The sequence below is a fragment of the Mixophyes fleayi genome, chromosome 4 (assembly GCF_038048845.1).
Source record: "Mixophyes fleayi isolate aMixFle1 chromosome 4, aMixFle1.hap1, whole genome shotgun sequence".
Lineage (NCBI taxonomy): Eukaryota > Metazoa > Chordata > Amphibia > Anura > Limnodynastidae > Mixophyes > Mixophyes fleayi.
This window is the reverse complement of record NC_134405.1, coordinates 115,800,160-115,944,338: the sequence shown is the minus strand read 5'-3', so window position 1 is coordinate 115,944,338 and position 144,179 is coordinate 115,800,160. Positions and strand designations below refer to the sequence as shown.

Here is a 144,179-nt window from a genome sequence, read left to right as displayed (position 1 = left end):
CACCACTTGTGGCTGCTGGTTACTTTAGTTCCGTTGCTGGTTGTCCTTGGAATATTGGAGGCCATATATGGTAAAAAAAATAAAAAAATGGGTACATAAAATTTACAAAACTTAGAAAACAACAATCCCCAGCATTAAATCAATATATAGCCCACATTTTATAATTAGATCCCCCTTTATGCCCACATGCTTTAGTCACACATGCCTCCCCCTTCTGCCCACATTTTTTAGTCACACCCTACCTCTGCCCAGCAACTTTAGTCACACATGTCCCCCCTCTGCCCCAGCACCTTTAGTCACACATGCTCCCCTCTGCCCCCAGCACCTTTAGTCACACATGCCCCCCTCTGCCCCCAGCACCTTTAGTCACACATGCCCCCCTCTGCCCCAGCACCTTTAGCCACACATGTCCCCCCTCTGCCCCAGCACCTTTAGTCACACATGCTCCCCTCTGCCCCCAGCACCTTTAGTCACACATGCCCCAGTCTGCCCCCAGCACCTTTAGTCACACATGCCCCAGTCTGCCCCCAGCACCTTTAGTCACACATGCCCCCCTCTGCCCCCAGCACCTTTAGTCACATATGCCCCAGTCTGCCCCCAGCACCTTTAGTCACACACATGCCCCGGTCTGCCCCCAGCACCTTTAGTCACACATGCCCCAGTCTGCCCCCAGCACCTTTAGTCACACATGCCCCCATAAAATTTATTTGCAAAATTTGGAAAGGACCGTCTGTCTGTGGGAGATGTGAAAGTATTGTTTTACTGGTCTACCTGCATTGCTCTGCAAGCAGATAATGCAGGAAGTACAGTATTTGGCTGTTGCTGAGGTAAACCCAGGTGCATACCAATAAGTCTGAATCAGACAAATCATGCCCATCTTACCTGCATAGGTCAATCCATTGGACATTTGTGCCAATGCAGACAAGAGTGATTTGGGAGAGACAGACTTATCTTTAGAGCAGCGCCAGATGCCAAGCTCATCCTGTGAGCATCCTATATCTTCCAAACCAGGGGGTAAATGTATCAAGGTCCGATTTGTTCAGCATTTTAAAATTGCGGCAAATTGCAGGTGATAACCCGTGATTTTAGTCCTCAAGTCGCCAGATGTAATAAACTGCGGTTTTTACACTAATCTTAAAAATCGCTGGTCATCTGGTCATCGTTGGCATCCCATGACAGCGTGGGAAAATCCCTTATACTATAAATAGACCTCGCGGCTGAGCTAAGTTCATTGCGTATCGGAGCTTGTACACTGTATAAGCTGTTTTGCGGCGCCTCATCTTTTTTTATTCTTGAACCAAGCGTGTTTGGAAGTGGAATACAAATATGGGGCCCCTCCTGGGCTGAAGATAAGAAGACTGCAATCAACAAGGGGGCCCTCCTGGCCAGAAGAACTGAAGATTTTTTCAAGTAGGAACTTTGGAATGCAAATTTATTTGGACTTGGTTTTCAAGCATTTTTGGATTAAAAGCTGCTGACGAAAGAAGAAGAATTCTGATTGGTGAGTATTTTGGATTTTTCTTATTTTTAATAAATTTATGTGGTATGAATGAGGGTGTGTATTGCTTTTTTTGGGGTTTTATTATTTTTATTAAAATTGTGTCATTGTAAAAAAGGTGTTGTGGTTTATTTAACATTTTGTTTTGTGGGACTACAGGTCTCAGCCAAAACTGGGTGTCAGGGCATGTTGGCATTTGTGGTTCTCCAAGTGCCAGCATGCCCTGGCTGTCATGGGTATGCTGGTGCTTGTAGTTATACCAGCATGTGCATGCCCACACTTTTTATGGCAACCCGAGCTGGCTGGGACTTGTAGTTCCACAAAATAGTGCCACCCACTCCGGCTGGTTTGCCTAATGCTGGTTATGTGAACATCGGGGGGACCCCACGCAAATGTTTCCCTGATTTTCACATAACCTGCAGTAGGCTGGCAGCACTAGAGTTAATAGTACTCGGGCGGGGAGACCCCAAGCTTTTTTTTTTAAAAACTTTTATCTATTTTTAAACTTTTGACAGCTGCGGGAACCTGCGGCTCTATAGACTGGGACAGTGTAACAGTGATGTGTTTACTAAACAAGCTGCTAGGATGCAGCGTATTGTATCTGGCAATTTTCCAAGCAAAGTTAGGAGAGTTTGCTTAATCGCAGCTTCATACATTTGAGACTTGTATAGCTAGAGTGGTAAACAGTCGGGTCTTTGATCTCCATCGATTGGGAAATAGCGATTTTGACAGAAACACATCTCAGGTTCATGCATCTGCGTGTTTCAAATCACTGGATTTGCAAAATCGCACCTTGATACATTTTCCACCTGCTCCTTTTGTGTGGATCACAAACCTTTTGCATTTCAATTAATGTTGGTACATTAAGCAAACAACATTTTGTATATTAGATGCTTGTTCTGTTTCAATGTCTCTTTGAGAAGCAACTTTCGTGGCTTTGTCTGCTCTGTGATTACCCCTAATAACTACATTATGTCCTGTCATGTGTGCTTGAAATTTGATAATGGCAAATTGTGATGGTAACTGTAATGCTCTCAATAACTTATTAACTGCATCTCCGTGTGGAATAGGTAAATGTGTCGCTATTAAAAAGGTTTTTATTTCCAGATTTCTCCAAAGTCATGACAAATGCCAAATGCATAATGGAAGTCAGTGTAAATATTGACACTTATTTTCTGCTAGCTGACATGCTTTTGTTTAAATCAGGGTTTTTAAGGGGAATTTCTCTTAAATCAAAAGTTGGCAATGTCTGCTTTTCAATATATAACAGACAATCATGCACATTTTCTGTACAACTTTCAGTAACTCCCCACTCCTCTCTCTGAAACTCATCAGTTTCATTTATGGGATTTAAAGAGACCGGATTTAAATCGATAAAATACATTAGTTCTATGTTTTTGGGTAAAATTAAAGCCAGTTCCCACTTTGAAATACTGGCAGTCAGGGCCGGACTGGCCCTCTGGCAGTTCTGGCAAATGCCAGAAGGGCCGCGGGCTAGATGGGCCTGTTCAGATTGGCAAGTACTTTCTTCCAGGACCTGACTGCCGTGTCGGGTCCCGGCAAGCTGTATTGATAGTTAATGTGTGTAGATGCCATGTCACTTACAACTGATTCAGTCTGTATTTAAATAGCCTGTGGGACTGCATTGATTGTCTGAAATATGAGATACTTTTAGTAAGAGTGACGAACACGTTAGGGTCTGCCCCTCACACTGGAAACAAGAACTGCCCATGCGTTCCACAGTGGAACGCAAACCGGACTCCATTCCATCTCAGTAATAAATGGTAACATCCAGCTCTAGTTCCACATGTTGGCTGTTTGACATCAAGGAGGACTCTTATGGACAGCAATTAAACAGCAAGTATTTGAGCTATACACCCACCTTTTGGATTAATCTATACAATTTATCATGTCCGCCTATTTCACCAAAATATAATAAGCCTGTCTAATTCTTTTATCGATGTGAAAAAAGTTACAGCACCTTCTTAGATTGGAGTCTATTTTATGGACACATGCTTTTTACCTGTGAATAGTATATATTTTCAATGTTTGTTTTAACTTTATTTGAATGATTAAGTAATGTATTTTATAGAATAACTTGTACCAATTAGAGCCCTATTATTTGGTCACTGTTTTATCATCAATTGCAATTTATGTTCTTAGTATTTGCCTCACTTAATTTGTTAACATAAGTGACACACACTACACCCACTAGCTTGCGGCTACATGTTATCCTTAAGATAGACCTATTATAGTGGCACTCATGACACCTATTAGCTATTAGCTATTTGAAGTATCTCATTTTTTAGACAATCAATACCCATATAAATAGCTGATGATGATGATCCATATACCCATGCAATCCTATGTGCTATTTTAATACAGACTGAATCAGCAGTAAGTGCCCTAATCACAGCATCTTCACACATTAACCATCGTTACAGTAGTCAATTAGCGCTGCGATCGCCTGCCTGCTATTTCCCAGCCATGGCGCTTAGATGTAAAGGAAAGTCAGTGCTGCAGCACTTCCTATATGCATCTCTCCAGCCTATGTAGAGCTGAGAGGCTCAGAAAAAGGAAGATAAGAAGTAGTAATAAGCGGAAAAGATGAATAAGGTGTTTTCAGTAATAAAAAGAAAACGGAGGGAGAGGGGGCACCAGAAAATATGGGGAGACAGAGGGAGAGGGGGCACCAGAACATATGGGGAGACAGAGGGAGAGGGGGCACCAGAACATATGGGGAGACAGAGGGAGAGGGGGCACCAGAACATATGGGGAGACAGAGGGAGAGGGGGCACCAGAACATATGGGGAGACAGAGGGAGAGGGGGCACCAGAACATATGGGGAGACAGAGGGAGAGGGGGCACCAGAACATATGGGGAAACAGAGAGAGGGGAGCACCAGAAAATATGGGGAGACAGATAGGAGGGCACCAGAAAATGAGGGGAGAGGGGGTTTGGGAAAATGAGGGGAGGGGGGTTTGGGAAAATGAGGGGAGGGGGAGTTACATTCAGAAATCACCACAAGTTACAAGTTACTATTAATTTAAAGGAACTTATGGTTTAAGCAACCATTTATTTTATTAGTATTTGCTCACTATTAGACTCTTCCCTATTGCTATCTATTAGTATAATTAATTTAAATCTGCACAATGCATTAACATATAAACAAAGGTAAAGCTGTTTATTTAAAATTTTGTGGGCAAGAGGGCATGTGAGAAAAAAGCAGTTTGGCAGGGGGCATGTTTGAGAAAAGCTGGTGGAATGGAGGTGGTATGTGTGACAAGAGCTGATGGGTATGGGTGGTATGAGAATAGCTGGTGGGCAGCGGGGGACATGTCAGTGTGTAACAGGTGAGTGAATTGTTTTGTGTTTTGTTCTGAAATGTAACATTTGGAACCTCCCCTCTAGATATCCTGCATTTGCTACTGGGCAGCAGTGAATCCTGGACAGCATTCTGCGTCAGACATCAGTACGTCTGAACATCAATGCATCTGGACTGCAGCGTTACCAGCCAACCAGGAGAAGGTAAGAGTTGCTATTTTTATTTTACAAATGTCAAGCATAAATAAACATGCATATTAAAATAAACATTAGTGTATTATATAAATTTATATAATTAACGTTACAAAATGCATAGCGTACTCTTCTATAATCGATTACATACATTCTCCACAAAGAGAAAGAGCGTGAGTCAGGAGTCAAACTCCTGACTTCATTGTTAAGATGGATTGGCTAACCACTAAGGCAACGTTCAGATAGAAAAATAAATGCATTCTAGAGACTAGAGCGAGAAGCACAACAATACAACATGCATGCAACAGATGTAAGAGCTACATAAAAGTGCTTTAAACTAAAAATAAATATAACACTGGCACTCTTCTTTCTTATGAAAAAATATATGCCAGGTAACATCTGCACGGTTACCTTAGTGGTCTATACTTCTGCCTCACAGCATTGGCATCATGAGTTCAAATACCAAACATGGCCTTAGCATCTGTATGCAGCTTGTTGGCCTGAATCATTAAGGAAAGGAACACAGGAGGAGCTTTGTCCAAAATAGCAGATGTTTTTAATTAACAAGGGGTAGTCTTTAGAAAATAAGGAAAGTAATGGTTTGTTTTCATGTAACACACAAACAATTGTTAGCTTGATTTTTACTCTGACGTTCAAATGTGATCTACTACACGCTCTACCACAATAATAAATATTTCATAATATTTTAGACGCATCTCCTCCTCAAATGCAACTTTGTTAGGCCAAGGTGCTTTTTTTATTTATTACAATGTTTTACTTTCAAAAATGTTTCTGGTCCACAGGACACATTCTCATTATTCTGAGCATGCTGACATCTATTACTATGAATGGCCTAAGACTAGGAGGGGGATGGGTTGATTTTGAGGGGACAGGCTCCTTTGAGGTAAATGCAAGTATTTTGTCAGGATATCTTGTTTTTTTCTTCATCTACGGCTTGTATGTTATGTTATGCACTCACCTATACAATTTTTTTGTGGCATTTGGCAAGTTTGTGCCTTAGAGAACTGGTTTCCATCCACATTTCTGGTGTCTTCTCGAGCTGTTAAAAACAAGAAAAAAATAACACAATTAGCATGCTTAAGTTATTTGTCATGCATAAATAACTTCTTGTTGTGTTGTTTGATGGAGTCAGCAGAGGTGTGAAGTGTGATATAACTTTAAACTGTCTGCAAAGGTGAATGTGATACTAAACACATTAGTAGTCAGAGGGCTAATTTGGCTGGTGGCCGGGGGGTTTATTTTATTCATAAAAAAAAAAATATTAGGCCCATCATAGTCCAAACCTGTGGAATGGATAACTAGCTATCAGGGAAATGGCATGTGGGAAAACAGTGCTTTATGATGACTGCAATGGGCCTACCCACAACAACAAAAACATCAGTTTGTTTGTGAAAATTACATTACATTACAATACATTCCACAAAAGCCTCCACATGGGCCTCCTCCACATTCTCTGCCTCAACCCTGGGCACCTCCTCCACCTCCTCCTCCTCCTCAGGCTCCTCCCTGCCCTCATGTTGTTCACGCCTCTGATGGCCTGTTGGAATAAGTATAACACATTAGTTTCTTTATTAATGTTCTCTCTGTTTCACAGTTACCTACATGTAGTCATATAATAACATACTTACCAACTTGATGGAGCTATCTTCCGGGAGCCTGCAGGGGAGGTGGCGTGAGGGGAGCGGGGCGCCAAAAATCGCATCATTTTGTACCCACCCTCTGTAACGTAATGACGCAAACGCATCATTTTACACCGGGGGCGGGGCCAAATGCCACGATTCATGGAGAATTGCGGCATTTTGGACTAAATTCTGCCCACTTCACTAGGAAGTGGGCAGAATTCGGGAGATACTCTCTCGGGAGTCCGGGAGACTCTCCCAAGATGCTGGAGTCTCCCGGACATTCCGGGAGAGTTGGCAAGTATGTATAATAATGTGATCTGACATATTGAAACATGCATTTACAAACAGAGATAATTGAGTGTGTTTAAATAAAATCCCCCAAAAATTAGAGACACACAACACTTTCAGATGGCCTGTAACCAGTCTTGGATTTGGCTTAGGTGACATAGGGATGTTGAATGAACTGTCATTTTAATGGGTAAAAATAAGTATGACAATAATATTCTATTTTTCCAGGTAAATTTTTTTATAATCTAAATAGTGACAGATTATGAAGATTTATTATAGCAGGTATTTAGGTAAGGTCTTGTCCTCGATCAACTTTGAAAGTCATTCTAAAAATTAAAGAAGTTTTTGTATTCTAGATTTATTTTGATATTACTAGAGAGTTAATAGAGAACTCGCGTCTCCTGATCTCTTCCCTGAGCTCGTCCAAGAGCTGTGGTTGGCGCCAGCATAAATCATTCCAGCGCCGCTGGAGCTGGACTACAGTCCTGCGGTGTACAATATTAAAGTACAACATTTAGAAAAAAAAAAGGAGCCTTGTGAGACCTCATTAGAGTGTGAGAGTGAAAGGGAGAATGTGCCAGAGGTGGGTACACTACAGGAGCAGTTAGAGAGGTAGGAAGTGACCCAGGAGATAATTGTGTCTAGATGGACAATGGAGTCAAGGATGTGTAGGAGAAGAGAGTGTTTAACAGTGTCCAAAGCAGCAGAGAGTTACAGGAGAATGAGTATTGCACTAAAAAATGATTACTATTTATTTATAAACACAATTACAGTAATCCAATGAAACACAAAATAAAATCATACAGAAAATACAAACTCCTTTCATAATCATCACCATTTATTTATATAGCTCCACTAATTCCGCAGCGCTGTACAGAGAACTCACTCACATCAGTCCCTGCCCCATTGGAGCTTACATTCTAAATTTCCAAACACACACACACAGACAGACAGACAGACAGAGAGACTAAGGGCAATTTAATTGGAGCCAATTAACCTACCAGGAGTGTGGGAGGAAACCGGAGCACCCGGAGGAAACCCACACAAACACAGCGAGATCATACAAACTTCACACAGATAAGGCCATGGTCAGGAATTGAACTCATGACCCCAGTGCTGTGAGGCAGAAATGCTAATCACTAAGCCACCGTGCTGCCTCCTTTGTAAAATAAAAAATTGCAAATATCAAATACAAACACATGCATGTTGGTTTTCTCTCATTGGTTAGAGGTGTTGCAAAGCAGGTCATGCTGGAACCCATAATGGCTGTCTTCTTTATCTGTTTAAAATATTAGAGAAAAAGAGATCAACCTTAGGCCATTTTGAAACAAATTATTACTTGACAGTGTGTACTTTGTACACTCCTGTACTTTCAAGCTGAAAAATCTACAATTGTTGCCTTAACTGTAACGCAAGTCCCCCCAATAACCTAAAAGGAATAACATTGTTAACTATAGATACTTACATGCTGAAAAAGGCAACTCCTTCATGTATTTTTCTTACTCCATGAAATGATCCTTGCCACACCTTCTTTGTGCTTCAGCTGACAGTTGGGTCTTAAGATCTGTTGGAATAAATTACAATCATTTAGCTATTTACTAAAATGGTGTCTGTTTCTCACTTCTCCTCAAAATGAAAGAAAATGTAAGGCATCTCCATTAGAAAACATTGACAAATCAGTGACCTAAAATCAATAAGCACACAACACTTAGTTTATGTACTTTACCTGGGGAGAAAAGAAAATTCACATAGTGAGTCAGATATATTATTAACAGACTATGCTTAATTACAGAATATTTTTTCAGGTGAGGCATACATGTCCCAGCTAAGACCTGGTAGTACATCAATGAAATTCTAACAATCAAACTTCATCATTATTTTTCTAAGTACTATGTCTATAAAAGTCACATCTGATAAGCTCAGTAGGTGCAGAGGCAGCCCTTACAGCACAATTTCAAAGGTAAACATTTGTTTAAGTCCAAACTATCTGATGCATGCATTTCTATACGTTTAGAAATATTAAAGAGGCTTTTACTTTCATCACCAAACAATTGTATTAGGATGTCAGAATTTTCAAAGTGTGATATAAACCATTTTAGAAAAAGATTTTACCTTGCAAATCAGTGTTGAACCTGAAGTGGTCTGCCACCACAATTTCAGGAGTGCTGGGGATCTGTTGGATAAACATGCAACATGGGAAAGTGCAAAAACACATAAGAATTATCTTAATAGATATTAGATTAAAAAGCTTCACAACACTCCTCTCTCCCCCAACAAAAAAATTAAAAAATTGGGTCAATATTTATAAGTCAAACAACACACACATTAAAATGCACATTACATATGAAAATAGAGATGTACTGTTATTGTGTAACATAAAATATCTTACAAACACAAACATTTAAAGTGTCTATAAAAGAGTAAATTAATATATAACTCTCAATACAAATAAAAGACCACTATACAAAGCCACACCAGAAAAACACACTGTAGAGTCCTAACCAACTTCAAGTGTGCATGAAGCAGTCTTTTATAGTGGATTGTAATGAGACAAGTATATGCAGGTGTATGGCCCATTGTGGTATCAGATGATGAGATCTGATGCTTGATCTATGCAACGCTGGTTATGAAAATCTGTTGTTTCCTTTTATACTGAATAAAAAATGTTTGTGTTTATTTCTGATTGCGAATTAATCTGATATGCATTAGCATAGGCTTTCTTATTTTAATTTTTATAAAACAAAACATGATCCTTTATGTCTGTTACTAAGAAGGCGTGTGCAATTGTTCATTTAATTATGCTCATTAACACTTTAGGTTGTCACTAGTTCTTGTGCTGTGTTGTATGTGTCTTTCAATCTGAAGTATGCCTTACTGGTTAGACAAATGAGCTGGCAGTAGGGTCATGAGTTTGAATCCACAATAATGCCTGTATCTATGTGGACTTTGTATATCCCCATATGTCTGTGGATTTACTCCAATGTGTCACTTATAGAAGAGTACGCTTGTATATGTTTTGGCGATTACATTGTATCGTGCTTGAATATTTATGTTTGCAAATTATTAGCCGTTACATCCGCATCCACAGCTATTTACAATTCAAAATTACAGATGACACATTTTTTGATGTTGAAGAACAAAAGAATGTGTTTGTGTAATTCTTTATTGTTTATCCTTAAACCTTCATGTAATGCATATGTTGTGTTGTGAAATTTTATCGCCAAATATTTAAACTGTGCATGTACCATGGATTTAGGGCTATAATATTTCATTGTATAATTGATAATAATAATAATATAATTGATTGTTACATTAATAAAAATGATAAAAGTAAAAAAGTTTGTTATGAGAGATGTTCATGCTCAGCTTTTCCTTCTAGTTTATATCATGCACATATTTTTTCCACTTGCACGTTGCCTTAGTGGTTAGACAATCCACTTTTCATCAGTGGGGTCATGAGTTCGATTCCTGACCCATTTTGTGGAATATGCCTATATTGCATGTTGAAATTTGTGTTAAGCTTCAACACAGACGAGCACCTGTTCCAGATAAAGGGAAAGTGAATCCAAACAAATAGAAAAAAACACAGATAAAAGGAAAAAAAAACTAAGTGCCCCAAAAAAAGAAGGTAAAAAAATGACAAACAATTTTAAGTCCAATTATTATTATTATTATATAATACATAAATGATTTTTCTTAGCTAATTATTGAATCTCTGAAGCTACCTGTCAGGTGCCGTCTCTGCGCTTTCCACAGGCGCCGGAGAAGGACACCTTCTCTCCGCAATCCACGTCCTGTTGCCTAGCAGCAGAACGCTATCTCTGCTCACCTGTCTGCAGCCAGCATGTCTGACCGCCAAAATCTCCCTAACCCAATCAGGAGGCACCTTAGGGTATATAAAGCAGCCTCTGACACATGTCTATTGCCAGAGTATTGGTTCTTCCAGCTCCAGCATTGTTGTTCCTGTGTTACTCCTATGTATTGACTCCTTGGCTATAGTTTGACTTCTCTTCTGGATCATCCCTTGTTCTTCGCTGCCCGCACTGGTTTTGACCCTTGGACTGTTCCTGACTACGATTTGCCTTCTCTCCATTGTACTGCGCTCCTCTGGTTGCGACTCGGCCTGTTTGACTACTCTCCATTCACGGCGCTGGTAACTATCTGGGGGAACCGCGACCTGTGCATCACACGCAGCTAAGCCCAAACCTCCGGTGGTGTGTTAGACTCCGCGCCTCTCAGTTTAGTTGCGCTAATACCAGTCAGTGATATTCCTAGTGAAAAGTCGTGACACTACCAAAGATTTAGGGGTATAATATATCATTGTATAATTATTGACATTAATGAAAATTATAAAAGTAAAAAAGTTTGTTATGAGAGAAGTTCATGCTCAGCTTTTCCTTCTAGTCTTTATCATGCACATATTGTTTCCACTTGCACATTGGCTTAGTGGTTAGACAGTCCACTTTCAACAGTGGAAACCTGAGTTCTTATTCTCACCCCATACCCTTATTTCTCTGTAGTTTGTATAGCCTCCCCATGTTTGTGTGGCTTTCCTATGTGTCCCTTATGCAAGAGTACTCTTGGTTTAAGTTCACACAATTTATCCGAACAATTTTAACAAATTAAGCTGTTATGCTTTCATATTATTGTTAGCGTATTATTAGCCGTTTTTTTTACACATATCAACAAGGGTATAGGCTAACTATTAGACACATCAACCACTTTACATTGCAATTTATTACTACTGTGTTTGTGATGCATATGTGAATATATATATATTTTTAAAAAGTACACATTTTTTAATGTTTGATATAAATATAAAATAAATTGAAAACATTTTTTTTGTTGGAGTGAAGTGTATTAAGATGTATGTTGTGTGTATTTAGTTGTGAGTGTTTTAAACGAACAATGCTTTTTGAATAGTTTAGTGTTGTTATTCAGAGCTGTTGCTATAGCTGCTTTAGACTTAAACATGACCCTGAGCTTCCTTAAGTTTAAGAAGGAAGTTAAGATAAAACTCTGAGCATTTCTTTTTAACTAATGGACAGATCCAGAGGTAAATGCCTATTCTTCTTAAATCAGTACAAATAACGCCTACTCTTCTTAAGTCAGAACGATTTTCCTTCTTATCTCCCTTTTCTGGGCTTGCGCAGAGACAATTTTCGTAAGATTCGCAAAAATTGGCAGATAAGATCGGTAATGAATCAGGCCCTAGGAGAATTTATGAACCCTTGGTATATTCGGGTCCATGTGTACTGGGTGGTTCTGTATGTGAATGAAAAAATGTATTGTCTGTCTGGATAAATTGGTATGCTGAAGAAAGCGGAACACAAGTCAATTACTGTGAAATGTGTGCTTTCAGACGGAATCTGCATTAAAATTGTAGCGGGTTTTAGAATAACTGTGTGCAGTAGTTCAACTAATGAATTAATTGTCCACAAATCTTGAATTAGCCGATAGCCACAACTCCCACACTTCTTAATGGAGTATATCAGGGTGTTGGCAGGACTTTGTGTTCTTATCAGTACTTGCTTTTCAAGAAATTCCTTAATTACAGGAAAAACACCTTTTTCTTCTTCTGGTGATGACGGGTATTGAGATCTATTAGGAATTACAGCTCCAGATTTTACTTTGACTTGTACTGGAGTAACTGTCACCATTTTCCCAACATCATGTGAGCATTTTGCCCATAATTTATATGGGATAGTGTCAAGCATTTGTGACACTTCTGGAGCTAATTGAATTAGAAATAACATTGTGCTAAATCTACCAGGGTCATCTTTTAATGCGCTGGTAACAATGTCCTCATGTGTGCCTGGTACCTGTAAATATACACCATCAGCTGTACAAAACACTGTGCATCCTAATTTGCTAAGCAGTTCCCTGTCTAGAATGTTGGAAGGGGCATCAGCAGCTAAAAGGAAAGAATGATCACTTGTGATGGGTCCTATTGTAACAGGAAATTTTTGTGTCTCTCTTAGCGGTATTACTTTGTTTGCCACACCAACAGTATGCATTATATTTTCAGTTAGTGGATATTTTTGAGTTCCAGATATTAACAATCTCACGACACCTGTGTGTTATGGCCACCAGTGCGGCATAAACTCATGGAACAGGTAGAAGAGGTCTTCACCTTTAGCAGCCAACTTTCCCGTAGAGACTGGTTATGCTCACAGGTACTCAGATGCCCCCAGGTCTTATACTCAGAGTAGTATGAGTTTATGCTTACACGGCAGCACACAGGTATAGGAGGTTGCCCACGGAGTAGCGGCAGGCCAGAGATAAGCAGACTGGACAGGGCACCAGAGGGTATGTCAGGTACAGGCAGAAGGGTCAAGGTCACAGGCACAGGTTCAGGATCCAGGGACAGGCGATAGGTCAGGGTCAGAAGCACAGGCTCAGAATCCAGGAACAGGCAAAGGTCATACACAGGTAATCAATCACAGGTCTCAACACCAAAGATAGGAACAGGACAGGAGCAGGCAGCAGTACTGGAACAGGATGCTATAACCGGCAGTGAGGTTCAGTCCTCACTGCCTTAAATAGTACAGATGGCCAATCAGAACCCAGTCCAGAATGTGTTCCCAGCAGCAGAATATCTAATTTGCAGAGCTTGCAGTCAATAGTATTTGCAGAGTGCCAGTGGTGAGCTAAAACCCTAATCAGCCTTAATTTGCTGATCATACACAGCCTTGAATGGCTGGCCCTGTCTAAACCTGTGCGCATGCACCCGGCTGTTTGACAGCTGGCCAGGCGCGGCGTCAGGAGCTCTCCAGCGTCCCAGTTGTTGCCCAGGCAACCGGGACGAAGATACCGGAAGTGACATCCCGGTCGTCATAGCGACGGCCGGGACGCCTGCAGGCAGAAGGTAAGAGTCGCAGCTGTGTCTACTAAAAAAGGTTGTGCTGTTCCCTGTATGATCAGATTTACTGTGGGCTCTTGGGATTTGACTCTATAAGCGGTATTTGCAACACTGGTGCAGTTTCAGGTAGTCATTGTATTTGTATCTTGTTGAGGCTTATTCTGAGGAGGTCTCTTGCTTTTTGGTCTTGTACATTCCCTTGCAAAATGACCCTTTTCTGACAATTATAACACGTAATTGCAGATTTATCAAATTTGGATTTAAACCCTTGGGCGTTTTGCATAGTACTATGTGCAGCACTCAGTTGAACACTCTTTAACTTATTCTGTGTTATAGCAGACTTCTTTTGTGCCTGCTTTATTTGATCATTTATATTAATCTCTTGTGCTTCAGCATGATGAGCAATTTTATTTATGAAGGTTAGTGTCCCACTCCAAGGGAATTCTTGTGGTCACATGTATTTTAATATTTGGTCTGAGCTCATCCAGAATCTATCTGCACCATAAGGGCCTCCAGTACACCTTCGTCATTTACTATAGCATTGTTACCAACATAATGCTTGGCTTCTTGACAAAACTGCCAATAAAATTCTCTTACTGACTGAGTAACTTCCTGTTTGATGGCCATTATGTGTGACGAGTCTGGTTTAAATGGGCATTTTATTTAATTTTTGCTGTGCAGTGACAACTGCAGTTAGAACAATATCTGCATTTATATCTTCATTTATGTCATGGTTTCTGTCATGGTCAGGACCTTTTGTCTTTAATGTTATAGTCTGTACTACATATGCGGGTGGCACACTACTAACAGCTTCTAAAGTCCACTGACTATATGCTAACCTCTCCAGTCCTTTCTTATCCATGTGCTTTTCTAGTTCAAGCAATTTGTTTCTATCAAAGTTACCTGTCAATGGAATACCAGGACATTTTGTATTCCACTTTCTCAGATATTTCACACTTTCTGCTCTATACTTATGACACATCACAATTGCTGGGCTCCCCTTTCGCAGATTTCCCTCCCATTGTTTGGCTAACTTTTATTTCTGTAGCCCAGTATCAGGTTCCAAGACTGAATGCTCTTCAATCTTAATGAAAACAGGTACCACTCACTTTACTAGGTTACCTTTCCAGAGTTCCCACATCTGGTACCATGACTCAAACAATCACTCGTGTTTCACACACTGCTGTTCTATGCCTTATACGTGTAAGGTGTTTTTTCCCTGACACTACCAAGAAAGGAGAGGGTAACCGGAGCCTCTCCCCTGCTTCGGCCCTCCACAGAAACTGTCATGATCATGCATCCCCTTGATTGCTATACTTGGTTCTGACCTGTCTTGTTATCGACTCCTCTATATCTCTATAAATGATGGAATGATGTTGGGCCAATTCTGCAGTGTGTACGTACTCACAACCATCTGTCCGACAATTCTGCCGATAGTTACGCCTCTCAATAGTGATGCCTCTCTTGGTGTGCAAATTTAAATTTATGATGTTGTCTCTTAAATCTCCCACATGCTGTGTTGTCTAAATGTGAAGCACATGGAAATAATGTTCTTTTAATAGCGAATCAATAATAAACCTTTTCACATGCCCTATATGTCATCTATGTGTTCCTGTATGCAAGTGTATACACCATGAATTGTTAACACATGTGAAAATATATATTCTCAATAAAGTATCATTTATTCACTCATGTGATGTGTCCATTTGTTCCATTCAGTATTAAAAGTTCCTGTGCTACAGACAGATTATATTTATATATATTCTAATTGAAGTACCTGATGTTGCCCAGGATTAAATCTGCCCATTGTCATTTTTGTTTCTATATTAAATATCATCCAAATCCATCCAGTGGAACGCCCAGAACAGGCACCCTGGGTCAAAGTTCAGCCCAGCATACACCAACAGGAGGTCCTGGGTCCCTAACCCCCCCTAAAACCTGGCCAGGATCCAACTGGACCACCTTGCGGTGGTTTTATCCCAATAAGTGTAGGGGTGTCCGAATTCATAATCGGACAGATTTTCATGGTAAATTGGCTATTGACAAAATTAATCCTACTCTGTGTCTGTATGTGTGTGTATGTGTGTCAGGATCGTGAACTGGATGAAGCTAGTAACTGGTATTGACGCTACTGTACAAGGAGGCCCAGAGTCTAACGTACCCCCGGTATCCACCATGGACCCTCGCAAGGAGGTTTGGGCTTCACTGCAAAGGGTGTGCAGGTCGCGGTTCTCCAGGGCAGTTACCAGTGTAGCAGTGATGCAGGTGGTCAGGACAATCCGGGTCAAGCCAATCAAGACAACACAGTACCGAGAGAGATCCAAAGGAATAGTCAGAGTAGCCGAAGTCAAACCAGGAGATCAAGCAAACCAAATCAGGATCCAGAAGAAAGGTCACGGAACAAGCTGGGTCCAACAGAAGGTCAAGAGCAGGAAAACAACACACGGAACGCTGGAAGCAGAAAAAGACCTGATACTCTGGCACCCTAATAGTATCAGAGTCAGGTTTAGATAGAGGCGCAGTGACATCACAGACTGCCAATGGGGTGCCAGAATAGCGTCTCATTGCCTAGCAATGGGGAGCACTACTGCGCCTGCTCAGGGAGCGTCCAGACAACCGGGGGAAGCAGCGTCTCTGTTGCCTAGCAACAGAGTTCCCTCTGCCAGAAGTGGCAGGCAGCCGTCCCCACTATATGGACGCTATGCGGGGATAGTGCCTGACAGTATAGGAGAGGGGGGTACTGAGATGGGCTGGAAACTGATCTCTTCAGAAATTCAGACAATAGTCGAGAGGCATATAGATCCTGTTTATCAACCCATGATCTCTCCTCCAGCCCGCAGCCCTTCCAATGGATCAGGAACTGAGTCTTACCCTGGAGTAGATGGGAATCCAGAATGTGTTCCACCTCATATTCATCACCAATTGAAGTCTTGATTGGAGGGGGAGGGGAAGGTTCATTAAAGAATGTGTTGATGACCAAGGGTTGAAGTAAAGGAATATGAAAAGTGTTGTGGATCTTAAGATAAGGGGGTAAGGGTAATTTGTAAGAGACAGGATTAATAACTTGTGAGATGAAAAACGGTCCAATGAATCGAGGAGCCAGTTTCATTGAAGGGACACAAAGCTTAAGTTACAAGTGGATAGCCATATACGATTCCCAACTTGAAGTACTGGCCGATTCTTGCTGTGAAGATCAGCGGACCAGGTTGTAACATTGTGAAGTCTCTGATAGTTTCGTTTGAGTCAGGCTCCAAATCTGTGAGAAATTGTGTATTAAGGTGTCAACTGCAGGAACCGAAGAAATAGGAACTTCAGCCAGACAAGGAAGAATAGGATACCTGCCAAATACTGTAAAAAAAGGAGCGATTCCGGTAGAGGTATGTACATGAATATTATGAGCAAACTCGACCCAGCAAAGGTGATCACTCTGGGATGATTGTTGTTCTGATGAATAATATTGTAGAAAGGTCTCTAGATCTTGGTTTACACGTTCGGTTTGATCGTTCGCCTGTGGATGATAACCAGAGGAAAATTTAAGGTTGATCCCCAGATTCTTACAAACGGACCTCCAGAATCTTGAATTAAACTGTACCTCATGGTCCGAGATGATCTCTTGGGGCAACTGTGGAGACAGAAGATGTTATTTATGAATAAATGAGCAAGTTCGGAGGAAGAAGGAAGTCCTTTGAACGCAATAAAATGGGCCATCTTTGAAAACTGGTCCACCACCACCACCACCCAAAAGGTATTGTAGCCATGACTCTGAGGTAATTCTGTTATAAAATCGATGGAAATGCTGGACCATGGGGAATCTGGAATAGGGAGAGGTTGCAAAAGGCCAGAGGGTGATTGTCTAGGAACCTTATGACGGGCGCAGGTATGGCAGGCTTGTATATACTTGTGGACGTCGGAACCAAGAGAGGGTCACCAATAATGTCTTGACAGGAGGGCAATGGTTTTCTTGGTACCTGCGTGACCGGCAAATTTGAAGTTGTGGGCCCATTTCAAGACTTTAAGACATAGGTGAGGACTTACAAAAGAGCACCCAACAAGGGGTGTCTTCACCCAGAAACCTGTTAAGGCCACAACCTTGATTGGATTTAGAATGGGTTGAGGAGAAGGAGAAGAAGTGGTATCAGAATATTCAAAAGATCTGGACAAGGCATCGGCTTTTAAGTTTTTAGTGCCCGGGCAATAGGTCAATATTAAGTCAAAGCGTGAAAAAAACACCAACGGGACTGGCGAGAGTTGAGACATTGTGCCTTGTGTACATAAGTCAGATTCTTGTGATCGGTCATTACTGTAACTGGGTGTTGAGCACTCTCTTGGAGACAGCTCCACTCTTCCAACGCCGCCTTGATAGTCAGAATCCTGCTTCTACAGGAGAAGCAGGATTTTGGAAGCGAGAAGTCAGGTGAGGAGATGCTCGGTAGGTCTTATCTTTCTCTAAAGGGCATTCCCGATGACAAATGTCTACCTTAATACTGAGAGAGATGAGATAGTCGAGATTAGCAGGTAGGTCTTGGGATGCTAGGTCATCTTTGATATGATCAGATAGACTCTGCCAAAAAGTGACTACCAGGGCCTCGTTGTACCATTTTAACTCCAAGGCTAAGGTCCGGAACTGAACAGCATATTGTCCGGCAGACAATTATCCTTGGCGTAGAGCAAGCAGACTAGAGACAGCAGCTGAAACATGGCCTGGTTCAGACTTTCCTGAAGTTCTCAATGAAGTCGATGTATTGTGTAGAGAGCTGTCATCCCGTTTCCATAATGGGGAGGCTCAGACTAGCGCTTGTCCAGTATGGAGGCTACCTTCGAACTCTTAGAAGAAAAATTCCCTGGAGACAATTCAAATTTAATGGAACACTGATTAAGAAATCCTCTGCAGCCTTTAGGATTGCTGTCATATTTATCAGGGGTAGGAATCTGCAGGCCTTTGGAAGAAGAAGAGTTGACACTAGCGGTGGTGGTGGGAGAAGCTGTGAGAGCTGGAACAGAAGATTGAGTGGGAATCCAGGCAAGAAACCACTCCCTGGATACATTAAAGCAGTTGTGCCTGATTAGACTCCTGTTGCTCCATGCACTGAGCTAGGTGGAGTAAAAGCTCTTGCGCAGAGGGTTCACACTGTCCATCCACGGTGCCAGAATATACTGTCAGGATCATGAATTGGATGAAGCTACTAACCGGTATTGACACTACTGTACAAGGGTGCACAGAGTCTATTCACAAGGGACCCCCGCAAGGAGGTTTGGACTTCGCTGCAATGGTGTGCAGGTCGCAGTTCTCCAGGACAGTTACCAGTGTAGCAGTGGTGCAGGTGGTCAGGGTAATCCGGGTCAAGCCAATCAATACAACACAGTACCAAGGAAGATCCAAAGGAATGATCAGAGTAGCCGAAGTCAAAACAGGAGATCAAGCAAACCAAATCAGGATCCAGCAGAATGGTCAAGGAACTAGCTGGGTCAAACAGAAGGTCAATAGCAGGAGAACAACACATGGAACGCTTGAGGCAGAAAAAGACCTGATACTCTGGCACCCTAATGGTGTCACCGTCAGGTTTAAATAGAGGTGCAAGGAGAGAGATAGGTCGATGGACAGTGACGTCACAGACCTCGGATGGGGAGCCAGAATTGCGCCCATTGCCTAGCAACAGGTGCACTACTGCTTCTGCTCAGGAAGCGTCCAGACACCCGAGTGAAGCAGCTTCTCTGTTGCCTAGAAACAGAGGTTCCTCGGCCGGAAGTGGCAGGCAGCCGTCATAGGTAATTTAGACTGTCAGCTTTAATGGGGCAGGGACCGATTAGAATGACAAATATTCTAGGAACAGTGCTGCGGAACTGATGATGCTATATAAATAAAGGACGATGATGATGAGGAGGAGGAATTTCTAAGAATGGATGTGTTACGACTCTGCCTATATTTTGTATGTGGCAGCAGTACCTCAATTCCAATAGAGGTGCAGCTGTTCTGCCCTTGAACTCTATACCTTGCCTGTAGGAGTTAATCTCCTTAACTGATTAGTACTGCACCTGTCTCACAGCTTCATATACCTGCCTCAATCTGTGCAGTTCATTGTTTATACCTGTGTCACGGCTCTGAGGTTTTTTGCAGATCCCCTGCCTCACTATTGAGGATGGTGGAGGCAGAATACACTGATATTTACAGGATAAGTTCACGGCTTACAAGCATCGATAATAACACAGGAGAAAGTAGTAGTGCTGCAACGTAGTATATTGAATGTTGGTACAACAGGAATAGATATATATATATATATATATATATTGGCAGAGATGAATACACGGCAATTAGTAGTAATGCAGACACAATTCACATATGCCACTTCATAGTCGGTAACCCTTGGCAACAGCATGAGATGAGATGATACAGTTCAACGCAGTGATGATAAACAAGAACACTAGGATCCAGTAGAGAACCACACAGTAGATGAATGTGAATCACTGGTACATCATACAGTCCAAACAGAGTAGTATATAGAACTTAGCTGATCCGAGAGTAGAGATGACTCAACAAAGCAGGTGGTCCTGGAATGGCTGATTCTTATTAAGTAAAGCAGTAAGCGTTAAACATCACCTAAGGACTGGGATGAACACTGACACATGCAGTAGAATGTTGCCTAGAAGTAGCAGAGACGTGAGTAGTATCTGAATCATGTGTGGAACTACAGTTAGCAGGATTTTTTGTAACTGCAATGGTTAGTTTGCTGTAGTATGGAGCAACTGAACAGAGACACGCAACTTGAGCCCAAGTACTAGCCACCGGCACAACAAGTAGTTCACAATAACAGTCCAGTAACCAGGTAACAGCAGAGTAAGGATAACCCGTGTCAGACTTGGAACTACAGGTGACAAGTAACTTGATAGTAGCTCTAACAGTGAGATGCAGCGATCTTATCCAGCCAGCAGTAAAGTTGAACCAATAGATAAAGCACAGGTTTAGCAACAACTCACGATACTCGCTCAGCGTGCAGATGAATAGCGGAGAGGAGTTCCAGCTTGCAGGTGAACAGCGGTGAGGCGTTTGCAGCTTGTAGATGAACAGCGGTAAGAAGTTACAATTTGCAGGTGAACAGCAGTGAGGAGTTTGCAGCTTGCAGCTGAACAGCAGTGAGGAGTTTGCAGCTTGCAGCTGAACAGCAGTGAGGAGTTTGCAGCTTGCAGGTGAACAGCAGTGAGAAGCTTGCAGCTTGCAGGTGAACAGCAGTGAGAAGTTTGCAGCTTGCAGCTGAGCAGGTAACGAACACACGGAAGGAGAGGTATACAGCCAGATCCAAATGCAATCAGAGTAACACGAAGAACAGGCAATGAGCCCAATGAAGGTTAATATAGTTCTCCAGGACCAATGAGGTTCGGGAGGAGGTCCAGATCCCAGTAGCCACGAACACCTGTGAAAGTAATGTCTCAGAGGCAGAAGCAAGCAGACTCATGGTTCTTAAAGGTAAAGTCACAGCGCTGACACCTAACTATGGGACCGGCTTGTGACAGTACCCCCCCATTTTAAAAGTGGCCACTAGACACTTAGCGATGACTTTCCGTGGGAACTTCATATGAAACTTGTGTAACAGTGCAGGAGCATTGATGTCAGAAGCATTTACCCAGGACCGCTCTTCAGGACCGAACCCTTTCCAATCCACTAAATATTTGATTACTCCTCGAACCACCTTTGAATCCAGAATTTGAGTGATCTCAAAGTCCTCCTGTTGAGAGAATTCTGGTACTGTTGAAGGAGATGTTGCAGATAAGAAACGATTAATAATTACTGGTTTCAACAGAGAAATGTGGAAGGAGTTTGAAATATGAAGTGAAGCTGGTAACTTTAATTTGAAGGACACTGGATTGATGACTTTCAAAATTTTATACGGTCCGATGAATCGAGGAGCGAACTTCATTGAAGGAACTTTAAGACAAATGTTCCGGGTAGATAACCAGACTTTATCACCCACTTTAAGAGCTGGTACGGCCCTGCGTTTCTTGTCTGCCGCTGTCTTATAGCGGGCAGAAGTTTTCTTCAGTTGGGATACAATTTGGCCCCAGGTAGAAGAAAAGTTCCGCAGGAGTTCTGTGGCAGCAGGAACATGGGTGGGAGGGATGTCTGAAAACTTGGGCAAATTAAGGTGTAACCCATACACAATAAAAAATGGAGTAGAAAAAGTAGATTCATGAAACAAGTTATTTATGAGCAAACTCTGCCCATGGTAGGAGATCCATCCAGTTATCTTGTGAAGCAGAAGAGAACATACGAATAAAGGTTTCAAGGTCTTGATTTACTCTGTCTGCCCATTAGATTGTGGATGATATCCGGATGAGAAGTTGAGCTGGACTCTTAGTGCCTTACACAAAGCTAGCCAGAATTTGGAGGTAAATTGCACTCCTCTGTCAGAAACAATCTCTTGAGGGCATCCATGCAGTCGAAAAATCTATTGGATGAAGTGTTGCGTCAGGATTGAGGAAGTAGTACAAAATGAGCCATCTTTGAAAAGTGGTCCACCACGACCCAGACTGTATTATGACCTCTACTGGTAGGGAGATCAGTTATGAAATCCATGCTGATGTGAGTCCATGGTTTGGAAGGTATAGGAAGGGGTAACAGAGATCCCATAGGAGCCAGGCGAGATTTGTGCTGTGCACAAATATCACAGGAAGCAACAAAGTCCTTAACATCACCACGAATGGATGGCCACCAATAGGAGCGGCAAATTAACTCGTAGGTTTTCTGAAACCCTGCATGGCCAGAAAATTTAGAAGCATGGTACCAACGTAATAATTTCTTCCGGAGTGTTTTTGGAATGAAAGATTTACCAGGAGGAGGAGATTGAGACACAGTAGAAGCTAGCAAGCACTTAGGATCCAAGATGGGATGATTAGTAGATGGATCTGAATCTGCTGAAGTATCAAAGGCTCGAGACAAAGCATCCGCTCTTTTATTAAAATGTCCAGGTTTAAAAGTGACATGGAGATTAAAACGAGAGAAAAAGAGAGACCATCGAGCTTGCCAAGGATTGAGACATTGTGCCGTTTGCAGATACAGCAAATTTTTATGGTCAGTGAAAATCATTACTACATGTTGAGCCCCTTCCAAGAGGTATCGCCACTCAGATAATGCCAACTTCATAGCTAGTAATTCTTTGTCACCGATGGTGTAATTTTGTTCTGCTGGTAAAAACTTTCGAGAGAAAAAAGCACACGGGAACAGACGGTTGGTAGATGACCGTTGGGAGAGGACTGCTCCAACACCAACTGCTGATGCATCCACTTCTAAGAAGAATGGTTGTGAAAGATTTGGTTGTTGGAGAATGGGCGCTGAAGAAAAAGCCTTTCTGAGATAAGAGAAAGCCTCTAAGGCCTCCACTGGCCACTTCTTTGGGTTAGCCCCTTTTTTGGTGAGGGCTGTAATGGGAGCCACTATGCTGGAGTAATTTAAGATGAACTGTTGGTAGTAATTTACAAAGTCTAGAAAGCGTTGAATGGCTTTGAGTGTAGCTGGCAGCGGCCAGTCTAGAATGGACTGAACCTTTTCTGGATCCATCTGTAGACCCGATCCGGAAATGATGAAACCTAGAAAAGGCATAGAAGCTGATTCAGACGAACATTTCTCCAACTTGCAGTACAGATGATTCCTGCGAAGCCTAGTTAATACTTTGGCCACATGCTCCCTATGAGTATCCAGAGTCTTAGAAAAAATTAGAATATCGTCTAGATATACAACAATGTAGGATCAGAGTAGATCCCAAAATATCTCATTAATAAAACTTTGAAAAACGGCTGGGGCATTACAAAGTCCAAATGGCATCACCAAATATTCGTAGTGGCCATCGCAGGTATTGAAAGCGGTTTTCCACTCATCTCCGGACCGAATACGAATTAGATTATAGGCGTCTCTGAGATCCAGCTTCGTGAAGATCTTGGCTCCTTTAACTTGGTCGAATAGCTCGCTAATCAGAGGAATAGGATAGCGATTCTTGATGGTCACCAGATTAAGGCCGCGATAGTCAATGCAGGGTCTAAGCGAGCCATCTCTCTTTTTTACAAAAAGAAGCCAGCCCCAGCCGGTGAGACAAATGGTCTGATAAAGCCTCTTTGGAGGTTCTCTGACATAAATGGACATAGCTTCAGTTTCAGGTTGAGAGAGAGGATAAACTCGACCTCTAGGTGAAACTTTGTCAGGAATTAATTCTATGGGGCAATCCCATGGACGATGAGGTGGCAGAGTCTCTGCACGAACTTTATCAAAAACGTCAGCGAATGATTGATATTGAAGTGGTAACATAGAAGGATCTGACGATGAAATGACCTTGGAGGAACTAAGTGGTCTCACTTTGGGTAAACATTCTGAATGGCACCGAGAACCACAGGATAGGATCTCAGACGTATTCCAGTCTAGTTGTGGCGAGTGGAGTTGGAGCCATGGAAGGCCCAGGATGACTGGGGATGTGGTACAAGGCAATATTTGGAAGGAGATACTTTCAGAGTGTAACGCTCCTACACCAAGGAGAAGAGGCTTGGTCCGGGTACGAATTACCCCTTTTGAAAGCTGAGATCTGTCAATAGCTGTAATAATGACAGGAGTTTCTAAAGGAACAAAGGGAATGGACCATTGAGTAACTAGGCCTTGTGAAATAAAGTTCCCAGCAGCACCAGAATCCATTAAAGCTTGGGTAGATTGTCTTTTAGAGTCACATTGTAGAGAAACAGGAATGGTACAAGCAGCAGAAGAGGAGGTTTCTTCAAGCCCCAATCTGACCTCCCCAGAACAGATCAGGGTTTGGCGTTTCTTGGCCTCTTGTGACAAGATTTTAAGAGGTGACACGAGTCACCACAATAGATACATAACTTGTCTCGGCGTCTGCGGTCACGTTCTTCAGGGCTCAGCCAGGATCTTCCAATTTGCATGGGCTCATCGATTATAGAAGAATGTGAGACAGGATGTGGCACGGGCCCATGGATTAGGCGACGACCTACCTCCTTCTCCACCGCTCTCTCTCTGAAGCGTAGATCCACTTTATTACATAACGATATTATGGCATCCAGGGTAGTAGGAAGTTCATGAGCGGCTAATGCGTCTTTTATGCAGTCAGATAACCCCTGTCAGAAAGCAGCCACCAATGCTTCATCGTTCCAAGACAATTCAGAAGATAGAGTGCGGAATTCAATGACATATTGGGCCACTGAATGATTTCCTTGGCGTAAATGGAGTATAGCCATGGAGGCGGAGGAGAGTCGGCCGGGTTCATCGAAAATCCGACGGAACGTCAACAAAAAGGATGCATAATTAGAAAGAAGCGGATCATCCCTCTCCCACAGTGGGGAAGCCCAGGCTAAGGCTTGGCCATTCAGTAGCGAGACCATATAGGCCACTTTAGCTCTATCAGTGAGAAAATTTTGCGGTTGAAGCTCAAATTGAATTGAACACTGAGTGATAAAGCCACGACACAATTTAGGGTCTCCATCAAACTTGGCCGGAGTAGGTAACCTGAGCATAGAGGAAGACACAAGGGAAGCCTGATGTCCCGAAAGTTGCTCAGAAGGAGGAACAGGCACTGCTGGTTGATTTGTTTGAAGCGTGTCCAGACACCCAGCAAGTGACTGTAGACAATGCAGCAACTGACGCTGTGTGTTGTCCTGCTATTCAACTCGAGCAACTAGATGCTGTAGCATATCCTTTGCAGAAGGCTCCACCATTGTTTTTTGCAGATCCCCTGCCTCACTATCGAGGATGGTGGAGGCAGAATACACTGATATTTACAGTATAAGTTCACGGCTTACAAGCATCAATAATAACACAGGAGAAAGTAGTAGTGCTGCAACGTAGTATATTGAATGTTGGTACAACAGGAATATATATATATATATATATTGGCAGAGATGAATACACGGCAATTAGTAGTAAAGCAGACACAATTCACATATGCCACTTCATAGTCGGTAACCTTTGGCAACAGCATGAGATGAGATGATATACAGTTCAACGCAGTGATGATAAACAAGAACACTAGGATCCAGTAGAGAACCACACAGCGGATGAATGTGAATCACTGGTACAGCATACAGTCCAAACAGAGTAGTATATAGAACTTAGCTGATCCGAGAGTAGAGATGACTCAACAAAGCAGGTGGTCCTGGAATGGCTGATTCTTATTAAGCAAAGCAGTAAGCGTTAAACATCACCCAAGGACTTGGATGAACACTGACACATGCAGTAGAATGTTGCCTAGAAGTAGCAGAGACGTGAGTAGTATCTGAATCATGTGTGGAACTACAGGTAGCAGGATTTGTTGTAACTGCAATGGTAAGTTCGCTGTAGTATGGAGCAACTGAACAGAGACACGCAACTTGAGCCCAAGTACTAGCCACCGGCACAACAAGTAGTTCACAATAACAGTCCAGTAACCATGTAACAGCAGAGTAAGGATAACCCGTGTCAGACGTGGAACTACAGGTGACAGGTAACTTGATAGTAGCTCCAACAGTGAGATGCAGCGATCTTATCCAGCCAGCAGTAAAGTTGAACCAATAGATAAAGCACAGGTTTAGCAACAACTCACGATACTCGTTCAGCGTGCAGATGAATAGCGGAGAGAAGTTCCAGCTTGCAGGTGAACAGCCGTGAGGAGTTTGCAGCTTGTAGATGAACAGCGGTAAGAAGTTACAATTTGCAGGTGAACAGCAGTGAGGAGTTTGCAGCTTGCAGGTGAACAGCAGTGAGGAGTTTGCAGCTTGCAGGTGAACAGCAGTGAGAAGTTTGCAGCTTGCAGGTGAACAGCAGTGAGAAGTCTGCAGCTTGCAGCTGAGCAGGTAACGAACACATGGAAGGAGAGGTATACAGCCAGATCCAAATGCAATCAGAGTAACACGAAGAACAGGCAATTAGCCCATAACCATGGGAGGTTTAATATAGTGCTCCAGGACCAATGAGGTTCGGGAGGAGGTCCAGATCCCAGTAGCCAGGAACACCTGTGAAAGTAATGTCTCTGAGGCAGAAGCAAGCAGACTCATGGTTCTTAAAGGGAAAGTCACAGCGCCGACATCTAACTATGGGACCGGCGTGTGACAACCTGGCTGCTGTTTGTTTCTCCCTGTTCCAGTTTTGCTCTAATGCTGTTTGATCTCCCGTTGTGACCATCTGCCTGATTACTGGACCCTGCTTGTTTGCCTGTTGCCCTGATCTTTGCCTGATTACTGGATTATGCTTGTTCGCTTGTGACCCTGACCTCTGCCTGACTACTTGATTCTGCTTGAACTCTTTTGCCCTGATCTCTGCCTGGTCACTGGACTCAGCTAATCTGTCTGTTTCCCTGGACTGCCTAGTGCCTCTGGCAACCTGGAATCCAGTTCCCTGCCTCTTTTGTCTGGAGACTCGTGCATCCTGGCAATTGGGTAACTCAATATACTTGTTCCTGCATTTAAACTGTATTTGTCATTGCTTGGAACCTGTTGCTCTGTTTACTATTTCTGCCATTCATCACACCTGTTCATATTTGTGCTATACCTGTTTATTCTGCTACCTGAAAAACTGCAGATTCCTTGTTCACATATATTGCCTAAATATACTTGGTTTATATACTTCTGTTGCAGCTTCCTGAAATTGCTAGGAATCATAACAAGATGACTCTGTTTCTGTAGACACATACCCATGCATAATGGGGAGAACATACACACTCCAAACAAAGTTATATGCAAATCTTGCCTTTAGCCCACCTTATTTTGGGTCATTCTAACGTCCCTATTGATGATCCACATTTTCATTCTGTCTCCAAAGTAATCGTTCTAGTTTCTTTTTTGCCTTCTTTCCCAGTGGATCGAATCTTCTCCAATCATGTGATGGCCACTGCCTTGATCTTATTTTCTCCCAACCTAAGTTTCTGATTTAACACTTCTTTCTCTCTTTTAGACATACTTGCCAACTCCACCGGAATGTCCGAGAGACTCTCGAAATCCGGGTCGGTCTCCTGGACCACAGGGAGAGCAGGCAAGTCTCCCGCATGCCGTGGCCAAAATGACGCAATTTGCGGTGAATCGCGTCATTTTGGCCAAAATTATGCGATTGACCATGCTCGCCCCTCCCGCCCTCTAGTCACTCCCCTCTCCCGGTGTGCACTGCCTGAAAGTAGGCAAGTATGCTTTTAGATCACCACAAAACACCTGCAATCACCTTCCAACACTTAAATCTCTTTCAAACTCCCTACCTAGGTGTCATCTTTAACTCAGAACTGTCTTTAATGCTCAAATCCAATCTGACCACAAATCCTTTTACATGCATTTAAGAAACATCTCTAGAATATGCACTTATTTCACAAAAGACATAGTAGAAATGTAAATACATGCATTCAAACCCCTGGCGGAATTTCCATCCTTGTACAACAAGGCTTTTCTCTAGCCCCTAAACTTTCCTTGAAAGCACACATTGAGGCAAGCTTAGCTTTTCAAACCACCTACTTAAAGCTAGGCTATTCTAACCAATTAGATTGTAAGCTTGCAAGCAGCTCTTTATCTGTTTGTTAAAACACCGTCTTGTTTTATTACTGTATCCCTAATTATAGAGCTCTGCAAAGTATGATGGTGCTATATAAATGTAAATAATCTAGTCACATTACTTTGCATATCACATTAGACATTTGAAATGCAACGTAGGTATGCTACTTTTTGCCACCAGATGGCAGCCCTTTCCCACAATACTACATTAAGTATAAATACAGATTAGATGGTAACAGTAACTGCACGTGCTCCATACAGTGAACAGCTTAGTTCAGTTATATATAAAATATGCAAGTAGTGTTCTTCCAAATTCAAGGTGTGCTAAATGACTAAACTCACCTTGAGGTGTCCTGCCATATCACTCTAATATATATGCAGTATGTGCAATGTCAGGATATTGATTGTAGATTTGCAACAACCTTGTTAAATACAGCAGATACGTAACAATTATAAATCATGTTGAATAGATCAATAATTTGCTGCTTCACTCTTCCCCTTGCCTGACCCTCAAACCTTCTTCTATCCATTCTGGGGATTAGGTGTTGACGTGTGACTTTGGAACAAGAAAGACTACAGTTTAGACTTTAAAGAGACAAGGTAATTAGAAACGATTTCCTCTGTTATTATATTCAATCTCCTGCTATGAATAATTAAACGTTGGAAGAATAATATAACTTTTGCAGAATAAAATTGAACAATGAAAAGATGTGTATTACTCATCCTGCAATAACAGAGTATTGATTAAATACCCAAAATGTGAAAACACTTCACTTATATTATATTGTATTATATAATATTATAAAATTGTGTTATCAATTAGCTCAAGTCATCCCTCCAGTAAAATGAAATGACCGAAAAGGGATTAGTGTACAATGACATGTGCACAAACATGTCAGGGCATAGTATTTACAATTATGCTCAGGTTGAATATGACTGAATTTATCTTTTAGACAGAATATTTTAGAACCCAGTGAGGAATTTTGGCAACCCCCAAAATCGTGAACATCTCTTCACATTAAGATTCACACAACAAAATCAATCCTGCTTTATATCTAGAAGCCTTAACATGTGACCTCAGTACCAGCTTCCTCAAGAACTAATCATCAACTTACCAAACGAATAATGATAATGTTCTGAGCACAGTCACAGATTAATAAGTACCAAGCAGATCGCTTGAATTTCGAAAGCGTACTGTTCTGACTGCGTGCGACAACATACAGCGTGGGTGGAGGAAGACCAGCAGAGTTGGCGGGTGTACATGTCACATGACACTGACGGTGAAGGTTGACTGAACTCATATGTAAACTATTCTGTCATATTCAGTGAATTTTTAAGTCCTTTAACCAACTAAAATAAAATAAAGGCTGCATTCTACTTGTTTTCCCATGGAAATGTGGGGCCACAAAAAATATGCGTTTGGGCTGCATGTGGCCTGCGAGCTGCGAGTTTGACACATCTGGCCTAATCTATCAGATTACTTTCAGGAATGGTAGAATTGCACCTGTGCATGTCATCAAATATGATCTGTTAGGAGTAAATGAGCATCAGAGTTAGGAAACTATACATCAGAATTTGCCTAATTAAGACATTATAAACCAACCCATACGCTCCATCTCCTACCTTTATGTTACTGTCTCTGGTAGTCTAGTGAGGACAGGAAGTGGGGCAGCCTCCGGCCATCTGCATTGCGCTGCTGCACATGTGCGGACCGGAAGTTCGGCTTTTTGCACTGTTCTTCCAGATAGACCGTATATGCAGCTTACCACATAACGTTTATAACCTGTCAGTATATACATATATATAAGTGCATGCCAGACTGCTGACTGACATTAATATCTGTAAGTATCTGCAATTATTCATCTGTTACTACTGTTCAAAAAAAATTAATCAACTTGGTTAAGTTAAAAGTGTTTTATGGTTTAACATCCACCATCAATGCCGCTGGCACTTGTCATTACTGCTTTCTTTCTTTCCTCCCTTTGGATTGTAAGCTGTAATGAGCATGGCCAGATTTATATTCGGTTTAAATTTATAGTGTATGTATGTAATGTCTGCACACATTTTAGTGATAGGAAACACCAATATTCCACAGCAAGATTTATATGTACTGTACAGTTGCTATTTGCACAATCCATTTATATGTCTTTGCATATTGTACATCTATCCTTTTAATGCACAAAGTGTAACGTGGAAGTAGTTGTTGGACAAAAGAGGTAGAATCAGTTCTGGTGTTACCATTAGGCAAAAACAGGCATAGGTTCGTTCCTCCTGTGTTACTGATACCAGAGTGGCACCCGTCACAGAAAGTGCTAGACACTGACATGGAATCAGGGCCGGAGGGACTAAAAATCAGCCCTGGCATTTAAAGCACACAGGCCCACCTCTGTTGACAAGCAGGAAAAAAAACGCGTGCCGCAGCGCATTTGCGGCGTAGCAACATTATGTTGGGGGCGTGGTCAAAATGGTGCGTTGAGACATACATTATAATAAAACATTACATTTATTAGGCCCTCCCCATCCACATTACATCACCCCCCAGATACATTATGACACCCCCAGCCCACTGTACTTATCTATGCTTCTGATGCTGCTGACATTCCTGTAGAGTGAGCAGGGAAGCTCTTAGTCTCACAAGATTAATAAATCTCATTAAACTTAGAGCTCCTCGGCTTGCTCTGCAGTCTGTGTCCTGCCCTGGGAGCACAGATTCCTCCTGCTGACCAGAACTGGATTAAGGCTCGGGGGGCCCGGGCACTTAAGTCAGGGGGGCTTCTATGATGTAATTTGGCTATTAGACACATTTTTGACAAATACACAGGCAATACTGTGTGCACTACTGTTAGGTGCACGCAGTTCTGCCTTAACAAGCAGTACAGTGTGAAGCAGGACATATCTCCCAACTGTCCTTGTAGTCAGACCAAATCCTGACTAAGTGGGATAGTCACCCACCAAATTCAGAGCAGTTGGCAGACTGTCCTGGTCTCTCCTACCTGTCGTGTCATGGTCACCACTTGTGGCTGCTGGTATCTTTATATCAGTTGCTGCTTGTCTGGATCCTGGAATGCTGGATGCCCTATTTGTAGAAAAAAAAATTAGTACATGAAATTTAGCCCTGGTGTTAAATCAATATAGCATCCACTTTTAAAATTAGGCCTCACTGCAGCCACAACATTAAAATACTTGTATTCACATTTGATAAATACATCTATTTCCCTCCAACTAGCCCTGACATTAAATAGTATTCCCATTTAATAAATAAAACTATTTCCCTCTCTCCAAACAACTCCAGCAAGAAATTAAATAGCATTTACGTTTAAAAAATATATCCATTTCCCACAACCACCCCAGGCCTTAAATAACTCATAATCACATTTAATAAATAGACCTCATTTTCCCCAAACAGCCCCACATTCAATTAATAGCTCCTAAACCACCCCAGCATTAAATTAAAAATCCAATCACCCCATCTTAAATTGTTAGGCCCCACTATTAAATTGCCCCACCATCACCCCACAAATAAAATAACACCCAATAATTAGCCCCTACCTGCAATTCGCCATTAGATAAATAGCCTACCTCCCACATTATATTAAGACCCTCCCCCCTCACACATTATAGTCATACACCGGCCCCCCCACACACACACACACATTATAGTCATACACTGGCCCCCACACACATTATAGTCATACACCGGCCCCCACACATACACACACATTATGGTCATACACCGGCCCCCACACACATACAGTAGTCATACCCTGTCACACACATACGAATTCCGGCATGACAGTCTGTGCGCTGAGCGATGGGGCTGGCCAGCTAGCAATCGGCCCATCTGGCCATCGGCCCTTCTGGCATTTACCAGAAGTGCCAGATGGCCAGTCCGGCCCTGCATGGAATAGAAGTAGCCAGCCGCTTCTTACCTTCATGCTAGAGTGGCACTGTCACATGGACTGCTGGCTGCTGACATGGAAGAGAAGCACCTGGCAGCTTCTTACCTGTGAAGTTGTTGGCTATTGCTCTTTTATGTGATTGATACGCCGGAAATGTGGTGCTGGACTATGATGTCCCAACCCAGCACCACACTATGAGTCTGAGGAGCAGAAGATGCCGCCCCACCTCCCTTCCTGCTATGGAAGAAGCAGCAGGGGTGGAGGCACAATGCCAAGGGATGGGTGCCATTTATAAGGGATAGAGTAGCATAATCTCCAAGGAGTGCTGCCTAGAACACCTGCAGAACTTCCTCTGGCCCTGGCTGGAATACCCCATAAACTCCAGCGTTTGCTGACAAAGTCACATACAGTGAAACCCCCATTTTACCTTTCCTGATTGTACTTTCTGGTTTATTACATTTTATGGCCCCATTATTTTGTAATTAAATTCAATAGGAACATTTCCCTGATTTTACACGTCCTTTTCTTGCATCTTACACAAAATTTCCCCAGATACAGGAGGTAATTTACGAGGTGCACAGCAAAATACTTTGATTTTGCACTGGTGCATAACAAAGTGCACATAGTTGCATCCACACAGTAAAATATGGAGAAGCTGAAACACTTTAAGGAGGTGCACAAAAGGGCAAAGGTCTTACCGCCTTGGTACCGTTTCAGTCTTTCTTCTAAAATACTAAATCCATTTATCATCATCTGTGGCTTAAATATATAATGAGTGTGAAGGACAGCAGGAGTGTCTTTGTCATTTTTATTGTGTCACTTCTGTACTCTAAGCATTTTGTAAAATTTTGTGGAATGTACCTGGAATTGTGCTTCTTCCCTGAAGGCCGACAGAGATCAGTTCTCGGGCTCCGTGTTTAGTGGGACCTGCTTGGCAGTGAAGTATATCGGATAAACATGATGTATGACAGAAATATGAACACTGTACCTTGGGACAACTACACAAGCAGCTGTGTTGGCCATGCAGAAACCTGCTGCTGCTTCCTAGGAACTCAGACAAGGGCATTTTTGTGATTCAACAGTCATAACTCAACACACTTTATTTGCATCTTATCATGTTTCATTGTGTGTTCAGCAACTATGTGGAGGAAAGATAAATTAGTAGCAGACGCATCCTGATAAACCAACAAAAAGGCTCTTTAAGCACAATCTGAGTAGAAAGTTTCGATACTATTGGTGATCAATATAAAGACGTGTCTGGGGTCGTGATTCTGGGGTCATGTTTATGCAAACATATTTGTTTGCAGATATCATGGATTGTTATCTGCACGTGTTCTGCAATCTTTAGTAAATAGTGAGGACTAGAAATGAATTATGTTTACTGTACCACATTTTTTTTTCACAATTGATACACCACATTAGTGGCAGTATTTCATCAATTATGTACTTTTATGGTTCTCCACAGATTTCACCATAGTTTATACATAGGTCTGCAATCACACAATCCCTACAGAAAGGAGAGCACATGTTGGATGTCCTGTGCTTAATCCCCACTCTTGTTGTTATTAATCATTTGCGCTTTTATTTTTGCAAAATCACTTAGCTGCTTATTTTTAATATATTTTTTTGCTGATAGTTTTATGCAAATAACTCTTTAGAATATAATCAAGACAATATAATCCACAGACTGGTGTGGAAACTTCCTGGTTATATTCTAACTGCAGCCAGATGTTTAATTGCAAAAAATTGGAAAAACACAGAACCCCCCACAGTTCCTGCCCTAATTGCCAATATCTGGCAAATATATCAAATGGAACACATCACTAGCTTTATCACAACAATCATAAGACATTTCTATCAACATGGCATAACTTGGATGGAGTACTTTGATACCTAAGGTCTTCTCAGATTCTTTGTTTGTTTTTTTTTCACAAAGGAGATGAGAGTTCTTTACACATTTTTTCATATATCCCCCCCCCCCCCTTCAACTCTGCATTTCCATACTTCTTTCTCCCCCTACTAACATTTCCCGGTTCTTTCCATCCCCCCTTTCTCTCTTACGATCTATACATCTGTATTATTTTGATTCATATATCTGCACTCTCACACGGACACTCTCATACTTTCAGTCTCTTAATGAAACAAATGTATTGTGGATTTGCACTTGTTCTGATATGTATATGTTAACATTCTAATCTCGATCCCCTCCCCGCTCTTATCTTTTTTTGTACCCCTCCCTCACACACTTGATTTCAATGAAATTTCAATAAAATTTTATTTCAAAATAGAATATAATCAAGACATGACATTGTTTTATTTCTATTCAGATCTTTATTAAAAGTGATTCATTTTAATCAAATCACAGAACATATTTTTTACTTTAGTATATTTTATTAATCACTAAAATGAACCGATTCCAAACGTCGATGCACAAACGGTATGTACCCATGTATGTGAAATGTCACTTTAACAGCTATGCAGTCATCTTCAGAATGTAACAATAATCACTGACTATTAATGTATCGTTGGCAAAAAATATTGGCACCCTCAGTTTTTTCTAATGATGTGCTATTTCTTCCAGGAAATTGTTGAATTTAAAACATATTTTGGTATCCACATATGTATTTCTTTGATTTGCAGTGGAGTACAACAGAAAAAAAGCAGAACCTTTTAATTTGTAACTTATTCCACACAGAAATCCTTAAATGACCCAGATTATTGTCACTTTTTAGAAGTTGTTAGAAATAATTAGATTTCAAGCAGGTGATTCTCCTTCACTTTGGAACTGAACTCACCTGTGGTGTATAGCAGGTGTCTGCAATATAACGATAACTCATGAACAAGCTTCTATAGAGAAAACTACTCATTCTCCAGTTTTGTGTCACTGTGTATAATGTAATGTAATGTAATGAGATTATACCCAAACATGGACAATCTTAAAGGTCACAGATCAAATCTCCAGAGACCTTAATGTTTCTGTTGCTTGCAATGTTATTAGGATGTTTAAAGCCCACCGTCAGAAAACTGGGTTTCCATCAAAGGTCATAGGTCTTCCAGCAGGACAGAAACCCCAAACACACTTCAATGAGCACCCAGGAATAGTTCAAGACAAGATGCTGGGTCTGTTCTGAAGTGGCCAGCAATGAGTGCAGAGCTTGCACAATAGGAGGGAACCAAACTGCCATTATAGAGGTGCAGGAAGCTCCTCCACGACTAAAGGAAATTATTAATTATTTTGACTATAGGTTTTGCTACCAAATATTAAATAATTTTGTCAATGCAATTTCTTTTTATTTTCGGATTTAAAAGAATATACTGTATATTATTAAATTCATAATAAAAAGTTTATGTAATATCAGAAAACGAGTTGCTGAGAGCAAATACTGTAGTTAATTTCAGCTTAGGTTTAGAGGAAATTGTGAGTTATTTGAATAAAGTGCAATGGTGCTGTAATTGTGCACACGTCTGTACATAAACAAAGTTAGAGAGAGCCTTACACTTACAGTGCAGCTTTTTTATGTATGCTAAATTTTATTAAACTAGAGAATACAATGGCAACAATAAAAGACAACAGGCTATAGGTGGGAGCGGGTTAGTACAGGAGTAATAAGGCGGACAATCCTGTGTCTTGGGCTATCTTAGTAGCTATGATCAAGCCTGCATGTAACCAAATAGCACATATGTTTATTACAAATTCATGTTGCTGGACTTAAATCATACTCCATGTGGTGTTTATACACAAATAACCAATCAGTGAAGCCTTTTCATGCTCTAGCCAATCAGAGCAAAGCCGCTCTAATATAGGAGCATTTTAGTCATTTTTAGGCAGTCCATGTGGTTTTGTGTTGATAAACCATTTCACACTCATCACATGTCACACATGCTGGATGAGTCTTATTGTGACAATGTGGGATGTATTTGGAAAATATCAAGGCTACTATGCAGGAGCTCCAGGACAATGAGCCTTTACCGTAAAATGCCTAGCATTGCTATAAATTATATTTATATTTATATATATATATATATATATATATATATATATATATATATATATATATTTATACACATATTCCAACACGTAGGAACAGAGGAGATGCAGAATTTTCAAACGTATTATCTAACAAAAAGATTGATGATCAAAGCAAGTGGTGCTATAATTAAAATTATGGTGGTAATTATACATTTTAGCCACTGGTGGTATTCGGATCATGCAATGTGCTTTGTTTGACACACAAACAAAGCACACGAAAAAATGATTTAACAGAATATCACAATCATGTGTTCATTACAACATAAGCAGTTAATGCAACTGTAATGTCAAGATGAACAATTCCAAAAAGTCTATTTGTAAAAAGTTTTACAAAGCTATAAATAATTGAACTTAAATTATTTCAGAAGAAATGCTTTCCGTTATATTTAGTCTCGGTTACTGCAGAGCCTCCTTGTTGTCTTCTGCAGAGGCATGTTCCTTTTTTATATTTTTGGAGGATGTTAATATTTGGCCAGAGAATCCAGAATCTCCACATTACAAAGAATGGCTTCAGCTGTTCACTGAGGGGCATTTCTAAAATCGGCACTTGATGCTCTGAACGTTGAAGTTGCAAGTTTCAAACAGCTCCAGGAAATTAATTTTCTGATCAATAAATAATTTTGTATTAAAAAACAAGCACTGCTACATTTACATCTGTTTTTGCATATTAGGACATAACTGGCAGTAATCTGGTCACAAAATTCTAAAACGTTTGAATAAGCTCATCTAATCTTACAACCCATAATGGATTTTATTTTGTCACTATTTATTCAACCAAAAATAAGTCATCCCGATATAAAAGCAAAACTTTTGGCAGCGTGAAATATTCAGGTTTGTGTTAACACCATGCCAAGAAGAATACACATCTGCAGTGATCTCAGAAAAGCAATTATTGCTGCTCGTCAGTCTGGAAAGGGTTGTAAGGTAGTTTCCAAACAAGTCCATCATCCTATTCTGAGAAGAAAAGTATTTATAAATGGAAGCCACTCACAAATAAAATTTGTGTTAGTTGTCAGATGACATTGGCTTTATAACATTTTAGGACTTGGTGAAGATTAGATGATTGTTCAATATGTCCTGATATATAAAAACACAGATTTGAAAGACTGTATACTTTCTTTGACACATGACTGCATGTAAAAGTTCCCATACCTTGACAGAACTTGAAATATTTGCCATTCTTTTTAGATTAACTATGCAGATAAGTGCACACTATTGTTCTGTTATCAGTTTAGCAAAATATGACTATATGAGGCTTCAGTGGAATTACTGACAAGAGGTCTGTTTGCTGTGTGATGGAAAATATCTTTCCTCCCAATCAGAACTTGAACTAAAATATCTTCAAATCTGAAGAGAGACGAGTGTAGTAATGCAGAGGTTTGAAGTTCCGCTGTAGCTTCGCCGTTCCACAGAATGGCCATATGGCACTGTATTGTAAATTACGCGTTTTGCAGCATTTATAGTCTATATATAAAGCTGGGATGATGACAATTCATACTGCTCTGTGGTGGCTTGAGGTAGGAGTCTGGGTAGAACACCAAAACCTAAATTCTTTCAGAGAAACATGCAAAATTTTACTCACAAATATGGAATGAGGTGAATATTCCATGGAACAGTTGTGATCATCTCTACTCCCGAAACTTTTACAGACATACCTGTGAATGATGTGAGAAGCGTTCTCATATAACTTCTACGCGTATTATGCTTAGTGGCCCTTTAAGGCTAGCTTTTACTTTTCCTTGTGAACATTGTTCCTTTTATCAGCTAGCCAGGAGCAGACATTTTTGCCCAGGCTTCTCAAACACTTTTATATTAAAAATAAAATACATTAAAGCAGTGGTTCCCAAAGTGTGCGCCGCGGCTCCCTGTGGTGCCGTTGCCAGGACCAAAAAAATACTTACCAATCCAATGGCGCCCGGGACCCAGCATCCTTCTCCCTGTTCCCTTCTCACTTAATATGTGGCGTAACGTCATCACACCCAACATATTCAGCGAGGAGCCGTGCAGAGAAGAGCTAAAAGAAAGTAGACAGAAGAAAAAAGGCAAAGTATGGTAAGTAAAGGAACGTAGGGGAAATAGTGATAGGAAACAGCAATGGAGGGGAAAAGAAAGAAGGAGGGTGCAGTGTAATGGTAAAGGGCCACAGTGCCAGCGTAAAGGGCCACAGTGCCAGCGTAAAGGGCCACAGTGCCAGCGTAAAGGGCCACAGCGAGATGATTTTAGTACATATTGTTTTATTTTGTCCGATCTTATTCCTCTTAATGACAGCTGTAAAAAATTTTTTGACAGAAATATAATTTAAACTAATATATAAAAATATTCTTTTGGATTTATCTATTATTGTTTAAAACAGCTGAAGTATCTATGCCCTGAACTAAATATTACGTTATTTTGACCCAACTACTTGTAAAACGGGACTGCTCTGTAATGATTTTGGAAGGGTGCCTTGAAAAAATTATGGAGAACCTAAGGTTTGGCATTGTTTTAAGTGACAACTTTTGGCATCACAAAGTAAAAACCCCTACAACACTTTCATATTATAAACAGAATGCAAGAAGTCTATTAGCATGGTGTTACAAATTACTTCATTGAGCATGACCAATAAATCACCCCGAGTTGTGCTATAAAGAGCCATAATAACTACAATAATAATTCTGGATGCTACTTTGAGAGGTCAGGCACTAAAAGACAAAATTATAATTTCAGAATAATCATTTTTTTAGTAATGGTCAAGAAAAAAAAATATTGTTTGCATTTTGTTAAAAGTTCATTTAATAGATAAAATAACATTTCATTTCATGATGGCAAGAAAAGCATGTCATAAAAGTGACCTCAGCATCACTGGATTTTACAACAAGGCAACCTAAGAATCAATACAAATGAACAATTATATACAGCATTGTATTGTCTTCAGCTACTCGTCTGGATGCTGGGAGTTGTAGTTGTAGCAGATGTGCAATGGGTTGTTTACTACTGATCTTTTGTTATTACACAGAAGTGTTTGCCAAAATTACTGTAAAATATTGGGGAGATATTTACCAGTTTGTGTAAATGTATTTTTATGAAATAATCTAAAACAAATTATATATCAATTAGAATATTTACAAAAAAACAACATTCTTAAACATGTCCAACTTTATGCAAAATAATATCCATACTGGCCGATTTAAAGCTTAGGACTAAAGATTCATTATTCATTACTAGAGAAATATACATTTCAAGATGTTATATTTTTAGTTTGCATTTTATAATCCAAACAAGAGATCAAGATTAGGTTATTAGGCCGTCATCTCGAGAAAATTTATATACAGAGGGAGCATCATAAAGACTTTCTCCATCAGTGCTCAGGTCGTCGTCGTCATCAAAGTCATTTAACATTTTGCCTGGAGAGCTTCTGCGTCTGCTACAAAAAAGAAATATGTTTAACATACACACGTACACAGACATACCTACACACATATACATAACCAGAAATAATAAATAAGGCAAACTGAAACTTGATCAATGCAGACATCACACGCACGATCATTGACCACATCTGCGACTCTTTTTATGAGAGAACCAAGTGCTGTGTGGGAAATGACAGGCATGATTTCTAACTGTGTTTTATGAATTTTTAGGTACGTACAGGGACGGAAAACAGCATTCACCAGTCCCCATAGCACATAAAATTTTGGGTGGGAGGGGGTGGGGGTTTGCGGGATCTTCAAAAAAGTGTGAAATAAAACAGATGTTATTCCCATCATATATCATACTTGCCTACTATGGCAGCGAAGCTCTGTCCTGGGGGCTTTGCCTCACAATTCGCCTTTTGGCCCCACCCCTGCTAAACTGTACAATTTTCAGCCTATTACAGCAGAAGGCGGGGTGAGGATGATGCATGTAGCCCCACTCCCACCCACTGCACCAACGAAGATGGCAGGATGCCCTGCTCTCCCAAAAATTTGAGAGACAATCCGGAACAGTAGGCAGCTATATCATATATATTTATCCATGTTATTTACACATTGCTATTTTGTAGTGTCCATACAGTAAGAATAAAATCAAGCACAATTGTATTACACAAACCTGAGCTCCTTCTTCGCTGCATTTAGCTGTCCTTGTATTTGCTCATTGATGTCACTTTGCTCCTCCAAATCTCTCTGAAGTTTCTTTTTACCACTTTCTAACCTATCTATTTCTTCTTCAGCTTCTTCAACTTGTCTCTTCATTGATTTCAAACGTAAAATGAGCTAAAGAAACAAATTAATATTATATTATATACTGTACCAATTGAAATTTGCTATACAAAGATCAACTTCTAAACAATTTACATAAACATTACGGGCTTGTACACACACTGACATTATTAAACACCTGAAAAGAGCTTAAAATAAGTCAGTCAAATAAGAGTAAATGGTGATGTTCCCAACCAGTGGGGGGCACCAAAATGATTAGGGGCCATGGGCAGCATGTACCCACCACTTTCCACCTGTCATATGACTTCCAAACCCTCTCCCATTGTGACACAAGCCCTCAACCTTCCTTCACCATCTCCCTCCTTAAATCAACCGCTATGACCACCTCATAGGTTCCGACCTGCTGCGGTTTTTGGTAGATGAGTTTCTAAGCTTCCTCACAGCAGACCACATGGCTGCTGCTCCATGTGAGAAAGAACTTTGTTCAGAGTGCTGATGATATCATTGGCACCCTGCACAGACTGCCCACCTGTGGCATTTGCAGCTGTTGTGTGACCCTTCCTCCATCGGACAGTACAGCAAGAGATAATGGAGTGTCCAGAACTTCACTCCTCTGCTGGTTGCCTAAAGTCACCATTGTGTTCTAAAATCTTAAAGCTGCATGTGAAATTTTAAAAAGTGACATGACCTACTTCTCATGCGTTAATGCACACTACCAGTATTGTCCTGGTAAAAATGCAATGCAAGAAAAGCCAGTTTTCCCTCTTGCAAATGCGATGTGGCCAACTGGACTGAGGGGGGAGACTAGAAATAAATGTGGGCGGCGGCTCCACCAGTCAGACATGTGACCATTTTGTCCATTTGGAACTTTAGGAACTACAGGGAATTCTGAATGCATGTGGATGGAACGGCAAAACAGATAAATGTTATGACTTTAATTGTTTAATAATTAGAACATTTGTAGGCCTTTTTAAGGGGTAATATACTATGGCTAAGCATTTGTCAAGTGCACTCTCTAGCAGAATGTAGCTAGCACATAGTGCTAGATATACTCCCTAACAGTGTGTGGCTAGCAAATCCTTACATGAAGGATATGGGTTATGTTTGCAAATAAAATCAACATTTCCCGCATTTATGCTGCTCTGTATAGGACAAACCATTTAGCTGCCAAATATAAATCTTAATGCCCAGCACAATATTCATAGGAGAGTGAAAGCTGCTGCCCAGTGCCAAACATGATGAATATAAATATTGTGATTAGGTACTTAATATTTAACAAATAGTATCCTGTTGGATTTTTACAGAAACATTATTTAATATCTACTGTACCTGATCTTTCTGATCTGTTAAAGAGAGATGCTCATCATCAACCTGCATCATAATCTCTTTCACCTTCCTCTCCAGCCTGCGGTTGTTCATTTGGAGACTTGCCCGCTCCCTGAGGGAAAGGAAAAGCACATTGTTTGGAAATTAAAACAGGAAGCTGTGCCAAATCCTTTTCTCTTTCCACTCAGAATGCTGATGAAACCTACATTACATTTAATGTTCTGTGGATTTAGAGCTTGCAGCAGAGTACATTTCATTATCCTCTCACTTGTCATTCAGAAAGGTTATATTGTGCATTCTGATTCATGTAACGGTGTGCATCTTCTGCACTATGGTGGTAATAATGTAATATTTGTATAAAGCGATGCTGCAGAGGGAATCTACAGAGGCGCAGAACAGTGTATTAGGACAGTGAATTAGTTCACAAGAGCAACAAACTAACCACATAGAAACACACTGAATCATAGGCCAAGCATTCAGCGCTGGGCATAACAGGCATTATGGTACAGTATTACAGCTTCTTGTCATGTGATCCTGACATTAGCATTCTGACAATGTTCAGGATTCAGCTGCAGCCACAGTACAATATACTTTATTAAGAGAAAAAATTCTCTTCGGCAAGCTCCTCTAAACTTGTCGTAACGAAGAATTCTACTTGTGTCATAAAGGAGGACCTTCCTCACTTCTGATGCATTTTCCCAGAGGCCTTCATTTCATTTTGCCCAGTTATCTAAAGTGCATTTTTACTTACAAACTTGGTGTTCATCTCTACAGTACTACCATCCTTTTCTAAACTTCTCCACTCATACCTAAAAGTATACGAGTATCTCTCCTAAATTCATTAGAACGTGTGTAGGAACTAGGAAGTAGGGTTTTTTTTGGTGAGCGCTCCCTAATAATGTGGAAGAAAAAAGGCTGCTTTAGGGGAAAAGAGTTAAATAAGGGTAGTTCCAGACGGCCATTATAACGTGTGGCTTTTGATATTAAATGGTGATTAGTTATGATACATAAAGGAAATAACCAATGAAAAAAAATAAAGCAGGAACATTCCTCATTCAGGAAACTAAAGTATATTACAGTACTAAAGAAACATTATTTGCTGAATAAGCATTATCCCACTTAGAGACTATTCCAGATTGATGGTTGGTGCAGATGTAGAGCATTACAGAAATGTACACATATCAACCTTACTTTTGCTATATGTTAAAACAGGTATGGAATGCTTTATCTGAAGATCTAATATCCATAAGGCTACAAAAGCCAGAAAGCCAAAGCAAATAATCGTTGCTGTGAAATGATGTCTCACACACACCTCGAAATAAGATTGCCAAGTGACTCTGCCTACAGTCACTGTGAAGAGAGCCGCTAAACAAGTTAATCAGAGGGTCCATTTGAAATATTATCTATATACGTCTTTAAGGGAATATCATAAAATCGCCTTTAAATTTGAATTATACTAAAGCAAGAAGTATTTTAAAAATATTGTGTGAAAATAAAAGAAAACCTTCATTGATTAGCAAAAACACACACCAAAATGTGTTGTTTTTTTTTATTAATACAATGGTGTGGTTCAAACACAAGTTCATCTACCATAACTAAACTTTGGCAGCTTCCTTTGTTGCAGAAGTTACCGGATTGTCAAGTGCACGGCCCAAAAAAATAAATAAATCCTAACAATCCTAAAGCATAACAATGACTGCTTTCCTGTGACCTTGGACAAGTTACTCTGTATTGCTGTGTCCACAGCTGGGAAGTTGTGAAACTTTTGACCCAGAGGATGAAGCAATAAATAAACCTGGCTGATCGGAGATGGGGTTTATCATCAACATTTACTATGAAATGAAGAAAGATTTTGCTACGGTAGATCTGTTGTGACAAGACTGCAATATTCAGTATAGGTTATTTACATGGGTTAGAATTTCTCTCTCTATATAAGGACAAAAACTAGACTGGAACTTCAGGTCAACAGGAAAACCTGGCTGAATAACTTGACATAAAATAATAATTGTAGGTGCTAAACAAAGAAAAGATTATTGTTTTTTCCCTTGATAAAAGGTTCTACACACTTAAACCATCCCTTCCAGCAGAACTAAATGATCGCCACCGCATAAGTCAACAAGAGGTTAAAAATAATCACATCTGAAATAAAACTCCACATACAACAAGCTACTCTACCTTTCTTCATTTTCCAGGCGTTCTTCCAACTCCGCTATTCTTCCTTCCATCTGAGCGACAAGCCCTTCTTTATTGGATCGATGTGAATTTTCAAGATGAGCTATTCTGCTCTTCAGATCTTTGTTCTAGAAAAAAGGTGCAGTGGGTCACGCAATGTGCAACTTCAAATGTTACACAGGGCATTAAAAAAAAGCTGGATGCTAGAATAATAACTTGTAAGAACAAAGGTTTCCTTCTACTGTTTCTACAGTTCCAAATATCTGTTCCTGCGATCACATAGATCCTGTTTACTTCACTGCTTCTGTGTGTACATATGTGGTATCATCTGAACACTCAATCTATGTTACTATAATCACTATAATAAGTTCATGGTGGTTTCAGAGGGGAGATTTTACTTTGGGTGGAGAATTCTCTTGCATGCTTGTATAAACAAAGCAAAGATTACCTGTCTTTCCAAGGACATTTTATCACACTCCAGATCTTGCTTTGTAGCTCGTTCTTGCAGTAGTTCTCCCCTCATTTGGTCAATCTGAGATAGAAGATACAGTTAGACTTTATATTTGCTTACACATATATATTGTCCCATTATTATTCAATATTAAACGGATGTTCCCGTTAGATACTTTAACAACTAACATATATAAAGTGAAGCTTTGTTTTAAATCTTTTGTTACTCTATTTCTTCTTGTATTTTATGCTGTGCCAATGAATACAAGGTAAATATTATAACATTTCCAGAACTAGCATTAACCCTTGCCAATGAGGGTATATAATACATAACTACAAGATGGGCGTAAGAAATCAATCTAGGATAAAGCATATGTCCCTGTGGCGCACATACCCAACATTAACGTGGTTTTTCTTAAATCAAACTTTGAAACTACTTGCTGGAACTGTTTTATGTTTAAACTATACCTGTCACTCCTGAGAGACTTACAAAATAGTGGCTGATTTCCTGAACTCCCAAGAGTGTCTGACAATCTCCCAGTAGTTAGACCAGACAGAGATATACGTGGGTGGATCACAGCAAGGCAACATGATATGCATCATCACGCTCCGCCCACCACGGTGTCAATCACTTGATAAGATTTACGCATCAATTAGTTGCATTGCCAAAAAAGTAACAATTTTATATATATGAATTTAGTTTCATATAGACACATTGCTTGGCATCCCAATCATCCTGTATCAATATGTCTGGAAGCTGACATCACCACTCTGCGCTACTGTGAGGATTCTGATAATCTGATTGGCACAAGTGTGTTCTATCCCAGCTCACTTCAAAACTGGGGTCATAACAGACAAGTAACAGATAAAGGCTGAATTTAATTACGTGCTATCACCCTTGTCAAAAGCAACATAAAAACAGGTGTGAAAGTGCAAATTAAAACCCTAGAAATATTTCTATATAAAAATTATTTCATATGTGCTGACCATGACGATATTGTAACGAAAATAAATATAATTTTCTGTAGTAGTGACAATATACATTTGCAGAAATGGCCAAAGACCCTACAATATGAGGTATCAAGAAACTAATACCGCTTTCATACTGCCGCCCCGGCAATATCCCGGATTTTTCAAGCCGGGTTTTTGCCGGGGCTCGGAGCGTCCCAGCTCAGAAACACCATTCATACTGCACCTCGGACCCTGGAATTTCCCGGGTTGACTCCATTCATACTGCACAAGTCTGTGCCCTGGTAATTTGTGCACTCCACCATCCACCATTTCTCCTAAACTCCTTCTCGAATCTTCCACGGTCTCCCACCGATGACATCATCCTCCAGAGACAGGCAGACAGCCAATCAGCTTGTTTTCTGTGCAACCCAGGTTGAAAAACCCGGGTTGCACCATTCATAGTGCAGGCGACCCAGGTCCGACCCGGGAATTACCCCTCGATAAATCCCGGGTTGAAGACCCGGGTTTTTAGACCCGGGATTTTTGACTTGTACCATTCATACTGCACCAAGACCCGGCAAAAACCCGGGATTTTGGTGCAGTATGAATGGTGCAGTATGAATATGACAACTGAGTTCAGGTCCTTTATGGTAATCCTAAACCACATGGTAATATTTAGGAATTGCTGTCACCTTCCTAATGCACTCATACACAAGAGCAGAAAGTGGCCTCACATTCTGGTGTAATGAGGTCACATTATCACACTGGAACTCACGTGGGTTCCTTTCTAGTAAAAGTATATGGCTATTTAAATCCTATTAATTGCACTGAACTAAACAGCCCTCAGGTGCTATACTTTATTTCTGTTCACATGACTGTTGCAGTAATAATATGACTGTGGGAAAAAAAATGAGCCTTTTATATGAACCCTTCTGTACGATAGACACTCCAATAATTATTCCTTTGCATTTTATATTTATATTTAGTTGAATCTTTAAAATTGATATTTAAGCAAATATTGGAAGCAATGAATTTTGCTCAAATCTTAATGAACTGGTTTTGTTTACCCAACAAAAAAAGGTAATACATTTCTTTTAAAATTAATTCACACAGTATACAATGACAGCCCTAAACAAATTAGGATATTATCTGAACAGGCATTATTATTAAAGAGCTCCACTTGCTTCAACTGTTTTTAGCAGCATTATTATTATTAAAGTAAGACGTGTTATAGCGGTTTAAAGGTTTAGTATGTCTTTATAAAACCCCATTAGGCACACCACCTCCCATGTACCCTTCTTATGGCGATATCCACTAGAACACAGCAGTGGGTCCTGCAACAACAACAGTCTGGTGAGCAGGGGCCCAAACAGGACCCTTTCCAAACTGTAAGCATTGGGTGGTGAGAAAGGTTCAAGATGTGTGGAACCTATGAGGTACATGAGGGGAGGAGTTGTACAAAGATGTAATACAGTTGATGTACACAAAGAGTCAGACTTACTTTTGGTCCCTTATTAAAAGGGTCACTGTCACCTACACACAGTGGAGGCAGCCATTGTATAGCTTTCCTTATATGGATACTTTTAGGGTTAGTCCAGTCAATATTATATCTGTAAGAAACACAGCCGGTACGTGCAATGCACATTCACCCAGCAAGTGTGATTCAGCGTTGAGGGTGGGTCCAGACTAGGAAGTTAGTCCAGGACTGGGCTAGTGCAGGTGAGAAGAGTGGGGACAAAATACGATGGTGCATTATGTTCCGCCGCGGCTTCCGGGAGACTGCCAGGGAGATCACCCACTACTTTGGGAGTCTCCCAGACATTCCGGGAGAGTTGGTAAGTATGCTACTAATAACTATAGACTTCTATATTTTTCTGATAAAAAGGCATCCAACTATCTCTATTGTAGTAACCAGAGCTACACAATGCTATACTTCAGCAACTGCATTTCTGTACAATCACATTGATGTACAGTGGAGGGACAAACATTTTTAATGTAATCTGATAAATCAAACAAATGAATGACTGATTTGCATACATTACACATGCTGTAGAACAGCTATAGGATCATTAGACTTTAACGCATATTGTTCAATCCACTTCAATCTGATCTTTTTGGAAGGAAATTTACACCTAATCCAGATTAATAATCAATTTGGCCATCTACAGTTTCACTCCTGTTGATTGTTTAACAACGCAATAATAAAAAAAAAAGATTCAGCTGAATTGGGTAACATGTGTGGCCCGCTTCACAGTAAGCAAGGTGATTATGGGGCCTACTTAGCAAAATGCAGCAAGAAGAGCGGGCTTTCATCCCCAACTACCACAGGAGATAAAGAAAATTACTTACTAGTGCTATTTATCAAGAAAATCTAGCCAGGGCTGCGGAGGAATGCTCAGCTGGCCTGGAGCTGTAAGGTTTAACTGTTCACTTCACTGGGCCAGTCTATGGGGATAGTCGCATGAATCAGTCTTTAGTATATAGAGCAAAGTAAAAAAAGCCCTGTGATCAAAGTGTCTATTTATGTCTCTTCTCCAGTGTAAACAAATCCATGCTTCACATCCAACCATCATAAATATCATATTACAATCTTCCAGCTATGATTCACTGTGCATAATAAGCACCTTTGGGCTTAAATCTCTAAATACAGCATATACCTTCAAAGTGCTTACCCATTGTATCGGATGTAATTAGATAAGCTGCCAAAACACAGGTGAACCGTGCAGTGCCCGGGTAGAGGGCTTGGCCAACAACCACCCACACTGGATTTTGCCAGTTTGTCATCAGTATATAATTTCAAGCATTTCCTATTGGTCTAAAATACCCATACTGATACTCCAAATCACTGCCTGAGTGGGCAGCTTTTAACATGTACCACTGCAAGATAGATACTGTTCTTTTGGTACAATACTAAAATATCCAGTCCAGCAATTAATATTGACTGCACTTTTCTGTCCTAATTCTATCATCTAATAAATCTGATGCAGCGTTTCTAAATAATAACATTCAAATAAAATTACCATGACGTATGTAATAGATAAATGAGCACTCTAATTATATATGTACAGGGAAGCTTTTCACAGCTGTGTCACTCCACGGATGCTATGTATGCCTACAGGTACCAATTTCTAAACAATTTTTGTGCTTTTATTGCCCTAGTAATATGGGACAAATAGAAATGGTTCTGTTAAGCATAAAAGAACAAGTCAAAATTAAGAAGAAAGGGATATTTATATAGAGGGCACTCAAGGGCTCGAAAAACAAATAAAACTTAATATTTATTGCTATGCATTAAAATATATCCAGTCAAATGATCTGTTATACACGCTAAAGTAGTAAAGAATAAATTTTGCTCCTGAAGGGGGCTCAAAATTACAGAGTCCAGTAACAAAAAAAGTATAAATATAAAAAGATTAGGATCTATTTGGATTTACTGTGAGCAATAATTAATAATGAACCATATTGGTGGAATCAGATTTACAGATACCCTTTTTTCTGGAAGATTTTAGAAACAGAATTTATAAATGAACTATCTTGGTAAAAAAATAATAGATATCACCGTGATGTGATCCTCATTATAGATCTCCAAAACAAGATTGCTCCCTGAGATATAGGAGTAACATAACTCCTATAACAAAACATATATTTATTGTTAGTCCTTGACTGATGATCTCCATAGTACAATACTGCATTTAACAATTGCATATTGCTGTCTAAAATTAAAAAAACTCATTAAGGATACAAACGTGGTTTATTCTATATTGATGCAGTTAATAATGATAAAAAATGAATTATTTTCTTGTTAACTCAGAAGAATATAAGAGAAGACCGACTGGTTCATATTTTAGGAGAGCGCAGTGGGAGAGATAAATAATGTGGGCAGCAGCATTGAGGAGAGACTTAAGAGGGTCGAGGTGAGAGTCGGGTAGGCCGGAGAGAAGCAGGTTACTGTAATTAAGGCGAGAGATTACAAGGGAGCAAATAAGAGTTTTGGTGGCTGCCAAAGTGAGAATGGGCAGATCTTGGATATAATCTAGAGGTGGAAGAAGTCGTATTTTGAGATGGACTGAATGTGAGGTTTGAAGGAGAGGGAGAAGTTGAGGATAACACCTAGACAGAGGAATCGAGGTACAAAAAGAAGGGTAATGTTATCAACAGAAAGAGCAGGGGGAGTGAAGGTGCCCTGGAGGGGAGGGGGGTATGATTATTTCAGTCTTGGAAAAAGCATGAAAAAAAGCAAAGGCATCAGCTAATTATATACCTGCCTATATGTTCTTGTTAGTTAGATACACTGTCTATCAAAGTAGCAATACCTGCAGTATACAATTCTCTCTTTTGTCAGATGTCAGCAAGTTTCAAAGCCTACGGAGCGAATCAAGCAGACATATACAGGTGACATGGTGGATGGGGGTGGTATGTATGGGAAGCGCTTATGAGCTCGCACTAGATGCAAAAACCTTTTCACTTTTCAGGTAATGGTCGGTATAAATAATGCATTCATTGAAAAAGAAAAAGGACAAAATAGACCACCATCGGGAAAGTGAAAATGTAATTTATTACATTTCCTACAGCAAATGTTTTATAATTTAGATAACAATCCCACAACATGGCACCCGCCTCAAACAATCCATACCCATAAAACTCTATACACCAAATAATAACAAGCTAATTCTCCTTTTAGAGGCAAAGTTTAAAAAGTTTTGAAACGTGCAAAAAGGAAATAAATAAGAACTTAAAGAGAGAGTTCTCTTCCATTCATGAATACGGTTATCCACATACATTTGTTTAAAACATTATATTTTCGGCAGAGAAGGAAATTTTAACTCCTTTGTTAAATGGGGCTAGCAGGTTCCTCTGGCAGCAAATCAGTTCATTTTTAATGCATTATTTTCACCCTCAGAGGATCAACAAACATTGTAGATTTCAGCAGAAGTTATCACAGCTGGGTTTGGTGAATACTGAAAACAAAGTATTTTCAATGAGCCATAATACCCCTCTGAGAAACGGCATGGATTTAATAAACGGATTCCGTGTTTATGCTAGACACGGTATTAGGAACAGCTGGTTATCATCGTCTTGTTAATGAAACCGCACAATTTCATTTCTACTCAATTATTGATATCGGGAAGCCTGGAACCATCCCTTCATGCCTTTTTAAACCAGTTTGCAATCTTACTTCTCATAAACAGTGTGTTTCATGAAAGCTCAGACCGAGTGGGAGGGTGAGCAGTTACAGTAATAAGGTGTAGATTTTATTTCTCCAGACAGTTAACTCCAAAACACAGGGAGCTATGGTAAAAGGACAAGAGATAAGACCTCAACATCACACACTTCGTTCGCTGGAAAAGAGGCTTCATTCCTACATTTTCAATACTTGCTTTATACACCTGGTGCACAGAGAGGAACAGGTGTTAGGAAACCAACCGGGAATGCTGCTCAGAAAAAAAAAAAAAGTGGTAGCAAAGCCAGTGTAACTTTACCCTGCCGTATTTACACTGTAACCATAGAAACTCTCTGCTCTCCCACGGTTTCAGGAAAGAAATACACAGCCAGAAGGTTCTCATTTATATTTTCTTCCCCCAACTTTGTAGACATTTTACAATTAACTCCTTTCCTGTTAGTGGGGTCCCTACAGCCCTATTTTGCAGCATGCTCGGGTCCCCTAGGAGCTCTACTCCAAGTCATTCTCAGCAGTAGGACAAGTTTTGTAATTAAGACACTAAACATTTGTTTTCTGAAAACCTATACTTGTCTAATGAAACACCAGTCTCTCTTTTTTATAAATAGGCACTCAAAGACCCACCACAGTACTTTGTTGTGAAATATATTACATTAAGAAGAATTAGCCAGCTGAACTGGGAACTTTATAACATTATACAACCTTAGCAATGTGCACCTTTAAAATGCAGAGGGTGCTGGAGTACACAACATATTTTACATTTGAAGTAGGACTATATAACAGTAATCTTGGTGTAACATGGAGACGTGGAATTAAAACACACACATTTAAAATATATATATATATGTGGTGCACCATCATCATCACCATTTATTTATATAGCGCCACTAATTCCGCAGCGCTGTACAGAGAACTCATTCACATCAGTCCCTGCCCCATTGGAGCTTACAGTCTAAATTCTCTAACACACACACACAGACAGAGAGACTAGGGTCAATTTGATAGCAGCCAATTAACCTACTTGTATGTTTTTTGGATTGTGGGAGGAAACCCACGCAAACACAGGGAGAACATACAAACTCCTCACAGATAAGGCCATGGTCAGGAATTGAACTCAAGACCCCAGTGCTGAGAGGCAGAAGTGCTAACCACTTACCCACTGTGCTGCCCGACCATCCTATAGTTTCAAGGTGTCAGGAGTTTTAACTTCTATGTTATATAAACACCCCTGCAATTTTTCTTTGAACATTTTGAAGTCCTGTTAAGTCAGAACATAATAAGCAAAATAGATATTTTCACTGGATATCCATTTTGCGGTTTATTTTTGATTGCTGGAAGAAGGGACTGGTGCAATAACATCTTTGCAATCGATATCAGACAAAAGAATGTAACCCAGAGAGAGAATGTACGATCAACAATTCCTAGTAAGTGCTTCGATTTCTACAACTGGAAAACATAAACTGTATATGTGGTAAAGGTTTGTCTGAAGACAAACCTTCCTGTATCGCATACAAGGCTGTTTTTCTTTATGCAAGCCTTCAAACACCGGGTAGTGTGAAAAAATTAAAGATGTTCACTGACCCCCGTGAACTAGTTTTGGGTTTGGATCTGGATTAGCTTCGTGTTTTGGTTTTGGCAAAACCGTCCTCGTGTGTTTTGGTTTTGGATTTTATAGAAAAAAAATCGTAAAATATGCTAAAATCACATAATTTTGCTCTTTTTTTGTTCCTACATTATTATTAACCTCAATAACACTAATTTTAAGTCATTTGCAGTCAATCCTGACCACCTCACAGGTCATAATATTACTTTCATACACTTTCGGACAAATACTGCAGCGATCTGGCTGGATGTTAAGTGACAGAACAATGACACAAACACACAGCAGTTCCTAGCACATCTAGGACACAGTGGCACACAGCAGTGGCAGAAAAGAAAAATGGGGGTCCGCAATGACGCTTTGCTTCGTTTTCAATTCCGAGGGTGCGTAACAGTACCGAGCCGGATCGGTACTGTCGGGTGTGTTCGGTTCTCCAGGAATCGAGCCGGGGCATCTCTAGTAAAAATGTATACATCAAAACACAGGAGGACAAAACCAATTGTAGTGTCTGGAGCTGGTGTTTGCATTGTTACCAGACTTTAGACAGTAGACATGTCACTGTAGCAGTGGTGGTAGAAGCCATGACCTTTCAACTGTGGTTGTGCAGCCGCGGGCAGTAGCCGTGACAAGCGAGTCACTAGCTGTAAACTTTCACTAAAGACCTACGAATCAATAATACTACAGTCACCGAGCTTTTTGAATGACTTGACCATACAGAATACTCCATAAGAGACAAGATTGTTACTCAAGTATTTCCATAAACACTGGCTTAATTTGTGTATTAATCACTTGTACTGTGATTTCATAAAGGTATCAAATTATTTATAATGGCGTGACCAGCTACAGTTTGCTATAAACAGATCATGGAACAATAAATAGATATGCCAAGGATACATATATGGAATTATTTTAGACTTGTGAGCAATTTCTAGTGGGGTCATACAGAGAAACCCAGCATCCTTCTACAAATAAAACATTATCACATTAATCTAGCAAAAAAAAAAAAAAAAAAGGAGCAAACACAGTATATTAACCTTGCACATTTTACCAAAAGGAACCAAATCAACCCATTGACTTTCAAGTTTTATAAGTAGTAAGGTTAACATGGTCCCCATAAATTATTTCAGTTTGTACTTATCAATATTTTTAGTTTGGCGTATTATTATTATTAGCTTTTATTTATAATGCGTCACAAGGGTTCCGCAGCTCCATACAATGGGGGATGTTGCTTTGGTATTAATTAGGTATATAAAAGCAGTTCCAATGTACACTCTCTAGTGGTGCAGTATTTCATAGACCATAGGAAGAAATACCTACCTGTTCTCTGCATCTGGTTATCCTTTCCAACAGCAGATCCGAATTGTTCTTTTCTTCATCAAGTTCCATTTCCAGCTGGGACATCTTGTCCTGGAAGAACAAAGCCGTTCTGTATGTTAAGCTTTAGCGCACCGATCCAAAGATGAATAAGCAGGATCATTAACAAAATTTGTTGCTAACATGTTGAGTGACAAGATGATCTACTATGTCATTTGCCATGTCAATGTATACAAATGTACTATACAAACTGAATGAGAGGGGGGGCTGCCTGTACCGCAGGTGAGGGAACAATTGTGAACTTGTGCCTTTTTTTCTTAAGCCAGGAATAAAAAAGTTTGAATGAAAGATTGACAGAACTGGTTTCTATTCCATGAATTGGTTTTGCTTTTCATGCTACAATTAATAGAAAGTTAAAAAAAGTAAAGTAAATATCTTGCTCCACAAACTTGTATTAAATATATAGATAAATCAACTAGGTTTCATGGGATTATTTTTAAATCAAAGTAAATTTTGTATAGATGGTATTAATAGTTAAAGGTGGATTGGGAATTGAAAATGGTAGTGTAAAAAATTCTAAAAGTGGCCTCACTAGGTAGGATCAAATGGACTTCAAAAGTAAGTGGGCTTAGCACTCTATTAGCAATAGCCCCATGTGGTAGTTGGGGTGATCCTTCCTAGCAGTTTAAAAATTCAATGTGATTTTTCTTTTCTTTTTTTTTCTTTTAATGTCCCGACGGCTGCCCCCACTCTGGACGTTAATGTAAAATGTGTCTGTAGAAAAGTACGTGCATCGGTAAATTTTTGGATAATAGTTGAAAAATATTTACAAATGTAGGCAGTGCTGAGAACTAACACATGCACAATTAAAGCATTCATTCTAACAGCTAAAACAGTATTCAGCTTGCAGTGACATCACTGACTAATATAAATAAGCCTTGAACTATATATTCATGGCTGCAATCTGAGAAATAATACTTCAGCTCACAAAATGGATTCATCCACTATGTATAAGTGACCAGGCAACTTTAAATTATGTGTGTCACATAATAGTAACTTACAGATAAATACAATCATTGAAATTTAAACATCTTACTCACCTGTAAACTCAGACCTATAGTAGCTCTGAGGTTTCAGATCCATTGGCGTTGTACATTATATTAGCGTTTCTAATGGGTCTGAAAATGGAAACCATCGACCTCCCAAACACAAGTAAAAACACGAACAACCACTTTGCATTTGAAATGCGGTTTCACTCGCATTTGTACTTGTGTTTTTCCACTGAAAACAAACGACAGTGGGTATAAGGCCTAATTGTTTTATATAAATGGGACGATATTCAGTGTACAAAGCAGTAAATATTTGCCAACTGGGGTTTGCTACGTTACCCTCTTAATTTTAAATATGGTCGATGCATTAACATTAAAAGCATTTGATGTAAAAGAAAATCTGTTTAAGCATAGCCATACAGATGTTTCACTGTACGCTGCCATATTTCTGTGAAAGTGTGTTATCAGTACGTACTTCAGGAAACGTTTTCACCTGCTTTACTTTCAGCATACACCTATTGGTAGGAAGATCAACACGGCTGACTCCATGCAGCAAAACCAGTGGTAGTAGCACAACGTATAATAAATATGAAATACCTTTATATTACTACTGCATGGAGGTCTGAAATCATCCAGATAACAAATCACACTTTACGCCTTCTGAAATGAAGAAATTGTTGCTCGTACTCTAGGTTTGTTTAATACTAAAATAATACCTGCATTGACTTCACTTGTCTAGTACGGTCATCCTTCATATGGTTTTTTGCATCCAGTTCATACTGAAGATCTTTAATAGTCTGTTGTAGAAGATGGTTCTTGGTCAATGACTCATCATGGGCTCTCTGGTGGTCTTGTAAATTTTCTTCCAAATGCCGGACCTTAATTGAAATATCAAAAAGTGGTATGTTTCATTGTTAAGAATCCAGAGCAGCGAACGGTCAACATGAAAATGGAGGAAGTACGCACACAAGAGAGTGAAGAGTGGGCGCACTTATATGACATCACAAAACAGGCGTGCCCTCTCTCAAAGTCACAATTAGTGTGACGTTCATGCTTTCCAATTACCTCCTCTTGTAGCTTCCGGATTGTTTGGTTGCACCTTTCCACTTCCAGGGTCTTATCCTTCAACTGTCTTTGCATTTCGGAACCTTCCTTACAATATTTTTCTTTATATTCGTCAAACTGTTTCTGAAGCTCCACAGTAGACATCCGGGAAAACTCAACATGTTCTGAAATCTAAATTAGAAGTATACACATTTCAGGGGAGCCTTACAGCAAATATAAAACATTTATCACAGCATCATAAAATCATAGGATATAAATGTAATTCGATATATAAAAGTCCCCAAAAAACTGTTCATTAAAAGCAATCGCAGTCCACAAAATGTAAAATAAAAAAATAAAATTATAATCAAGCTATGATAATGGAACTGATGCCGTTTCTCAGAAATTCTGTGGTTCATCCCACAAAATTACTGCAACTACAGTTATTACACAACAATTACAATTTTAAGGTGTTAGATCTGATATACATATGGTCATAAAACTGTTTTTCTAGAAATGTATTAGCATGTAAACCACTCACATTGCCTTTCATTTACTTTGCAGGATACTGTAGCAATAACAAATATTCAAAAAGAAAGGACGTGGCCATCAAAAGCCTTTATGTTTGTGGCCCTGTACTCCTGAAAACTCAAACTTTTTCTTTCTATATTACCCAAACCATGTATTCAAATTAACAGAGGCTTTATTAAGCGGTTCTGAACTTTTTTTCGGCATGTTGACACCTGCCGGTACAGATGTAACAATTCATTTTTTTTCATGGCACAACAGTGCTAACATATTGTAAAACAATCCTAAACAAACAGAATATATTTAAAAACAAAAAATGAACAGCAGCTAAATTGTTCCATTTAAAAATAAAATACAGTTCACATATAACTCAAAATGTATTATTTCAGTTTACATTAAGAGTTTATCCATGATTTCTTAGGACACATATAGACTTTGTGCCCCAAAAATGTGTCCTTACACATTAGTAGGGACTCCCTGTTTAATTGACATTTAACATGATATACAGATACTGGAGCTCGGAAACCCATTATCAAGAAAGTTCCAAATACCAGAAAGGGAAAAGGAATAGAATTGCTGCTATCCAGTGGTAATCTCATTTGCACAGACACGGTCACTAATATTTTTCTACAATCGTCCCTATGAAAAGATCTGCGTGTAATGAGGAGGGGATGTGGTGTGAGGAGCAGTGAGACAAAGGAGTTTTAAGTGTAATTTTAGGCATTTTAACAATGGCTCTCAAAATTAAAGTAAAAACTTTATTCCAAAAACATATGTTAAGCATTCTCTATATGCATGCAAGGTCTCAATAATGCTCATTAAATTACATGCTGCAACGAAGACAATAGAGCACATTAATAACATGCTTGTGGGCAGGAATCTGAGTAGCACCTGCAATAGATAAAACGCATGGCTGTAGTTTTCCTACAGAAAGTGTTACATGTCCTAGAAAAAGCACATGGCTCTTGTTTGGGTATAATTTATAAAAACAGTACAAAATTGTATAAATGTGGAATACCCTAGCAATATTAATTTTATGGCCAGCTTTTAGGTTTTTATTGTTTATACTTTTACACACAGGGAGCAGCTCTTTTTCTTATAGATAGTACTGTAACTCATGGCAACCAATTGGCTGTCTGTATTGATCACTTTGGTGCAAGATAGTATCAGACAGTTTCAATTGTCTAGCACTAAAGATGCTAACACATTTTGTTTTTAAAGCAACTAATGCAAAAAGAATGAACTGAACAGTAGAAGTATGACACATTAATACTTAAAAAAATATTAAACATGTAATAAAACACAAATAAGAACCTACACACATACATATACACTGATCACCCACAACATTAAAACCACTGACAAAAAAAATGAACAACAATGATTTACTTAATTATCTCATTACAGTGGCATATGTCAAGGGATGGGACATATTAGGCAGCAAGTGAACAGTCAGTTCTTGAAGTTGATGTGTTGGAAGCAGGAAAAATGGGCAAACATAAGGATCTGAGCGACTTTGACAGGTGCCAAATTGTGATGGCTAGATGACTGGGTCTGAGCATCTCCAAAATGCCAGATCTTGTCAGGTGTTCCCAGTATGTAGTGGTTAGTACCTACCAAAAGTGGTCCAAGGAAGGAAACTGGTGACAGGGTCATGCTGACTAAGACAGAAAGGTGTCAGAACACAGAGTATATCGCAGCTTGCTGTGTATGAGGCAGTGTAGCCACAGACTGGTCAGTTCAGACAATCAGCGAATGAAGGTCTAAATGTGAGACAGGTGTTGTAGCACGGTATGTGGCCTGTTCAGACTTGCTCCCAGAGTAAGTTGCTGCCCTGCCAGGTGAGAGACAGTCAAGGAGGACTCTTTGGCAGATTACATGCAGGGGTAGTTATACATGAAAATGGGATAGTGTGATAGAAGGATCTTCTGGTTTTTTGGAATTAGTGTGCGGAACATAGTATGGTGCACGTGTCTGCACTGGCGGGAAAGTCAGAGACTACCCGTATCAGCACCTGCCATGTTGTTCTCAAGTGTCACAAGGCATGCTGTCTGGTCACTCACTGCCTCCCCACCACCCTGAGGAAAAGTGTCTCCTGCAGGGCAGGTGCGTACAGAAGCTGTGTTAGGGAGGTTGCAGTCAACAGCTAGGTCTTCCTGGACAGTCCCACTACCATGGGTGAACAGTAACAGGCAGGGTGCAGGGGTCCAAGTAGCGGAGACGGCCCTGGGTCAGAGACCAGTGTTGCATGGACAGCGGAACCAGACGTGAGAATGGTTTGTCTCGGTGAGCACGGAGTTCTGCTGCTAGGCGTTCTACCACAATGGCTGCCAGGCCACGCCCCACCACAGACCAGTCAGAGTGCCCAGTGCGATCCCTGTTTACCTCTGAAAGCGCATACAATGGGCAAGTGAGTGCCAGAACTGGACCGCAAAGGAAAAAGGTGGCCAGGTCAGGTGAATCACGTCTTTCATCATATGGATGGCAGGGTGCATGTGCATCACTTACCTGTGGAAGAGATGACACCAGGAAGCACTATGGAAAAGAGGCAATGTGATGCTCCGGGCAATGTTCTGCTGGGAAACCTTGGGTCCTGACATTCATGTGGATGTTACTTTGACACATACCACCTACCTAAACATTTATGCAGACGAAGTATACTCCTTCATGGCAACGGTATTCCTTGATGACAATGGCCTCAGAATAATGCGCCCTACCACACTGCAAGAGTTGTTCAGGAATGGTTTGAGAATAATGACAAAGAGTTCCAGGTGTTGACTTGGCCACCAAATTGGCCAGATCTCAATCTGATCGAGCATCTGTGGGATGTGCTGGAAATACAAGTCAGAACCGTGGAGGCCCCATCTCGCAACTTACAGGACTTATAAGATCAGCCGCTAATGTCTTGGTGCCAGATACCACAAGACACCTTCAGAGGTCTTGTGCAGTTCATACATCAATGGGTTAGAGCTGTTTTAACAGCACAAGGGGGACCGAAACAATATCACACAGGTGGTTCAAATGTTGTGGCTGATCGGTGCATATATACATACACACACACGTAAAGATCCATATTCAAAACAGTGTATGCCAGTACCTAATTTAAAAGTATTTGCTTCACAAATTCTGCTTTGTTAAAAACATGAATTGAATGCATATGTAGTGTTTCGTATTTGTTTTAGATGTGTCTGGTCCTTTAATGAACTCCCATTGCTAATGACCTTGACAAAAGACAAGTGAATTCTGAAACTGGTTAGGTGGTCTATGATCCAAATAACTTTGAACACAGCTTATGACTAACTAGAAAATGTCAAAACAAGCAGTCTAGCAGCACAATGAGCTCAGACATAATGATTAACAACTCCAGGCTGGTTTCATTTATGATATTAGTAGGCACATTCCAATGCAGGTCTGCAGCTCCCAACTCTAGCGGCTACAGACCAGTTCACTCTGGTATTAAACAAACCCTGCTCATTATTTATTAATTAATAGTGGGAAATGATGTAATAACTGTCTGCAGGAAAGAGAACAGGTTAAACATGCATATCTCCAAAACGTTATTCCTTTACTGTCCTTTCTTTTCCTACGTTGGCATCATAGGGCCTATGAAAGTGACTGTAAAACCGTTTAAGCTTCCATTAATTTTAGTCAAAGTCCAACTGGAACAAATAGCTGAAGATATTATTTCAGATATGTTTAGTGCACATTCTTTAAAATGAGTATGTAATAGTAGAAATATGTATATAGACAAACGGCCTGAGCCATTAAGGAGAGCAAAGCAAAAAAAAAAAAAAAAAGGAGTAACTTTGCACCTTGGCAAAACCATGTTGCATTAGAGGGGCAGGCAAATTTAAAAATGTGGGGAAACATTTATAGTTGGGATAGGGCATGTCCTACCTAGATCGACTTTAAATATCAGTTTAAAAATAAAGCTAGAGCACTTCTGCCTAAAGTTTGCATATTCTCCCTGTGTTTGCGTGGGTTTCCTCTGGGCACTCCAGTTCCCTCCCACACTCCAAAAATATACTGGTAGGTTAATTGGCTGCTAACAAATTGACCCTAGTCTGTGTATGTGTGTATATGTTAAGGAACTTAGACTGTAAGCTCCAAAGGGACAAAGATTGATGTGAGTGCGTTCTCTGTACAACATTGCGGAATTGGTGGCGCTATATAAATAAATGATGATGATGAAAGCTATCAAGTATGTGTGCTACAAGAAAAATCAGCCAGTACTTTCCTTATGTGCAGAATAATAAACGAAGTTGCGCCGCTTGCATTTGAATATGGTTTGGATCAAATTTACTCCTTTTTTTGCCTTACTTCCCTTAATGACTCGGGACCAAAGGGTGTATCTCTTATGGGAGCACTGTTTAGAAGGCTATAGATGCTCTTATGTTGATTTTATCTACTTTTTTCCTCTTACTTTTCTTCTGCTATTTTACAACACTTTTACTACACTTTACTAGTCTTTAAATTTAGACTATAACTGTAAACATGAGGACTGTTAGAAGGTATGGTGTTACCAAACCTGCTTACAGAACTAACCTCTCAGTATAATTGCCATTGTATCATCTCATCCTCATCCCCATACTTACCAACACTCCCAGGATGTCCGGGAGACTCCCCAATTCCCGGTAGGTCTTCCTGGATTCCCGGGAAAGCAGGCAAGTCTCCCGCATCCTGCCCAGCGGGAGCCAAAATGACGCAATTCGGGGTGAATCACATCATTATGGTGCCGCCCCTGAGATAAAAATGACTATTCCGTCATGCCGTCATGGGGGCAGGGCCAAAATTATGCAATTTGTTCAGCCCACCCCCTTCCACCCTCCCGCCACACCCCCTCCCTGGGTTCTTGTGGATGTCAACACCTCAAAGTTGGCAAGTATGCTGACCACAGCTTTATCTTAACCTAAAGCCTGTCGGTCATATTTATATGGGATAATCCTCTCACAATACAATAACATGGTGGGTATGCTATTATTGGGGGCAGGTCTTGTCAGACCCGCTGGCTGACAAGAGAACTATCAAGGCATAGGTGACAGACAGATATTGTATGTTTTCTAAATGCCCATACCGAGAGGCAACATAATACTGTGTGAACCACATGCTTCCCCCTGTACTAGGAGCACCTTGAATGGAGGTGCAGCTATATAAGTCACTGATGTTTATAGTAAAAAAAGGTAGTTGTTCTTCATTTGTTAGCAACAGATCACAGCTGCTTCTTGCCATTAGTATACCTGTCAGCTGATCAGAGTGTACTTTTATAGCTTACACTTAACCTAAATATCGGTGCAAAATCATGTACCATGTAACTGTGTGTAATTGGAAACATTTAGGACAAACGGTTCTATTTCTCTATAGTAAAGAAATGGTTGAGAACGATGACTAATCTTTAAGTTAGAATCATGTGTCCATGTTTAGCTGGGGACGTTTTCTGCAGCTGCATACAAAGTGCCATTTAACGGACCACATGTTCTTAATGCTGCGATTATATATCTAATTGCACAAACCTGATTTTTATTTATGAGAAACACTTGGCATAATTCACTTTATCCCTTTAGAACACACTTCGGAAATTAACATTAGAGTATAAAAAGCCAATAAGAAAATAAGATGTACAAGACACTTCATTTCTCTCCTGACATGAATTAAATATGACATTTGTTGCAGGAACTACACAGATATTATAATGTAATGTGTTCTGCTCAATCCATTTACAGTAATTTGGGAACTACCCAAATTGTTAATGATTAACCAAAAGAAAACTCATCTTGGTGAACAGTTCAAAAATAAAGCAGTGAACAGCTGCTTGGTGTAGATTCACAATTAAGTTGCAGAATGTCTCTCTGAAGCTGAGCTGATAATTAAATTCCTTGAACTATGAAGAAGAGTATAAAACCACTGCAATAAAATTGTGGGCAGTTCATTCCTATACTTTTTTTTTGCAGAATAGCAAATGCAGTATATACTGCAACAAATCTATTATCTTTATGTTGCTTGCTATGCTATGTAAATATTACATAAACTATCTATACAGGGCATGCAACATCTATGTACACGCAAGTAAGGGCTCAATGGCACACACACACGTAAATACTCTTGAGAATGCTTCATAAGATATCTAAATGTGTTATAAAATAACATTTACCAACAGTCATGGCAAACGACCACATCACAATGTGTTTGGGAGCTTTAATCATCAAGGGGCAAAAAAATAACTCAGTAAACTACATTATGTTACAATTTTAATACAGGATAAATCATTGTTTAAATCATGTTACTATAGGAAGTCAATTTCCTAAATATATATGATTTTGTTGTGAATGATTCTGTCTAGGGATGTGCACCGGCCACTTTTGGGGTTTTGGGTTTTGATTAGTTTGATTTTTGGGGTTCTGATATGTTTTGCCAAAAGACCGGACAAAAGGTTTTGGTTCTGATTTAGGGTTTTGGGTTCTGATTTATTTTAAAAAAAGCATAAAAAGTGCTAAAACCAATTTTTTTGTTTGTTTTTCACTCCTACGCTATTATTAACCTCAATAACATTCAATAACAATCATTTCCACTAATTTCCAGTCTATTCTGAACACCTCACAATATTGATTTTAGGCCAAAAGGTTGCACCGAGGTAGCTGGTTGCCTAAGCTAAGCGACACAAGTGGGCGGCACAAACACGTGGGCCATCTAGTAGTGGCACTGCAGTGCACTGCAGGCTTGAATGGCCTTTTGCTGCTCCTCCATCCTCTGCAGCATATAGAGGGTGGAGTTCTAGCACGTCACTACCTCTTGTTTTCGTTGATGACAGGGCATTTTCATTCTTTTTTTATTTGGCAGTAACATTGAACGTAGTTTTATATCTGATACTAATATTTCTGGACTGCAAGAAGAGTGAACGTATTTTAATTGAGCAGTACTAATATTTCTGGACTGCAACAACAGTGAACGTAGGTAAATGTAGCAGTACTAATATTTCTGGACTGCAACAACAGTGAACGTATTTTAATTTAGCAGTAATAATATTTCTGGACTGCAAGAAGAGTGAACGTATTTTAATTGAGCAGTACTAATATTTCTGGACTGCAACAACAGTGAACGTAGGTAAATTGAGCAGTACTAATATTTCTGGACTGCAACAACAGTGAACGTAGGTAAATTGAGCAGTACTAATATTTCTGGACTGCAACAATATATTGCTCTAGAATTTTTTTTATACTTTTTAAATAATTTTTTTATATTTTTTTGTAATTATTTTTGTATAATTTTTTTTTTTTTGTAATTTTTTTTCATATTTTTAAAATAACTATGGACTTAGCAGAACAAAGAACAGGACAAAAGCACCACTAGACTCAGCAGGACAGAGCAATGGCCAAAGTACCACTGGACTCAGCAGGACAGAGCACAGGACAAAAGCACCACTGGACTCAGCAGCACAGAGCACAGGACAAAAGCACCACTGGACTCAGCAGCACAGAGCACAGGACAAAAGCACCACTGGACTCAGCAGCACAGAGCACAGGACAAAAGCACCACTGGACTCAGCAGCACAGAGCACAGGACAAAAGCACCACTCAACAGGACAGAGCACAGGAGAAACTAACTAATCACTGGACACAGGAGCACCACTACACTATCTACAACCTCCCTCTTCCCTGATCTCAGCCCGAAAGAAGATGGCGGCCGCAAGCGGGGAATTTATGCAATCCGAGTCTCGCGAGATCCGACGCGAGACGTGGACGTCAGAGCCTCATTTTCATTTTTTTGCCCGCCGGAAATCCGAACAGTACTCGGATCCCGTTCGGATCCGCACTGTTCGGGTGGGCTCGGATTAGCAGAATCCGAGCCCGCTCATCCCTAATTCTGTCATGCACTTTAATTTCTACAGTGGACATCATGCAAGTGGATGGTGTTTGTGGTTGCCTGTAGACTAAGACTATGCAATGCCATAGGTGGTTCATTGATACTTGCCTTTGGCAAAACATTTGGAACATGAGAAGTGAAGATGTTGAGCCAACACAGAAAAATGTGTTTCATATTCTGTTTGAATTGTTTTCTCTGATTGGACTCATCACATTGTACATGCTAAGCCTCTTATTTACTTTTGTCAGCCACAACCGAGTAGAAGGTATCCTCATTAAACAGTCACTGCAGTCAAATGTTCTTATACAAAATGAAAAATTAATATATTGTATTAGAACTGTAAGCCATGCCATCCCACCTAGTCTAAGTATATATGTGATGAAGTCAGAGCACAGGGATGTTTATATATGTTCAATGCTCATCACTGGTAATCACTGACCCTTCAAAACCGAATTAAAAATAAGTTTTTTTTGTATTTAATGACACCCACTGCACAGAGTCCTGTTTAGCACATGCCCATACCTCTTTTTGTAGTTTCTCAATGGTCTTGTCCAGCTGCCATCGCTCATTCTCCATTTCATTCTTCAAATTTCTCAGTTGCTCTTTCTGGTTAGATTCATCTTTTAATCTTTCAGTTAACTGTTGATGTTCACGACTGATTCTACTGAGGCTTCTCTGTAATACACAATCATCAACAATAATTCAATAACATCAAACAATAGAAAATGATGATGATGAAAATGACCATATTTAAACAGACAGTAAATCTAGCAATATCACTGTGTGAGCCTCACCCTAGAGCAGAATTTATGTAATTTTTTTGTAAATCTGTCAAAATATAATATATATATATATATATATATATATATATATATATACACACATATATATATATATACATACATACATACATACATACACACAAACACATACATACATACATACATACATACATACATACACACAGATGAGCCAAGCTATTAGTTAAGTGAATGACATTGCTTATCTCGTTACAATGGCACCAGTCAAGGGGTGGGATATATTAGGCAACAAGTGAACAGTCAGTTCTTGAAGTTCATCTGTTGGAAGCAGGAACAATGGGCAAGTGTAAGGATCCGAGTGACTTTGACAAGGGCCAAATTGTGATGGCTCAACAATCGGGTTGAATCCTCTCCAAAACAGCAGGTCTTGCGGGATGTTTCTGCAGTGGTTAGTAGCTACCAAAAGTGGTCCAAGTATGACAACTGGTGAACCGGCGAAAGGGTCATGGGCGCCAAGGATCATGGATGCGCATGGGGAGCGAAGGTTAGTCCATCTGGTCCAATCCCACAGGAGAGCTATTGTAGGACTAGTTTCCAAAGATGTTAATTCTGGCTACAGTAGAAAGGTCTCAGAATACACAGTGCATCACAGCTTGCTGCGTATGAGGCTGCATAGCTACAGACCAGTTAGAGTGTCCATGCTGACCCCTGTCCACAACTGGAGGCACAGACAATGGGCACGTGAGCGCCAGACCTGGACCATGGAGCAATGGAAGGTGGCCTGGTCTGATGAATCATATTTTCTTTACACCATGTGGACGGCCAGGTGCTTGGTTTACCTGGGGAAGAAATGGCACCAGGATGGACTATGGGAAGAGGGCAAGCTGGCGGAGGCACTATAATGCTCTGACAATATTCTGCTGGGAAACCTTGGGTCCCGGCATTCACGTGGATGTTACTTTGACACATACCATGTACCTAAACATTGTTGCAGACCAAGTACACCCCTTCATGGTAACAGTATTCCCTGATGGCAGTGGACTCTCTCAGCAGCATAATGCACCCTGCCACACTGCAAAAATTGTTCAGGAATAGTTTGAGGAACATGACAAAGAGTTCAAGGTGCTGATTTGGCCTCCAAATTCCCCAGATCTAAATCGGATTGAGCATCTGTGGGATGTGCTGAAAAGACAAGGAACAGTTTGTAACACTGATGGGCAGCACAGTGGCTTAGTGGTTAGCACATCTGCGCCTCAGCCAGGGTCGATTCCCGACCATGGCCTTATCTGTGAGGAGTTTGTATGTTCTCCCTGTGTTTGTGTGAGTTTCGTCCGGGTGCCCTGGTTTCCTCCCACACTCCAAAAACATATTAGTAGGTTAATTGGCTGCTATCAAATTGACCCTAGTCTCTCTCAGTCTGTCTGTGTATGTTATGGAATTTAGACTCTAAGCTCCAATGGGGCAGGGACTGATGTGAACGAGTTCTCTGTACAGTGCTGCGGAATTAGTGGCGCTATATTAATAACTGATGCTGATGAAGTCTAATCCATGGAGGCCCTGCCTCATAACTGGACATGAAGGATCTGCTGCCAATGTCATGGTGCCAGATACCACAGGACAGCTTCAGAGGTCTTGTGAAGTCCATGCATTAACAGGTAAGAGCTGTTTTGGCTCCACATACACCCACGCACACACACACACACACACGTTTCTGCAAGTGGCACCAACAGAGTATTAATGATTATAACAAAAGCACAAAATTAATATAACAAGGATATATGAAGTCAATTATATTTGGAAGAGGTTGTAGCTCATGAAGAGTGTTTGAGAAGTAAGTCCTCTTTTATTGTAGTTAGATTCCTGTGCTGTGAGGGCATAAGACAATTGTCTATATGAATCAATATCCTGGTTTGTGGGTTTAGGGAGACGGCGTGATGCTTGGACAAAGAAGTGTCACTATTACATGTAGATCTTTATTGCTCATTTAATGTTTATTTCTTGAATTCCTGGTTCACCTTTGTGTCCTCGAGTTGAGTTTCCAGCCCTCTAGAAATCTCTACTGTTTCATTCTCTTGCTCTTTAGCATCTTCCAAAGTTTCAGACAGCTGATGCTTCTCTTTCTGTAATATACGGTAATAAGTAGTGCTATATTATTATATGTACATTTTTTATTCACATCTATTTTATCACGTTATTCCCATCTCTCATTGTTTTCATTATTTCTTGTATGGTAAAAAAAAAGCATTGCAGTTCACTATGATGTTAACCATAATAAAGTTTCCCTTATGTACCTGGGAGTAATATTTAAAACATTTCACTTACATGCTGTTGATGCAGGATGAATGTACGTCATCTGAAAAGGACGTGACTATAGCAATCACTTATTTTTATGGCACCAGCATGAAACAATGTTACAATTCCAATTATATGTATTTCTAGCACATTAACTAACTGCCTGAAAAAAAGGGTGAAACGCGTGTTCCAAAAATAAGCCTTAGAGGACGTTGTCCTGCCCATGGGCGCAATTTGGACAGCCCTGACTTACTGTACATCTCTTTGGGATTCAGGGAGAAATTGCACAAAAAGGCCAAACTTTCTATGAAAAGTAAGCCACTGACCAAAAATACATTTTCCTTCCAATTGTCAAAGTTTTTTCTCACAAAAATGTAATATCATAGTCTGACTAATCAAATTACATCATGAAATAGTTCAAATACATTTGTTCCCAAAAAAAAAAAAAAAGAAGTATGTTCAGTGAAATATGTTCTGTGAAACAAATGCAAGCAGGGCCAGTGCAATTACAAACCTTTACGACAGGGATGTCCAAGTTACTAGTTAGACATCTCGGGCCTGAATCATTAAGGATCTTAAATGAAGAGGATCCTTGTTTCAGTCTCCTGGACAAAACCATGTTACAATGCAAGGGGTGCAAATGAGTGTTCTGTTTTGCACATAAGTTAAATACTGACTGTTTTTTCATGTAACACAGAAATACTTGACAGCTTATTTGTACACTGAAATTTAAAGTTGATATGTGTGTGTTACATGAAAAAACAGTCAGTATTTAACTTATGTGCAAAACAGAACACTCTATTTGCACCCCTTGCATTATAACATGGTTTTGTCCAGGAGACTGAAATAAGGATCCTCTTCATTTAAGATCCTTAATGAATCAGGCCTCTCTGCTTTATGACCTAACCCATAGCAACCAATCAGATGTGTGCTTTCCATTTTCAGTTAACTGTACTAAATAAACAGTTAGGATTAGATTGGTTGCTATGGGTTACGGCAACTTTTTTGCAGTTACAGTCCACCAGTGGTCATAAAAGTACCTCAATATATTTACTAAATTCTTAAACTAACTGAAAGATCATGATAAGCTAATATTACCACCAATGCTATCCGCCATATTGATTATCTTATAACATGAATGTATAAAACTCTGATGGAAATATGTTCGGTCTGTTTTACTCACCTCCGTCTTCTTCAGCCTCTCTTTAACTCTGTCATTGTCTTCGTGCAGCTCATTGATTTGCTGATTAAGATCTGTTATTTTGGCTTCTAGGTGCTGTATCTTTCGTCTCAGCTCTTCATTCTCTTGCAATAGACTTTTTGCTCTGTTTTCACATGCAATTTTTATTTCATTTGCTTCATTCTTCTGACTGGTGATATCATTTCCATTCTATGATAAAAAATATAACGTTTATTCTCTTGCTGAGCAGTATGAGAACACTTGTCATGTTAGAATGTTCTATGACTGTGCACAGTGGGGACATTCAGCAAAACTGTTCCACAGGTAACAAGTAACAGTCTAGAAAAGTTGGTGTTGCTCATGGCAACCAGACTACCTATTATTTTTCTAGTACAAATTAAAAAAAATGAAAAGCAAATGTTGGATTGGTTGCTGCATATTTTCTTCACAGTTACCTGTGGAACAGTTTTCAGAAGTGTCCCCAATGAATATCCCTATATTATATTGTTATCAATTTTTCTCTCTCTCTCTCTCTCCTATCTGAACTCCACTTTCTTTAAACGCTGTCTGCGGTTTTTGACAGCGATCAGTGGGAGACGTATAAATGATGGGAAAGCTCAGCTGTTGTGGGTAATGCTTCATAGTTGTGAGATACTCGCAGCCAATCAGATGCTGCTGGCTGATCATAGTCAAAAGCAGCGATCACTTTGTAACATACGGTAGTACATCACAGAGAGGAAAACAATAGCATTTACATAAATATACTTCTACTGTTCTTAGCACGCATACCTATATCGGATGCTTTAAAACACACGATACATAAAACATAATATAATTTTTTTCCTAATAAGCAGAGATATATATTATATATAGCTATATCACAATAATGCTACCTGAAGCTGGAAAACAACTCTAGCCATTGAATGCTATGCAGTTACAACCAGACTGCAGCATTGCTTTCTCTACAATTTTTTACAAAATGAAAACAAACTTTTGATTGATGCTATGAGCATCGCTGCTTTTGTAAATACCCCCTTTATTTTTCTGTGTGGGAAAAAAACACTAAATCACCACTTTAATGCCAGCTTAAAACATCCTTGCAAACTGTATTTTGGTTCCTATACCACGGCTTAAGAAACTCTGATTTATGTAAATGGTCCCGTCTGTTTGCGATGAATTGGAAGTTGCAGTGTCTGTTGTGCCCTTATGGAAAATAATCTCTTAAATTCAAGCACACATAACAATACAAATTTGTCTGAGATAATGACTCCCCTCTCCTCTCCTAAACGGGGCAACAAAGAAAAGTTGATGCTTCATGGGCTCTTTACAGCAGCTATGTCAGCAGAAAAGCATAATAATAGGTTAAGCAAATAAGAAACAATGAAACTGTTTCCTTTAATGCTTGACCTGCTCCAAATGTGTGCAGGACAGTCATTAGACAAAGAGCAGGAAGATGGCCAAGACAAGGTAATTAGGAGGTACAAGAGAGTGCTTATAGAGATCTTGTTTGTCAGCAATGCTAGGTTGTATGGGGAAGCACTGGTTACCATTTAAACAAACCTACATGAGCTAAAGAAAGGCCTTTAGGGTAGGTTGCGAACACAATCTTTTGGCATTGCAAGAATTTAACATATGTAGTAATCTATTTAAATTCAAGTCCCAACAATTTATGAATAAATAACATAGAAGTTAATTTGTGCGGTACATTTGTGACGTATTACCTGGCAATCAAATGGTAAATTAGTGGAAAATACTGTACTCTGTTGTAAATGTCTCTTCTAACATAGCCACAAGCATCAAACACAACTATGCACTGTTCAAGTACCTTTAGTATGACATGCACCTCTATATTACCAGTTTAGATAAACAAGTGAAAAGCCTGCAGGAGTAAACTCATCAGACATGCATATAGAGCCTCAATTAGCATTAGGAGTAAATCCTGCTATAATGTACAATTATGCAACGTGGCAATGCCATGTTCCACTGCAGGGAGGGGGCAATTTATATTCATCATCACCATTTATTTATATAGCACCACTAATTCCACAGCGCTGTACAGAGAACTCACTCACATCAGTCCCTGCCCCAATGGGGCTTACAGTCTAAATTTCCTAACACACACACACACACACAGACAGAGACAGACAGACACACGCACACACACACAGAGGCAGACAGACACACAGACTAGGGTCAATTTGTTAGCAGTCAATTAACCTACCAGTATGTCTTTGGAGTGTGGGAGGAAACCGAAGCACCCGGAGGAAACCCACGCAAACATGAGGAAAACATACAAACTCACAGATAAGGCCAGGGTCGGGAAATGAACTCTTGACCCCAGTGCTATAAGGCAGAAGTGCGAACCACTTAACCACTTTATATTGCAGCATAAAAATAATGCTGCACAGTATGTGCGCGTCTCTGACAAGATGAGTCAGTATTTTTCCGACATACAAAAACACGGACCTCACCCCCACCCTCAGAAAGTACTCCAATACTATGTTAGTGCCAACACAACAGTGGGTTCACATTGGAAGATGTACACTTTACCCAGGATCAAGGAAGATGTTTCAACATTGGGTTATTTAATAAGTGACTATCAAGTGTCTGACTTGGCACATGGTTTGACTGTCTTTCATTCTAATGCACCTTCAGATGCCTCCTGCATCTTTTCCTTGGTTACATTGAATTCAAACTGGAAAGTGATGTTGTTTTCTAGACAGCTACCAATCTCTATTTCTAGTGAGGGAGTGATATATATGGACATTTATAGGCTGGTGTAATACACAAGCTCAACAGTTACATGATTGACAATTACACGGTCGACAGCATAATATAGACTGGGTTGGAAAGTCGACAATAACAACATCAAGAGTATTATTAGGTCGACAATACTAACGTACACAGTATTATAAGGTTGACAATAATATCCTTATCCCTAACCATAACCACAATCTAATTGTCAACATTCTAATTTTTGACCCAATAATACTTTTGACATTTGAAATGTTGACCTAATGTCGACTGAATGAATATCTAACCGTTGATCTATGCTATATGGGCTGTGGTTCATGTATTATCATATATAATATGTTTTGTGACAGTTTCTTGTGCTATATCACATACATCATATATGTCCTTCATCAGCCTCTATTACTCCCTTACTCTTTTTTCAATACCTACAGTAATGTTTGTATATAGATGCCAGGATCAGTGACACTAGTACAGAAACCGCAATATAGGACATAACTATCACAATCGTCGTTGTTTATTTTGCAGGTACCACAAAGCGCAAGCAGTGGGAATAACAAACCATACATAAAAAGAGAAGTAGTATACAGGTGCAGAACACTACATCGCTGGGCCTCAGAGCAACATTTTTTTTTTGGCGGGCTGGCAATGCAGACAGTCCGCCTGTGGCCTCACATTATTATCCTGAAATATGTAGGGCCTCTAATATAATAGTGAGTGCCAGAACTGCCAGCACCCACTAGCAATAACTACCGTCGTGGCAAGAAGTGCAGAGACTATGATTCCCCCTACATCTCCGGGCCCTGTAGCCATCATGGTAGTTTTACCACTTCAAGGACATAAAAGGTTGAAGAATGTGGTGTGAACAAGAGAAAGAGCAAAAAGCTTCCAACCTAGAGGGAGATGGTAATACTAAAACATCAGAAGCTGGAAGGTCTTTGAGGCAGGAGGGATAGGTGGTAAATCAGAGAGGAGGCGATGTCCAGGTCACGGGCAGATCCCAGATGGCATAAGGTTAGAGATGTATGAGGGAGAGAGGTTGATGAGGGCTTAGAAGGTGAGGGAGAGTAGGTTGAATTGAATTCTAAGGTGTATAGTTAGCCAGTGTAGGAATGACAGAGTAGTGTAGTGGATGTGGGGCAGTAAGTGAGGAAGATCAATCTCGCCATGGCATTTTGGACAGACTGTAGTGGGTATATAGATGTGTGAGGGGAAGGAAGGCATGATAGGAGAAGGTTGAAGTAGGAAAGGAAGGAGAACATTAGAGAATGGATAGAAGTTGTAGTGGTGCCAATAGTTCTAGACAAATCAATCCATGTAGCTCTGGGGGCCTAAGACAAAAAAAAAAATAGCATGCCTCTTCTAGTACCATCAGTCTAGCTGTATATTAATTTAACAATTTGGTAGCGACTGAGACTAAAAGAAATGTATTTGTATTTTAGGTACATGTGTCAGGGTGGTAAAGATGTAATTTGTGAATTACAGTGTTAGTCATTGGGGTGGGATGGAGCACATCATGGAGAGTGATTTTAGAGAGGTTAAGGACTCCTTGAAGATATGGCTTAGGATCCCAGTAATTTCTACTAACGACCCTGCATGGGATCTAAAGTTCACAGATTACAAGAGTTGAGTAATGCAGTAGCTATTCGGAAAGCAACATTGTAAGATTAGTAAAATGTTGTACAAGCACATAGGGCTATTCAACTTGGCAGCACATAGATAGGGGCCTCCCAGACTCTCAAAGTATACTATTCATCCACAGGCTAGTCACTTCAATAGGGTAATTGATCAGGGCAACAAATACATTGATCACTTAGTGCCAGAACAAAGACATATGCTGAAAGATTTATTACCCAGAGGATAAACAAATATGTGTGGTCAAACTCATTCAGCATACCTGGAACTTAAAAAGTATGTGAGTAATGTAAACCAACCAGTGCAATAATCCTAGAAACAGGACGGTTTACTTGCTTAGAAGGAGCTGTGTAACTAGAATGCAGAAGGCAGTCATACAGATATACTGCTAACCCTTTCACTGGCGCCCAACACAAAATTTACACCAAAGCAATAGTTTTACTGTTGGGCCACTCACATACAAAAACTATGCTCTGCTTTGTAGGTGTTGTGAATTTAAGAGTCTTACAATACAAATTTCATTTAACTGTACACAAACTCCAAATTTCTGATTAAATTCACATTTTTGAAAATCTATTATTTAAATATCAATTTAATTTTCAAGCTATTAAAACTTTATAAGAATTGTTAAATCAACCGCTCCCACTTCTCTAAAATAGTGCTCCAGTGGGGCTGCCTTACCTAGGAACCTCACCTGCCTTATTTAACAAGGTTCCTGCATTAAACTACAGCCGGCATTTCTTCCAGTCATCTTCAATACCGTTTGGCTTTCAATTACAGCCACTACTTTGGATCCCCCACAATACAGATAAGCGAGGTCCTCATCTGGCACTATTATTGGGAAAGTATGGGAATTTATTAAAGTGGGAAACAACTTTAAGCCCTCTCACTAAATAAAGTAAAATTACATTAATAAGATATGCCAGTAAAAGAGGTTGTGTAAAAGAACGTGGCTGCAATTTGTTGAAAGCAGAATCTGACTGCAGAAAAAAAAAAGAAAGATCGGGCTGTGTATATCCCCCAAAGTCTGGAATCTCTGGTGTGCATATCAATATCTAGGCACCATGATGATTGGTACAGGTGGCACACTCAGCCAAGGCAGCTGTTCTGGTAGATTAGCCTGGATATTCGTACACTGCGCAATGATAATGCCGAAAACAGTTACAGTATGTTTAATTGCTTTGTCTGTTCGAGATATTGTACATAACTCGACTTTCAAGTGGTAGTTGGGCTTACAGCAGCAATCCTACTTAGAAGTTTTTCTTTTGTTTAAAAAGTATGTGGCAAGTACCATTTAAGTCTGCATAGGGTTGTCATTTTTCTTAGTTGTCCTTCAACAAATCATTACCTCCTTTTCAAAATCTCTCTGTTGATTACATGGCTGCCAGTTGCACACACGGGCTCACAGCTCTCAACATGTCATGTGAAGGAAGAGGAGGAAGGGGAGGAATTTACAGTAAACAGAGCAAACAGAGCTCAGAGGGGTGTACAAAAGGCTCTCTGGTCACAATATCTTGTGCCATGTGACTATAGTCCATGACACCAGAGGCGGAACAAGCGAGTTTTGGGACATTGGATTGCTATTTGGAGGCTTCTGGGGTACCTCTTTGGTAAGTTAGCTCTCAATTTAAAAACACATATGTATGGCCCAAATATATGGGACTCTCATTGTTTAGAGTAGGACCACCCTATTAGCAAAAGCACCGCGGAGTGGTGGGTGGCTTCAACATACATTTGCAAATGTGTGCAACTAAGACTTTTGCATTTTTTATCTACAGTAGAAATAGCAGATCTGTCGCTGGCTATAGCAGTGTGCTGGGGGATTTGTCATTGTAATGAGATAGTCAACATTAGTTACTTCACTTGCCAGTGGTATTAATGCTGTAGCTCGTGTGTGTGTGTGTGTGTGTGTGTGTGTGTGTGCGTATATATATATATATATATATATATATATATATATATATATATATATATATATATATATATATATACACACACATATAATATTAGGAGCAAAATATTAACATAAATTCTGCTTTGTGGCTGATCGGTGTATATTTAATGTATATTAGTTAGCTCAGTAATACACAGCCTTTTATATACAATAATGTCACATAGTGTCTTTATTTGCTCTTAAAATCATAAAAGGTTACACCTACAAATGACTTTTTTCATTCTAAGAGCAGAATTAAACCAGTGCTTGTGGAATAGAAAGCAAACCACTGCATCTTTCCATAGCTTATATTGGATAAGATAAAATATCAATGTGAATAAAAAATAAGACATATAATTGCTACATACTATCAACAACATTATTGTTCTTCATCAAGCAGAAAGATAAAATGATTTGATAAAATATGCAAATGATTATGTCAAAGCAGTTATTCAGTAATTCAAGACTCATTGCAGAATCAATGCTATTTTATTCCCAACCCCCAAAAAACACAAGGCTAGGAGAAAGAAGAAGAATGTTAACATCGCAACCCCCATCTTTGACCGCAACTATTCTTTGCATATGAAGAGCGTGGTGACTGGCCCATTTGTTTTGGAGTCTAACAATGTAAATTACATGACAGATATTTAATCAGCCAATCTGCTTTTCTCTGAAATTACAAACAAATGTTACTAATTAGGTAGCAGTCTGCTGTAGGCTGGTCTTTGTTTATATGGTACAAGCATCCAAGGCCGACAAGTTGCATTATTTTCTGTTCTGCTTCTCACCCAAGAAACTTTCACACAGATTTTAAAGATGCAACTACGGAAAGAGCCGTTAGCATGCTCAATTAATCCTGAATATGATTGCCACTCAAAGAATAATTGTATTTTAGAAAAAACAAACGTTTAAAACATCAGTACATAGTTTGATCAAAATATTGATGTGTGCATATTTCCCTATAATATTCAATAAAATGTATATATTGTTTTACAAATAAGAACAAAACGAACAGTCAAATAAAAGGAATGAGATAAATAATTATTACATGTTGCATGGGACAACGTTATTGAATATGAAGAGATGCATATAGAGTTGCCTACGGGAGAATAAAGATTTCTTACATTTAAATTACTATTTTATATAGTGTGTTTCCATTCCAGGTGGATTATCATTTAAAGTTGAATGCATTCTGCTTTGACCATGTATTTGTTATGTTCTATAGACCCCTGTACACCGACTTCATGGCACTGCGGACACTACTGCGCCATGATGACCACACATATCAGAAGTTTGATAAGTCAACTATAATAGAAGTCATAACATCATTTATATTTCTAAAACGGTTTGCAATAAAAACTCAAATTTATCATTACAAGAATGACCGGAGAGTTACAAATCAATGTAGACAATAAGCAATAGGTTTGCCAGATTAGCATAACACAATAGGAGTAAGAAGGCTAGTAAGTCCCCTCTGTCACAAGCCAAATATGTCACCCTGTGTGCAAAGGACTATGTCATATTCATCATGCAAATATTAGTTACAATTCACTAGTATTTCAAACTAAAGCTTACAAATAAGAAATGGAAACGGAGAATAGATGAATGCCACAGGCTGACCCACTTATAGGGAAAGGAGATCATTGTCAATTCTGTAATTCTAGTTAAAACATAACATTTACAGGCCTATTTATGAACCAGTTATACTCTTAACTCCAGTGAAAAAGTCTTCATTATCTTTTTGCTTATATAAGGGGTTAACGCCAGTGACAGTACTGATTTTGTAAGCTCAAACCCCGATTTTGCCATTATCTTCATCCATATAGACTTCTATAGTGACAGCGGAAATAGTCTATTTATTAAGCTGCGAAAAGGTTAACTTTTCACAGCTTTGGTTGTTCTCCCTCCTTAAGTTAACTCCATCTGTGCAGGGCATTAAGCTTGCAATTCTTTAGGTCTATGGACTGCCAGAGGAAAAAGAGAAGAGACAGCTAACCTCGTCTCTGTAAGAACTGCAGCGGTCAGTGCCTCATTGTTGTGGGCAGCAACGGTGATGCGACACCTGGTAGGTGAGCATGCCCAACGGTGCAGCACAAAAGCACCCGCACCGGTGATAGGGCACTCAGGTGAAAGCCAGAATCTATAAAAGACTCTGGCTTACAAACCAAAGAAGGAGTGGCCATTTTAGGTGAGGCGGGACCAAGGAAGGCAGGTACAGCAAGGCATCCTTTAAGAGCCCAGTGAGGGCAGTAAAGAGCGCCTAAATTATTTAGGGCTCACAGAGGGGGGGCCATGACAGAGGGGATCCCCATCCTTTGGAAAGGCACCAGTGCTGGGGAGAACATGAGAGGTTGCAACCCTACATAAGAGTAGCCCTGGCCGCGGACAAAAGGGGGAGAGCCCCCAAAAGCAAAGGTATTGTGCCTGTAAGATTGAGGCATGAATGGTTGGCAGACAGAGACCCATAGAAGGGATGATTGAATGGCAGCTGCCATTGAGCATTTTTATGGGAGACGAAATGAAGACAGACTTGGACCCTGCATTCAGGGGAGTGCTGTAAGACTATGAGAAATTACCAGACTCTAAGAGAGGAATACCCAAGTATTGTGGTGTGTAATATCTGAAAATATACTAGAAGTGTTACCCATATAATTATTCTCAGGTTCAGCAGAGGGATGAAAGGAGATCCCCGCAGAGTGTGGAGTTACTCCATATAGCCGCAGTAGGAGCCACCTTGGAAAGTACCCCCATACCGCAAGGGGGGGGGGGGGGGTCGCTGCATGAAGGTAGTGTGGCTACAAGTTATAAAGGAGGGTTCCTTATGTATGGTGTGCACAAGCGGAGTGCAAGAACCTCTGGACCATGCCTACCGTCCGCCTCCGTGAACTGTCAGAATAGTTTTACTGCTGCTAAGCGTGTGCTGGAGGGGTCTGGTGGTTTCCAAGTATATATACACCATGCAAAAGTTAGGGTTAGTGTGCTGGAGGAAAAGGAGTGTAATAAAGTTACTTTTTGTTTTGAAAGGACATGGCCTGGAGCCCACTATTTATGTACACTTACACTGCACCACCACTAGTGGTCACTTCAGTGTAACTAAGTAAATCCCTGAGTATTTAGGGGACCCTCTGGTAGTGGATGTCATACCCACGCCATAGCCGCAGCAGTAGTGGTGGGTGGCAGAAAGTGGGGTACCAAGCAACATCAGGATACCCCAAATAAGCATGCGGATATCTCAACACCAGGTACCAGAGGGGTTTTACACTAGCACATACTACATGGACAAAATTATGTGAACATCACTCGTAATTAGTTTGTTTGGTCATTTCAGCAACACTTATTGCTAAAAGGGTCATAACATCAAGAATATAACCATGCAATCGCCATAGTCAAACATTAGCAGGAGAATGGGTGGTACTGACTTTAAAAAGGTGGCATTCTATGAAACTGCCACATTCAAACAAGTCCGTTTGTCAAATTTCTGCCCTGCTAGAACTGCCCTGGTCAACTGCTGTTATTGTGAAGTGGAGAGTGGTGAAGTGCATAGCACATAGAAATTGTCTGTACTCAGTTTCAACACTCCGTACCAAGTACCAAACTGCCTCTGGAAGCAACATCAGCACAAGAACTGGTCATCAGGAGCTTCAAGGATTGGGTTTACAGGGCCAAACAACTACACAGAAGTCACAGATGACAATTCTACAGAATTGTGTGCTTCCAACTTTGTGGCAACAGTTTGGAAAGGTTATTTCTTGTTTCAGCATGACAACACTTTTGGCACGAATTGGCATGCCGACTGTAAGCCAGGCTTCAACTCTCACCATCAGTGCCTGACCTCACTAATGCTTATGTGGCTGAATGAATGAGAATCCCGCAGTTATGTTCCAAAATGTAGTGGAAAGCCTTCCAAAATACTGCAGGGTGTTATAGCACCAAAGGGGAAAGAAACTCCATATTAATGCCCACGATCTTGGAATGAGATGTTCTACTAGAACTTACGGATGTGACATTCGGGAGTACACATACTGTTGGCCATGTTGTGTAACGTTAATAAAATGAAGGAAAGAATGTATGCCATTAAGTATATATTACTAATAATGTCACTGGTCTTTAATTGAAAATAATTTAGCCTGTTTAGGCTATTAACTTTTTCTAAGCATGTCTGCTGCAAAAAAAAATATGATTAATATTATAAAATAAACAGATTAATTAAGCCTGGTACAGGAGTAGGGTGCATCAGCTGCTTTGCCCTTTGAAGTTGAGGTAGTTGGGAAAGAAAGGAACACTGAGCATACATAGACTTTTTGTTGTGCATGCGCAGTGCATTTAAGTGGAAGTAAGGAGGCAGGGAAAAGCTCACGTCACAGCTATAAGACAGAAGTTATCTCTGTTATAACTTGCCTGATGGAGTGACATCGACATTGTGGAGAGCAAATATTGTTTAATTGCAGCTAAAACATTTTTATCACTATGAAGAGCTGAAGATTAGTTTTCTCCTGATGGGGCATAGAATAATAAATAGGCCCATTAATACTGGATTAAACATGTGCCATTCCATGATGCACATACAAGTCTTCCAACAAACTTTGTTTTCTCTATTTCTGACACAGGTCAAATATAAATAATTATATTTAATTAGTATCCAACGGAATAACCAGTAATCCTTTAGCAGACACAAAGAGCCACAACAAAAGCAAGGGTGAAGGATGAAATGCTATAAAAGCCCCCTTTCTCAGGCAGATAATCAGCACTGGGTCGCTGACATGGTTCCATTTCTTAGAAAGTTTAGAATGTGCTCTCATTCCTGGGAATTATCAGGTCAAAACCAGCAACATTGAATGTAGAGCTGAAAAGATTAGCTCATTAGACTTCAGTGTTACACAATGTTCTTTACAAACTCTAAGGCCTACATATAAATTAAAGTCAATACAATCAAAAGAGAAACTAAATGAGGAAATTGTACATTTTCAAAGTCAACATCAACAGCACAAAATCCTTACTATTTCAATATTTATATTTATGAAAATGTGTATCGGCTTCTGAGTTTATAAGTGGGCAACATTCTTACAACGGCCTATAGACAGTCAGTTAGGACTGCAAATATCAGTGAACTAAGGAAAAATGTAGTAAATTTTTTTTAATTCTAAATCAGATAAAAAAGTCAGTGAAACTCTGACACCTTCCTGTTCGCTTAAGTGTGGTACAGAAGCACGCCGAGAAAGCGCTCATAGAAGAGATTTACAACCAGTATCTGGGCGACTCTGAAATCATAGTAATTCACCAAAACGAAGCAACAACAGAAGGTCAGTGAAATAGCCCCCCTTATACAAGAATATTGCGGGAGGGGGGGGGGAAGCTTTTTTTAAGTGAAGTTTCCTAAAGAGGAAATATCCTTTAATATGCACTGGTTCAATAAACTTGCTTAATAAAGTAAAACAATTGACATACTTTCCACTAATCCTGTTAATCCACATGCATCATTGCTTAAGGAAGCATTAGATCGGTTTTATAATTTTATATAATGTATTAGTACATTTGTTGAAGTTGAAGTTTTGTTATGGCTAAACGGAATAGACGTGCGGATTTATCCATTACCAACGTACTGGGAATGCCATGAAGGGAGATGCTCCAGCTGCAAACATTCAGCATAGAACACCCAGTATCTATGGAATCTATATGAGTCTGGTGGGCAAAACCTGAGAGTTCCCATATGCTAGTTTCTTGATCTTATCTAAGTAACCTGTCTTAAGAACTGTGTTTCCCAACTCAAATAGTAGGTGTTACGCTAACCAGGCATGATAAAATCCAATCTTATACTCTGAAGGTTTGAAATGTATTGTAAGAAAATTAAAATGTGTATGTGGGTGACAACACATTAAATATGAATAGAGTAATACTACAATCAGAAATTGTGAGCATTCTAAAATAGCTTTACGATTAATGATTAGCATGTTGCGCTGCTCCCTTGTCTCCTCCATGCGCCAAAATCCTCCATCCCCTCTGCTTAATACTTTGAGCAGAGCTGCGAGATATGTAATAACTAGGACACCACTCTGCTCCAAAAACTGAACATTGTACATTAGTATGTTTAGGTTAATAAATTGAGTGGCATGAGAATTGTGTACGGCTCCCATAATTTTATTTGGCACCCACCCCTTCCTCCTTGTGAGTGGCAAAAAAAGTAACTTATCCTAATAATAGTAGAAAGAGGCAATATAACAGGATATGGGATGTTTGTATGCACAATGAGATCTCTGAAGAAACCACAATTCAGTGTGAAAAAACTGGTCAGATTGTTTTACCAACAAATTTTAAGAAGTATTGGAATCTGGAAATACTTCACTGATTGATGGACTTGTAAACTAAGTGTTGCTACTATATACCCACTCTCTGTTCCAAACGGATTAACAATTTGGGCACTGAAGTGCCCAGAGACTGCCAGGAAACAGACAGATATTTTGCTATGCGGTGCGTTTGACAACTACGGATGCCCACCTGCTGGGTAATCAGCTGATCTCAGGTAATACAGGTCTCATTATTAGTAATGGCCCATTGGTATTGGAATCAGAAGGAGGGACATACATCCAAGGTCCCGGATTTATCTTTGAAAGGTGTGGGTCTTAGCATCTGTGCAGTACAAACATTTATTTACAGCCGATCACTGAAAAGTTTGTAGAAAATTCTGTATAAAAACTATATTTTTAATATCGCAGTAATAAGTTTTGCTGTGCACCACTGATGATCTTATATATTATAACAATTTGATAATCAGGTATCTGATAAGGACAATATAAAGGAAAATATCAAATATTTATTAAGACACAAAACAGACTTATAAGCTGCTTTTTCTATTTATGATGTATATTTTAACTCCAGATATCATAATAATGTTTTTTAATATGGTTTATTTGATTTTTCTATTTTTTTATTTTTAATAAAAAAAAAATATATTCTGCTGAGTGGTATATGTACTGAAGAGAAAGTAATTTCCGCTCCTACTTTTCTATAAATTATATTGTATTAGGAATTGGAAGCATATCAACTCTCTAGGGAGCTGGATCTGTCTCCTTCAGGACATAAAAGTGGTGGCGGCTATAAGTATATATTTGTGTGCATATTTTTTATAAACTTATGTTTACAATTATATATACATATATATGGTTATATTGATTTTTAAACTGTTTGTTGTGGTTGGCATCTAAATCAGCGCCCAGAAGATCAGAGCCGATGCAAGGTTGCTCGGCGCTCTAGGCAAAGCTTAAACTTTCCGCCCCTTCTCCTCCCTATAAATCTCATTTCCCAGCTCCTAACACACTTGACATTTCTAAACTAAAAATAATAACTCTTACCTCCTCCAGGCTGGCTGGTAAGGCTGCAGTCCAGATGCAAACAAAACAGCAAAATGTACATACATAGGGCGCTCCCTTGGCACAATTTCCGTTTACTTCAATGAGATGTATATGTCTTTATCCTCGAAGGGTAATGAGTGTAGAGTCATACCTTCAAACATATATAAAAGCCTAGCATAGGCTGCCCAGGAGCAAACACAGGATATCTAGAGGGGAGGCTCGAAATGTCAGATTTCAGAACAAAACAAAAAATAAACTTGATATCACTCACCTATTACACACAGACATGTCCCCGGTTGCCCAAAAACTTTTCTCACATATGCCCATCTGCCCACTAGCTATTCTCACATATGCCACCACTTGCCCATCAGCTTTTGTTACTACCCACATAACACCAGCTTCACTCATATGCCCCCCTGCCCACCAGCTTACCTCTCACATAGACCGCTGTCCTAAGCGTTCTAGCCAGCTTTTTGCCCATCAGTTTTTATTTAAAATGCCGTCCCCCCCCCCCCCCGTCCACCTGCTTTTCCCAAGCATGTTCCTTTGCCAAATTGCTTTCCTCTCATATGCCCCCTTGACAACCAGATTTTTTTCCACAAACCCTCTTGTCTACATTTAATAAACAGCTTAATACTTTATTTTTTTTAGTATTTGCCCACTACTTGGCTCTCCTCTGTTGCTGTCTATTAGTATATTTAATATTACAGCAACAGAATATATTAATACAAATAAATAGAGAAAAGTAATGTAAATGATATAGATAATCTAGACCATATAATTATTTGCATTTGTTAATGTATTCTGTAGATGTAAAATTAATTATACTAATAGAAAGCAACAAAGGAGAGCTAAATAAAGGGCAAAGGGTAAAAAACATAAATGGTCCCACAACTATCCTAGAGTAGCCTCGACTTGGGGAATAACAGCGGCGCTTCATTATGCATCACTGCAATTTGTCACTGCACTACTATAGTACATAGACCCCATAGTCTATAACTTTTCTATAGCATCCATTCCCCCCCTTCTATAGCATCCACCCCCCCCTTCTATAGCATCCACCCCCCCCTTTCTATAGCATCTAACCCCCCCCCCCACATTTGCTGCAGTCTCCTCCCCCCTTTCTATGGCCTTCATTCTCCCCCTTTGCATAGCATCCGTTCTCCCCTCCGCCCTTTGCATAGCATCCGTTCTCCCCTCCGCCCTTTGCATAGCATCCGTTCTCCCCCCCGCCCTTTGCATAGCATCCGTTCTCCCCCCCCCCCCCTTTGCATAGCATCCGTTCTCTCACCTGCCCTTTGCATAGCATCCGTTCTCCCCCCCCCCCCCGCCCTTTGCTTTAGCATCCGTTCTCCCCCCCCCCCCCGCCCTTTGCATAGCATCCGTTCCCCCCCCCGCCCTTTGCATAGCATCCGTTCTCCCCCGCTCTTTGCATAGCATCCGTTCTCCCCCCCCATTTGCACAGCAGCCCTTCCCCCCCCCCTTTTGCATAGCATCCGTTCTCCCCCCCCCCCGCCCTTTGCTTTAGCATCCGTTCTCCCCCCCCCCCGCCCTTTGCATAGCATCCAATCTCCCCCCCCATTTGCATAGCATCCGTTCTCCCCCCCTTTATATAGCTTCCGTTCTTCCCACTTTGTATAGCATTCATTCTCCCCCTTTCTATAGCATCCTCTTTTCTGTACTCACCTTGACTTTAATTTTTCTTCCTTTCTCTCCTTGCCTGCCCCTAGTTTCTTGCTTCTTTCTTCCATCTCTGCCTGACTTATGTCGGCTCCTCTACACTGGCAGCGTTGTGACGTCACAACGCTGCCAGGAGCGGGAGCCGTGCAGATTTTAAAATGCGGTGCTGCACTGTAGCAGCACCGCAAAGTTGTGCAGGAGAGCATTATAGCCGGTGGGCGGTCTGCCCTGGGCGATCACACCGCCCGCATTCATTGAACTAATTATTAATAATATTAATAATTATTGTGTCCCAGGCCTCAGTGCCAACCCCCAGAGGCTGACGCCCTAGGCAGCTGCCTAAGGCTGTCTAATGGTGGCGCTCTCCCTGCAGAAGATACCCGGGAGGGTATAGCGTTTGTGTTTTAGTGGTATGAGAAGTGGTGAGAGAATAAATGACATGACATTAATACGAGATGAATTAGCTTGATGACATTTGACCTCATCATGTTTCACTCATCATTCTATTTTTTTAAGTGGAACAGTGGCAAGCGAATAAAATGTGGTAAAGTAACATCATTTCATAAATACATTTTTTGGATGATTTAGTATATTTTCACCTTCATGCAGATAGTCAGACTATTTGATTGTAAATGACTAAGTTGGTCCACTTTGAGTAATCAAATCATTTTACAGGTATATTGTATTAATTGCTTAGCATATTATGTTATAGCATATAATTAATTTGAGGGGGGACATTTTAGAGATCTGTGATGGTTGCGATGGTTTGAAACCTAAATTGGAAATGTGTTTGTACAGCTATAACACACAGAGCAAGTTAATAAATAACCGATTCCAAGGTGAATGCTAACAAAGTCTATTTTTAACAGATGACCAAATACACTTGCTTGTCCACATTTACTACAAAAATAAATATGATAAATAGTATTTAAATTAAGAGATATTCATTTTCAGGTTAAGTTAGTATCTCCATGCAGATATAAGCAAAACTGCTGCAAAATGTGATGCAACTTTTTGTGGATTTTGTGAGGGAGTAGGCAATTTCCCAGAGATGCAAAGTTCTGGTGATAAAGTGTTTTGGTTCACGTCAAAAAATAAAATATCTTCATGAGAACAGAACATCAAGAGGTTATCTTCTTACTGGATAAAACCTTATTTTGATATTTAGTAGTTAAATCAGAGGTGTGATACTTAATGCTTCATAGCTAATGACAACAGTTTTAGTAGCTCTGTTGATTCTCTCAGTAGAAAACTTTTTTGTTTGCACAGGTTGACTAGTGTAACTGTAATAACACACCACTGAAGTCCACGGCATTCTAAGAGTTGCCAACTATAACTAATTTCCAAGGACAGTCACAAGTTTTAGAGATTTGCCCCTGGAATTCCTCCTCAGGATTTCTAAAATAATATTTTTTAATGAAGAGGAGTATTTAAAATGACAATAAAAAAATATTATAAGCAAATTCAGTAAAAATGTTGTGATGACAAGTGCAGTACATCAAGGTCTATCAAGACTTGGATGCGCCTTTGGTCATCAGCAAAGAAGTGTCCCTGGAAATTATTTTTAAAATACTGGCAACTATGCACTCTGCCAATACTTAACCTATATAACCAAAATGTTACATGGTGTGCTACAACTGTACCCAAGAAAGCCTAAAGCTAGCCATACATGTTACAATCTGATCACTCAATCCAAATCTTTAGTTAAAAAAAATATGATGTTTGTGGGTCACAATCAAAGGAGATAAAGTGTATGTGGCAAACGGATAGATAATCAGATTGTCTTCAGTGAAACATTTTCATTAAAATCAAATCAGATTGAAACTAATTGAAGTGTGTGTAAGTCAAATTATCCTATAACTGTACATTCATTGCACACTTACTAAAAGTGTCTTTCTTATCAGATTGTTAAAAATTAGATTGTATTGTATGTGCTCCAATTGTATATTGATGTGACGGCACAGAAATGCAGTTTGTTGAAAACCAAACTTAAAAAAATCCTGCATGAATCTACAATAACATCTATCACCATTATCTGCCTACATCAGTACAGTGTCTGATCTGTCAAACTTTAACATGAGGGCAGCACAGTGGCCTAGTGGTTAGCACGTCTGCCTCACAGCACTGGGGTCATGAGTTCAATTCCCGACCATGGCCTTATCTGTGTGGAGTTTGTATGTTCTCCCTGTGTTTGCGTGGGTTTCCTCCGGGTGCTCCGGTTTCCTCCCACACTCCAAAAACATACTGGTAGGTTAATTGGCTGCAATCAAAAAAAAAAAATTGACCCTAGTCTCTGTCTGTCTCCCTCTCTGTCTGTCTTTGTGTGAGTGTGTGTATATATTAGGGAATTTAGACTGTAAGCTCCAATGGGGCAGGGACTGATGTGAATGAGTTCTCTGTACAGCGCTGCGGAATTAGTGGCGCTATATAAATAAATGATGATGATGATGATGATGATGATGATGAGAGTCCAGCCTGATGAGATGCATGATTACATCTACATGTCAAACTTTACCTACATTTGTGATTTGTAGATGTGTTGCTACTACCAGCCACAATCTATAACCGCTGTTTCGGAAAAACTATTGCAACAAATTAATACATTTCTTTCTATGTTCAACCTGAAGTAGATCAATCACGGTTCCTGTCTCATCGCTTACTCCACATTTCAATAAATAACCTCCAATGTATTATTGACAATCACCCTGTTTTGCCCATTTTGGTTATAAATCCATATTGTCTCATTTTAATCCTCTTATTAATATATTATACTTCAAGGTCAAGACAATGTTACACACCCAGATAATATGTTTAGCTCTGCAGACTATTCAATGTCAACTGCGGTTTTTGCGATGTGTGGGTGAACTTTTGGAGACTCACCAAGTTCAAGCTCAATGTTTTTAAAGAACTTCAAACCACATGCGTAGCATTTCTAGGTAGATAAGATAAGATATAATAAAGTGCATTTAACATCAGAGAAGGTACACCCTTGCAATCTTGCCAGTGAGAAGTATAAGACGCATTTTAGAGGAGTTACAGTTTATGTGGATTTTTTCCATATTGGAAGTTTAACTATTCAGCACACGTTGAAAACTATTAAATATATCTCAGTGCGTTTATCTCAGAATCAGTTCTATATGTTTCAGTAGTTTTCTTACATTAGAGAATACATTAGAGAATGCTCTATTCAAGGAATAAAACACTTTTTAAATGACTGTTTTTGCTATCCTATTGTAGGGACAACAGAAGAGGTATCACGCAAAGGCAGTGTCATAGTCAGTGGTAACTGTTAGGGGCTAAAACTAAAAATCTTGACAACAACTCCCATATTCGACAGTGATAGAGTTTTCACCCTTTTATCAATCGGCCCCTGTGTCCCAGTAGGCAGGTCACAAGCAATATCCCTGAAGATTGAGAACGGCAAGTTATCAACGCTTTGATCTACTCTGCGAATCATGCCGTATGAGGAGTTGTGCAGTATTATCATATTTTATAATAAGACACCACCAGGGTTCCCTCAGTGTCATACAAATGGCAAATATGCTACAATGCACAGAAAGAAGCTTAGGTAGTAATATTGACTGACTGAAGAGTGCAAAGCTGCAAGAACAAATATAAAAAAACTTTAGCTAAAAAAAGAGTCCTAGCAGCAATATTATAGGTCACCTTAATCGCTTCTTCCAGACGCTCTCGCATTTTTTTCAGCTCTCTCTCGTATTTCTCTTTAAGCTTATCAATCTCCTGATCGTGGGTCGATACCTCCTCTTTCAGTGCACCCTTTAAGGCCGTAAGTTCACGCTCTCTCTTCTTTAAGAGATCTTCTTGTTCTTCTTTTGCCATTAGCAGCTCTTGAGCTCCTTGTTTCATATGCATGAACTCCTAAGAAACAAAATCACCTTAAATGAACCTTATACACAAAAGCGGCAAGAAAATAGTTTGTTTTATACCATAGTAAAAGAAAACACCCCTAATGATTCCATAAGTGGATATTTCCATAACCCAAGTCTGTAGAATATCATGGGTGCAAACTCGTATTCTCTAATCTATCTATACCGGGATATAAGGTGAAGCCTTGTAAAACCCTGACTCAAATATTTTTTTGGGCCACTGGCAATTTTTTAATTTAGAATGTTATTTCACAGTTCAAACTCTTGATATACCGAGAGGAAGCGTTCATTAAACTAGCTTTATAGATATTTTTAGCACCTAAAAAGAAACACTAACTGTTTATCATGGAATTTCATATTAAAAGGAATATTATGCTAAATTTCACAAACTCACCACCTACATAAATTAACCAAACATTGCATTAGTGTAGCATAAAAATACAAATTTAACATTTTAAATAGTATTAGATATACACGCAGAACAGAAACCACTATTACTATTATTGCTTATTTACATAATGCCACTCGTAATACACAGCGTCATAAGGAGAATATGTAGTCATTCACATCAGTCCCTGTCCCAATGGAGATTTCCGTCTAAATAACGTAATATACACACAATTTTATCAGAAGCCAATTAACTTACCACTATGTTTCTGTGGGTGAAACCAGAGTGCCCATGAGGAGAACATACAACACACAAACACCACACAGATAGGTCAGTTACAGAATAGTTTGCTGCCACACAATAATGTACACTATAAATACACACACACACATATATATATATAATATATATATATATATATATATATATATATATATATATATATATAATATATATATATATAATATATATATATATATATATATATATATATATATATATATATATATACACACACACACACATAGTGGTTGAAGTGAAGTGGGGGTGTATACCATTGTAGAACTATTAAGTTCCATTCACTTACATCCCCCTTAGATTTTTCATACCACCACTTCCAAATTTCCACTCAGACTACTGTGTGTAATTATGCTACAAAATCTACTATATAAATGCCTAGTAGCATGTGAAAAACAAAAAAAAAAAACAAGCTGCAGCGCCACCTGCTGGGCAGAGTTATACACTGACCTATATATTTCTTGAAGGAGAAGTGACAGTTGGGAGTGGTTGGTGGTTGCCAGGGGTGACAGTGGGGAGTTTTTAACACCTTAAGTAGCTTGATGAAGGATGTGGCGATGAAGATGAAGGATGAGGTGATGGAGAAAAATGATGAGGTGGTGACATGTGGACAAAACCACATTAAAAAAGGGCACTTGCGTCGGGAAGTAACGCTCTTCCCCTGAGGAGGCCTGGGCTAGGCCCAAATGCATGACAAGAACCTTTTTAACACCTTAAGTAGCTTGATTTGACTAGAATGCATGAGTATCATGCACGGGTTAACATATATATATATATATATACATACACACACATCTCTATCCCACGGGCCAACCTGCCCCTGACTAACAGTTATTTATAGTGCCAACATGTCATGCAACACTTTTACAGAGAGTATTTAATCATTCCCGTCAGTCCCTACCCCAGTGGAGCTTACAATCTTTATTCCCTACCACATGTGTCCACACACATAGGTTAATTCTGTCAGACGACCATTCATCTATGCGAGAGGAAAAAGGAGCATGCAAACATGAGGAGAGCATACAAGCTTCACACAGATAGGGGAACTGGTCGGAACTAAACCCATGACCCCAGCACAGTGAGGCAGAGATGCTAACCACTGTACTGTGTACTGTTCATAATATTATGAAAGCTACTACTAGATCTCTTAGGGGGGAATTCAATTATGCACAGAGGAACGGTCACAAAGGCACTGCACATTATCGCAACATTGCGGATTTCTCTTTGTCCCCCATAGGGGCGAGACATGAAATCTGCGATGTTGCCATACTGTAAAAAGAGTGTGGCTTATTAAATTCCCCCATAAACTGTAAACTGGTACCTATAGGACTACCCTGAAATCATAACTATACCCATCTGTATATTATAAACACACTGCTGTATATTACAAAGATATATCTATCTATCTATATCTCCTAACCGCATGCATAATGTGCACCTTCATTTAACTGACCTCTATCAAAGCTTCCCTCTCTCCATCAACATCTGAGTGTTTCGCATTATCCAATTCATCATGCATTTCTGACAGCTGTTCCTGCAGGTCTCTGATCTCAGTCTGATATTGTTCCTGCTCCATCTTCAGCTCAAACAATCTGTCAGGGAAATAGGCAGCAGTCATGAAGTAAATAAAAAGAAATCAGTTAGTGGCCAGTCACCAACTTGTAGACATTCTTAGCACAGTGAACTAACTCTTTAGTTGGTAAAACAGACAAAAGCTCAGATCCGTTCCACACACCTGGAGGTGTTGTAGTTCAGCTCCTTCTATGAACAACTGGATCTGTGAACAACATGTCCACACAGTTCAGGATGAAACTGCACAGAGCCAGTCATTCATCAGGCCAAACAAACATATCCCATGGTCAATAATGACCGTCCTATGACCTCACAGAATAGCCAATGGTGTCATCAGCTAACTTTATTTTCTGTTTGATAAACTCTAAAATAACCATTAGGATGGCTACACATGGTACAATATTCAGCCAGTATGGTTACAAATTTATCAGATAGGCCTGTCAAGATTTCAAGATGTTATTTGACCAACTTATGTATATTAGAATACTGTATACAAATTAAAAGGCATTGTTCACCTACAGAGGACTCATTTTTTGAATTGTACATGTCCACCTGAAACGCACTAAATACACTAATATATCCATCTGATTTCCTAGCATTTTCCATTAATGAAAGTGCCTTATCATCCAGGCCTAGTTATTAATTTTTCCTGCCTTGGCCAAACATGTATCCTCAGTGCAGTTAGTTATTTCCTTTTCTCTTGGATAGGACACAACTGTGCAGATATAACGCAGAGGGACTGCAAAAGAGGAATAAATCAGTGTATTTAGTTAAAGTTGCAGTAGGATCAGCAGAAAACAATACATTATAGTCTGGTTGTAGGAACACCCTTTACTAAATAGAATATATGCTTCTACATACAACAGTCAGATAACAATTGTGAGAGTGACTTCCAACAATGAAGCTATTATGAAAACGAAAATTTGCCACAATATATAACAAAACAAAATGTAAAAAATTAAAGTGAAAACCTTTTACAACACAGTTGAGCAGGGTTAGTTTTACCATACTACTTGAGAAAGATAGCGGTAGTGAGGACTTAAACCAGGCAAATACAGAGATCCACAGAACTGAAGCATATGTCAGGGCGAATTTCAGCTGAATGGCATCTGGAAACCCCACAACACCATGGACATGAATAAAGCCACAGCACACCACAGTAGTAATCTACCTAGCTTGGTTCCAAGTGAACACATACACAGAAAGCAACATTTCATGGTAAATCCCCCCCCATTGCTTTCCATGTACATGCACACTTGGAATAAACCGAGGCAGGCACTCAACCTCACCCACAGAAAGAGGAATACGTAGATTGATTTACATTTGTATCATACAATTACCTCTAGATTGTTTTTCTGGTACAACTAGATCTTCATTTTCATTTCAGCCTTTAGAGGCCACTCCAAGGACTATCCATCTTATTTATTTATTACACATTATTAATATGTGCAGTGGTCAAAGTGGGGGTGTATACAGTGGTATGCCATAGCGCCACTTCTCCTACTGTCTGCATTATAATACTGTCATATTCCATTCACTTACACCTCCAATACATTGTTCATACCGCCACTTCTAAATTTCCACTTCTACCACTGAATATATGTATTTGCGTAAGTAGTTTACACCGTAGATGCCTATTTGGAAAGTACCCCTGACCCCAAGGACCTTGCGAATAAAAAGTATAAATGCTGAAATTAAAAAAAGACAGAGTTTGTTACTGTAGATGTACTTTTAAATAAATTAAATGGTATTTTGCACTGGAATTAAAAACAAAAATGCAGACTTGCCCTGCAGGCACCCACTGGTATGTTTATTATGTACACTATTATATACCTCAGCCTGTTGATGGACTTGTCAATCAATAGGAATGAAACAGAAATCTATACGTTCATGCTACCAATGTTGAAATAAAGTCTGTGGGAAAGTTCCTGGAAGTGTATATATTTTTTTTTACTGCTTACTTTACTTTATCGATTATGAATACCTTATAAAGACAATATAACTGCCAGGAATGCGGTATAACAATATTTGAATGTTTAAGTTAAACTTACTCATCTAGATGTTTTCTTAATTCTTTCTCACTCTCCCCCAGTTTCCCACGAAGAGCTAAATTTTCCTCCATACTGCGTTCAAGTTGTACCTGAATGTCTTTCATGTTTGCCTTTGTCTTACTCTTCTCGTCTTTGTTGTTTTCCTGATTCTAGAGCCATGTGGTGGAAAGAATGTTATTAGTAGAAATCAAATTCAATAAAAACATACACAAACATTTTTCAATAGGGTGCTCAAAACCATAACAAAAAGGAACACCATTATTAACTCATGCTTTAGTCACAAAGGTCAGCATCGTGGCACAGTGGTTAGCACTGCTGGCTCACAGAGTTGGGGCCATGAGTTCAATTCCAACCTGGGCCTACCTGTATGGAGTTTCTCCCCATGGTTGCCTGGGTTTCCTCCGGGGCTCTGGTTTCCTTCCACAGCCCAATATTGCTAGTTAATTGGCTTCTGACAAAATGGACCCTGATAGGGAATTAGACTGTAAACTGCAATAGGGCAGGGATGTGAATGACAAATCAGTACAGCGCTGTGTAACTTGGTTGGTGCTATACAAACAACAGTAAATTATTAGAGGTCAGCCTTCCGCAGAACCAAGGTCAGTCCCAGCTTGTGCCACTCACATTCCTCATTTTTCTTGAATTTGCAGCAGCATTAGTAGAATTATTACTAGGCAGCAGGTTTAACTGCTTTACTGATACTGCCACCAAAGTGCAGACTGAGAGAACTTCATGCTACGTGACTGTCCCAGTTTTATCCTGCAAAAACATTGGATCCCTAAACACATCTGATGTTCAGGCAACAAATCTGAAACCCAATGATAAATTTGTGCCTCATATGGATCAGTGGCTCATGATGAATAGATAGGCTACTTTTATTATTATTATTATTAATTTTTATTTATAGGGCGCCACTAGGTGTCCATAGCACCGTACAGATACAAACGAAATTACAATACGAGGTGAGACAGCACAGTACAGTAAAGAATAATCACAGTAACTCAGTGAGCTCAAAGCACAGCTAGATAGGCGGGGGAGGGGAGAGAGGAAGGTCCGCCACAACGGAGCCCAAGAGGGAGGGCACGGATGACATGGAGACCCCCAGGGGGGAGAGGGGACAGGGGGAAGAGGGTCCTCGAGGAGGAAGGCTAGGTAGCTGGAGAGCAGAGTTAAAAGTGGTGAAGACAGGAGGAGAGATGACCCTGCTCAAAGGAGTGTACAATCTAACTTTTATTGTGTAAATGAAACAGGTGTAATGTAATAATGACAAAAATATAACTGTGATGAGAAAGTGTTTTAGCACCTTAATTTGCTCATCAAGTTGTTTCTGGAGGGCCGCAAGCTTTTTTTCCAGCTCATTTTTCTGGTCAGACAACATCTTGATTTCTGCTGCTGGATCTGGAGACTGAAAGCGTGAGAAAGTTCAACATCAAGTTCATTCAAATGAGCTTTGCACTTCATAATAGTGTATTAATAGCCCAATAGCATATATGGCAATTCATTCTGATGCAAAGAGAAAGTGTTCAATAATACAGGTTATGATCTGCTAAAGTGCGCGCACATATTGTACTTTACATGTGGTGTTTGTGTGTTCCCAATTCAGTTATCGGTACTCCATTCCAATTTTTAAGAGTGTTGACTATGTAAATTGTTCCTATTTGCAAATGTATTAAATAACTTCATTGCTTCAAAACACATTAAATTGAAAATCAAAAGCTAATTTGACCTACAATTGAAAATTCAGCTTTGCATGGAAAATCCTTCCATGTTAAACCTAGGGTGCGGTGTTGACACAATCCCATGGGTCCAATCCCATGGACAATGTCTGGTACATATCTGATAGTACCTGTTGCACCCACTGGCAGCCTGTTGATTGCCAAAACAAAGACTTGATCGGCATGAGTGAGGAGAGTACCCTGATGCCTGCCACATGCTCCTCGCTATTAACCAGGTACTTTTCTTATAAGGCAGTGTGTTTACAACAAGATAACAAAAAACACACTGTCCACAAGAGCAAGCTAGCTGCACCAGATGTTCGAGTCATACCCCAGGTAAGCACACTTGCCCAATCTCCTGGAATGTCCGGGAGACTCTAGGCCACTCTCCCGCATCATGCCTACTTTCTAGTGACGTGGTTGGAATCGGACCTTAATGAAACAATTTGGTAATTTTAGTGACTATGCAGGTAAATAATCTTTGGGGATAAAGCTTAAATTAGGATATAGTCCACAATTTTTTGGGGGGAGATAACCTTTAAATAAATTAGTTAAAATTAAGGCTTCACCCTCAATACAGTGCTATATTTCTGCATGAATTTGCATTAATAGATGTTGTAACAAGCTACAACACTACCCAGAACTGAAATGATGCTATTAACTTCTAGCATGTTGACTTTTGGTTAAAGGTTTGGTTGAACTACAGTATGTGTGTGGCCAAATTAGATCTATTTGCCCATTGTCTCAGAGCCTCATTAGCATGGTCAGCTGATTATCACACAAACTGGATAACTTACATTGCTTAACCATATTTTTGCTACTTCAGAAGGACAACTAATTAATTCTAATAGATGTTCACCAGGACTGCAGTTATTTTTAGCCCATAAATGCAGCAGTTTGTGTCTACTTTGGTCTAAATGTGAATATGTGTAGGTTTGGATAGTTTCAGGTCAGGTGAGCTCATAGCCAAGAAGCAGTAATTAGGAAATGATTCACCTATTACAATGAAAATAAGCAGGTAGCCAGGGACTGGGAAAGTACTAGCTATACCATTGCCAATTATGAGAAGGAGGAAAGCATATTATTTCTAAAAAAAACACTTCCAATAAGAAATTACCAATATTTTCACACACATCTTGCAAATACAAATTTAATCGCCTACACGTAGGAATTGCCCCATTTTCCAGGGTTTATTCTGTCCCTGGTTTTTAAACTGCAGCCCATGTGAAAAAGGAACACATGCCATCACAGAGAGCCATGATCCTGGTGCCTGCCAGATTATCCAAGCAGTTTCATGTCTCATTGTAGGCAGACTTCAACGTAACGAAATGCTCCCATACAACTTGTCTGAACAAGCCTTAAACCTGTGATGCACTGATGTATGTAAATGTGTGCTCATTTGTATGGCACAGTAAGCAATACTAAATCAAAATAAGACGATCAACAGGAACTTTAGCACTGAGGTGCTGGGTAGAGGAACTTACAATCTAAATGAAAACAGAAAAAATATAACTCCTGACAAATAAATGCAATGGACACATATAATAACGGCTGGGGAGCAGAAATAGTGATGGAAAATAACAAGTATAATTGATTCCATGGCAGTCAGAAGAACAAGCAAACATACAAGAGTAAATAAACACTATTCAAAACACCTACAACATATGCAAACACACAAAAACTATACAGAAACAATTGTAGAACTGTATTCACAGAGCTCAGTAATTAAGTGGTGGTAAATTTTAGCCAATAATCATGTGGTGCTTAGTACATGTATTTAATGGCGTGCTCTTAGGAGCCCTCTATTTAATCTGCTCTAGAAGGCAGTCATGAGACGTGGATTAAGGAAAGAAAAGAAAAAAAAAACAACATACTGCCATACTTAAAAGTACTTTAAGGAGTCAAATATTTGTGTTCCACTTAGAGTCACCTTAATTTAATTCCACGCTCAGCTGGTAATATTTGTGTTCTTGGGCCAGGACTCAATAAGCTTATACTTTCCAAAGAAGACCTTTTTCACATTTCCTGAACTAACAGGACATGCAATATAATAACCATTATGTGTTATTATGGATGAAAACAAGCAAAAGTTGTTGGATGTAAAGCATAATCAATAACCTTTTAATTTTAGTGTTAACCTTTAATAAAAGCAAATTGACAAATGGTCAGTGGTAAGTGGGTTAATATTGACCTTTTATCATAAAAGTAAAGCACCACAGCAATTACAATACAACAAAAGAAAAAACTCAAAGCAATAGAAATGTCATTAAAACAGAAAAGTAATTACATAAACGAGTTCTTATCTCCATATGTACAAAGAGTAAACACCATTTAAATTAAGGGAGTGTGACTATTTACCCGCACAGTGCTGGATGCTCGGGACTTTAAAGTCTGAATTTTTTCAAAAACCAAGTTGACTTTTCTTTTTGTGGCATCATCATTATCAGGACTCCTGAATGTAGAAAAGCAATAACATACTTAATTGCCTATTGTAATATATTTTACACTTTTGTTTTTTAAATGAACTGCAGTTAGGTTCTAACATGCAGAAGTAACCTGGATAACATCGGTTATCAGTTTAAAACGGAAAGAATAAAACATTGTATACATAAGTGTTGATAGAAGGTGTGGAAAGGAGTCGGTACTGTACTGAGGACACTGATATGCAGAGAGGAATGCTGCAAGCAAAATCTACAAGGATTTATTAGGTATCTTATGCTCATAAAAGAATGTAAACGCAGCCCAGCATAGAAAACTGCCAGCTTGGGGCATCTTCAGAAGCAGAGCTTTTGCCATTATCCAGATAAAAGTAGCAGGTTTCCGAATTGTTGTTAGGTCCTTATTAGAAATGCATGAAAATGTTGAACCAGTTCAAAACCAGAATTTCAATGGCTTGATTGCGTTCAACATTCGATAAACCACAATTTGATTTTGCGGTTTGAAATTACAGGCTCCCGTTAGAAGTTTGCCATCCACAGTTTGCATAAAAAAATTAGTGTGTGTGAGCAATTTTTCATGCACCTAACCATAGGAGCACCTGAGGGGCTGGTTTTCACTATAGCACTGGGACCTTAAGCGCGTGCTCTGCCTGCTAGAGTGGAAACAAGCCCAGGATGTCTAGCTTTGGGGCTGGCTAAGGGCTTTACAGGAAAAGGGGGCAAACTGGCCAACTTTTTAAATTATGTATTTACATTATAGAGCACTGTACATGGGGACTAGTGAAAGAAAAGCAGAACATGAAGATTGCATCACCGGAACTTTGTACGTCTGAGAAATGGACTGTCCTGTTGTAAAGTCAGATGAGTAATTTTGCCACAGTCTCACTCACTCACATGCATTTCGAACTAGAAGGAATTTTAATGCATATATATCTCATGCTACTAAACATTAGAAACATATTTAGTCATTATTGTTAGACATAAATTACAGATCATCATGAGCAACAAATTCATTAATTTGCGAGCCATTTACAAACCAATACTGACCATCTTCTGCTCGATAAGGACATTCTGTTTTTACTATTTTAATCAACTGACATACATGTATTTTGGGTAACTCATGTGACATTGTGGTAAAATGTGGAAGAAAGTCTAAAATGAGTCTATAGTAGGTTGTGGACATCATCCAGCTGTTAAAGCTTATTTAAAAAAAAATAAAAAAGCCATCTCTACTTAGATTTACTAAGTAAATGTATCATTTCATGTCATAGCTTTAGAATATCATTTATCCTTAATACATATTTGCATACTGTAAAAAAATATTTTCAGGGAGATTGTGCAGGTAACAAGGGGGCGTGTCATTCTCCGCCCAAGGGGTGTGCCAGCACCACCAGATGGAAGCTACAGTACTGTGCGCTGCATGCGGCCAGAGGGGGGTTGTGTGTGGGTGTTATTTTACCGTTAAGGCAACACTGGTGATATCCAAGAAGCAGCAGTAAAATTAATGCTTTGCTTTATAAATGATAACATGCAGAAGCATAGGGAGCCAATTGCTTGTGAGGGGTGAATAAATAGAGAAAAATGCCTATCTCTGTAATAAACATTTTCTCACATAGGACTTGATATAAAGGTCATATATTCTGCAACTATGAAAAGTCTATCAAACTTTAGCAAATACATTTTGGACTGCTAATACATGCTAACTCACTTGAGCCATATTGCTTAGTGAGCCTGTGTTAGCTCGGACTGGCAATTTCACTTCGTGACACGCGCCTACTCAAACTGCAGTTCGGGAAGCACAGTGGTGATCTGTGAGGTTAGCCTACTGTCTCGGGAGGTCTGACAATATTCTCCCAGACATTTTGCCTTGATAGTCAAAGATCATTTGAATTTTGTAAATTTTAATTGGTTAGACAAACAAAAAAATAAAGCATCTGGAAGGAAAATATAGGGGATTTAAAATTATAATGATAGAATATCAATAAATTACACAGTTAACATTCAGCAAATACATCACTAACCCTTCTTTCAAGTAATTAAACAGTAACTGTTTTGCAGTTTCCTCACTGGTTTGCTGTGCAAGTTGCTGCTGACCCTTCAAAAGATCTGGCGTTGCCTGACAATAAGAAGAATCAGTGTTAATAGATATGGACTAAGCCACTTCAGTGTTCAAATATAGAAATGACAGAGGCATCATTTTTGTTGAAGACTAAACGATCAATAAATCACTGATGGATTGGATAAAGCGCTAACAGACAAAACAACCATTAAATATTATCTAACTGAATAAATAGAGAGAATGGAAAAATAAAAAAACATAGCATATACGTCATGCTGCATAGAACAATATCAGAAGCTTGAACTGCCTGCCAGTAGTGTGGTCTCATCGTGTATCATCATCATCAGCTATTTATATAGCGTCACTAATTCCGCAGCGCTGTACAGAGAACTCACTCACATCAGTCCCTGCCCCATTGGAGCTTACAGTCTAATTGCCTAACACACACACACAGACTAGGGTCAATTTTGTTAGCAGCCAATTAACCTACCAGTATGCTTTTGGAGTGTGGGAGGAAACCGGAGCACCAGGAGGAAACTCACGCAAACACGTACAAACTCCACACAGATAAGGCCATGGTCGGGAATTGAACTCATGACCCCAGTGCTGTGAGGCAGAAGTGCTAACCACGAGGCAACTGTGTATATTTCTTCTTTCATAACAGACAGGTTAAGCAGATGTTAAAAACACAGACTTTTATATGGGCATAAGCCTAATTTGAATTAATTCATACTACACAGCCAGTAGCCAATCAAGGTAGGAAATGTATCCAACCCAAGCACGAGATGACTAACCCTGTACTACTCCTTGACTATAAGCAAAAGTAACACACACCCACTACTTAACAATCTGCAGGTTATAAATGTAACACCCTTTTACTATGCGTTACCAGGCGGTTAGTGCCTCCACCTAAATCTATACTACAATTGCTGGCGAAGAGGCGTGCAGACATCACCGGCATTTACGGTAGAAATCTCTGTTCATTTTTGCACCTCTATAGGGTGCGAGGAAAAATGAGCGGATATTTAGGTCATACCTCCGCCACTAAGTGTCTCATTCCCTGATAATATTTAATATGATAGAAATTAATACATTCAATGTATGCAGAAATCAACATGTAATCTATATAAATAAACTAATCTTCTGGATCAAATTGTATTACTCCTTAAATCGCTCATTTATAACTCAACCCCAACCTTACACAAGCCAGGTTTGATTGTTACGTTACTAATAATTCTTGTTTGTAAACCGTTGCTTTAATACTATTACACCATGTATGAAATCACTGGTCTTATACTAATATATATATATATATATATTTTAATCACACTGACCAATATGTAATCAATTAGTGAAAAAAACTACAGTAAATGGAAATGGCTTCCACTTTCAATATGGTTACTACGTTAGATAGTCTTTCGTCGAATCCATCTCCAAAGAAATAAATACCATATCATTTAAAGCTCACTTAAAGTGTGTGAAAAGATGTACACACTCCAGATATCCCATACATTTATATGTATTTGTATCTTACTACAGTGAATGAAGTAATAGGTTATTATAATTTAATTGTCTCTGCTTGAAGTAAAATCTTAGTCTGATTATCTCTAAATCCAGTTTTGGGGGGTTTTTTAGAGAGAAAGGGAAACTACTGTAGTTCAGTTATATAAACATCTGTAGGCAGATTACACACACTCTTTGTCTGTCACGATACTTTCATTTAATATACTTTATTGCTAAATTCTCCTCAGTGTTCCTCTTCCTCGCCTCTCACATGTCCTCCCCCTTCTTTCTTTTTTTTTTCCACTTAACTGTCTCACCCGCTCATGCTCCCTGTCACCTGACCCTATCTTTTCTTTGTTTCTAGTCATACTCCTTCCCGCACTTTATCTCCACACATTACTCATGCACACTAATTTGTAATGTCAGCACTGTTTTTCTATATTAGTGTTTTACAGGATTTAAATAGTTTCAGTCACATAAATAAACTTTCTCATTAACGGGGTTTACATAAAAATGATGTTGCAATCTCAGAAAAAGTTTAAGGGACAACCAGGTGCTCAAAACCTCCCATAAACAATTGGTCCTAGTTATGAGCTCCTTTTGTCGCTTCGAAGCCCATGTAGCTATTTACAAACCCATCCTAAATCATATTCTTGCAGCTAAAATGGCTATAATTTTGTTGTATTATATTACAATACAACTTAATCTAATTTGTAAATGATTTATTGATTATGTATTTAATATTCACTGATATTCTTTAAGGACGTTCCTGCAGAAATATAGCAGTTTTTCCTTTCCATGTCCTATCGATAACTTCATGTCATTACTGAGAGTAGAACTCCAAAACTGACAGAAGCTAAAAAGGGTAAACCAGAGGAATGTCCGAGACCTTCCCAACATAACATAGTCTGAGCACCTGTCGCCTATACACATGGAGACAGCCATTATGCAGAACTTATAAATATTGGACATAAAAAGGGCCCGATTCATTAAAGCAAGCAAATAAAAAAATAAAATAAAAAAAAGTGTAAGTTTGCTCCTGGACAAACCATGTTACAATGCAAGGGGTGAAAATTAGCTTATTATTTTCCATGTGGCTGCTTTTTCATGTAGCAAATAAATACTTGATAGCTTTATTTTTACACTGAAATTTAACGTTGATCGTCTAGGGCATGCCCTACCCCAACTAAAAATCTGTCCTCACATTTGAAATTTATCTCCCCCTCCAATGCACATGCTTTTGCCCAGGTGCAAAGTTACTCCTTTTTCATGCTTTACTTTCATTAATGACTCAGGCCCATGGTGTCTGGGACATGAAGGTCGGGGAACTGCATTGATGGGGTCTTGGAGGAGAAAAATCCGGGACTGGGCACAATGCAAGCTCAGCAGTAAATGTCCTCCCACTTTATCTGTAATTAACTTATATTTCAATCATGTGGAAGCAACTCAATACATAAAAACATGCAGACATGGTCAAGAGGTCCAGTTGTTGTTCAGGCCAAACACCAGAGTGGGGAAGGAATGTGATCTAAGGGACTTTAACTGTGCAACGATTGTTGCTGTCAGACGGAACAAAAAACATCCAGTGAGCGGCAGTTCTGTGGACAGAAAATCCTGGTTAATGGAAGAGGTCAGAGGAGAGTGGCAATACTGACTGAAGCTGACAGGAAGGTGACAGTAACTCAAGCAACTATGCATTATCAGAGTGGTATGCAGAAGAGCATCTCTGAATGCACACATGTTGAACATTGAAGAACATTGGCTACAGCAGCAGGCCACCACAACGGATCCACTTCAGCTAAGAACGGGAAATTGAGGCTACAGTGGGCAACCAAAACCAGACAGTTGAAGATGGAAAAATGTTGACAGGTCTCACAAATCTCGATTTCTGCTTGTGACATGCAGAATTTGATGTAAACAACTCAAATGCATGGATCCATCATGTCCTGTGTCAACGCTGCAGGCTGGTGGTGGTGTAATGATAGTTTTCTTGGCACAAATACCAGCTGAGCGTTGTTTAACTCCTACAGCCTACCTGTCACTCACCGGACTGTGAGTGCCACTTCCCGTGTATTCAGGAACCGTGGCCGTCCGCCATCCTGAGGGTCTGCGCATGTGCAGCCCTTATCAAACCTTCAGTACCTGTTGCTTTTAATTGATTGGATGATCAGGCAACCCTCCCTATTTAAAGCACCTGTGATCATTACCTGGTTGCCTGATCTTGGAGTCTCATTCCCCATGAGCCTCTGAAGGTGTTCCTGTGTTCCTCGTGTATTCAGCTCCTGCCGATTCCTGTTTACTGCTATTGTGGTTTCCAGACCACTTCAACTCTCCTGTGTTCATCATGCCTGCACTCAGCTGATTCCTATCCGCTGCCTCCGTTGCTTCTACAGAGTTCCTGCTCACTTCAACTCTCCTGTGTTCATCGTGTCTGCACTCAGCTGATTCCTATCCGCTGCCTCCGTTACTACTACAGAGTTCCTGATCGTCTCAACTCTCCTGGGTTTATCGTGTCAGCGCCCCGCTGCCTTCACCTCTACTACTGGATACCAGACAGCCTCAACTCTCCCATGTTCTCCATGTTTCCAGTTCCACTTACTACTGCTTCCTGAGTATTGCTTCGTTCATTCTGGATTACCTGCCGTGCGCTGCACCAACCTGATTACCGCTTCCACTCTCCTCCTGCCGGCCTTCAGCCGTTCAGGTAACCCTGCACGTTTCTCTGACAGCCTGCTCTCCTGAACCGCGGTATGCATACTTTCCATTGACTTTGCTTGTGTATTGCATATCCATCTGGACTGAGTTGTGTTCTCCTCCGGAGTCTCCTATCCACTGAAGCTATTGTTACCATTGACTTTGTTTCCTATTGCCTGGATAGTATTGTGACTTTGTATACTTAAGCAGTGCTTGTCAGTTATCATTGTATTGTGGATATCATCGTGGGATCAAGTTCTGGGTGCCCCGTGTATACTCTGCTTTACATTCATCTCCTCGTGCCCATCCTCACATATATATAGCAGTGGTACTACTTGCTGACGCAGACCACTGACTCCTGTTCCCTGTGTCACCAGTTTCAAGTATCCTCTCACATAAGCAGTGGTACAACTTGCTATACGCAGACCACTGACTTCCCTGTTACCTACCTTCACCTGGATTCCATTCCTTCACCTAGACAGCGGTACAACTTGCTATACGCAGACCGCTGACTCTCACTACCTCCTCGCTACTCCTGGACATTCCACCTCACTAGCGCAGTGGTACAACTTGCTATACGCAGACCACTGACTTTCCTCACGTTCCCTTGTCCATCTGGTTCCTCGTGTACATTCATCTACTCATTACCAGTTGCTGCTAGTCATAGACTTTCCTCGAGCATTCTCTCACCATCTGCTGTTTCTCCTGTTCCGTTGTCACCCTGCTACCAGAGAACCATATTACCAACTATATTACTCTGGTAAGTCCATCATCTGGTGATATCCTGGGCAAAGACTCCTAGTGCCCGTGACACTACCAAAGTACTGTTGCTGAACACGTACATCCCTTTTTGGCCACAGTCTGCCCTCTTCTAATGGCTACTTACAGCAAGATAACATGCCATGTCACAAAGCACACATCATATCAAGCTGGTTCCATGAACATGACAATGAGTTCAGTGTACTCCAATGTCCTCCTGTGCAGCCGACAAATCTGCAGCAGCAGTATGATGCCATCATGTCAACATGGACCAGACTTTCTAAGGACTTCATCTATTCTGGGGGCAAAGGGCGGTGGGTCATACCCAGTGCTAAATATGTGTACATTATAAAGTAGCCACTGAGTGCATGTTGTTTCTGTGTGTATGCAATTATCAGTGATCAGAAGCAATTATTTACTATGTTTATGAATTTTGCTTGGAAATGGAATGTTTGTGTACAAAAAAAAACTTACAACATTTATGCTGTTAACTATTAAAAATATAAAGCTACTATTTCTCTACTACAAAACTGAACTTTCATCCGTTCCCTATAAAAAAAAAAGTCAACAAATGATTATCCATGCATTGAACTGATGCTTCTGCACATTATAGTGATTAAAAAAAATCAATGTTTTTTTGCAAAAGGAAGATTGACTTTCATTAGATTAGCTTAAATTGCAGATATACATAGAACCCCGTGGATCAGCAGCAGTTAGGAGCCAGTTTCCATTAGCAGAGCCCTCCTGGCTTCTCGACAGGAATGGAATCAGTCTTTCACTTATGGCTTGATTCTTGCAGTCTCACATTGAGAACAAAGCACTGAAAGATACATTAACCCATTCTACAGTCAGTCTTTCTAGTGGATAGAACACAAGCTTTGTTTACAGTCAGGAAATCCCTTCAGATTGCATGCACTCTCTCCACCCTCACGTACAGGACAGAGAGTAAAGTGGAGAAGATCATGATGTGGTGGTACAATGACAACACACAGCATATAGATCTAAACATTTGTAAAGGAAGTTTTGCACTTACATTTCTTTTTTAAGAGTCACAAACGGTGGTGGATGTTTCCTTATGAAATTATTGCTTAGGTCAGTGATTCCCAAACTGTGCGCCACGGCTCTCTGGGGTACCGCAGCAATCTGAAAGGGGTGCCACGGCCAGGGCCGGAGGTAAGCATGGCAGGGGACTACTTGGTAATTATTTTGGCTTAGGGTGCCTTGAAAAAATTATGAAGACCCTAAGGGTGCCTCGACCTGAGAAAGTTTGGGATCCACTGGCTTAGGTACTCATTTAGCATATTTTACTACAAAATATGCACTATATTAAAAATATGCTGAATTAATGTCTTATAATTATGTCTTACATACTTTAATATCAAATTCTGTTTGCTGAATCTGTTAAACATTTTGCAAATGCTGAATATTGAAACTTGAATCTGCGGCAAAACTTCTGAATGTCTCTTTTTACAATGGAACTATTTGTTTGCACCTATGTAACAATGTGCAATTGACAAGCCCATGTGTAAAAGAAAATTAAAAGAGATTTGATATTTGTGGCTAATTAGACTCCTACCTGAATGTAATCCATTTTACATATTTCTAAATTCAAGTTTCAATAATAAAAACAACATTATGACATCAGAAATATAATAGAATTAGCTGTAAACTGATCAGATTTTACATAAAATACAGTAGCCAGAAGAATCTTAAATCTGCCTTAGTCAGTTAGAGGGGTTACAGGAGGCAGATTAATGAGATTGACAAGGCATTTATTAAAATGATTGGGGTCACAGCAGTAACTCAGGATTCTTTAAACAGCCAAGTTTATCAAAGTTCATTGTGAAAGGGAACTGTGAGGCTCATGATGTTATTGCCTGTTAGGTGGCCAAGCTTCAACTGCTGGAAAGGAGCCACCTTGTCCTCGTGTTTTGTTCTCCGTTTAGTCCACTGAGCCAGGAAAACATTTTTAATGTATCTCAGGCTCCAAAGGGGCACTGTGTAAAACAAGTACAAGTGGGCACTATATACGTGAATATGAAGGTTGGGGGAAAAAAAATAATAAAGTAAAAAAATGGACATGTTCATCAAGGTCAAACCTTTATTCTCAAAATGCCCACACAGTTCAATAATAATTTTTAAAAAAAGGGAAAAAATGCAATAGTTGGATGCCCAAGAGACTACAAATAAAATATTTATAATCTTTCCTGACCTTTTACTGCAATTAAACTATTCCCTGGACCAAGAGCATGCATTTAATGCCACCCTTAAATGCCTCTTCTATGGCATATATAAATCTAGCTAAAAGTCTTCACTCATGTTCAAAAAGCCTCCAAACTCTATTAAATTTAGTCATTGTTCCTTGCATTCTTTTTTAAATTCTAGGACTTAATTTGATAGGAAATGGTGTCAAAAGAGGGTCTGCCTAGAATAAGGAAAGTGAGGCAGCTGCCTTAGGACCCATGCCGAGGAAGGCCTATTTAGGTGTAAAGGAAGTTTTCATAACATATAAATCAATGTCCTTTCCTGGTACTCGCATTTCAGGAGAATGTGGTCAGCCAGCTTACAAAATTCAGCATGTTATAGGTCTTCTGTAAGTGCTATACCACTGCAAAACCATTAATATAGCACATTAATATAACAGGACTATACAATGAGCAGGTAATGAACAGGAAAAAGAATGATCACTGAAAGAATCTCCCTTACCAGTATCCTATCCATCACCTTGACGTATCATACCACCAAAGACGTGGCTAACAAACGCTCATTGTTTTTAACATAGAGCCCTATACATTAATGATCATTAGGACATTTTTCCGGTCACATTGTTAAATGTGAGTGCAGAGGATCATGTTATTTTTATAGCATGTGATCACAGCCTCATTGCAGTCCAGTTTTGTTTTAGCAGTATTGGTGAGCACAATATATCTCTATTTTTGTTCATTGTGGAGCTTGTGACCAAACTCCAGCGGTAGATTTCTCCAGCTAGTATCAGATGATCCCTTTGGTGTCCAATACAGCTGCTATTGCTTGGGCAGTGCTTGTAAAGCTGTATTAAGGTAAGACTCAACCCGTTTGTAAAACAATTTCAACATAATTATTGTTGTTTTTGTTTAAGATTGTATTCCGGTTTAGAGACTGGCCACATGAAACAGATTTCTAGCTTGAGTTGGTCAGCTTAATATGTATCGCAATATATGGAACTAACATTCCTGTTTTAATAGAGTGCAATTTAAAGTAGTTATATAGCAACACACATCCTATTATTCCCTAATATATAAATATGGTATATAAGTTTGTGCAGAGGATGCATTTCTATTAAATGTCACTCTTATTCCTTCACAGTTTTTGGTAACCTTGGTTGCGTGGCCACAATAAATCCCTATGCACACATTGAAAGCAGGAGTTCCACTTCTTGTTTCACGTACAAGCATACTTACCAACTTTATGGAGTGGTCTTCCGGGAGCCTGCCGGGGGAGGTGGGCATGACGTAATGACGCAAACGCGTAATTTTACACCAGGGGCAGAGCATTTTGGACCAAATTCGGGAGATTGCCATACTCTCCCGGGAGTCCATGAGAATCTCCCAAAATGCGGGAGTCTCCCGGACATTCCGGGAGAGTTGGCAAGTATGCGTACAAGTGAAGACCTGCATACACCTCCATTGATGTGTCTCTTCATGGACACGATCAGAGAAGATAGATGAGGAGTACAAGGTAATAATGGGGGCAGAACCCACCTAAGACAATAGAGGCACCTAATAAAAAGAGGTGTTGCCCTGAAGAGAACAGCCTTTATCACAATGTCCCACTGAGTATGTAATCTACAATGTCTTATGGAGGGTCTAAGATGCATGCATACATTTGGGCCCCAAATGCATTGCTTTATATCGATCAATATTGAACGTAAGTTTTTCACATTTATATCTCATTATAATTATGCTGTTATTCGAAGTATCTATAAAAATTTCCAAACCCATTAAGAGTAATACAGATATATACACATTTACAATATCCTAATTTGCTATTGGTTTAAATGGAATTTGAGTTTCATTTGTTTGTTTAGAAGAGGCTGTTTAAAGTATACAATTATTATTATAGAATACCAAGGATTAAAAGGTTTTTATCTGTGTTTTGTATGGTAAATAACAGACATAAATGTTTATATATACAGATTTTTTAATTGAATTTCACTTTTTAATACAACGTTTGTATCAAGCACAGTCAACAACTTGATTAATTGATCTATTTTCCACATTAGAGGAGGCTTGAACCTCCTTGAGGACAGCTGCAGATATAGTCCTAATTTGTTGCAAGTGCCATCAGGATTTTTTTCTTGTTAATTTTTTAGAGGACCGACCTATTTCATGTATTTTTACTATTCATATATCAAAATTAATTCTACTTTGGCAGCTTCTCGTTTTTATACGTCAGCCCCTCGGATGCTACTGTATTTCTCATTTTACCCTTTCAAGAAAACAATATTAGTTTTGATTGCATTATTCCCCATATAAAAAAAATGTTTGCTGTGAAAACAAATTGCAAACTTAAAATACGATCCATTACCTATTAAATGTAAATATTAGCACTAACCTGTGCACTTTGACCTGAAGTGTGTGGTTTAGCAGAAATCTTCCTATTTCCCAGGTCAGCTGGGACAGTAATACAGTTCTGTAACTTCAGAGAGGACTTCGTTGTTTTTGTGTCTCCGTTTCTCTTGCTTAGGCCTGGCAGTGTGGCCGAGTCGGTTTCATCACAGGAGGTAACCTTGTTATTCTGTATGTCCTTGCGATACTGCAGAGCACTGTAATTTTGCCGCTGGACACTTTCAGGTGGTGCAGCTTGGACGACAATACATTCAGTGGTGTTTTGTCTCTTGAAGGGCAGTTTATAGTTTTGTGGGTGCAGTTTCTGATGGCAGATCTTTGATGGTCTCAATAAATGTTCGTTCGACTTCCCTAAATTTCTACTAAACTCATTTAAGTAATCTGTATTGCCTTGAAGACCGAACGGCAGTGCACTGTCAACACTCCTCGCTCTCTTTCTATCTTCCGGATTAATTCTATTCCGTCTGGCCGATCGGCCTCTTCTTTGCACAGGAACACTTGTATCAAATTTTTCAATCAACTCGTCTACTCCAGGAATACACCCAGTGTCAATATCGCGACCTGTCCCAGGTACAAAAGGAATATACCTCCGGTTTTCATGCCGGTTCACATTATCAGCATAAAGAGCATCTTCTTGATCCTCTAACCAAAACTTTTGCAAGGACTGACATGATGTTGCCGTTGTTGAGGAACAGGAGGACCTACGTGACCGAGATCCCTCAAGAACTGGGCCTGCAGAATCTTGTCTTCTGAACTGGAGAACATCAGGCCTGGTCTTTCTGGACTCAGCAAGACCAATAGAATTGCTACTATATGGGGATCCGTTACTGGACGAAAAAGACTCTGAAGTATAATTATCACTAGTATTGCTTAAGATACTGGTGTTGTCAATAGGCGATTTGTTTTGGTTTTCCTTCCTGGCAGATCTATCCTTGCCGTTAGATTTTACTGAATCCACCGACTTTGTGCTTACATTTCTGACAACAGAATCTTTTTGGAATGACATCAAAAGCTTGGAATCTTTCTTATTTTCTTCATCAGTAGCAGATACACCTTTACTATCACTAGAAGACTGATAATTGTCTGTGTTCCCGCCACGTTCATCTGGATCATATGGTTTCAAAAGCTCAGGATGTCTTTGAAAATTGAACTGATTTGTTTTTAGGGGTCCTTCTTTATATTCTGAGGTACCATTCCCAGAACGTACATAGTGCACTTTATTTGATGTTTTAACTGTTTGTTTATATGGATTTTCTGGAAAATCTTCATCGCCCTTTAGGGAGTTTTGATTGTTCTTTGAATTCAGTATGGATTTACTTAGTGAGAGATGATCTGTTTCAGGCGCAGAAACATTATGTGATAAGCATCCTTCTTTATTATTTAAGACAATAAATGGATGTCCATCTATTCCCTGGACCCTGATGCTTACACCATAAGAACCCTCTTTAACATTATGGGAATTTCTTATCTTTTGGTTTTTTTCTTCACTGCGTCGGATTCGAACTCCACTGTCTTGCGGTCTGTATTTTACACCATCAAATTGGGGATCCATTATATTGAATTGGCACCAGCTGGAATGACAAAACATTGGCATATTTAGAGTCTTTTATGTGTATACACAAACAAGCAGGCAAATCAATACATTCCTGAAACCAATTAACGTTTCACTGCTGCGTTTTTATCATTACCTCAATTAATATCACCCTAATTTACAGTCAAAATACTGCATCTTGATTTTACACGATGGCCTATTAGATGCCTTCACTCAGTCGTATTGGTGATGACGCCAGACACTTTATAGGATGGGTTCAGGTTAGAGACTTCTATATGGCTGTCCAAGTTTTTAACATTTCTAGAAATGTAAGAGGTACATTTTATGCTTTCTTCCCTGTTTTTAGCATTTATGGGATAATGTCCTGTCAATGATCTAGCTCACACCCCTATTGGTGTGGCCTGTTCAACTTATGAATGCAAAGTAAATAAACGTATCTCAAAGTTCTCTCCTATACACACACACAAATATATATCTATATCTTTTTTTTTTTAGGAGGCTAGAGTGGCATAACTGCTCCATTGTCCAAGTTCTACTATAGGGCCTGGCTATGCACAGTTCCACTCCTGATTTCAATTATTACTTTTGACTACAATTTTTAGAGGATGGCTTATACCTCACACTAAGTTCAGAAGTCAAAATCTCTCACCATTTGAGACACAAAAAAAAAATATATTTTAAAATAAATGTACAAATCTGAACAGTATAATCATTAATAAACCTGCTTGGTTAAAAAAAAATATATTTTTTTACATTACATAAATCAAGAGGTTATTAACGTACTGTACATACAATGCGTTTTTATAGTCTCTTACATGTTCTGTGCTATTTAGTGGCACGTACACGAGTACTTTTTTCCCGTACAAAGAATATGCTGTGTCAGTCATCACTTACACCTGCCCTGTAACTGGTGCAAAAGATACGACTAAAAACAAGCGTACTTAAGCGAATCCCAGGACTTGAATCGGTCACATCTGCATCAGCACGCCCTTACTGTACATTGCCTACATAAGTCTGCCCTTCCAACTTCAAGTCGTAGGCAGTAGTAAGTGCAATTTGTGTTTGGACATGAAATGTTGGTCCGTTTCCGAGCATGTACAAAGCTATTCATGCAAGATATGCAACGCAAATGAACTTCTGTCCGAACATGAGTCAGACCCTTTGCTTCTATTTTCATTGCCAAACATAGCCCATAAAAGAGTTCGTAGTGAGTATCAAAAACGCCAGGGTTTGAAAAAGTGGAGATGTTGCCTATAGCAACCAATCAAATTCGAGCTGTCATTTTGTAGCGTATACTAAATAAATTATAACTAGAATCTGATTAGTTGCTATTAGGCAACATCTCCACTTTTTCAAACCAGCAGTTTAGTAAATGTACCCCTAGAAGTATACAAGGCCTGCTAGTAGACTGAGAGTTGCTGGTCTGAGCCTATGTCTAGCACTACTTTGTATCTTTTGAGGTGTGCTTGCTGCTTTCTTGTCTGAAGCTGGGTGTACACTACAGATAATTACTGCAGATGTGATTTCTGGAACGATTTCACCATCATCATCATCATCTATTTATATAGCACCACCAATTCCGCAGCCAACCACTAAAAGTCCAGAGGAGCATGCAGATTTGTGTGCTCTGTATCTCCCATAATCATCTTTTGAAAAGATTGTGACTAAAACATCCTCGTGGGAGCGTACACACCAATGAGAAACCAGACCTAACAGTCGTTTATTGTGTGATTGGCCCGATATTTGGTTGAAAAAACTGTAATGTGTACCCAGCTTTAGTCTTATAGCCTGTGGCCTTGTGCCTTCCATGTCTGTAATATTCTGAGGCTTTATGTATGCAGTCTCAGTGTCTCTCTCAGTCCTGTCCATCTGGTGTATTCTGTTTACCCATCTCATTGTTAACAATATCAGCTTTGTTCAGTTACTGTTGCTACCTGCCCGTTTCTCTGTCTTCATCCTCTGTCAGCCCTCTCTTGCCTTGCTGTAACTCCAAAATACGTTGTGCTACTCAAGTTCTTGGGACATTACAGTACCTAAATGCTGTCTTGAGGGGGAAAGGGAACTACTATAGGCCCAACAGCACACAGAGACTGGTTTTGTTGTTCTCCAGTATTATCGTGAATGGAAGGCGCTTTATTTTTCCCATACTTTGTTATTACTGTATCGCTCTTGTCCAATAGTTTTTGTGGTCCTCACTTGCAAAAGTAGCTCCAGGAGTTTGTTTGTCACTCACTATTAACTCATGGTATTGATCCCAGACTGGCCAACTACCCACTATAGTTTTGATTCTTTACTGAATGCCTGCCCCTTTGGATTCTTGATCATTAATTTCATATTGTGACTCTTACCCTTGCTAGCTATATCTATATTTGCTATGTCCATGAGTCATTGTCTGTTTCTGTACAATTTCCCAGTTATGTTCATTTACGTTGATTCCTGTCTGGAATTCTGTTCTTCCTCAGTCAACGACTTACTGCTGATCATTACACCACGTTGGTTTTTGCTTCTGAATATAGTATTTGGCTAATGCTTATTCATCCTCCAATAATTAACCCAAGAATACATTTGACACAAACCAGTCTAATTCCCGAGTCAAAAGTTATGGTGAAAAATAAAAAATTTCCTTCACCTGGTGTAAATGTTGTAAGTAGAAATGATACTAACTAATTATCCATATTAAAAAATTACACAATATCAAGCAATAGAAGGAGCTAATGACCAATATATGTTTCTCTTCAATGCAGACATACTTTCAGCTTCATTGGCCACAAAGCCTCTGTACCATCTCTCGATATATTTTGTATAACATTTAATATTTAGATTCAAAATCTGGGTTTATTTTGAAAATGTCCATTAGTGCATTTATTTATTTTAATAACTAAGATGTTGATTTATTAGAGTGCAAAAAGCCCTAATGATAACAGAAGAAAATCATTGAAAAATGTTTTATTCTTTGAAAAAAAAAAAAGCTTTTATTCAAAGTATAAAATTTAATATGTACATCTATTTACATAATTATTTTTATTTTTATTATCTGAAAGCCCAAATCTCATATGCACATATCAGCAGAGACTGGTCCAGCCTTGGTGAGATTTTTTTGCAAAACTGCGAAGAATTATTTTTTTACCTCAATAAGTGTTGATTAAAAAAGAAAAAAAGAAAAAAAAAAAAAACATCCTCATCACCATATTTTTAAAAACTGGCTCCCAAAGGTTACTGCATGCCAGAACGTGACACTTCTCCTGTATCTGACATAATACTTAGCCAAAAAAAAATAATACATTTTTACAACCCCTTGTTTGTATTTGTGAAGTTCACATACTCTAGCATCCAGTCCCCACTGATGCACCTCTCTCTACTGAACTGGCTACTTGAAAATTTTGCTGACCGACTCTTATAAAATGCAAACACAAACATGGAATGCAAAATCTTTTATCCCAGCCTAGAAACACATTAAAATCCAAATATGTGTATGACAAACAGACTCTAAACTCAAACATTCTAGCGTCAAAGGAGATTATTTACAGAAACTCACTACACTGGAATCCAGCTGGAGAATGTTCTGTAAATTCAACATTGAATGGAATGTATGGGTGTGCCTACATACTTTAATCTAGATTATATGTTCACATAATCATGCACTGTGCAAGCAAAAGAATTCATTTGGGAGTCAAAGCATGGTTTAACTCTTGGCAAAGAGCTTTCCATAGTATGTAGGGAACAGCCCTTGGCCAGGGTTTGCCTGTAAAATGTCGAAAACTCAACAAGTTTTTCCAATTGTTAAGAATTCCATCGCTCATGCACACCGATGCACACCGATGTGTAGACTTCCTCTACTCTGTGTGGGTGGCACGTACGCCTTACATACTCAAAGTACAGGAACGTTCATGCCAAAATATGACTTCTCACATGCAGTGTACATAGTTGTATATTTTGGAATGAAGAGTGTGTTTAATGGACTAAAAATATGTCTGTATTTTAGAGGGGAAAAGTGAGGAAATGTTCTGTCCAATAAAACAGCACAGGCGAATTTTCCTAAATTAATCAAAGCTGGGAGCTACCCTTTTAGTTATAATAGTGTGATCTGCAGCTGAAGAGATTTGGTGGCTAAAGGAGGATTCCACTTTTCTATGAATTTAATTTATTAGATTGTACCTACCCTCTGGTACCATTTACTGAATACAGTGCTTTCTCTTGCTTCCATTCCAGATTGTTGAACATGGATTTTTATCATTGGGCAGATTTGTTTGGCTTTGTTGCCCTTGGATACAACACTGGTTTGCTGTGCTCTCTGCATTGGTAAAAATATATCCAGAAAGCAGCTTTGGACCATATCATAGGGCAACAAAAACAAACAACTCTGTCTGCTATTATAAAGATATGGCTAAAATGTACAGAACAATGTGTGTAATAAAAATTGCAGGAGTACATTCCACCCCTTTAAAACACACCTGTTGCCTATATACAGTGGAGGCAGAGATGTTGTGACTAAACCAATATTTGAGGTTCTCTAAAGCATGGATATCTCTTGTTACTTATTAGGCTGAATTTTCATGAACAGCCTAAAAAAAAAAATGACTGCTTCTACTCTGCATGTGACATGTACATTTAGTAGTCAACGCTATCAGAACTTTAGGTACAGATTTATTGAGGTTGCAAACACACACAAGTCTGTGCAGTTAAACCTTTTATAAAAATTCTAGCCGAGTTGATCCATAGGAAGGCAAACAAAGCAATTGCAAGATTTCACAATATATAATCTATAGACTACTTTAGTGATCATTCTGAAAAAATGCTTTACACTATCATCTGGTTAGTGTACTAACCTTTACCTCAATAACGGTATCATTTTTCCATTGTTTGTCCTTTATGTTCTTCACACAGCAGTTTGACCTCCTTTCTCTTTATTTCTGAATTATGCACCATAAGGTCACATGCTTTGCATAACTTGACCCGTCATTCATTTACAATGCAGAACAAGCATTTATTAGAACATTTAAGAGGGTTTGTATTGGCATGGTGAAATGCTCATTTTATGAGTAATGCTGTTATGCAAGGAGTTGTAGCTCGAATGTATCGAGTGTGAATTTTTTTTCTCCTGGAAATGCAAAGTATAATATATCTTATTCTGCAAATTGGATGCAATTCTCATCCTCTGGTCTTTATAATATAGTATTGATTAGAAAGGAGTATTTAAAATCAAAAAGAAAAAAAAAATGCACTGTCTTTTGTCAAGGTTGCGTGTATAGCTTGGGGTGGAGGGAGGTAAACGAATTTTGCAGCAGGACTGGATGTTTCACAGGGACTCGAAGTGAATACATAGTTGCCTACTCTCCCGGAATGTCCAGGAAACTCCCGAATTTCTGGCAGTACTCCCGGACTACCCGGGAGAACAGGGCAACTTCCCGGATTCTGGCCCTTCATTAGTTAAGTTGCAGGGGGCAGGGCTTATGACACGATTCACGCCACAATGTGGCCCCATCCCCTGCCAGAGTAGGCTAGAAATGACTGTTTCCATTTAGGGGACGGGGCTAAGTGACACGATTCACCAAGCCCCGCCCCCCACAACCACCTCCCCCATATTCAGTCTTGCCAAAGTTGGCAAGTATGAGTTAATATAATCTTCAAGTTCCCCTTTTACTTCACTGCTTTATTTTATTCAGTCTGCTAGTAATGATCTATGATTCTGGACTACCATGGCAATCATGGTCACATGCCACATTATGTAGTGAGCAGAAAGACGTTGGAACGTCCCCCTGAGCTCTGTCTGCACTGTGACTTCCTTCTTCTCCCCCTCTCCCATCACATGACATGCCGAGAGCTGTGACCCTGTGTTTGCTAACAGAGATATTTTGAAATGACGATAATGATTTGTAGGAGGACAGATAAGAAAAATGACAGATGCTTGCTTAAAAAAGGTACTTAAACTGCTATCTAAAGAACAAAAAAACATTCCATGTCAGCTTCCTGCTTAAAGACATTTAAGAGCAAATTGATACCACAGATACAGCTACAAGCTGTACAATAGTAATATGTAAATAAAGCAGGGGGGAATGCCAGTCACCTATCACTGTACTAAAGTAAACTACTACAAACATTTAGGAGCCTCAAGCCTCCAAAATGAATGCAAAAACATTTCTGCTATTTATCAATCTATTTTCTAATAATAATCAGTTTCACAGTATTTTATGCTGTTGACTCAAGATTTCTGTGACATTTGAAACTGACAAAAGAAACACCAAGTCGATCTGTCAATTTTTAGACTATACCCAATTTGGTTATGAATTTGCCAAGTAGATAAAGCAATAAGTTGAGATGTATGTGACATTGTGTAAACCAGCCAGTCCAAGGTTCATACATGTGCCACAGGGGTCCATTGGGTTTTACAAAGCCTTGTTTCGGCTCCCTGAAACTTCAATAGTTCTTTTGGTCTTTTTTGGCTGCTGATCAATTTTCTCTGACACAGAGCAATTGTTATAAAGAAGTTTTTACTTTCAACATTACCAAAGCTAGTCAGTACGTATTTAAGCTCAGAAGAAAGCCACTTCAAGGTCTTATAATTTGAATATTTTTATGGAACATTTTAAGCTACTAAACATATGAAATAAAACAATATATAGAGAATATAGGAGTGATTAGTGTAAAGACCCAACATATAGAACTTAAGAACTTGCAATGGGCATGTTGTAAAAGATACATTTTACTGGTAATTAAAAACAATTACTAAGATTTGCCTTATTTTTTTAGATTTCTGCATGAATTCAGTTTTATCACAAAAACATGAATACTTCAGAAGCTATGTTACAATATGAAATATATTCAGGACCACCATATTCATGTCCATGAAGGGGCTTAATTTGTGATGAACTTTGATAAATAACTAAATGTCTAATCCACCTTTCCCCTCACTATCTCTGGAGATATCCCACTTCTAAAGTATTAAAGTATACTTACCTTACAGACACTAGACTGTGTGGTCACATATAACACATTATAATGAAACAGGGAAATCATAGCATGAACACAAAGATGTCATAAGTATCCTGTAAACCCTTTTCTTTCAAGCAAGTTACACTATTTTGGCTGTCATCCTGTAGTATGTTTGTGTATGCATTCCTTAAGTGTATATATCTCATCATCATCTGCTATATAGCGCCACTAATTCCACAGCGCTGTACAGAGAACTAGCTTACATCAGTCCCTGCTCTATTGGAGCTTACAGTCTAAATTCCCTAACATACACACACACAGAGAATTGGGACAATTTGATAGCAGGCAATTAACCTACTAGTATGTTTTTGGAGTGCGGGAGGAAACCCACACAAACACAGGGAGAACATACCAACTCCACACAGATAAGGCCATGGTCGGGACTCGAACTCATGACCTCAGTGTTGTGCGTATTGTTGCCAACCACTAGCAATAATATATATATATATATATATATATATATATATATATATATATATAAAAGCACATATGGAAAGCTGGAAAGACGGCACTCCCCAGTAAATATCACTGACCCTGAATGTGTGTGTCCCAATTACTGCAATGTACGCAGCCTCTAGAGTTGGAACTTGGAACAAGAACTTGCAACTAACACTTTACAGTAAATATGCATTTGGACTATAGCCTTCCATTACTTAATAAAGCTTCTACAACATATAAACAATGTAAAATGTAGCCAATTACGGTGCAACTGAGAATACAATACTCACTAAGGAACTACAAAAATGCAAATCCGTAGCACAATATCTATTTTGTGGCATCATGCCTATTTTTGCACCCCATTTCGTTGGAGGCCAAGATGGGCCTGGGGGGTGCAAAGGTCTGTCCCTGATGATTGGAGGATGAACAAGTTACTTTGCTCAGGGCAGATTAGGCACACAAGGGCACCTCTGTGGTCCCAGAGATTGGGTATTGTCCCTACATCTATAATGGTCCCATTTTGCATATTCCAGTTGTACTTCTGGAGAAAAGCACATTTCTAAACACACTTCAACAAAGGTAATAAAAAAAGCTTCAAACACGCAAAAGTGACACATGTAATAAATACAGTCCCTATGTTCCATCACTTGCCTACATTGGGCAGCATTGTAGGCCCACAGTTTTTGCTGTTTGTAAATGACCCTTAGTAACTGGTAGGTCTCTTATGTATCATACCTAGAGTTATTACAACTTACTTTCCTCACATCTTGATTCCAGAAAGCTCTGCCTTCTAGCATTTATAGTAATGTCACACGAATATGAATTGTACATGGTTATTTAGCATATGTGTTGCAGAAGAGTTGTACCCACCAACAGACCCGATTCAGGCAGTGCGTATCAATTTGGTGGTTGTGCTTCACTACATAGGAGTATGTCTTTAAAATGGGTCTTTGCCTGCATATATAGGACCTCATTTAGAGTTGGATATATGTCTGTTTTATGGAGGGGTAAGATAAGCAATTTCATAATGAGCCTCAACAATGTGCACTCATATATCCGTATATAGTTTAATGTGTATCGCTGACTTGTGTCTCCATACAACCAAAGTGGCGGAAGCATAGGCAGAGTACGGTAAAGGGTAAGGGCATGTTTGCGTAATAGCAACACCATTTAGGAGGTGTATGTCTAGCGAGAACTGGAGCATTGGCGCAAAGATAAGCAATGATGACTATCAGAAGCACAATCTAGCTGCTTCTAGCTGGCTAATTGCATATGGACTACGCCAGCTATATTATATGAAGTTGCAGCCATCTGTTCTATTGTATTGGTATTTAATTTCAATTTAAAAATGGAAAAGAAGACTTTTGAATTTATTAGTAACACTGTCAAGCCACTATGCTCTCTTGTGTATGTGATAATTCATTATTATATTGTGTACAAATGGGTCAATGCGATTGCCTTTATTACCAATACATACATCTCTATGCTATATCTACACTACTGTGGGGTAACACTTGCAACACCTGGTGCAAATGCTATCGTTTTAAGCAGGATGCATCATGAGATGCGCCCAACTCAAACATATGGACATAAATAAGCTCTTTTTATGTGCGTTTTTTTCCTGCATGTGTTCTGAGTGCACATGCCTCCAACTCCCAATGAGCACAAAATGAAATCAGTTCTTGCACTGCTCGCAGGACTAGTGCATTTACAAAGTACATTGCAAGGAACATTCTAACTTCGCCAACTCCTCCTCTCGACCTGTGCCTGTTGCTATGCAAAACTGTCATATTGGTCTGCAAATCAATGTACATGGCAGGACCAAAGCTGATTTTGCATTGCCCATCAGCCATTTGGTGCTTCTTAAATGACCGCCAAAGTCAATAAAACAGAGAAAGTATTATTGTCATTTTATCTTTTCAAGACTCGCTACAAGATGCCATCCTCTACAAAAAAAGCATAAAGTACAAAATGTATATTACTGTGATTGTGCTCCATTCAGACCCATCTTTACGCCTGAAAGCAACATTTATATATATTCCCACAATTATGTACTACTAATTATTTACTATCGGTAACTTGAAATGCCAAAGTAAGTGAACCGCTGTAATACACTGAACTGTTTTTGTGCCCAACCATTATTCATTCACCACAAACCACAATCGCTGATTCCCCAACCACACAGACTCCACTAAGAAAATAAAACTGCAGCAGGTTAAAAATCTTCTGTTTTCACAGCATGTGTGTCATATATGCTGTTTGAATTAGATACTTCATTGTTTCATATTATATTTTAGGGGCTATTCATTCCAGTATTATAGGGGCTTATATACACAAATATTAGATGCAGATGTTAGCTGTCTAATCAGCTCCAAAAACAATTATGCAATGCTGCCTTACTTTTTACATCTAGAGAGAAGTGAATATCCCCTGAATTAAACGGATCCTGGGCATGGGAAGAGAAGATTTATAAAACATAGCACCTATTTAAAGTTTTCCTAAGCACATCTAATACAACAGATTGATTTAACAATTCTTCCAGATAAAAGATAACAAGCTGAATCAGCCCTATCTTCAAATATTAATAAATAAACCCATTAATGATTTCCCTAATAACTGGAAGTTACTATTCAATAGTTATTAGTACAAATAGTAGTGGGGGGTTCTTAAAAAAGTATTTTTGTTTATAGTCTACAAATTCAATAGAACTTGATGCATTAGTCCCTGCCAGGGACTAATACCTCTTAAATGGTACTAGCCAGCAACCAGACCGAAATAGGAGCTAAAGTAAAGAACGTAGGATAGAATTTAGGTGCTGCTGATCAGGTTTGGACAACTAATGACAACTCCATGGGCTACATTTACTAAACTGCGGGTTTGAAAAAGTGTAGATGTTGCCTATAGCAACCAATGAGATTCTAGTTATCATTTATTTAGTACATTCTACAAAATGACAGCAAGAATCTGATTGGTTGCTATAGGCAACATCTCCACTTTTTCAAACTGGCAGTTTACTAAATATACCCCCATATATGTAGGAGAGGCACCAGTTGCCTAGTACACATGTGAGCTTGACAATGTGTTTCCGATAGGTTCAGGCAAAGCTCCTAGAATAGCCAAGCAGTGACCTGTTATTATTGCTCTTCTAAGCACCACAACACACTCTCCTCAAATTAATCTGTGTTTGGTATTTTATTATGTCAATTGACTTCTGTAAAAAAAAAAAAAAAAGGCGATGCAAATACAACATTATCGATTTAACCGAGATTTACATGCTCCTTACTGCAGAACGTAAAATAGACTGTACCTGTATTAATTGAATCACTTCCCAAAAAGCTAATGTTGTTCCACCAATTTGCTCTGTGAGACTAGGAGCCAGGCGTTCAGGCTGATGTCATGCACTTTCCTGCCCAGCTGAAGAGGATATGGAAGGCTGGGATATGAGCAATCTGCTTCCTGTTTCTGATTTGCAACAGTTGTAGAACTCGTTCTACTATTAATTCTGCTAACCGAAACCACAGAAGACAATTAAAACTCTTCAGTGGAGGAGGAATTAATGATTTCAGAGCCAAATTAGAATGTAAATAGGAAGTTCGCTATATTAAAAGATTTGGCCTGGGTTCACAAAATCAATAAATAATTAAGTATAAACGTCTCCACAACAGGTGAAAGTCAATGTCACATGCAGCCACCTATAACAATCTTGTCATACAGAGGATAAATTCGTCATTGTCTGCACAACTTGGCACCAGAATTATTTTTGTCAAATACAACCTTTAAACTGATCCTTCAGCCTCCACCATCACCTTTATGCAGAGATCATATAAATATAACTCTCCTCCTCTGTTCTCTCTCTTCCTCAGACACCACCAGCATTGGATGGCTCAACGCTACCTAAAACTCAACGTATCTGAAACAAAGTTCAGCTCCTTCCCTCCTCCCAGTGTCAAAACCCTCCAAACTCCTTCCCAGTTGAAAAATCTCACATTCAACATTTCCAAATGGCTGCTGCCTTGGTGTAATCTTCAACTCCTCTGTAGTACTTAAATCAAGTGATTACTGCTATGTTGCCTCCTCCTTCAAAATATTGCTTACACCCCTTTCTCCAAAACTCATAACCATTCTCTCATTATCTCCAGTCTTAAATATTGCAACGTTCCTATTATCTGGAATTCTCCTCATAAGTCTATCGCTGCTACAATCCATTGTGGCAAGAACAAACTTCCACATCTGCTACACCAGTTTGCAAATCCCAACACTGCCTCCCCATCACCTCCAGAACCTAATTCAAGCAACGTATCCTCCCCTTACCAACATCTCCCCCTCATACATCTCCAAACGCCAATCAAAATACTCTCCCTCACACCCTCTTAGGTCTGCCTCTAACCTGTGCCTCACCTCTTCTCAGACTACCACCTCTCACTTCTACCTCCAAGATTTATTCTGTGCTGTTCCTCACTTATGGATCTCCCTACCCCACCTGAACAGACACTCTCTCAACCTTGATTCTGTGAAGCTCTCTCTGAAATCCCACCTCTTCATTATAGCCTTTCCTACCCCCACCCAATTCTACTTCCTCTCGGTGTACTACCAGCTATAATTCCAGTCTCTGACTGCCATCCCAGCTCCATCCTACGTTGTCAGATTTGTTTGATATAGCTTGTAACATTTGTTTGAAATGCCTGCTGGTATGTTTTTACAGATAGGTGTCTCTTTCTTTGATTAAATGTATACTTTTAACTTATTACTTACATTACGGGTAGTGTACAGCCCTTTTGAAGTGTTTCAAGTTGCCAATCACTGCTGTAAGTTCTCATAAGCATGGCCCACACTACCTCCTGTCTCATGTATGCACCTGCTTCATCGACTTGTCAACTTACCAAGTACTGTTCTGTTTTTATGTATGATTTGTTGTACAACTGTCTGGTACGGCAGAGCTTTGCGGCACCTTATTGTGATGATTTTACAATCCAATAAACTTTTTAATAGGTTATATGTGCAAAAAGGACCTAATCAGCATATTGCAATTGTATCCATCCTCATCCTCTCTTTATCTGTCAAGTACACATTCTCTAACAATGTATTTGACACATGCCTATTCTGCAGTTCCTGTCATGTGCTCCGTCTACAGCCAGCCTGTCCCCCTTCTATGGCCAGACCCACTGACATGCCAATTTTAAAACGCACTTGCAACAAAGGATATGGAAAGTTTATTTGCACTACAGTCCTCCGATTTTAATAGGTGGTGAGGGCCAGCTAAGGATGGAGGAGTACATATACTTCACCCCCACCCCAGCCCCGCCAAGGATGGCAAAAGATGAACAGGTAAACACTTATAAAGCAGCTGTTCCATTAAAAGAAAATCATGTTTAGCGCTGCGGAATCAGTGGCGCTATATAAATAAATGGTGATGATGATGATGTTTATTATCATAAATCACTGTGGCAAGATATAATGAGGTTGGTACTTACCATTTTCTCTTCATTCTGCTATTAATGATTTATGATTCTAGACTACCCCTATTTTCCTAGAAATTGTAAGTTTGTGAGTAAGCATACTTGTGTCAAGTGTGAAGTGCTGGGAGTTGGGGAAACATGTCGCTGAAAATAGTGTCAATTGGCCCCGCCCCTGCAGAGCATGCCAAGTTTACATCATAGAGGCCCCTGTACAGACCACATCACTAGAAAGTGGACAGGAAGCAGGCCTGCTCTCCTGGGTGTCTGGGAGAGAGACACAAAATTTGTGAGTCTCTCAGACATTCCAGGAGAGTAGGAAAGTATGCGAGTAGGGCCCCCTTACTTCTGTGTCTGTGTTAATCTTGTTTTATTATTGTATCAACATCATCATTTTATATAGATACAGCATACTTAGCAGCATTTAATTGTTGGTACAATATAATTGTATCAACAATTATATTGGTACCAACAATTAAGTGCTGCTGAGTATGCTGGATCTATATAAAATAACATAATAAAAAAAGAACAGAAAGCTTATTGTAAATCTATTGAATGACACAGTCACTTCATTGTTATTCATATTAAATTACGTGTTTTTCCCCAAAAAATATTTTATTATTTGGCAGGGAGGGAAAAAAAGAATCATAATTTTTATAATCCAATAGTATTGAAGGAGACGCATGTATAATATCATAATACAAAAGGTAAGAAAAAACAATATATTGTCGCTATTTACACAGATATGGGGGAGAAAAATTAAGCAAAGTAAGGGGGGCAGATTTTTCCTTATAGGGCGAGAGAGATTAAAATTATTCTAAGAGATATAGGGGCATATTCAATTGTCCGCGCGAGTCCCGAAAATCCCGCGGTCCGCGCAGGATTACCGTTATTACGGTAATCCTGCATGGGAAAAAGCGTTAATACAGTAATTTACTCGCTGGATTTCAGCTTGCAGCTCAGGGAGCTGCAAGCTGAAATCCAGCGAGAGATTACCGTATTAACGGTAATATTTTTTCCGCGCTCGAACACGCGGACAATTGAATACCCCCCATAGAATGAAAGTGATTTCAAAATGTATTATCAGAGTTACAATAACTGAGCCAGGGTAAGATGAAAGGCTTCATAGGAATTATGTAATTTAAGTTATTGTCATTATGTTATATTACTACAATACCTTCTATTACACTACACTTCCCTTAGAAGTTATGTGTTGACTATATAAATACCTAAGAATTGAGGTAGAGCGTAGAGTGTGGAAATTAAATAGATTAATATCTTTATTTGTAGATTCTGAACAGTGAAGTCATAATGTCACTACTGATTACAGTACATGATCAGTTATAACAAGTTAGATCATACTAATCACTTTACAAGTATATTTCGTAGATCAGCAGCTGTACAGAGATCTATGTGTCTTGCAGAGACGCTGTAAACACACATTTATAGCTTAGTAAAGAAAGGAAGGGATTCAAACAAGGTCCTGAGGTGCTGACCTCTCTTTTCTTTTAAATGAATGAATGTCTCAGTGTGTAAATTCACTGACTGGGAACAATGACACTGACTTTGAACTGGGAAGCCTGACCCAAGTATCAAGTGAACGCATGCAAGTTTTCATCTTCGGATCTCACAGTGGAATAAATAAATAAAAGTAAAAAAATAAAAAATGGATTATTTTGAACGTTTCAAAAGGAACAAGGACACCGGATTGTCTAATTCATTATAATGCAATTTACATGATATTTTGAAATCTAGCAAGCATAGCCTAGTTAGAAGATACCACAGACTAAATAAGTATTTAACTGTATTATGTCAATTTATTCTGCATCAAATAGAATATATCCATATGAAAAGCCCAATAACTCTGGGTCCTATGTAATATAGCTACACCGCAAGGTGTTCCCATCCAAGGGCTTATAATGTGGTCAAGTATAATTTGTGCAACTTTAATTGCATGTAGGACAATACTTAGCTACAAAAATGGCTGACATGTGGACATTTTGATGCTTAATATAACAATCAAAGTGAATGTCACTCACTACAGCCTACGATTTAGATGGCTGAATGGACAGGGGAATAAGCCTATGCACCTAGTCAATGTACAGCAAGATCGTGGTAAGGGGGAGCGCCCACAGCAGCGTATGACTCAAGCTTTGGACAGGGTCCTTCATACCCTTTGTATTCAGGTCTGCATTAATTTTGTCTACCTTGTATGTCCCTATTTTATGTATGTACTGTTTTCTCCACTGTACAGTGTTGCGGAGCACTGTGGCTCCTTATAATTCTAGGGTAATCTTTTAAGTATGTGATTTACAGTTGTATCACTTGCACCAGCTACAGGGCAGGTGTAAGTGCCGAGGGGTAGTGATGAAGGACGTGTATACATGCTAGAACACATGACTGAAATCAGGAGCAACTGTATAAATACATTTTATGTACAGTAGCATTAATAACATCCTAATAAATGTATTTCATGGAGAGGGAAAAAAAAATAGTTTTTTAATATTTTTTCATTATGACTATATATTAAAAGGTGATAATAATTGAATCTTTTTTTCTAATGTGTGTTCTGATAGAACTTTATACTCCACATATGTATTGTATGTATCCAGCAGTGAATTGTGTCTGTCTCAATACGGCAAGTGCCATATTATATGCAGAGCATAGCTAGACCTGTATTCAACATTTCTTCAGATCTGTTTGTAGTTAAATACGGACGTGCGTATACCGGAATTACATGACTGCTGCAAGCAACTTCCAAATGGACACAGGGAAGTGAATGTTTTTCAAATGTGAAAATAAACAAAATGTATAGAAATACTTGGTGCTTACTTCGTTATAACATAGGACCTAGATCCAATTTACTGTAGAAGGTACAGACTATAACGATTTCTCATTACACATTGATCTCCACAGGTGTACTAAACTAAATGTTAAAACAAGCTACCCTATCAGACACTACCAAACAGCAGCTATTCATAATACAACACTTATCATAGAGCAAAGCCAAAAGAAAGTACTTATAGGGTATATATTAGGGAGAATTCAAATGCCAGCGACGTGGCTTGCGGATACCGCGCTGCACACATTGTCAGCAATTACGGTAAAAATTATTTTTCCTCACATCTCTAAGGGGGCTTGTTCCCTTACTAAAGATATCCTCACAATAGCAAAATATGAGAGGAAAAATGGACTACGAGAGGTAAAGTGAAAGATTAGAAATCTTTAACAAACGTCAAGGTTGTCAAATAACTGCTTGTAACTTGTATTGTAAATTGCCCTATATAATGCAAATACGATTTGAAGTCTCTATTACATAATAAAGTGCTCCATATAGTAAAAGATCACACCCTTCCCCTCCCCAGGAGTCAACCAATTCATGGGACACAGGAGGGGGGGGGGTATTTTGAATGTTGCCCAAAGTTCAGGAATGCAAAGAATGTTATTGGGAAGCTCTGTACCATCCCCACACTCTTGAAAATGGGTATTGTCTAAAGATGCCACTATTAACTATGTTGTTGTACTGTGTTTAATTGTTCACTCTACTACCAGCCCAGCCAAAACTAGTACAGTGTGTGCAGGTTATCATTTAAACCCCATTCAGGTTACTGACAGATATCACGTGAAATTATGAGTTTAGCAACAATAATTCTGTGCTTATGTTATAAAGGATTACTACGCTACCAGAGTATTAATTACCTATTTTATAATAGGGTGAATGTTATCCTGTCTTTAAAAAAAGTGGCAATTTAACAGTAAAATAAATATTAAACAACAACCTGTAATCAAAATAAATAAATAAGTAATGGGGTCATTTTGTTCAACCCACCTGCAAAAGGTGCGACTGAAAACCAAAGTGACACTGCGGATAGTTAAACTGTCAGAACGGCAAAGGTATATATATTAGTACATCGGAGGGGTATTTTAAGTTATTTTTTTTTGTCAAGTTTCTACAACTTTTAAAGAACAGCTTATATTTCATACAATGTCCTACATGTACTGTAACATTCACATTATTTTGTCTCCCACTCTCTCTACTAAGGGAACTGTAACATATGTTACAAAGAGATCTGAAAAACCTGTTTCTGTTCCCAGGCATAATGCACATCACAGTGAAGGTGTACAGTGAGCGGCTGAAGAGTTGTGATGAATCACCTTTGTCCTTTCAGTGATTGAAATGCCAAAAACGTGAAAAATGTTTTTTTAATATGACACACTGTTGTGCGGCTATTCTTCTGATACAGACACACTCTGGTCAGTTATTTTTATACTCTTACATTCTTGTATCCAGAAATATCATAAGAACAATATCAATAACAATAATATCACTGCTACGGGGGAGGGCTGCAGCTTCATGACCAGGCAGAGATTACCATGTGTTTCCTCTCTGGCAAAGCAAATAGGAAGTATTTTATGAGGTGTTGTACTTAAACAATCAGAGGCATCATGGGGTTATATACAATACGTGTATTAATGGCTTCTAAAACAATGGACAAACTATACTTATAGACACAGTGCACAAAGTCTCATCAGTTTTGCCCATTAATATGAAAAATAAAATTGTAGGGATAAACTTAACAATGCAACCCCTAGAAATGTGTTATAAAAACACCAACAGGCTAACAATACCTTGCAGGCATTTTCATTGTGAGACATAACAACTGTTGATATAGTGTGCAGACAGTTCTTACACTATATCTTACAGTCAGAGAACATCTGATTTATAGGACATATGAAAGCAGCTGATCTGGTAGTGATGGTGCTTAAAACTAATAGTGTCTGTGCATGAGGCTGGCTAAAGATATCTGTGCCTCTACCAGCTGTTCTGGAGATACAACTCCCAGCTGACACACATTACTGGGAGTTATAGTTCAACAGTAGCTAGAGAACTGCAGCTTATTCCCAAGCCTAGGTTACAAAGAGATGACATAGCCTAACACTTATCACTTCAGCCAGAATGTCAATAGACAGCAGAGAGAAACAGGCATCCAAGGTCATTTAAGACTTTGAAATCAGCCGCCTAAGAAAGTTATTTCACAGGAGAATAGTGAAAACATTTAAAGAATAGAAAAATAAAGAAAACTTGCACTATTATATAGCTTCAGGTCTGCATGGATATGTTAATCAGAGAATAACAACATTTCTAAATTTGTAATAAAATATTTGAATATCCATGAAAAAGAAACCTGCTGAGTGTAATCTTTACAACACATGACAAACTAATGTAAGAAACTTTTATATGGCTTTTTACACGTCTCTCACACGAGCAGACAAAGTGACAGCTAACATCCTCAGCAAGTGACTCCCCAGAAGGGTGCATGATAGGGAGCACCATGTCTTACCTTTCTCAGCTTGTCCCCTCTGCTGTAAAGTTATTACCATATTATTCCAAACACTGCTCAACTCGCCTCACTTCCCACCCCTCCAAAAGGTAACCACCCTTTCCTTCTTTTGTTAAGTGAAATCTGGACTAGACGTCACACTGCCATCTATTGTGCAAACAACAAATCTGCACTGAGATTTGGAAGCATCGTAATTTATGCCAATGATAGGCAACCTGTGGATCTCAGCTATAGTTGCATACAAGTCAGGGCTCCCATTTTTAAATAAAAAACAGGATGTCCATGTAGCCTTAAGTTTGTTACAGCCATGAAATCCACCCCATTCTTTTACACTCCTGTTGTAAGAAGTTAATCCCTGCTCACTTGGGTTCATTAAGAGGTTAAATGATGGCAAACTAATGTATCCAATTACAAAGTTAAAGACTTTGGGTGGAAAATAGGGAACTGTCCTGGGAAAACTGAGAAGATAGATGGGGATCTCTGTACTCCCTACCACACTGGGGGCTAGATTTACTAAACTGAAGGTTAGAAAAAGTGGAGATGTTGCCTATAGCAACCTATCAATTTGTAGTTATCATTTATTTAGTACATTCTACAAAATGACAGCTAGAAGCTGATTGGTTGCTATAGGTAACATCTCCATTTTTTTCAAACCGCAGTTTAGAAAATATACCCTGGTTGATGCAATCACATTTGTTAGAAATTATGTTTCCATTTTCAATTATTAGTTTAAAATGAACTAGATTGACAGACGCGATTGTTTTCTACAAGTCACAGAAAATGTGCAGTAGTTTGTACATATACTGTATATGTGGGCTTATTTGATAACACAGGCTGTAACCGATAGAAACCAATTGGACATTAGCTGTCATTAGTCTGACTAGAAGGAGAACATTAACATTGGTTGAGTGGCTGCTATTGGTTGCAGCACAGCAATGCTTTGTTGTTATTAATTAAGTACCAAAATGTACTTTTTAAAAGAAATGACTCTGTTTATTGTCCTAAGTTTATTATTTGTTTTTCTATTTGTTTTAGTTGTGTCTTACATTAATTTTTCTCATGAAAAACTCATCAGTTTTTCAAAGATATGCAATGGAATTTCCTACACTGCCACCCATTAGTCTATATACCCTCATCCTGCTCAAAGGCCATGAAAAGCAGATGTGCAAGAAAAACACATGCTTATTAATAATAATAATAATAATAATAATAATAACTGTGGTAAATCATTACAAGATTAAGGGGCTATTGGTTCTGCACTGCAAATATTACAAGCAGTCCTGCTAATATCTCTAAAATCAGGATGACCTCACCTATCCCATTTCCCCTATGTCTATTTGTTTTTGTGGACTTTAAACCCAAACATGTAAACTTAAAACTGCTCTTGTCAGGCAGTGATGATGATTAAAACCAAATACTAGCCAGGAGGAAACAAGTTGTTTCTAACTTCAGTGCACTCTGTCACCTACTCAAGATGATTGTTGTAAATTTCCCTAGTTTAAAATAATTTCATCTTATGTTCATAGCACAGCAGGTGAGTTTTTCAAGTACGGCTACAACAGAGGAAAACTTATTGCCCAGTTCAGTGCTTAAGTAAGGGCTTGGTGGTCCTGGAGATGAAAATACTCTTAGCCTTACTCAGATTCTTGGGTGGTTACAGCTTAGGTGCTATTTTTGTATTTGCAACCCACTCAGGGCCGGATTTACCGCTAGGGCCTAGCGGTTCTCGGGGGGCCCAGCTGGGAGGGGGGGGGGCTGGGTGCGAGTTGGGGGAGGGAGGGTCGGGTTCCTCGAGACTGGGGAGGGGCTACTGTGGAGGCTGGTCTCCTCCCTCCCTCCTCTGTGCGGCCTGATGTGTGTCACATGGGACATGCACCACATGACAGGTGCCGTCCCATGTGTGAAGGGGATGCACAGAAGACTGCACAGCTACTAGATGTAAAAAGGGAAGTTGGGGGAGGGGTAGGGTAGTATATTAATAGTGTGTGTGTGTATTATGTGTGTGTGAGGGGCCATTGTCTGTCTGTATTATGTCTGTGTGCGGGGCCATTGTCTGTGTGTATTATGTGTGTGTGTGAGGGGCCATTGTCTGTGTGTATTATGTGTGTGTGAGGGGCCATTGTCTGTGTGTATTATGTGTGTGTGAGGGGCCATTGTCTGTTTGTATTATGTGTGTGTGAGGGGCCATTGTCTGTGTGTATTATGTGTGTGTGAGGGGCCATTGTCTGTTTGTATTATGTGTGTGTGAGGGGCCATCGTCTGTGTGTATTATGTGTGTGTGAGGGGCCATTGTCTGTCTGTATTATGTCTGTGTGAGGGGCCATTGTCTGTGTGTATTATGTGTGTGTGAGGGGCCATCATCTGTGTGTATTATGTGTGTGTGAGGGGCCATCGTCTGTTTGTATTATGTGTGTGTGAGGGGCCATCGTCTGTTTGTTTTGTGTGTGTGTGAGGGGCCATCGTCTGTTTGTTTTGTGTGTGTGTGAGGGGCCATCGTCTGTTTGTATTGTGTGTGTGTGAGGGGCCATTGTCTGTGTGTATTATGTGTGTGTGAGGGGCCATTGTCTGTGTGTATTATGTGTGTGTGTGAGGGGCCATTGTCTGTGTGCATTATGTGTGTGTGAGGGGCCATCGTCTGTGTGTATTATGTGTGTGTGTGAGGGGCCATTGTCTGTGTGTGTGAGGGGCCATTGTCTGTGTGTATTATGTGTGTGTGTGAGGGGCCATTGTCTGTGTGCATTATGTCTGTGTGAGGGGCCATTGTCTGTGTGTATTATGTGTGTGTGAGGGGCCATCATCTGTGTGTATTATGTGTGTGTGAGGGGCCATCGTCTGTGTGTATTATGTGTGTGTGAGGGGCCATCGTCTGTTTGTATTATGTGTGTGTGAGGGGCCATCGTCTGTTTGTTTTGTGTGTGTGTGAGGGGCCATCGTCTGTTTGTTTTGTGTGTGTGTGAGGGGCCATCGTCTGTTTGTATTGTGTGTGTGTGAGGGGCCATTGTCTGTGTGTATTATGTGTGTGTGAGGGGCCATTGTCTGTGTGTATTATGTGTGTGTGTGAGGGGCCATTGTCTGTGTGCATTATGTGTGTGTGAGGGGCCATTGTCTGTGTGTATTATGTGTGTGTGTGAGGGGCCATTGTCTGTGTGTGTGAGGGGCCATTGTCTGTGTGTATTATGTGTGTGTGTGAGGGGCCATTGTCTGTGTGCATTATGTGTGTGTGAGGGGCCATTGTCTGTGTGTATTATGTGTGTGTGAGGGGCCATTGTTTGTGTGTATTATGTGTGTGTGAGGGGCCACTGTGTGTGTATTATGTGTGTGTGAAGGGCCACTGTGTGTGTGTGTGGGGCCAGTGTATTTATATTATGTGTGTGAGGGGCTGTTTGTGGGAGGGAAATAGGTTTATTTTTTAAATGGTAACACTATTAATTTAATGTTCTGGTTGGAGGGAGGCCTACTTATAAAATGTGGGTGCTGTATTGATTTAACACTGGGGCTGGTTGGAGTTCACTAAATTTAATGTACCCATTTTTTTTCCAAATAGGGTCTCCAACATTACAGGATCCAGACAAGCAGCAACTAATCTAAAGACACCGCAGCCACAAGTGATGAAAGTGAGAAGAACAGGTAGGAGAGAGCAGCACAGTCTGCCAACTATCCTGAATCTGGTGGGATTTATATTATGAGGAGGTCTGACTTGTTTAAATGTTGCACTATAGGATTCATGCAGAAGACTGACATATTAACATGATTATTACATTCCAGCACTTTTTCATGTTTCTGTAGGTAGAGGGCTGCAGTCAGTAACTGTAGTAGCGGACGGTCTATGACGTGGTAGTGATAGGAGACTGCTGTTTTTTCATTACTGGGCTTACTAACCCTGAACTGCAGTTTCTTGACATGTTAATTATCTTTAACTACACTTAGGTGTTAATCATAAAGTACAATTTGTGTGAATTGAAAGGTAAGCAGTGGTGGAAGTGAAGTGTATATGGTAGTAGGCCATACCGCTACTTCTCATGCTGCCTTCATTGTAAAATCATAAAATTCCATCCACTTGTTTACATTCCCATTACATTTTTCATACCGCCACTTCTAAACTTCCACTTCGACCACTGAGCTTAATATTGATCATATGGAGCATATGACCAGCATAATTCAAAATTCTGGTAGATCCTTTGACAAAATATTGGGTCCATGGACATTATTCTTTAACTGCTGGGACCACAGTGTGATGCAGTGTAATGATAAAGGAGGGCACAGTGTGATGAGAGGGACAATAATGAGGGGCCGCATGGTGATGCAGGAGGAGCAGCGTGATGTGCGGCGGCACATAGTTTACCTTTCTACTTAACTATAGGAGTATATGCTATGCTAAAAAAAATATAATGCTATGGATTGTTTCAGGGAGGCGGGTGGGGTGTGGGGGGGCTGGGGGGGGGGTGCCTAGGGCACCATGAGGTCTAAATCCGGCTTTGAACCCACTTAGATATATAAATCATAGCTGCCTGCTCTCCCAGAATATCTGGGAGACTCCCGAACTTCTGGGAGAGCAAGGCAACTTCCCGCTTCCTGTCGGTCACTAATTAAGTTGCGAGGAGTGGAGCTGATGACGCGATTAGCGCATCACGTGTCATGTGATGCGGCCGACTGTGCGGCGTGCGCTCCCCCCTGGGCTGACCAGGGCCGCCGAGAGGGGGGGGAGCGGGTACAGTTTACCCGGGCCCGGCCATGCCAGGGGGCCCGGGCCGGGCCCCCGCTGCTAATTAATTTTTTTTTTTTTTAATTTTTCTGTCTTGCGCTTTTTTTTTTAACTTTTTTTTTTTTTTTTTTCCCGCGGGGGGGGGGGGGGGGGGGGGAGGGGGGGTCTTGGGTTTCTTGGTAGCTGGGAGGAAGAATAAATTAAAAAAAAAAAAATAAAATAAATACTCACGTGATCGCGCGGCGCCGTGTCCCTCCTCTCCTCCATTCACACTGACTGCCGGGCGTGACGTCATCAAGTCACGCCTGTCAGTCAGTGAGGAGCGCCGCAGCCAGCAGGAAGAAAGAAGACAGAAGAGGAGACAGAAGAGCAGAAAAGAAAAGAAAGAAGTTGACAAAAGGTAAGTAAAGAAACGGAGAGGCAAGGGGAGGAAAACAGAGAGGGACATTACTATAAAGAAAGGGGACAGAGAAACAGAGGAGGAAAAAAAGGAGAGAGCCACAGAGGAATAAAAAAAAATTGGGGAAAGAGGAACAGAGGAGGGGAAAAAAAGTGGGAGAGAGGAACAGAGGAGGGAAAAAAAGGAGAGAGCCACAGGGGAATAAAAAAAAAAGTGGGAGAGAGGAACAGAGGAGGAAAAAAAGGAGAGAGCCACAGAGGAATAAAAAAAAATCGGGGAAAGAGGAACAGAGGAGGGGAAAAAAAGTGGGAGAGAGGAACAGAGGAGGAAAAAAAGTGGGAGAGAGGCACAAAGTAAAAAAGAAGGGGGAAAAGCAGCATGGAGGTCGCAGTGTGAGCATAAGGGGGTACAGTGTAGTTGTGATGAAGGGGCACAGTATTGTGTGTGTAATGGCACAGGGGGCTTGTTGCAATGTAGTGTGTGTGAGGTAGGTGGCAGCTAATTAATGGGCGCTATTTTGTTTGTAGGGTGATGGTGAGGCAATTTAATAGTAGGGACTATTAATTTAAGATGGGGTGGTTTGGGGGCTATTGAATCTTGGGGTGAGTTTAGGGAGAATGAGGTCTATTTATTAAATGTGACTATGAATTATTTAATGGCAGTGATGGTTGCGGGAAATAGGTATTGCTGGGGCTGTTTGCAGGAAGGGATATAGGTTTATTTATTAAATGTGAATAGTATTATTTTAATGTTGGGGCTGGAGGAAGGCCTAATTATTAATCGTGGGTGCTATTGATTTAACGCTGGGGCTGGCTGTAATTTTCTAAATGTAGCCATTTTTTTTTCAAAATAGGTCCTTCAACATTTCTGGATCCGGACAAGCCACAACTAAAGAAAGCAGCAGCCACAGGTGGAGAAAGTGAGAAGAACAGGTAGGAGAGAGCAGCACAGTGTGTGAAATGTTGTGATTCTAGTAGGGACAATACCAATTTTTGGTGAATGTTGTGTCCAATGTAAGGTGTAGGCCAAGACTGAACTGTTTGTGTACACACTGCATTGTTTGTATACTACCCTGTGGTGGTAGATGTCCTGAAAGTCAGGAGTGCTTGAACATATGTGACGCTCCGGTGAATTGAGAGCCTAGTGGTTTTTATGTTAGCCACGCCCCAATGGCACGTTTGCCACGCCCCCAAATGCATGACCACACCTCCCAAAAATTTTGCACTGCCGTTTGGCTAGCCACGCCCCTGAATATATGACCACATACCTAATTTCTTTTGCGCCGCCGTAAGGCGGCGCAAAAAAATTTTGGGGCTTACTTCACTATGAGGGGGGCCCCATGAATTTGTTGTACCCGGGCCCTGAATTCTTCTTGGCAGCCCTGGGGCTGACATCTGCCAACCCGCGCTTATCCGGATCACTACTTGCAGAAGTTGGCAAGTGTGATATAAATTGCTTGTATTTGGTTTACGCTTCACACTACTCCACAGTACTTAAACTAGTTACTAAAAAGTAATCACTCAACAGACAATATATTAAATAAATCAATGAAACGACTGAACACAAGAAGTCAAGTTTCATAGAGGAACTGCAGTTCTTATCTATGAAGACTTTCACCTTCAATCTCAACGACCCCTGGAGGGAACAGAGCAGGAGATAGTTACCAGGGGAGACTGTCTGCTGTGCAGGAACCTTACAGAGGAACAATATTAACACATACACAGCAGTTTAAAATCAATTTAGAACATTTTAAAAATAATTAATGAATCCTATACCTACATCACTGCAGTTACCTTCATTTATTTCAAAATGCTGCATAGAGAATTTGAGAAACTGCTCATGTGGCAGGAAACACCTCATACATCTAATATATGAAACACCCTTTGCACCATTCTAGAGTGCAGTGTTGCTAAAATGCTGTGTACTCAGCGCAGTGTCCCCAAACAAGGCATCTAGCTGCTCTCTGTGAGGGTGTAGGCAGGGGCATGCTGGCAGACTTTAGCCCAGGGGGCAAGCACATAGCACTGGCCCATAAGTAGCAGTAGCAGCCCATCCTTAAAGGGTGGTTTTCGGTATAATATATATTTATCAATATAAAAAATGCAATTTTAGTGTTGCTTAACCCAACAATACTTTATTATTATAAATGATAAATCGTAAATAATTAAAACAAGTAATGCAACAAAAAGCAAACCTCACTTTATAATGCATTTTATTTTATATGTTTGTTCTCCTTACAGGGACTTATTTATCAAAATGCAAAAAGCCCTTTTGCTTCAAAAGCCTAATGCTTTTGCTACACCCTATATACTAATAGGGTTATTATTTGTTTTAAGGTTAACCTAAAACAAATAATATGAGTGGGTGCTACTGGGAGGAGTAGCAGAGCACTAGGTACAAATCTAATACCCTGGCTCAGAGCTGGAATAAGGCTCTGGGGGGGCCAGGGGCACTTTAGACCCTATGATTATTATTATTATTATCATTTATTTGTTAGACGCCACAAGGTATCCGCAGCGCCGCACACAGTACTAACAGTAGACTATACAGGGTGAAACCATACAGAACAATGAACAAAAAGTACCAATACTTCAGAAACTCCGGCCAGTCATATGCAGTAAAGACGGAGCGGAAGAAGAGTTATGGAGACAGGAGGGGAGGGGGCCCTGCTCATACGAGCTTACATCCTAAGGGAGGGTAAACAGACCAGGCACAAGAGGAGCCAGTTGAGGCAAGAGGAGAGAAGGGAGGACGAACTAAAGGGAGGAGATGGGGGTTAAGTAGATGGTTGGTAGGCTTTTAGGAAGAGGTGAGTTTTGAGTGCACGTTTGAAGGAGCACAGAGTAGGAGAGAGACAGGTGAAACGAGGGAGTTCGTTCCAGAGAAGGGGGGCTGCACGGGAAAAGTCTTGGATTCTGGAGTGGGAAGAGGTGATCAGAGTGGAGGAGAGGCGGCGGTCGTTGGCCGAGCGCAGGGAGCGGGCAGGAGTGTGAATGGAGAGGAAGTTAGAGATATAAGGGGCAGTAGAGATGGAGAGAGCCTTGTAAGTGGTGGTGAGGAGTTTGAAAAGGATTCTGTAGGGGAAGGGAAGCCAGTGTAAGGCAAGGCAGAGAGGGGAGGCAGAGGAGGAGCGGCGTGAGAGGAAGATGAGTCTTGCGGCAGCATTGAGTATAGAGCGGAGGGGGGAGAGACAGGAGTTAACCAAAATGTTAACCATGATGCAACATGGTTAACATTTTGGACAAATGCACAGGCAATACTGTTAGTTGCACGCAGCTCTGCCTTCACAAGCTGTACAGTGTGAAGCAGGACATACCTCCCAACTGTCAGGCCAAATCCTGACTAAGCGAGACAGTCACCCAAATTCAGGACTGCCCCACCAGATTCAGGACAGTTGGCAGACGGTCATGCTCTCTCTTACCTTTTCTTGTCACTTTCACCACTTGTGGCTGCTGGTTTCTTTAGATCAGTTGCTGCTTGTCTGGATCCTGGAATGTTGGGGGCCCTATTTGCCTATTTGGAAAAAAAATGGGTACATGAAATTTAGCCGCCCCTGGATGTAGGTACCTTGCATTACCAGGGGACAACTTGGGAAACACCATTGAATCCGCACAGACCTCTCAGAGATAACAGAAATACAGAGTATATATATATATAAAACCCACCTGGTACATTTATTAGAAGTAAGGCTGAATGAAAGAGGAAATTTAAGTTAGGAGGCGGTGTAGTAAGAACAGGTATGATGTATAAAATGCAATAAACAGTTTAATATCCAGTAATAATCTCAGTGATGATTAGACTACATCTCTCAATTACCAACTCTAAGAGACACTTCTCTCAAAAAGAATGTATGTATCTACAGACTTACCACACACCCAAGTTAAATCTTTAAATCTGGTAGCCTGGTGCAAAAGAATTGAATAATCATTAAATTTGCAATAGAAATATGATTAAAGGCAAAGACTTAGAACAGTCTGTCAGATGAATATATAAATCTCTTAAATAACACAGGATCAATGACAATAACAGTTCAGCGGCTCAATGCTGGGATCTAAACCTCCTCTGTCACAAATTACTTAAATAAGAATGAACATTGGAGTTATATCAGTAAATGCTACTCTATAATCCTTTTGACAGACAATCAACCTGAGCAAAGAATATCAATGACAGGAATCACTCACGAAACAGGTTATTCACTCGACTAGCTAAAGCAAATAATCACATCAGTATAAGCATAACGCTGGGTACCGAAAGTCTTAAGTTTTTACTGCAGCAGTGATAAGTTTCACCTTTATCCACATATGAGGTTGCACTTAATAAACTTGTTAGTAGTTTTATCTGATGCAGTTAGATGAGTCTGTAATAGCCCAATTCAGAAATAGCTTGTAATTGCCCTGCCAGTCTCTTTGCAGCATGTACATGACTGATTTTACTTATCTGTGACCGTGGAGGTAGGGTTCTGGGCAGGCTGCTACAGCAATCCACTGGGACCAAACCTCCTCTAGCTTGTAGTCCTCTCTGCTAACCCATAGTTCACCCAGATCAGGAGACACCCTCCCTCTTGGCCAGGGAACAAACTTTGTATTACCTACAGAAGTAGTTCTCTAATGGGCTCACTCAGAGGTTCACAGTCACAGGTCTCTTGCTAAATGTTCCCCACAGCATGTACACTCCCATCACACTCAGAAGGGATCGAGCTCTCCAAGTTTCTCCAGCCCTCTTCACTGTCTGGACTCTGACTAGTCTGTCTGCTCTGCTCCAACACTTCTGCCACATATTATCTCCCCTGCAGCTTCACCACACTCTACCAAAATGGCTGCTGGTTTTCTCCTCCCAGGCAGCTCCTATTTATCTGCTCTTCTGATTGGTGCTGGCAGGTTCCATTTGTTGACTCTGCCCCCTTTCTTCATCCCCTCTTCTCCCCCAGTACCTTGGACAGTTGTGAGAGCTGATTATGGTGCTGCAATTGGCACTATTTTGTTGTGGATCATGAGCGCTACCATTTTGTCGTATCCCTGCAGCGGTGTGGGTCACATTTAAATGATACCATAAAACAGCTCTCCTGTATGCAGGGATAGATTATACTGTTGTTTAAGGGAGCAGGTTCATGTTTACCAATTATATTGATGTTGTAACTAAAATCATCTGTTATGTATATCTGGACTTCCTGTGCTATATTCTAAGCCCCACTATCTGCTACGCATATTCACCTTCATGTATGTGATCATGGCAATTAATGTATGCCCTAATTAACCTGTTTATTTACATATGGTCACAATATATGAGGACTGTGGTCTATTAAAAAAAAATAACTGTCAACATGCTCACAACCCCACATGCTTAAATCCCCAAAATAGACAACTTCCTCACATCATCAAATCCCCAAAACTCTCTACAACCCCCCCCCCCATCCCACCACCACCACATCATCAAATCCTCGAAACACAGAACAGCCTCCCCACCAACTGTCAAATCCCAAAAACAAACACAGTACACCCTCCTCCTGCTGCTCCTCTCCTGACCAAATCCACCATAGACTATTTACCTCTTCTCCCCCACCAAGATTCATCAGCTTGATCCACTGACCATATAAGTAAAGAACAGAACCTTACCAAAGTATCCTCCCTTCACAGCACAATAAAAAAAGACACTAGAACGCTTGAACATTTTTAACCGGCTCCAAAATCGATCGAATTTTGCCAGTGCAACATGTTCACGTTTAATCGTCAAAAGCCCCTGATTCAGTTTTGAAGTTCACATTTAGCCATTTGCAGCAAAATTAGTGTTATAAATATTTTTATTTCTAAATACTATTTAAATAATATTTTATGAATATGTGGCCCCAGAACTAGGACCCAGAGGAGGCACACCAGGAACAGTTGCATAGCAACATAAGGCTGGTATGAGCTAATCAGAACCTGTGTGGTAAGAAAGTGACAGCCAGGCAGGGGCTGGATGGGCAGGTGTCAGGAGGGCATCTGCCCCCCAGGTCGATCCCATAGCTCCCATAGTGGGCTACCTTAAAATGTTCTTATTAGGCTGCTGAGCTGAGTCTCGCCCCCCCCAGGCTAAAATTTTAAAAAAAGCCCCAGCTGCCATGAACCCGGGATGGAGGGGAAGAAGTCCCGGGATCCCACTGTCAGCTGAAGGCTGGGCTCATGGTCTGGTACTACGAGGGCCAAAGTACATCATGACAGAGAGAATATGAGTGAAATTGGACAGATTTGAGCGAAAAATTACCTCAGAATGTGGCTGGGTGACTCAGAGAAACAGCATCTGAGGGGATGAACCCAGAGACATCCTGCCGAGAGAAGAGAGGCAGTATTGATGACCCCCTCCCCATGAAACAACACCCCCAGATGACCCCCCCACCCCATGAAAAAAAGTTGATAATAACATTTCTTTAAAATATACTTACCAAGATGTTGCAGCTGCTGCTCCTTGTTCAGCGTCGGCGGGAACATCAGTGTGATGTCAGGTCACACCACACCATCTCTCACCGACAGGAGAAGGGAGGATCACATGGTGGCAGGGACGGAGCAATAATTCTCCTGCGATCACGATTGACAGCTCCGCTCCTGTGATTGCATTCTGCATTCTTCCTTACCAGGGGGCCCACTGTCATACAGTCCCGGCGTCTCCACTGCTGTCACCGTGACAGTCAGGCTGAAAACAGCAGTGGAGACACCGGGACTGGAGGACAGTGGGCCCCCTAGTAAGTGTGTGCCCCCTAGGGAGCCCGGGCCCGGTACAAGAGTACCCCCTGTACTCCCCTGATGGCGGCCCTGAGTGTTATCCCCATAGAGGAAGGGTGAGCAGGGCTAAGAGAGAATAGTACACTGAGGCACCAATTTAAATGTGACTCCTAGTATCATATCCATGTCTTCCTTTTAAGTACTGTGCAGGAGGAGTAAGGATAAGTATATTATATAAGTGGAATTGTCAACCATCTAAGAACTGTGCAAGAGAAGACAGGAGATGTACTGTATATAGTAAATTTATTATCTGCAACCCTGGTATGGTGCTGGGAGAGAAGGAATGTAAATTAATAGTTTATATTTTGTAATATAGAGATGGTTTGGCACCTTACTTAACTTACAGTGACAAATTTATCACTGCAGCATCACACAACAACACCTGTTTCCTCACGTAAAAAAATAGCTGTAATTCAAAATATCTTGCCTAACTTGTTAATTGCACACCAGTTAGGGTTTGTACACGTCCGTCATTCTGTCTGGGGCATACGCACTGCAAATGCATCTATAGTGGCTACCTCTGACGCTCCAGATTCCTTCCCAAGTCTTGGCGCCCACAAGGCTTTTGGTGCAGTCTCCTGGGGGAAATGTATCAAGCTGAGATTTTTGCGGTGATTTAAAATCACCACAAATCGCTAAAGATAACCAGCGATTTGAAGTGAAAAATCGCCATATGTATTAGCCAGCGATTTAGACTTTCCTAAATCAAATCTCTGTCGATTTTAGAATACATATCTCTCCCATGTTATAGTCAAACTTGCGGGAGATTAAACACAAACTCGCGCGAGTTTGAATTCAAAATCGCAGAAACAACATACTGCTTTCTATAGGTGAGATTGGCAAACACATCACTGTTACACTGCAGGGCAATGTTAATATAACAGGAGGCACAATGGAAGTTTAAATAAAACATATTTTTTTGTTGTAGAGGGGCAAAAATGATTATGCATTTTCCTACGGGGGACAATTTATTTTAAGAGTAAATAAGAGGCATACATGTATTTATAGATTAAATGTAATTGTTTTTTTGTTTTTTTTATTACAGTGGCTTACTATTTCAACAGCAGTGGGGTAATATTTATATTTTTATGATATGTGAACACTTAAAATTTCCTGATGGGGACATTAAAAGTACAGACTTGTGGCACTACAAGTGTCAGCATGCCCATGAGCAATTGTAGTGCCACAAGTCTGTACCTTTACACTAGAATTTATACTAACCTAGCGATAGAGAAGCAATTTATTCCAAATTTAAATATTAAGGCCTTTATCAACCACCGTAACCAGGAGGTCCATTCTCACATATTGAACAATTCACTTCTAATTTCTGTAAGTTAAATTTTGCATGTATTACCATCTCCATCTTACCCTTTGTTGCAATCCTTACCCAAAATGGCATGGTGGCTTGTCCCTTCATTACATAGGAGTTAGGGGGCTTGGCCAGTTGTTAGACAAAGGCCTTGGGATCCCTGGCGTATTTAGGCGCTGCAGGAAAGTGAAGTTGTGATGGCGCCCCATAACAGTAGGTACATGTGAAAGGGTAGCTGGAGGGACCTGAGTGGTCAGGGTAGTCTGGAGTGTGTCCAGTCGGCAGGAGAGACCATGAAGAAATTGCATCAGCTGGTCCTGATTTGCTTCTTGCTTTTCCAACCTGCTGACAAGGTTTTGCAACACATCCTGAGGAGACGAATTACCAGCAGAATCCATAGCCAGAGTATACTGTCATGAATCAAGCTGTGAACATGGATTCACTTTCGCAACCTGGATTAGCGCTGACAGTAACAGACGAGCGGAATCTAACGAACCCCCGGTTTTCATCAAGGACCTCCGCAAGGAGGTTTGGGCTTCGCTTTAGGTAGATTCGCAGGTCACGGCACTCTGCTCTGCCTCCAGGTGTGACAAGCTGGTATCAAACTGTAACAAGAGACTGGTCAACAGAGCCGGGATTGGTACACAAACGGACTGCAGGGTGCCAAATCAGCAAACAGAAGGAGTGTCAGAACAAGCTGGGTCAGTGTTACGAGCCGCGGCAGTGCCCAGCCCCCGCGACTCTGTACTCACCCTTATCCCGGCGACCAACCGAGATGTCACTTCCTGTTTTTCGTCCCGGCCGTCGCCTAGGCGCCGCATCCCGGCATTAGGTTCAGCCGGGCATGTGTGCAATTCCATTAAACTTTAATTAGGCAGCCCCTGTGGCTGATTACTCAGGCTGCTGTTCCCTCCTACCATTGACCAGTGTCTGTATATTAGGCAGGGAGGGCTTAGTTCTCAGTGCTGTGTACTTGTCTGCTCCTGTACCCTTTTGAACCTATTTCTATTTGGATTTCCTGTGTATGACCCTTGGCTTTGTTTATTGGACTGGATTGTTGCCTGTTGCCCTGACCTTTTGCTTCAGTTCTGGACTCTCCTTGTCTTCTGCCAGCCCTGACATCTTGCCTGACCCTGACTACATTACCTGCTTTGGACCCAGACCACGGCCTGTTTCCTGACCACGCTAGACCTTATACCCCGCTACTCTGCGCTACGGTACGTTCATACACCTGTACTACTTTTAGTATAAGACCTGGGGGCATCCGAGTACCTGAGATCATAACGAGCTCTACGGGAAAGGCGGCTGCTATAGGTGAAGACCGCTCCATCTGGTTCTACAAGTTTATGATTAGACCGTTAGCCGTAACAGCAACAATTAGGAGCATAAACAGTACCAAATGACATGCAGAAAAGAGGTCAGGAATGGTCCGGGTCAGAATTCACAGGGATTACTCACAAGGAGTACTGGAGCGCTGGAGGAAAAGCTTGAAGACTTAAGGGTATATTTACTACACTGCGGGGTTGAAAAAGTGGAGATGTTGCCTATAGCAACAAATCAGATTCTAGCTGTCATTTTGTAGAATGTACTAAATACATGCTAACTAGAATTTATATAGGCATCTTCACTTTTTCAAACCCGCAGTTTAGTAAACATACCCCTAGTACTCTGATATTGGCCTGTGGACTGAGCAGGTTTAAATAGCTGAGCTGATAAATAGGGCGGGTCTCAGGTCAGAACACATGACCACTCCTGTGTTCCATGGTGGGGTTGCTACAGAGATTCATTGCTGTAGAGAGGCATGAGTCATTCCAAAACAGATAGAAAGAGGGAACACTTTACTTGGTAACTTTTACTGTGATCTTGAATGCAACCGGATGTTAATAAACAAGGAACATTACTATATGATTGATAATTGGCTAATTGACTTGTCCCGACTATGTGGTAAAGTTATCAAGCTGCGGGCTTGAAAAAGTGGAGATGTTGTCTATAGCAACCAATCAGATTCTAGCTATCATTTATTTAGTACAGTCTACAAAATGACAGCTAGAATCTGATTGGTTGATGGGTAATATCTTCACTTTTTCAAACTCGCAGCTTGATATATTTACCCCTATGACTCTGATCATAAAGGGTGTAGTGAGCTTTTTATTTGAGTAACAATAAAGAATCTGCACAAAGCTATGGAGGTTCACATCAAAATAGCCAATCATTCAAAATGACCTCAGAATCTAAATGTGGGGCAGCATGAGTCCCTCCAGGTGCAATGTAACATAGTTGATGAGGTTGAAAAAAGACACCAGTCCATCATGTTCAACTTATTTTGGATCTCCTGCGATCCCTCACTTATATTTGAAATTGATCAACACTAAGCAACCAACAATCTGTTTCAATCGGGAAAGATCCCTCCAGACCCAATATTGCAGTCCTATTATTTCCCTATATCCACTACTATCCTTCATTTTAATTAATGGTCATATCCCTGGATACACTTTTCCACTAAAAATGTGTCTAACCCTTTCTTAAACATATCTATTGAATCTGCCATCACAACCTTCCATGGCAGTGAATTCCATATCTTGATTGCCTTTAATGTAAAGAACCCCTTCCTTTGCTGGATGTGAAAATTCCTCTCTTCTAACCTTAGGGGATGACCACGTGTCCTGTGTATAGTCCTTGGGGTAAAAAGTTCCCATGAAAGTTCTCTGTATTGACCCTTAATGTATTTGCACATAGTAATCATATCTCCTCTTAGACGCCTCTTTTCTAAAGTAAACATGCCTAAACTGGCTAACATTTCCTCATAACTTAATGACTCCATACCCTTTATCAATTTTGTTGCCCTTCTCTAAACCCTTTCTAGTTCCAAAATATCTTTTTTATAGAGTGGTGCCCAGAACTGTACTCCTTATTCACGATGAGGTCTTACCAACGATTTATACAGTGGCAAAAAAACACTGCTTGACATTGAGCTCTATTGCTATATCTACTGTCTACGAGCACTCTCAAATCCTTTGCCATTAAAGATTCCCCTAAATTAATTCAATTTAATTTATAGATTGCGTGCTTGTTTTTGATGCCTAAACGCATATCCTTACATTTATCTATGTCCAACCTCATATTCCATCTTGGTTTATTTAAGTCCCTCTGTAGAGAAGCTACATCTTGCTCTGATTTTATTACCTTACAGAGTTTAGTGTCATCTGCAAAAATGGAAACTTTACTCTCTAAACCATCACCAAGGTCATTAATAAAAATATTAAAAAGGAGTGGCACCAGCACAGAACATTGAGGTACTCAACTTAAAACTTTTGACTAATTAGAAAATGTTCCATTTATCACAACTCTCTGTTCCCTATTCTCTAACCAGTTTTCGATCCAAGTACAAATGTTGTTTCCTAGATCCAGTACCCTTATATTGTAAACCAACCTCTTGTGTGGCACTGTATCATAGGCCTTTGCAAAATCTAAGTAGACAACATCTACTGTGCTGCCTTGGTCTAAGTTCCACTAACTTCCTTGTAGAAACTAATTAGATTAGTTTGACATGAGCTATTCCTTACAAATCCATGTTGATTCCGACTAATAATCTTATTGCGCACCAAGTAATCCTGAATACTATCCCTTAGTATACCTTCCAGTAATTTCCCCACTATTGATGTCAGGTTTACAGGTCTGTAATTCCCTGGTTGTGGTCTCGTCCCCTTTTTAAACAACGGCACCACATCTGCTATTCGCCAATTCCTTGATACTGAGGTTGATGAGATTGAATCTATGAAAATTAAGAATAGCAGTCTAGATATTTCTGAGTTTAGC

The 144,179-nt window shown here is 39.9% G+C and overlaps 1 protein-coding gene across 3 annotated transcripts; it reads right to left on the bottom strand.

Annotated features, from left to right (window-relative positions):
* Nucleotides 1-38,980: 38,980 nt before the first annotated feature.
* CGNL1 (cingulin like 1) lies at nucleotides 38,981-127,269 on the bottom strand. 3 transcript variants are annotated; one of them, XM_075208057.1, is made up of 19 exons: nucleotides 127,198-127,269; nucleotides 107,409-108,993; nucleotides 97,822-97,916; nucleotides 95,721-95,814; nucleotides 92,951-93,052; nucleotides 91,648-91,796; nucleotides 89,478-89,616; nucleotides 87,119-87,331; nucleotides 68,111-68,317; nucleotides 66,651-66,755; nucleotides 64,397-64,549; nucleotides 55,511-55,681; nucleotides 55,162-55,323; nucleotides 53,400-53,489; nucleotides 44,351-44,434; nucleotides 43,906-44,030; nucleotides 41,734-41,842; nucleotides 40,295-40,458; nucleotides 38,981-39,629 (listed from the first exon to the last, which is right to left on the bottom strand). In XM_075208057.1, exons 2-19 carry the CDS (start codon nucleotides 108,972-108,974, stop codon nucleotides 39,497-39,499), a joined length of 3,861 nt encoding a protein of 1,286 aa, XP_075064158.1. In that variant the 5' UTR covers nucleotides 108,975-108,993; nucleotides 127,198-127,269; the 3' UTR covers nucleotides 38,981-39,496. The 3 variants fall into 3 exon arrangements, with proteins under 3 accessions (XP_075064158.1, XP_075064159.1, XP_075064157.1); XM_075208058.1 differs by lacking the exon at nucleotides 127,198-127,269 and adding an exon at nucleotides 119,710-119,828 and having other exon boundaries at nucleotides 38,981-39,626; XM_075208056.1 differs by lacking the exon at nucleotides 127,198-127,269 and adding an exon at nucleotides 119,710-119,827.
* Nucleotides 127,270-144,179: the final 16,910 nt, after the last annotated feature.

Excerpts from the sequence above, each read along its gene's own strand:
- CGNL1 (XM_075208057.1), bottom strand. The coding sequence starts at position 108,974 with ATGGATCCCCAATTTGATGGTGTAAAATACAGACCGCAAGACAGTGGA. Across the intron at positions 55,324-55,510 it reads TCCGGAAGCTACAAGAGGAG|GTCCGGCATTTGGAAGAAAA; the intron begins GTAATTGGAAAG and ends ATTTCAATTAAG. Across the intron at positions 53,490-55,161 it reads GACAAGTGAAGTCAATGCAG|GACAAGATGTCCCAGCTGGA; the intron begins GTATTATTTTAG and ends TTGTTCTTCCAG.